Below are 144,179 nucleotides of genomic sequence, written 5' to 3'. Positions count from 1 at the left end.
TGAATACAACACAAAAATGTTTAGCCTTAATAAATTCACAAATGGAAACCAGTGCAGAGATACTACTGAATGAAGAAAGAATTGAGCAAATATGCTCTAATTGTGACAATAATATACTAGATTCAGATGAAACTGTCTGTGATAGCTGTAACAATATTGTACACTTAACATGCATAGCTACAAACTGCACAACACAAAAATGTCAAGCATGCTTTGGCCTAGAAATACAAGATCAGTAAGTCAAGAAAGACTCAGGTTATGATACATCAAAGGAACTTGATAATGAGCATGATGAAACAATCATCAAAACACCATATGGTAGTCAAACTGAAACTCCATTAATCTGTATTGACAATGATATGACAGTAGAAAAAGCACAAGTAGACAATATTTCAAGAACAAAAAAAAACAAAAAAGAACTCAAATACAAGCAGCAAACCAAAAAACAGCACAATTGCTGAACAAAGTATAATACCTAATAACAAAACAGAAGATGTGTGTACAAATCAGAACAAACCTACTGATGACCAACAAATTAAATTTTAAGACTTAAGACAACTAGAGGTAAAATTAAAGAAACGAGAAGACGACATCCGATTGAGGGAAATGAGAAATTCAGAACTTAACGCTGAAAATATCCGCCTTCAATCTACCATTATCATGCAAGAAACTAAAATAAAAGAACTAGACAACACAATAAGAATTCTTAACAGAAAAATAGTTGTACTAGAAGATACCGAGTCAGAAGCCAAAAGAACAGATACCAACTCGCCAGTACAAAACTGCTGTCACCAGAAATGTGTCACTGAAACCGATAATTTGCTACTAGCTATGCGAGAAAGAATGACAAAGCTCATACTGCAGAAAGTAGATGCTCAAATAAACCAACTCGAATGCGAACAAATACCTGTACAGTCAACCATAATAAATGATATGCTGCCAAATGGGAACACAAATGAAACACTTGCAAAGGAACATGTGTATACAACATAGTACATAGAGGCACTGTTGGAAATTTTGAGGCTACTCCTCTGGTAATGAATGTCATACATCAGCCTCCACAGTATCATGTCTCTCATCCAATACCGACAATAAATAGAGCATATCAGCCTCCGCAGTATCATGTCTCTCATCCACCTCCAGCAATAAATGTCGTACAACAGCCTCCTCAAAATCGGGTATATCAATCATTGCAATATAATTATTACACACCAAGCAATAAAGAAGGGAAAGCAATGCAAAAACATCAACCTTCTTTAACGAATAACTCAGATATGATTACACCGGGTATGATAAATTTGCAAGATAGATCGAAACTTGTTCATGGTTGTCCAATTTTATACACACCTACCGAGGTGCCCAGGCCAGGATTAAACAATTATAGGGATCAAAATTTTTTTCATCAGGAAAGACTTTTACACAACGGAAGTTAGTACCTACAGCAACGAGAAATGTAAATAGCGATTTTAAAGTTTACCATTTAAACATTTTATCTTTTAACTGTAAAAATATTAAAACCTGTGATCCACTATTCTCTGAAATTCTTTTTAACTATGATATTGTGTTGCTGCAAGAACACTGGCTATTCGACTGTCAGCTACCACTTTTAGAAAATATTCATGTTGATTTTAATGGTATTGGAAAAGCAGTTGATTCCGATGATCCGCTACCACCTACCCACTTACCAAGAGGATACGGTGGAGTTTGCATATTATGGAAAAAGACTATCGATCACAAAATCACTAAGGTAGACTGTACTAATAACAGAATCCAATGTATTGAAATAACAAATACATGTGGTAAAGACATTCTAGTGATTTGCGTTTATATGCCATGCAAAGATAATAGAGTTGAAAAATTGATTGAATTTCTAGATTGTACTGAACAACTTCATTCGCTCTGCTCTCAATACAATAACACACATCATATTGTTATAGGTGGCGATATAAATGAAAACATAATTGACAAAAGTGAATCAAAACGCTACGAGGCAGTCAAAGCACTAATGGAGGACCATAGCTTATATACAAAAGATCTGGGCCGAACATTCATAAACTACAAGCATGAAGAAATATCCTCTATCGATTTCATATTACTAGACAAAGAGCTGTTTGAGAACCATTCCAGTTATCTTAAACTTGACTCCTGTAGTTCTTTAGTCTCTGATCATTATCCTATAACCTGCAGACTGAACGTCAAAATAGAACATAGGGAACAAAGTACAAAAATATTGCCTACCAATAGAAAAATTAAATGGAGTACTATTGACGTGAATCTATACGAGGAGAATATAAACAAGTCACTAACAGCCATTTCAAGTGAGATTCAATCGGGTGATGAGCTAACTAAAGTTATGAGACAAGTTAATACCATTATGAAAAATGCAGCAATAGAATCAGCTCCTAAACCCAAGTTATACAAGAGAAAGAAACAAAAACCAAAGATAAGATCCTTTCAAACAAATCAAGCAAGTAAAAGATGTAAAGAAGCTTTTGCAAAATGGAAAGCAAATGAAAGACCGACATCACCAAACAACAAAATATACTGTGATATGAAATCTGCGAAATATCAACTTCGAAAAACATGTAGAATAGAGATAGCGATAGAAGTCCTCAATGATAGACAAGAAATTTTAGATGCTAGAACTAAACATGATCAAATATTTTACAAGTTACTTGGTAAAAAAAAGGAAAGCTGAAGAATTGTATATCCGAACTGAATGTACAAGATAATATCTATAAATCTGACAACGAAATTATAGTTGGATGGAAACATCATTTCAACAAATTAGCTCAACCAGCAATTGATCCTGAATATGACGACGAATATTACAAACAGTTAGCATTAGATCTAGACAATATAATTGATATATGTAACAATCAAACTAATACCATCTCTGTAACCGAAAAAGATGTTCAAGACGACATAAATGGATTGAAAATAAACAAATCTCCAGACATTTATAGCATATCCTCTGAAAATATCAAATATGGTGGGGAAAAGCTGCAAACAGTAATAACAAATATGATAGTATCATCATTTAAATTAGGATTAATACCTGAAATACTTAAAATGGGTCTCCTCACTCCTGTATTCAAGAACAAAGGAAGTAACAAGAATGCTACCAACTACAGAGGGATTACTATCATGCCAATACTGCTGAAACTAATTGAGTCTGTAGCAAAGGCTAAGGTCCAACCTAAAATATTGAAAGAACAAAATAGGCTACACAGAGGATTTACTGAGAACTCAGCTCCAATGAATTGCTCCTTCTTCATTGAAGAATTTATTAGAGAATGCAGGGATGCTGGTAAAATAATATATATAGCGCTTCTAGATGCTAAATCGGCATTTGATGTGGTAACGCACGAGAGTATCCTACGAAAGCTATACATAGCAGGTGTAGATGGACTACTATGGAAACTTATACGTAGTCTTCACATGGACTCTAGCAGCGTAGTTAAATTTAATGGTCTAATATCTGAACCATTCTCAATATGTCAAGGCGTAAAACAAGGTGGTATACTGAGCGCTGACCTGTACAAGCTGTACATCAACAATCTCCTAACAGATATCGAGTATTCTGGATTAGGAGCAAAAATAGGATCTATTTGCTGCGCAGCTCCAACTTGTGCAGATGATGTGGCACTAATGAGTGACAACCCCGAGGAACTACAGGTACTCATTAACATGGCATACAACTACAGTCGAAGGGAGAGATATAAGCTTCAACCAGTGAAGAGTGTTATTCTACCAGTATATCCAAATCGTAGAAAACAGAAAGAACCTTCCTTTCCATGGAGTATAGGTAACTCAATAATGCCAATAGTTAGCCAAACAACCCATATGGGGGTCTTGCGCACATCAAAACCAGATGATCCTAATCCGTTGTATGAAAACGTTAAAAAGGCTAGACGAGCCATGTACAGTCTTATGCCAGCTGGTTTGCATGGTAAAAATGGACTGGACATACAGTCAATACTACATATATTTAACATCTATGTCATCCCTGTACTTCTGTACGGCCTGGAATTAGTAACTCCTACAGGAAAAAACTTTGATATTATTGACATATTCCACAAAAAATGTATAAAGCAGTTACTTTCTTTACCAACAAGTACAGCTACGCCCGCCATATACATTCTGTCTGGACAACTACCAATAGAGGGTCAAATACATAAAAAGATCTTGTCATTATTTGGAAATATATCTAGACAACCACATGATAGTTTAGAAAAACAAATTGCATACAGACAACTACTTATGAAAACGGATGATAGTCACAGCTGGTTTATCATTGTTAAAACGATTCTAGCGAAATACAACTTACCATCAGCTTTACATGTATTAGACAGTCAAATTCAAAAATTAAAATGGAAGACCATGGTAAATAAAGAAGTATCAAAGTATTGGAAACATTTTATCGAGGGTCATTGTAAACTATACCCCTCACTAAAGTATTTAAATATTCAATATATACCAGGGAAGACACATGTATTAGTAAACCTATCTGCTAGTAATTCCATACAAGCAGCTATGAGAATACCCGTAAAATTAAGAATAGCAACAGGAAGTTATATACTCATGGCTGACAGAACAAAGCATTCAAAAAACAAAGGATTATTGGGAACTTGTCCTTTGTGCCAAACATCAGATGAAACCTTGGAACATTTCCTACTGCTTTGTCCAGCGCTGTCGAACCAGAGAAAATCAATCTTGAGCAATATCCAAATGCTACACGAAAAGCTCCGTATTCAATTCAAAAACAACGGTAGCGAAGTAGGCCTTATCCAAGTGATAGTTGATTCAAGCACAATTGGATTACTGGAACCCAGATGTGACAAATCAATCCTAATGGACATAGAATTTCAATCAAGGAGACTGTGCTTTCTACTACACACAAGCAGGTCAAGAATTCTCAATGATATCGATCGAACATGAAGTTAGCTTAATAGATACCTTGAGCGTGGGTTACGCCACACTCTAGGGAAAAAACTACGAAGCATCCTCAATATTATTGCAAAATGAGCGTGGATTTTGCCACACTCTTGGGACACAACTATGAAGCGACCTCAACATTATTACAAAATGAGCGTGGATTTCGCCACACTTGTTAACTGATCCATAATGCCTTCTTTTACAAACACATATACGTCAACACAACAAAAGCGTGGATCTCGCCACACTTTATTGAAGAGGCTAAATATTTGTCATTGTTTATAACAGAGTAAGCGTGGATCTCGCCACACTTTACTGAAACTTACTACAACTTAGCCCAATAAAATCCTTTGAAGCAGTAAGCGTGGGTACGTGGCCACATTACACTGTGGTATACAGATAAAAGCTAACTATCTTAAATAAAACCAGCAAATATACAGAACACCGATTTCCGCGGATCAACATGTAAATAAACTGTAAATATCGAGAAAATATATTTTAGAATTTTGTCATGACATTGAATTACCTCACGTTTTTATGCCGATACATATGTATATACAACCACTTTTAATATTCCTTTTAATGATGATAGATGTCTACCAGTGTGACTTTTATATTTTAATCATTTAGAGATAAACATGTACATTTACAAGGTGGTGGAATACTCATGATTGAGGTGCTCCTTTATTGGAGGAAGTTACGATATACAAGTTACAAGCTACAAGTACATAAAGTTCCCCAGCTTAATTTAGCAGCTTCACACATCGGTGCAGACATTCCACGTTGTGCTTTGCTGTTGGAGGTTGTCGGGTGTCTAAAAAAGCCACACCTTACTTTTGGTCTCCATCCAATTCCATACTGGTATCTGTGAGCAGGGCATACTGAAATCCCATGGTCAGTTTCAGGTCTCCATTTCCATATCCCAGCACGTAAACAAAGCAACTCTACTTCTGATTTTACCGACTTTTCACCCATGTTACATGCTCTCAAATGTCCAACAATGCTCTTCTTACAATTCACAATAAGTTTCAAACAATTTTCATTTGGAAATTTGCTGAAAAGGTCACAGTCCCCCTCAAAATAACTGTGGAGGGAACACTTCCCCAACTCACCCATGGGGGCAGCTATCTTGTTACTATACCAACAACAACAACAGTAGAGCGCCCCTTATGACAAAGGGAGATAATTTTGATAGTTTTGGAGGGAACATTTTTAATGAATTTTTCAGAAACAAAGGATTTGCACAAAATTTTGACGCATCTTTTAAATACAGTTTACAATTATTGTTTTTATAAAACCAAAATCTTTCAATATTTCATTTTAAGCATGCAACATCATACATTTGTTCTGACCCATGTATCACCATATCATTGATGGCTGCATGATTTTTACACGGAGCCCTACTTAAATAAGGAAACCACTCTGGTGCAACGTTATGGCTATACAAATTGCAAATGTCTATAGAAGAAGTTTAATAAATGTCGATGGAAATTTACAAAGTGTTTAAGATAGCGAAAAATATTGAAAGTGTCAAAATATTGTCTGGCAATTGGTGCTTATCGGGAAAACTGTCTATCTGGGATATAATATGTTAAACGAAATCTATAAATAGAGGTGTTCACTAATACTTAGTGCTGAAACTTTATAAAAATGTGCTCAAAATCTTCTCTCTTCTTTTACCATGGATTCGAAGTCTTCCTCCTTCTTCACTGATGGACTTTTGATACATATCCCATTTTTTAATTGAATGTGAAATTTGTGCATTTAATGGACCGGGGGCGAGAAGACATACGATTTGTAAATGTTAGATAATTCTAGCTGCGTTGTGAAAAATCAAGATAATAAGAGCAAATGGGTATACATGAGGAATACATGATACCAATTTAGTACCCTGCACTAAATGAAAATTGTAAAGATTTGTTTATATTCATCGTAAACTATTAGTGTCATGTTACATGGTATGATCTATTTAAATTAAATCAAAACATGATTTTCCTTAGTTTGAGCAGATATCCATGTCACTTTTTCTAATATGACAGACAATGTTAGATTGTGCAGTTGTATTCCATTTTTTTCCATTAAAACGCCATTTACCCTGCATTTTTTTTATTATCTTTTTATCATACTAACTGTATTGAGTGTGCGTTATTTGACACCGCATCAACAAAAATATGCAAACAGACGATTTAAGACTATGAAATACAGCCATTTACAAAACTGATCAATTTTGTATAGTAAGCCTGGTATATAGTTAAAGCCAAAAAGTCCTTTTTTGGTATTTGAAAGTCATAGTAAATGTGCAATGTTACATGGATATTCAATGCATAATCAGATAAATGTTGACCGTTTTTATAATCCAAAACGTCCATATACATGTATAAAGAGTGTTCAATGTTATGATAATGACTATAATCTAGTTTGTGCCAAGACTTTATGATCTGACTCTTTAATTCATAATGAATTATAGACTTTTTTGCAAAAAATGGCTTACCATAAGATAGTATTGTTGTAACAGCAAAGAACCAATATTTTGTCATATTGCAACATAGCCCTTTGCACTCTTTTATAAGGTTTCCATGTCAATATTGAATTATGTCCCTGTTCGTGTGTGCATTGTAGTAGTATTCTTCACATATATGATCCTCATTTTGTTTTTCTTTGGTTGAAGTTTGAAATAGAGATTTCAGCAAATGACATTTTTTTATCAAATAATATGTCTTTCGGTGTTTTTCGTTGAAGTTGAAGAGAAATAGAGATTTTCGTATATGCAGGTCATAACCCTCTAAGGAATCATGAAGGGGGCTACTAGTTTTATTAAGTAAGTGAAATTATACAATCATATATGAGGAGGGGGAAATCTGCCTTCAATTTGGAAAAAAATGATTAAAGCGAAACGACATGTTTTGACAAAACAATTCTACTATCATTTAATTTTGAATGTTACACGTCTTTTTTTTTGGCGGAAATGTTTATGTTAATCAGCTCGTAGACATAATGTGTCATGTAACAATGACTTCATCAACGTTTCGTCATAATATAATTCTTAAATATGAAAATAAGAATTAATCAGACTGTAATATTTTTTTGGTCGTTTTGATATAACTTCTGTCTGGACGTGTTATTTAATGTGCACCACTTAGTATTTCACTTCTTCATGGATAGAAAAAAATATTACCGTCATTCATAAAATCAGGAATATTATGGAAGATAACGCACCAGATTTTTTTCGGGTAAACAATAGTCTATTTCCATAGCATAGCTATTTGAAGGTTCTTGGTTTGTTAAATAGTTAATTATAGGAAAGTCACATGTATGTTGTAGTTGGAAAAACTACAACAAGTTAATCTATTATATATCGTTTCAGCAAGATCTATGAAAACACAAACAGTTACACAGTCACCTAATTCTTCAGTGATTGTGTCTGTCAATCAGTCACTGACGTTTACATGTACTACAACATACTCGGTGAGATTTGTTTTTTTTAAGGACAGCATATTGTTATCTGGAACTACTGCGATAACCTTGGGAATTATTGATGGTTCTTGCAAGACATTGAGTCTATCAAAGGGATATAACATACAGTGTGATTCTGTCAACGGCCATTTTATGTTTACAATTCATTCTGTAACCAGACAACATCACAACAGCAACATAACATGTAAGATACAATATGGTGACAGCGCTTGGTTGGATGTCGCCTATGCTGTAACAACGATCCTCGTAAACGGTATGTTGAAAATTTAATGTAAGAAGCTTGTAGGATACTAATAATTCAGCGTCAAATAACAAATTTGTTATGAACTCCCTTCATATTCAGCAGACGTGATATGAAAATTTAATATTGCAATGTATGAATATTTGATCACAAAATAACATATACTGATATGGATTTCATATCGGTCTCAGGGCTCGAGGATACTTATTATAGAAAGGTTGTATGCATTCGAATGTAAAATAGGGATCTAGTATATATATGTACACCTAGTTCTCATCATTTCATAGGACATCACTATTTATAGAAATATACATACACCAAGGGTGTTTGGTTACTGTTAGAAACCTGTTCTTCTAGTTATTATTTGAAATTTCGTCATGTTTATTGGAACTAAATTATGACATTGTCTTTGTTCTTTAATTGAGAGCTTTGATCAATTTTGTTAAATAGGGGAATCTGAGATAGTTTGATAAAATAAGTAGTTAGTTAAAACATATTTAAAAAGAGTGTATTGAGAAACAAGTTTTTTCAACTTATATTAATCCCTTTCAACTTTACAGTGCGAGTGCGTCCTTGTAGCGCACTAATCTGCTCTTTTTCGATACCAACAAGGGTATCGTTTACGTGCAAGAGATATTTTTCTCTCTAAATATGGGTCAGCCATTTATCGTCCCTTTCCGACGGACTATCATCGTTTCTCAAGACAATACTAACAATTGGTGCCAAGGGTGAGCCAAAAATTTATTCCCCTGAACTTTGTTTTTGAAGTCCGATGCGCTAACCAGTACATCACGACTCTCCTAGGTTTCCTGCATATTTAAGTAGTCTTGTTTATTTAGCAAAACTCAAGCTACCAGCCAAGGTAATAAAAATAATAAATTCTTTATTTAACGAATGTAACTCATTTAACATACAATTGTAAATCTCACACAAGGCCTTCACATATTTAAATGAACAATTGATATATCAATCAATGCATATAGCACATTAATCAATTATAGAGATGTATACAATTACAAATGTATATACACAAACATGAAAAATGTGCCATGGCAAGAACATCATAATTTTTGTTTTGTAATAAAGAGATTAGCACATTTCATCTTAAAACTTTCTATATGTCTTAAATCCTTTTTATCAATTGGCAAACTATTCCAAATGATTAGACCAGAATATTGAAAAGTTTGTTGAAGTATTCAAGTAAATAAAGGCAACAGTAGTATACCGCTGTTCAAATCTCATAAATCCATGGACAAAAAACAAAATCGGGGCAACAAACCAAAACTGAGGGAAACGCATTAAATATAAGAGGAGAACAACGACACAACACCGAAACGCAACAGCACACAGAAACGGACCAAGCAACAGACAAAACACCACAAGAATAACAAATATAACATCAAAACCGAATACATGAATATGGGATAGACAAGTACCGTGCCACGTCTTATCTCAAAAATAAGAGAAAACAGAAACGACTCAACGTTAAAATGCAACACACACACAGAAACGAACAATATTATACCAATGGCCATCTTCCTGACTTGGTACAGGACACTTTTAAAGGGGAATAAAAGTGGTGGGTTGAAACCTGGTTTTAAGGCATGCCAAACCTCGCACTTTAATGGCACAGTTAAATATAACATTGAAATGAAAACAAAATATTACAGGACTACAATACAAATAAAAAGCAGAACATATTAGACAAAGAAAAGCATGATTAATAGATAACAAAAAGCATCAGGTTTAAAATTCAATACGCCAAAAACGCGTCTAGTCCACACGAGACTCACCAGTGACGAAAAAAATACAAAATTGTACAGCACTGAAAATCAAAAGTTGTAAAGGTTTTGCCAAACACGGCATTGTTTGTATGCCCAGGATAAGAACATTCATATTATATACAATTCACACTATTGCAAACAGTAAATTTTAACAAATGAATATGAAAGAGATATACATAATGAAACTGAAATAAAAACTAATTACAGAAAACTAAACCCGAATACATAACGCCCAGATATATAAGATCGAAAGTGAAAAAAGTACAAAGTTGTACAGCACTGAAGATCAAAAGTTGAAAAGGTTTTGCTAAATACGGCATTGTATTATGCCCGGGATAAGAACACTATTATGTAGAACGATTCATGCTATTGCAAACAGTAAATTTTAACAAATGAATGTGAAAGATATATTCATAATGAAACTAAAGTATTAACTTATTACAGAAAACTAAACCCGAATACATGATTTCAAGTTCAATACAGCATAGACACACCAGAATCAGTCCAGGCGTTAACGCAATTAAAAAAATGACGTCACATACGATGGCAAAAAGGCAAACGTTATGCTACATTTGAATTTATAAAATTTAGAAACAGCATGACGTCACACATGAATCCTGGTACTTTTGATAACTATGAAAAACTATAATTTAAAAGTGAGCTAGAATTAGGATTGCTTTAAGATTATATTAAAACTAAATACTGATAATTCATTAAAACAAAATGCATATTGCAATACTTATTAATAGCAATTAACTGTAATATATATATGTCCAGTTTGTTATGAATCCAACTTCAAACGTAATTAATCGTACAAAATTAAATATAATTAATAAAGGCGGTGATTAATTTTTCTATCCGTAACACCTAAATATAATAAAAAGACGTCAACACATTTGACAAAATGAGAAGATGACAATTACAAATATAACATTAAACATATAAACTAAATACATGAATTTGGGATAAACAAGTACAGAAACACGTCTTATAGTAATACGAATTCACATACAGCAAAACAGTCACAATCGGGAATAAGTCACGTTTGGTAATTAAAAGATAAGACGACATAATGACAAACCACAATCTACCATGTGGTAAAAATGTCCTTAGCTAGTTTGGTTAAAGAGACATCATATGGATCCACCAATTCGTGATGGTGTCCATAAAATTTAAGAAGTGTCAATTTTAATCTGTCCTCCTCATAACTTTGTTGGAGCAGTTTCTGCGTAAGGAGCACACTCCTGTATATGAAGTCCGTATAGTGTGAACAAGCACGTGCATAACGTATCAATTGTGATATGTAAACACCATACGAAGGGGCAGAGGGTATGTTACTGCTAAGAAATGGGAAATTGATAATTGGGAAGTTGAAATCGTCCCGTTTATCATAGATTTTCGTGTGAAGTCGTCCATCTACGTCAATATTTAGGAAAAGATCAAGGTATGAAGCAGTCCTTCTAGTATCAGTAGTATCCTTAATTTCAAGTTCACTAGGATATATGAGATGTAAGTATTGGCTGAAGTATGGGTTGTTCAATGATAAAACATCATCAATATATCGGAAAGTAAAATTAAAGAATTTCGCAAGGTGCTTTTTCTTTTTGTCTTTTAGAAGGTTCTGAATAAATTCTGCTTCATACGAATACAAAAACAAATCAGCCAGCAGGGGTGCACAATTAGTACCCATTGGAATACCGACTGTCTGTTGAAATATAAATCCTCCAAACTCAACAAATATATTGTCGATCAAAAAGTCCAGCATTTTAATAATATCATCTTCAGTATATTTTCTGGAAGATTCAGTGTGATTCTTTACAAAATATGAATTATTGTATCCCAAAACAAGAAATTTGTATCTACGATTCCCATTTTTATAGAAAAAGCTCTGTTTTATGAGATGGTGAAGTCGATCTTTCAACTGAGCATGGGGAATAGTAGTGTATAGCGTAGAAAAATCAAAAGTTTTTATGTTGCTGCAAAATTGCAAAGATTGTGATCGAAGGTTAAGCAGTAGATCTTTCGAATTTTTGAGAATCCACATCTGGTTAACACCACTGGTAGAATATATCTCCTCACAATATTTTTGCAGCCCATCTTTAACTGTAGAAAGAATAGTAGTCAATACTTTAGAAAGATGTTTAGTCGAACATTTTGAAGACCCAGCTATGTATCGTTCTTTATATGGAGTTTTGTGTAATTTAGGTATCCAGTATAATGAGGGCAAGTTTTCTTCGTTTTCTTTGATGTTGATACCAAAAGAAAGAAGTACAGATTTATGATTTTGTAAAATTGCATCCTTGGTAAATGATGTTAAAGAATATGTAGGATTGCCAGTAGTTTTATCAATTCCAAGCTCTGTAGTGAGACATTGCAAATAATGTTTTTTACATATGAAGACAATATTATTGGAGGCTTTATCTGCCGGAACAACGACATATTTGTCATGCAAAGAGGATAAAGCATCCACAACCTCCGGATAAAGAAGATACCAGAGCGATCAGTTAAACTCATAAATCGAAAATAAACTGACAACGCCTTGCTAAAAATGAAAAAAAAATAGTCTAATTCGGAAGGTCATATTCATGAAAGGGAAGGGATTTGTATAATCTGCTCGAAAAAAAAATCACATACTTTATCTGTGTGAATTGACCATGATAGATTTTTATCAATATAGATAATATAAAGTTTTTCTACTTCCACATTGTCAAATGATGTTTGATTTGACGATAATACACACAAGACATCATTAAAAATCTCAAGTTGTCTCTCAGATCCCATAAGCATACATTTGGACTTTTTGTTATTTATTATCATATTGTATTTAGCACACTTTCAATTACGTTTTCAAAGTCTTTATTTAAACAAGACTTTAAGTTTGGAATCGATTTGGACGATATATGCAAAGTCGTGTCATCAGCATATAATTCAGACTCTGTGTGTTCTAATGTAAACGGAAGATCATTTCTACAGACTTAGAATATTAAAGGGCCTTGTTAGATTATTGTAAATGATGATGCCATCAAATATAAAGTCAAACTCGAGGAGAAGCCGCTGACAAGACGCGGAATAACTTCTACAGTAAGTTCGATATTTGATCCACTGGGACTCATAGCGCCAATCATTTTAAAAGGGAAAATTATATTACAAGAACTTAGTAAACAGTCAATTAAGCTTGGATGAGACGATCCTATACCAAAAGAAAAAGAAGAAGAATGGATAAAATTGAAATCGACTCTGCCAGAAATTGAAAATATATCAATACCTAGATGCTTCAAGACAACAGACATGAAAGAAATATCTGATGCTCAACTTCATATATTTAGCGATGGTTCTGAAATTGGTTATGGAGCATGCGCTTACTTACGTCTAGTAGACACTAATGGAAAAGTGAACTGTTCACTTATTCTGGGGAAGTCTCGTTTAGCGCCATTAAAACAGACAACAATTCCCAGACTAGAGTTATCAGGTGCCGTTGTTGCATGCAAACTTTACGAAATAATTAGAGACGAATTAGAGATTAAGATTGACAGCGTAGTGTTTTGTACCGATAGTATGATAGTACTTGAATACATTAAGAATGAATCTCGTCGTTTTAAAACATTTGTTGCAAACAGACTGAGCAGCATTCACGAGTTGACATCTCCGGGTCAGTGGCGATACGTAGATACAAGATCAAATCCTGCCGACATAGCATCTAGAGGCATTCTTGCAACATATAATAAGCAGATCAAATTTTGGCTCCATGGACCAGAATTCTTGTTGAAAGACTCGTATGAATGGCCGAAACCAAAAGCTGAATCAACGGTAGACGAGCAAGATATTGAGATCAAAAAGGTTGATATGATTAACTCAACTACCACTGATTCGATACGCGATATAATTACATACTTTTCAAACTGGCAAGTATTACTTCGGACTGTAGCATTGCTAATCCGTTTCAAGAAATATTGTATACGTCGTTTCTTAAAACGAGACGATGAAATAAAGACAGACAGCTTAAATGCTGAGGAATTACAGGAAGCAACAAGGTATATATTGATACATGTACAACAAGAATCATTCTTAAATGAAATCAAAATGATTGAAAAGCAAAATCCTGTTAAGAAAGATAGTCGTTTAGCATCTTTATATCCTGTTATGCATGATGGGTTATTGCGCGTCAAGGGACGTCTCAACTTGTCACTAAGCAAATGTCCGGTCATTATACCAAATTCTCATCACGTGACCACTTTGATAATCAGGTCGTTTCATGAACAAAATGGTCATACAGGAATGGCACAAGTGCTAGCATCATTACGGGAAAAGTATTGGATTTTAAAAGGACCTAGTACTGTCCGAACAGTTTTGAACAGATGTGTAAGATGTAGACGATATCAGGCACCGCTTTGTTTTCAGAAGATGGCTTCTGTTATTGACGATCAGAAAACTCCTGATAAACCACCATTTACCTTTGTTGGAATAGACTACTTTGGTCCAGTAAATGTTAAAGTTGGACGTTCAGTCGTTAAAAGATACGGTTGCCTTTTTACATGTCTGACAACAAGAGCTGTTCACATAGACGTAGCTCATAGTTTGACTACAGATTCCTTTATTTCTGCTTTCCAACGTTTTACGAGCAGGCGAGGCATACCTGAAAAGGTGTATAGTGATAACGGGACAAATCTTGTCAGTGGAGAATCGGAACTTCGGAAATATATTGATCAATGGAACAAAACAAAATTATCCAGTTACATGTCACACAAGGATATTAATTGGACTTTCAATCCACCAAACGCTAGTCATCGTGGTGGTGCATGGGACATAATGATTCGTACGACACGCAAAATTCTCAGAGCTCTTGCAAATGAACAACTGCTTACCGATGAACAGTTACTTGCCTTTATGGCTGAAGCCGAAAGAATCGTCAATGATAGACCGATAACAGCAGTCAGTAATGATTCTCGAGATTTGCCAGTTCTCACACCGAATATGTTGTTATTTATGAAAAACAACGCTTCAATACCGCAAGGGGTGTTTGACGAGAAAGATGTGTATGCTAAAAGGTGGTGGAAGCAGATACAATACTTAGCCAATGTATTCTGGAGACGTTGGTTACGTGAATATTTGCCAACTCTACAACAGAGAAATAAATGGCAAAGAGAACAGCGAGATATAAAGATTGACGACATTGTAATCGTTGCAGATGACCATACACCGAGAGGACAGTGGCCATTAGGCCGAGTAATTGAGGTTATTAGGAGCCGCGATAGTCTTATACGTAGTTTTGTGATCAAAACAAAAGAGTCAAAATTTTTAAGACCAGTAACAAAACTATGCATACTTGAATGTTCTCAATAGACTTTACAATAATTAATTGATATTTTATTAGTTTTTTGTGTGATGACAATTTTATAGAAATGTCATGGTGGGGAGTGTTAGATTTGAAATGTAATTCCAAATTGTTGGGTTACTTCATTAATTATTACTGAAGTTATTTATTTTATTTGTAACACTTGTAGATACGATTTTTGGGTATTTGCGCATACATGTAACGTTGCGCTCTTATGAATTGTTATATTTCCCGTTTTTTAAAGTTTTTTAACGTTTAGCCTTTTACGTACGTTACGTTGTCTAGTTTTTATTCATTACAAGTTATTTGATTACGGAGACACATCGTTATTTATAGAGAGATCATAATCGGTAAGAAATAATTTATGTACATTTTTAAGAACAATATTTATTTAAAGAAGAAATATTAAGAATTGTAAAAGTATATTTATTTCAATTAACTTTTTACTTTAACAAGTTATTCATTAAGCGTGAAAGAATGTGTTTCCTATTGTTTGTTTAGTATTAGGATTTTAGTGTTTTAAGTTATATTTTTACTTACGATGTATGTTTATGTGTATTTGTATTCTATTGTAGAGAATCGGTTGATATAAAATATGAGTGTAAGAAGCCAAAATTAAGTGTAATTTTGAGGAATAAAAGATACATATTTATACCGCATACTTGAGTTATCGTCTTATTATGATTTGAACGGATGTCAAGTTGGTTCAATATTCAACATTCAACATTCAACATTCAAATTTGTTTTTTTTTTTTTTTTTTTTTTTTTTTTCTTTCTCGTATCCATTTTCAACATTCCACAATCGATTTCAACATTCAACATTCGATTTCAATATTCAACATTCAAATTTTTTTGTTTTTTTTTGTTTTTTTTTTCTCCCTCGTATTCATTTTCAACATTCAACATTCGATTTCAACATTCAACATTCGATTTCAATATTCAACATTCCATTTTCTTTTTTTTTTTTTTTTTTTTTTTTCTCGTATCCATTTTCCACATTCAACATTCGATTTCAACATTCGATTTCAATATTCAACATTCAAATTTTTTTTTTTTATTTTTTTTTTTTTATCGTATCTATTTTCAACATTCAACATTCGATTTCAACATTTAACATTCGATTTCAATATTCAACATTCAAATTTTTTTTTTTTTCTCGTATCCATTTTCAACATTCAACATTCGATTTCAACATTCAACATTCGATTTCAATATTCAACATTCAAATTTTTTTTTTTTTTTCCCTCGTATCCATCTTCAACATTCAACATTTGATTTCACCATTTTTTTCTCGTATCTATTTTCAACATTCAACATTCGATTTCAACATTTAACATTCGATTTCAATATTCAACATTCAAATTTTTTAATTTTTTTCCCCTCGTATCCATTTTCAACATTCAACATTTGATTTCAACATTCTCAACATTCGATTTCAATATTCAACATTCAAATTTTTTTTTATTTTTTTTTCTCGTATCCATTTTCAACATTCAACATTCGATTTCAACATTCGATTTTCAACTTTCAACATTCATTTCAACATTCAACATTCGATTTCAATATTCAACATTCAAATTTTTTTTATTTTTTTTCCCTCGTATCCATTTTCAACATTCAACATTTGATTTCAACATTCAAACATTCGATTTCAATATTCAACATTCAAATTTTTTTTAATTTTTTTTCTCGTATCCATTTTCAACATTCAACATTCGATTTCAACATTCGATTTTCAACTTTCAACATTCATTTCAACATTCAACATTCGTTTTCAACATTCGATTTTCAACTTTCAACATCTGTTTTCAACATTCAACATTCGTTTTCAACATTGAACATTCGTTTTCAACATTCGTTTTCAACATTCGGTTTTCAACTTTCAACATTCGATTTTCAACATTCAACATTCGTTTTCAACATTCGATTTTCAACTTTCAACATTCGTTTTCAACATTCAACATTCGTTTTCAACATTCAACATTCGTTTTCAACATTCGATTTTCATTATTCAACATTTGTTTCCAACATTCGATTTTCAACTTTCAACATTCGATTTTCAATTTTCAACATTCGTTTTCAACATTCAACATTCGATTTCAACATTCAACATTCGATTTCAATATTCAACATTCAACATTCAAATTTTTTTTTTTTTTTTTTTTTTTTTTTCGTATCCATTTTCAACATTCAACATTCGATTTCAACATTCAACATTCGATTTCAACATTCAACATTCGATTTCAATATTCAACATTCAAATTTTTTTTTTTTTTTTTTTTGTGTTTTTTTTCTTTCTCCCTCGTATTCATTTTCAACATTCAACATTCGATTTCAACATTCAACATTCGATTTCAATATTCAACATTCCATTTTTTTTTATTTTTTTTTTTCTTCTCGTATCCATTTTCAACTTTCAACATTCGTTTTCAACATTCAATATTCGTTTTCAACATTCAAGATTCGTTTTCAACATTCAACATTCGATTTCAACATTCGATTTTCAACTTTCAACATTCGTTTTCAACATTCAACATTAGTTTTCAACATTCAGCATTCGATTTCAACATTTGATTTTCAACGTTCAACATTCGTTTTCAACATTCAACATTCGTTTTCAACATTCGCATTCGTTTTCAACATTAGTTTTCAACATTCTTTTTCAACATTCGATTTTCAGTTTTTTAACATTCGATTTTCAGTTTTCAACATTCGTTTTCAACATTCAACATTCGTTTTCAACATTCGATTTTCAACTTTCAACATTCGATTTCAACATTCAACATTCGTTTTCGACATTCGGTTTTCTACTTTCAACATTCGATTTTCAACATTCAACATTCGTTTTCAACATTCAACATTCGATTTCAATATTCAACATTCAAATTTTTTTAATTTTTTTTTTATCGTATCCATTTTCAACATTCAACATTCGATTTTAACATTCGTTTTCAACATTCGGTTTTCAACTTTCAACATTCGATTTTCAACATTCAACATTCGTTTTCAACATTCGATTTTCAACATTCAACATTCGTTTTCAACATTCAACGTTCGATTTCAACATTCGATTTTCAACTTTCAACATTCGTTTTTTAACATTCAACATTCGTTTTTAACATTCGATTTTCAACTTTCAACATTCGTTTTCAACATTCAACTTTCGTTTTCAATATTCAACATTCGTTTTCAACATTCAACATTCGTTTTCAATATTCAACATTCAATTTCAACATTCGATTTTCAACTTTTAACATTCGTTTTCAACATTCAACATTCGTTTTCAACATTCGATTTTCAACTTTCAACATTCGTTTTCAACATTCAACATTCGTTTTCAACATTCAACATTCGTTTTCAACATTCAACATTCGTTTTCAACATTCGGTTTTCAACATTCAACATTTGTTTTCAACATTCGATTTTCAACTTTCAACATTCGTTTTCAACATTCAACATTCGATTTCAACATTCAACATTCGTTTTCAACATTCAACATTCGTTTTCAACATTCAACATTCGTTTTCAACATTCAGTTTTCTACTTTCAACATTCGATTTTCAACATTCAACATTCGTTTTCAACATTCAACATTCGATTTCAATATTCAACATTTAAATTTCTTTTTTTTTAATTTTTTCTCGTATTCATTTTCAACATTCAACATTCGATTTCAAAATTCGTTTTCAACATTCGGTTTTCAACTTTCGACATTCGATTTTCAACATTCAACATTCGTTTTCAACATTCGATTTTCAACTTTCAACATTCGTTTTTAACATTCAACATTCGTTTTCAACATTCAACATTCGTTTTCAACATTCAACATTCGTTTTCAACATTCAACATTCGTTTTCAACATTCGGTTTTCAACTTTCAACATTCAACATTCGATTTTCAACTTCCAACATTCGTTTTCAATATTCAACATACGTTTCCAACATTCAACATTCGTGTTCAATATTCAACATTGGATTTCAACATTCCCAACATTCACAATTTGTTTTCAATATTAACCATTCGTTTTCAACATTGGATTTTGGACTTTATTCTTTTAATTACATCATTCAACGCTCGACTTTTAGATTCAACATTTGTTTTGAACTACGGTGATAAAGTAATCAAAGACTTTCAAATTATATTGTTTATATCTTTGATAAAGATTAATTTGTTACATTTAGATATTAAACAGATCCCAAATTTAAATTGTACAACATAATATTACATAAAGATGGTACAAAAAAATAAATTGATTACAACATGACACTAACAAGGGAGGTAATTACTTTTTTAAACTGACAAGAAAACTAGCCCGTTAAACTTAGAGTATAAATTCACAGGTCAGAGATCGTCAGATCAATATTTCTTTTAATCGGAGATTATGTCGACGGATCATATGCAAAAGTCTTTTTCAATCTAAACAATAAGGGTGCGTGATCTTTAGTCTTAAGTTTGGAGATGATCTAAGATGATAAGACATAACAGTGACTATTCTCTATTACTATTGTGGCTATTGTAAAATGGGTATAAATGGTCCGGTTCCGCTTATTTATTTTCCCGCAAAAACAAATACAGGGCTACCGGTTCCTTGCCGGTATTGTCGCAAAACGTTCTTTGAGATATTCTTCTGCAATATCTGAAAGCGTTTAGAAAAAAAGTCCGTATAATGGTTTATTGCGGAATGACGGAATGACAGAATCACGGACAAGGACAAAACTATATAGCACCGACAACTTCGTTGCGGGGCCATAATTATTTCTGCAAGTTCACATTTGAAACCGCGAGTAGCTTTCAATTTTTTTGCCATTCGGAGCCTATTCAGTATGAATATTGCTCATTTGTGAAGGCTATATGGTCACTTAAACTAGAAGGTGTGGATGGCGTTTAAGGAATAGAGAATAGCGGGGATTGAATATTAGAGATAATGGAACAAAAATGAATAAAATAGAATAATGAGGGGTTCAAATATAAAGAGAATAAGTTAACTAGTAAAAAATATGAAGAATAGAAAAAAAATAGCTCACAACATTAAAGAGTATATAGAGAAAAATTCTTAAGGGTTTCGCGGAACCCAGTGTCTAGCCTACTTATGCTGTTCATCACAGACTCAACAAAAGAGGAATAAAATCAATAAAAATATTCCTCTTGATACTATCTTATGATTCTAAGAAGCTTCTGTCCACGTTTGGTAAAAATACAGAATGTTTTAAAAACCTTAACTGCAGACTGTCTGTAATATAAACTGGAAGGAAACTAATATATAAAAAAGAAGATGTGGTATGATTGCCAATGAGACAACTATCCACTAAAGACCAAAATGACACAAACATTAACAACTATAGGTCACCGTACGGCCTTCAACAATGAGCAAAGTCCATACCGCGTAGTCAGCTATAAAAGGCGCCGATAATACAAAGTGAAACAATTCAAACGAGAAAACTAATGGCCTTATTTATGTAAAAAAATGAACGAAAAACAAATATGTAACACATAAACAAACAACAACCACTGAATTTACAGGCTCCTGACTTGGGACAGGCACATACATAAATAATGTAAGTCCATTGATAAGTAAAATACATATACACAGGTACAAAATTTTTACAAAATTTTCTTTTAGATACATTTTGTTCTAGCTTTTGATCATAAACAAGCTGCTGTCCAATTTTGGTAAGGTCCAAAATAGTTTAAGAAAGTTATTAAAATTTTAAACACTTGAACCACAGAGTGAATGCAATGTTTTCTGGCAGAAAAACTAAGTATATTTATAAGTAAAATACGGAAAAAATGGAATTTTATTTTTACAAAATTTACTTCTGCATACTTTCTTATGAACATAAAAAAGCTTCTGTCCAAGTTTGGTAGAAATCCAGTTTAATTTAAGATAGTTATTAAAATTTCAAAAACTTTAACCACAGAGGGAGTATTTGTGGACGCCGCCGACGACACCGACGCAGACGCCGACGGAATGTAGGATCGCTATGTCTCGCTTTTTCGACTAAAGTCGAAGGCTCGACAAAAATGGCTTAAAGTAAAACTATGGTTCTAGTATTACAGAATACAGAAACGAAAACCCCACTTTGAGACCATTATACTAGTTGCCTAAAGTAACGTTATTTTGTCCCTGGTAGATTGTTATTGGTTTTCATACGTTTTTTTCTTTATTTATCTCTATGCCTATAAATAAGTACGTAAGCTTTCATAATATGCTAACATATGGTTACTGAAGTTCTTTTGCTTCCTTGTTATAAAATGTATAAAGTTTATTAATAAACTCATCATAGATATTCATTGCGTCCGAAGCATTTTTCGTGTTTTATCTTTATCATGAGGGTCAAGCGGGGAAAACAACAGTATATTTCACCTACATGTATTGGTACTTTAGCGGAACTATTTTCTTGTGCGTGTTTTGCTTTCTATACATCAGGTTAGACTTTTCATTTTTAGAACCTGTCTATCCCCCGCCTTTCCCGCGAAAAATATCATAATAAAACACATAATCATAGCCAATAGTTTATTCTTAACCCAGACCAGAAAACATGCCTTTAAAACATTTTCGACTCACAAACAAAATATATTAAAAGCAATTTTTTTTTACACTTTTGACTTGAATTTATATGAGTATATTAAATATACATGTACATGTATATACCAATCTAAGTTAGTTTTTATCTTGTTTCTCGTCTTACTTTACAAAAGGTCAGTAGAGCTACTTTGATAGATCAGGCTGACTGATAACACGGTCTATATAAAGCCGTAATGGGACAATGCATGGAATGAAGACATCACCAATTCACCGTATGCAATATATAAAAAGACATGCTGAGCTTATCATATAGTCATCACCTACCCACCAACACGGTGTGAGCTCTGGTTTCCGCGTATTTATAGATTATAGATCGGTTACAAGTCCAACACGCAAGTTACGTAAAGGAAAGCTCTCTCGCAACAATAGACCGGAATGACTTTACGGTCATCCGCTGTAAAAGGGACAAAAAATACAGATCCGAGAGTAATCGCAGTTTATGACAGCTAGTTCAAAGCCAATAAAAACTAATACAAAAATCATGTATCTAAGACAAATATGTCAATCAGTGCAAATCCACATCCAGTGGATTTAGTATAAAGACGTTATTAACAATAAGAGAAGCATAGATAACAACAGATTGTAGTACCTTGATGTGTAAAACAATGATATTTGATATGGTTTTAAGTTACTGATAACAAAATTACTATTTATACCAATGAGAACAATATTCAAAAAATATTTTTCTTGTGTTTGATTGGTATTGAAAGGACTGCTAAGTTTGCTGCCCTGATCATTTTTAATTTACATGCATACAATTTCTTTTACATTATTATTGATAAATACTATATTGCAGAAGGAGTGGCAATATATCTTTAAGTGAAAGATATTGTTTGTGACCTTAGGGAAATTTATTTGGATATGCCGATTATGGTCTCATTGAGATTTATCAGACCTTCATTCAATTTCAGCACATATTTTACGTTCCATTTATGGACTTTATGCTGTTCGTTCTGTGCGTCCGTTCGTTCTTCCGTTCATCGGTCTGTTTCGCTTCAGGTTAAAGTTTTTTTGGTAAAAGTAGTTTTTGATGAAGTTGCAGTCTAATCAATTTGAAACACAGTACACATATTCCATATTACAAATTGTGACTTGGATGGAGAGTTGACTCATTGGCACTCATAACACACCTTCTTATATCTATATAATCTTTTGATAGGTTTAATTAAGGTCTAGAGCTGGCATGTTAGTTACTGTTAGTAGTTTAATTTATGAATCAGTTTCATTTTGCGTAGTTTTTTTGTTGGTACCTATTCCGACATCGGACTAGGATTTCTTTTAAACTGAGTGTTACTGTACAAATTGTTGTGTGTTTGTTTATTCTACATTGGCTAGCTATAGTTGTATAGTTGTATAGTAGGAGGATTTAGATCTCACAAAGTATGTTTAACCCCGGCCCGCCGCAATTTTTGCGCCTGTCCCAAGTCAGGAGACTCTGGCCTTTGTTAGTTATTTTATAGTGTTTTTTTTTTTTTATTTTAGTTTAGTGTAGAAATATTGGTGGCCTTCGGTTGTTTTGGCTTTGCCACATTCTTTATTTCCATTCTCAATTGTATTAATTGAATAATTGATTAGTTGATTGATTGATTTGTTAATTAATTGATTGATTGATTGATTGATTGATTGATTGGTTGATTGATTGCGGGATTTGCTCATTGTACTACAAACAAAAGTCATGATCATTTGAGAATCCTTTATTTGTATTGTAGTCTTCATTTAACCAATGAAACTCTACATTTACTTTTGCCTTAGAATTAAATTAATGACTGTCTGGTTACTATATATAAGAAACGCAAGAATGTGAAATATGAAAACTTATTTGGCCTTCAATGTCTCAACCTTTTTTAATGTATGTAACTTCTTTGTTCAGTTATATTTCGAATTTGACATTGTTTTAAAAACTACCATTATAGATTTCCGGGAAATGTTCTGCATAAAACCCTTTGGAAAAGCACATTGACGTTATTTTCCAAACATTTCTTGTAGCCCAATAATTTTGCAAGGTGTTGCAACATGTAATGTAAAGACGTTACAGCCGATTCAGTGGGTGTGTAGGCAAATGTGGTATTCTTGGTTAGATTGCTTGCTAACTGTATGGTGAAGTCATTATTAGGTTAGGTAAACTACCCTCCATTAAGAGTAGACTGGTCCGACATATAACCAATTAAACTGTCTGTAGGACTAGGCTACTTCCACAAAAGGGTAGTATACCTTACCTAAAAATGACTTCACGGTTTAACAAGAAAGGTAACCAATGATATTACCTTTGTCTACACACTCAATGCAATCGGCTGTAATGAAAATGAGAAATTTGTAAGACTAGGCTCAACCAGCCAGTCGGCAACATCCAGCTTTCAAATATATATAAACACAAATTTTGCATAAGACTCAAACGTACTTCAAATGTTTTTATTAATAAATAACCACTATATTACCAGTTAAGCAGTCAAAGACACCATTTAACGATTTTTTTAAAATTTCATTTATGTTTCATTAGTTATATACAGGCAATATAAACCGCTTTCAGTATATTATACAGCGTGCAGCACGCTTTACATTTTAAAGAGTCAACAATTTTGTGTGTTTATAGAATCGTAAATAGTTATGATTATTTTTAAATGATGACAAATTGCTCTATTCTGTAAAATATATAGCTTTCGGAAATTCCATATTCTCGGCATCCTGTAAAATAGTTCATGAACAGTAATAATTGTTCTGCATTAAAATAAAAGAAATTTGCACTCTTGCTTTGAACTTTTAATCGGCCACACAAAACTGATTTTACAAAACATTCTACCTCGGAACGAATGGATTTCGCTTGATTATGGGACCAAAGGTTTATATTTTGTATTCAAAGTATGGTGGGCAAGGAAATTATTCATAAGCTTAAAAAGAACAATCCTAGCTATACCCAAACTTGTAATTTTGATCAAGTAGGCCCTATATCTCTAGCTTTTGTTTTTGCCTAGTGCAGATAAAAGTATTGCCGCAGAATTGTTTTTATAAACTATCCGGTAATGGTTGGGTTGGGTATCCGACCTCAAGTTGAGAACTACTTTAGAAGAAGAAAACTAAGCAGAACACCCTGATTTTTTTCTACTGTAAACTTCTGCTGTCAAGCTTCCCTTTGCACCTAGTGCGGACAATTTTTATTATATTATTTTCGATAAGGGTTGGGTTGGGTGTCCGACCCCGACTTTGGTCATATCTTTTGAAAATAAAATAAGCCAAACAACAACCTTGATTTTTTTCTCCGGTAGACATCAGCTAGCCTACCCAGCTCCCCTTTACACATTGTGCGGACAAAAGTATGGCCGTTGAAATGTGTTTTATAATCTTTTCGGTAATGGCAGGGTAGGGTGGTTAGCTGAAGTCCACTTGAAAAAAAAGTGGCCTCCAATGTGGTTTTATGCAGAAAAGTTACCCGAAAATCTATGGTAGTTTGCAAAAAATAATATGATATGTAATATGTTGGCAAATAATGAAAGCTCGTATCTTAATTAATAGACATCGAAATAAAGAGAAACCGTATGATAACCAATACAAATCTCCCAGAGACAAACTAGCAACTAGTATGATGGTCTGGATTCATGGTTCTTAATTTCTGTATTCTTTGATATTTCAGGCCATTTTTCTCTATTCTTTATACCTTTTGCCAATTATTCTATTCTCTTTATATTTTACACCATGATTCTAGCTTTTTTATTTATTTCTTGGTCCATTGTCTCTATAATTTATATTTTTTGTCAACTATTCTCAATAACATAATTCCCCAACAACGCCCTCTAGTTCAGGTCACCATATATGTAGCCTTCTCAATTAAGCAAAACAAAAACCCTATAGGCTCCGAATGCCATAATAATTGAATGCCTGTCCAGGTTTGAATTGTGAAATTGCGGAAATTTGTTTTTTAATCAATCTATCAAGCAAAACATATTATCGTCCTCGATGTTCACGGTACTGACAATACTGGCAGATGGACGTTGGTCATCAATTCTAATAATCTTAGATCGACCTTTCTAAACTTAAAAGTAAAGTTCACGCAACCGGTTCCAGATTGTTATTAAAGACTTTTGATCTGACAACCGCTGTGCATGTATACTCTAACGACTAGGCTAGTTTTCTTGTCAGTTTTAAAAAGTAATTACCTCTCTTATAAGTGTCATGTTGTAACAAATCTATTTATTTGTACCATCTGTATGTATCTTAATATTATATTGTACAATTTAAATTTGTGATTCGTTTAATATTTAAATATTATAATTTATTATTTATCAAAGGTATAAACAAGGTAATTTGAAAGTCTTTGATTATTTTATTACCGTAGGTCAATTCAGAAGTCATGCGGTTTATTTTGTCTACATTATGTTGGAACATCATGGGAGTGTTTACAATGCCCTCCTGTGGCAAAATTTAGAATGTGAAACTAGAAAGGAAAACATTTTACAATATATATTGATAAATAATTAAAATTAAATACAAATCTCTTCCTGAGTAAATTCGAAAACGAAAAATTGAAACATGCACTTTAAAATTTATTTTCACTTTTAATTGGTTTTAGTGAAATGAAAAACAAAAAATGAAAACACTTTCGTTTTCCGTTTTGATTTCAGAAAAATAAAAAAACGAAAAAACGAAAACACTTGTTTTTCATTTTGGTTTTACAGAAATCAAAAACGAACAATAGAAACATTCTCGTTTTTTGTTTTTTGTTTTTGATATTTCAAAATGAAAAACGAATGGACTCAAATATACACAGATATCGAATGCTGAATGTTGAAAACGAAAGTTGATTGCTGAAAATCGATGATGAAAACGAATGTTGAATGTTGAAAACGAATGTTGAAAACTGAAAATCGAATGTTAAAAAACTGAAAATCGAATGTTGAAAAAGAATGTTGAAAACTAATGTTGAAAACGAATGCGAATGTTGAAAACGAATGTTGAATGTTGAAAACGAATGTTGAACGTTGAAAATCAAATGTTGAAATCGAATGTTGAATGTTGAAAACTAATGTTGAATGTTGAAAACGAATGTTGAAAGTTGAAAATCGAATGTTGAAATTGAATGTTGAATGTTGAAAACGAATCTTGAATGTTGAAAACGAATATTGAATATTGAAAACGAATGTTGAATGTTGAAAACGAATGTTGAAAACTGAAAATCGAATGTTGAAAGTTCAAAATCGAATGTTGGAAACAAATGTTGAATAATGAAAATCGAATGTTGAAAACGAATGTTGAATGTTGAAAACGAATGTTGAATGTGGAAAATCGAATGTTGAAATCGAATGTTGAATGTTGAAAACGAATGTTGAATGTGGAAAACGAATGTTGAAAGTTGAAAATCGAATGTTGAAAACGAATGTTGAATGTTGAAAATCGAATGTTGAAAGTTGAAAACCGAATGTTGAAAACGAATGTTGAAAACGAATGTTGAAAACGAATGTTGAATGTTGAAAACGAATGTTGAATGTTGAAAACAGATGTTGAAAGTTGAAAATCGAATGTTGAAAACGAATGTTGAATGTTGAAATGAATGTTGAAAGTTGAAAATCGAATGTTGAAATCGAATGTTGAATGTTGAAAATGGATACGAGAAAAAAAAATAAAAAATTTGAATGTTGAATATTGAAAACGAATGCGAATGTTGAAAACGAATGTTGAATGTTGAAAACGAATGTTGAACGTTGAAAATTAAATGTTGAAATCGAATGTTGAATGTTGAAAACGAATGTTGAAAGTTGAAAATCGAATGTTGAAATCGAATGTTGAATGTTGAAAATGGATACGAGAAAAAAAAAAAAAATTTGAATGTTGAATATTGAAAACGAATGCGAATGTTGAAAACGAATGTTGAATGTTGAAAACGAATGTTGAACGTTGAAAATCAAATGTTGAAATCGAATGTTGAATGTTGAAAACTAATGTTGAATGTTGAAAACGAATGTTGAAAGTTGAAAATCGAATGTTGAAATCGAATGTTGAATGTTGAAAACGAATCTTGAATGTTGAAAACGAATATTGAATATTGAAAACGAATGTTGAATGTTGAAAACGAATGTTGAAAATTGAAAATCGAATGTTGAAAGTTGAAAATCGAATGTTGGAAACAAATGTTGAGTAATGAAAATCGAATGTTGAAAACGAATGTTGAATGTTGAAAACGAATGTTGAAAGTTGAAAATCGAATGTTGAAATCGAATGTTGAATGTTGAAAACGAATGTTGAATGTTGAAAACAAATGTTGAAAGTTGAAAATCGAATGTTGAAAATGAATGTTGAATGTTGAAAATCGAATGTTGAAAGTTGAAAACCGAATGTTGAAAACGAATGTTGAAAACGAATGTTGAAAACGAATGTTCAATGTTGAAAACGAATGTTGAATGTTGAAAACAGATGTTGAAAGTTGAAAATCGAATGTTGAATACTAATGTTGAATGTTGAAATGAATGTTGAAAGTTGAAAATCGAATGTTGAAATCGAATGTTGAATGTTGAAAATGGATAGGAGAAAAAAAATTAAAAAAAATTTGAATGTTGAATATTGAAATCGAATGTTGAATGTTGAAATCGAATGTTGAATGTTGAAAATGGATACGAGGGAAAAAAAAAAAAAAAAAAATAATTTGAATGTTGAATATTGAAATCGAATGTTGAATGTTGAAATCGAATGTTGAATGTTGAAAAAGGATACGAGAAAAAAAAAAAAAAAATTGAATGTTGAATATTGAAATCGAATGTTGAATGTTGAAATCGAAGGTTGAATGTTGAAAATGGATACGAGAAAAAAAAAATAAAAAAAAAATGGAATGTTGAATATTGAAATCGAATGTTGAATGTTGAAAATGGATACGAGAAAAAAAAAAATAAAAAAAAAATGGAATGTTGAATATTGAAATCGAATGTTGAATGTTGAATGTTGAAAATGAATACGAGGGAGAAAAAAAAAAAAAAAAAAAAAAAAAAAAAAACAAATTTGAATGTTGAATGTTGAAATCGAATGTTGAATGTTGAAATCGAATGTTGAATGTTGAAATCGAATGTGGAATGTTGAAAATGGATACGAGAAAGAAAAAAAAAATTTGAATGTTGAATGTTGAATGTTGAATTTTGAACCAACTTGACATCCGTATGATATGATGCCTGCCTGAATATTTTGAGGTGTCTATAAGATAAATTTTGTTTATCCATGCAGTCTTATACATTCATTTGAAGATAACGTTTGAAAAAAAAGAGTCTGAACAGTTTTTAAAAAGCTTAAATATATTGAAAATATAAGAAGACAATAAGAGACTAATACACCACTTAGTAAAATTCTCATAAAGGACGTACATATGTATATTTTCGAAAAACCTCGTTGTGTTACAAATTACAACAAAGTAATATTGACTTTCAAGATAATAACTCAACTCATTTGGGACCGTATTCATGCAAACTTACCTTTAAAAAGAAACATCCATTGAATATGAACAAAATACTCTCTTTAAAATGCGTCATTTCTAACAACAGACAACAGGACATTATAACGAGGCCATTGACATATGAATTAACAGAAGTTTAGCAATGTTCAAATGTCGTAGATCTAGGAAGATTAGCCGACTAGTTAGCAAAAACAGGAGCACGCCAGGGTCTGTATGCCTCCGCGGACCTTACGAATAAACAAGTTCAATTTCAGACTACCTAAATTTACAATCTAGTATCTCCTGCATTAATTGCATCATCGGGGGACCTTACGAAAAGTACTACAATTCACACGATTTATTTAACGTTATAGTATCTAAAGCCATAAGATCTTGAAAACGTGTCGCTATTTCGATGAGACAATAGCTTAAACCACTCAATATTAATCATGTTATAAAAACGATACATATAAGTTTGATTTAATTATTATAAAAGATACAAGGACAATGGAAACACGCACATGATTAAGTGATAACTTTAAATGCATGATGATTTATATATTAAATATTAGACATGGAATCTAAACATTTCAGGTCACAAAAAGGAAGAGAAGAACCTAGGCATTTACGATAACATGAAGATTTAGACATCTGCTATACTTACCAAAAGACGTGATAGTGCAGTTTTATTTTGTTTGTAAATATAAGTATATGAATTCACAAGACATGCAATATATGTGATAATCACTCTGTGCAGTCCATCATTTGTCAACGACAAAAACATTCTGAGGAACTACTTTCTGAGTGCATAAAATAATTGCCAAATCATGCCAGTAAATTATTCATATGCATTCCCTAATCGCTTTGATATTACACAAAATTGCGTTTTTTAATTAAAAACTGCATATGCTATTATTATTGTTTGGATTACCATGTGTAAGAGGAACAGTATTATACCGTGGACGCTTTCTATTAGTTGTTTTGTTCACTCATCTTTGTTTTTCTTTTTTTACAACCAATGAAAGAGTTTAATACCTTTAACAGTATACAAATTTAATCAAATCAAAATAACAATGACTTGTATTACCATGATTATGCAGTATGCACCAGTTAAACAACTACCATATCAATTGATTTTTTAAACAATGAAGGGGATACAAGTTGTATAAGCATTATTTGACGCTTTAAACGAGTATTGAAACAAACGATAAAAGATTATAGACTTAACTTTCAAAATTATTATAAAGTTTATATATCCAAATGTTTCAAACATGTTACGTTTATTATACACGCGCGGAAATACTCATATAAAATTATTTGATATTGAATATAAATATAAATATCGAACTGAACTCTGCAATGCTCGACATTTAATTTACTGCATAATCTTACATTTGGGTTCATGATTAATTTGTATCATTTGAATCAACTGAAACAATAAGAATATAATGTCATGTATATTTTGCTTCGCTTTATCTAATGTATTTACATGCTATTATTTATTTGATGTATAGTAAATAGTTTATTGTTTTAATATTTAAGAAAGTGTTTGCTTTTCCCGTTCACTACTTGTTTACATGCTTACTATCATATCAATTGTACACATTTTGCGATTTAATCAAATGTTAACTAACAAAGCACTGATGACATATCCTTTAAAGTGTAGGTTTATGTACACTTATATTTGTTTTGTTTTTGGTTGTGCTTGTTCTTTTATATTCATGTTTTTTTATTTGTTTATTTATGGAGGGAATTCCTATTTGTTTGGTTGTTGCATTTTTCTTTCCTATTTTGTCTTGTTCTTTTGTTCTTTTGTTTTTTATATATATATAGCCTCAAGTAGTGAGGACAATTCATTTCTGAATGTTGCGATTTTTTTTCGTATCTTAGTAAAAATAATTTTACTTGAATACACACGTGTATCTTCTTTCGGAGAGCAAAAAAATCACAGCAGACTTTATTATTTAGTTTTTCATCGCTATCAATCAAATTATTTTTGTCAAAAATGTAACACTATATACTAAGGCGGAAATCTGGATTTCATAATATATAATTTTTGTTCTCTGCTTAAACAAAATGTATTTATTTCATCAATTTAGGAATCTGAATAGTTTGTTTAATGAATAAACCATTATCCCCCTTCTCCTTGAAATGCAATGGCCGTTCCATTGTGAGCGAAGAGAAAAAGGCAATACGTCTAAATTATAACAATTCTCGTTATTTCACAAATTATATGTATGTCTTTACGGTTCAAAATTAACATTTACAAAACCATCAGTTGTTTTTATAATTATCATGATTTATATCTTATTACAAAATTGCTCTTTGTAACAACAACTGTTCAAGTAGTGTCTATTTGCACTGCCCCGTAAAGTTGTCATTTAAACGGTATTTCAAAATTGTCATATAAGTTGAAGGATAATAAGCTATACAACCATGTTCAAACGACCAATTGGTTTTTCTAAAATGTCCTGTATCGAGCCAGGATTATGTCAGTTGTTATGAAATCGTCCGTGTCTGCGTATGTTGGTGATTGTTTTGTTCCAATCTGTGTTTCTATTGTTCCGTTGCTTTCCTCTTATACATAATATGTTCCCGTCATTTTTAATTTGTAACGCATATTTGTTTTGGATTAATCAATATATGACTATTGAACAGCAGTATACTTCTGTTGCCTATATTAGACACATATGTTTTCTTTCTTCAAATTTCGATCATTTCAATCCCTTAATTACACGACTAATGATACAATTTGCTAACCATAGACACACAGAAACATAATTGAAATTCTGTTATAAAAGTTCGCTTCTAAAATAAGGGAGACCCTTTTTTTCTTATACAAGTATGTTTTGTTTATTAATTTTGTTATTAAACTGGTATATGTTTATATCATTTTTTATTCTATAAGATGGGCATATATTTATAATTAAACAAATTATCCATTTATGACTTTTTACTTTTCCCTTCAAACTGATACAGACTTGTTTTATCTATGAAATTGACACATTAGTTTATATTGATCATTCTGTATTGAGCTGCTTTGACTTGGAAGAATTGAGTGAATATTATGTGAATTCTATTCGAGATGAAAAGGAAGGCACATGGTTTAAAAGCTGTAAAAACGTCATTCTGTATGAAAATTTTGAAAGATTCGCTTGAAATTACTGCAATTTGTTTCTATCTCAAAACATTCTGATCTGTTACAATTAAATTCAAAACCAAAAGAACTCACATTTTATTATTGATATTTTTTTAGTTCACTTAAACAACTTTATTTGTTTAAAAATGAATCTCGTGGTTGTTCTCTGTTAATTTGTTTTTTTCTGATAATTTAGAAAAGCGAAATCGTCGAATCATAGTTTGTCGAGAACAAATAAGCGGACAATGCAATGCTAATTACCCGTAGACAAATTGGAAATGCTGCAACAGTTTTGAAAGGACCGAAGTGGGTTTATTTTCTTCTCTTTTTTTAAGAAATTCGCTGTTTAACAAATGTGGAAATACGAAGATGGGGTATGATTACTTAAAGACAACATTTCTATACACACAATTCGAAAGCAGCAGATGATCGAAATTAGAGGCAACCGTAATGCATTCAACAATGAGAAAAAAGCAACACCGTATATTACTATACGGTGAAACATATGAAACAATTAAAATTAAAATAAACTTGTTACAAAAATAAACATGTATACCTATCCTATACAAAGTTTCAACTGCTACTATAACAAAATTTCTGATAGCTTTTTAGACGATGTTGGGAAGGAGTGACCCCCAGTTTGATGCGTCTGATTTATCAGATAACATGACAAAGTAGAATTCCAAAACACTGCGGTTAAACAATTTGCAGACATCATAAATAAGTCAAGAATAAGAGATAAAGATACAAATGGCAGCTGCAAGGAAATAAACACTTACATAAACTATAATTAATGAACATTAATACACATTTATGTGCTGTGTTTCTTTCACTCTAAGATATGAACGAACAATGACCTTCCCCAAGCTGATTTAAGATTAAATGTATGTTTGAAGCATCTCCGTGGTATTAATCAAACCTGTTATGTAAACAGACCCAGAACGACTGATGAAGTACTTTCAATGAAGAAAATAATAATAATAATTATTAAAAAATAATAATAATGATAATTAATAATAATAAATTATAATTGTCCAATGGAAAATTAAAATAAATAAAAAATGAAAAATATTTAATATATATACATAATAAAATAAAAACACAATAAATACAAATATAAAATATTATAAAAATTGGCGTTACGGGCAACATGCTTATGATAGATATGTATTTAAAAAATAAATAAAATACATATATCAATCAAGAAATTAAATGCACATTATTCGAGCATCTATCGCTGCAACTGCAATAGACGATAGAGTGTAGATGTATGAATGTGACTTCAAATAACTTAGACCATAAGGAGAAAGTTACGAGCCGCTTGATTATACATCTATCAGAAACATAACTCGTAGAGTTTTTGAATGAAACCTCAAACAATGTGAACTTAATAGCAAAGAGAGCCTTTAAAAGAGAGTATTGCCAAGAGCTTGAAGCATAATTCGAAGAACACTTGTTACTCCGAAATATTATACCTCTCTACGCGTGACATGTTGAGCGCTGGCCCATCCCATTTTCAAACTCAAGTATATTAATACCTACTCTTAAATTTTATACCTGCATGTTTAGCGCTGGCCCAGCCCATGCTTAGAGGGTATGGGCTCACTTTGCAACATGAGACGGATAACCTCGAGTGAAAAAAACATTTGCACACTAAAACATGTATCCAAAAGAACTGTCAAATGGACAAACAAATGATTCGTTCACCCGACGAGAGGGCTGCCTAGTTACCCGTTTTATTCAGGGCTGCCTGAGAACTCAGGTAATAATTTGGTGACAAGTAAAGAATGGGTAAAATCCATTATTACATTGCCCAAACGAAATGTGTTACACATACATGCTGCCCTTGTAACGCATTGAGTATCCCCAAAATTTTTCCGAGATAGTGATTGTGCTAAAATAGTTATGTGAACAGTAAAAAAACATTCGTTCTAAAAATAATTAGAGCTCGATGATAAACATAGAAAAAATATTATATAAGAAAATACTTGACATAGAAATTAATTATAAATAGCCATCTACTAATTCAATAAAGAAATAATAGACCTAATTATAAATATGATTTCGTAATATTCAACAGATCTTGATGCCTTTTATCTTCCAATAATAATTTAACGGGTGTTCCGTCAGATGTCAGACGCTCCCAAATTAGAATATGCAATTTGGAAACCATTGATAGTATCTTTGAATTAAATATAAATGGTGCTTTATGTAAAGCTAAATGCTGCCGTAACCAATGAATCACATATTTATACAACTGATCTTATAGACAAATATGATTTATAATACGTTGATGAATGATTACTCTTGGATAAAAAACAAAATGGCAGTCAGATAAAACAATGTAAAACTATAACTGTGACATTTTCAATTAGTTTTGTCTGTATATTCGGAATAATGCAGGTATCCGAAAACATATTTTTATAACTGTAGTTCATTGTAATATAAATGCGGATCAAAAATCCTCTCTGTAAAAGTTAATTCATATATCGTAGCACACTTGAGTTGGTTAACACATGTCATACTATTTTGCTAGATGAATAAGCAGATTTCACTAGGAAATAATGCATGTCATACTGTGTTGATAGAGGTTATAGAAAACAATGTACAACTTTTTATGATACCAATTTCTTGAAGAAACAACCTTTCAATATTGTCGTGTTGTGTAAACAAACTTTGATGTATGAACGTATTATCAGGAAAGATGTTGAATTCAAGCGATTTTGTTCCGTTTATATTAACTCTATGTCTAGACTAAACATGTTCAATTGGTCTTAGTTCTCTGTTTCAAGTAAACTCGTCATTAGTATCGCAGATCTGGTAAGTTATGTGAGCACCAAACGTTTTTCTCCGTAATCGAAATATGAAATAAATAAAATACTGTTCAAAACAATGTATAAAAAAAGTCCATATCAATCTTGTCTATCAGTTTGTTTACCATGAATGTCCATCCTTTGCGTCGACGGGCCGAATATTTCCAAATTTTGCTCAACATTCTCGTTTCGTCCAATTTATATAACTTGCACAATAGACGTGTGCAGGACTTCCTCTGTTTGGTTTCACAAGATGTCCAACCCATATCCCCTCGAGAGGATAAATTTGAAGTGTTTTTACCGACGGATAGAAAATATTTACACGCACGGTTCTGTACAGATGTTATTTCACTGAAAGTCTTTGTTCCCCATATTCCACTTCCATACAAAAGTATCGGCTCAACAACTGTTGAATAAAGCTTCGTGTAAACGCCATGTGTCATTCCACCAGCAGCCACAACTTTACCGCACAATGCACCTAATGCTCTACTGGCTGATTTTGACAGTTCTCTCGCGTTCTTCCGAAATGTTAGATGCTCGTCTAACCATATTCCAAGATACTTGTATGAATCTATTTTCATTATGTTGTGTCCACTACATTCAAAACTATACTCGGATATCGCTATTGATTGAGGACGAAAATGAACAACTTTTTTTTTATCTGCATTAACGGAGAGTTTCCATGTTTCACACCATTCCGTAACAACGTTCAGCATTTGCTGCAGACTGTTTTCATCCGGTGCTATCAATGCTATATCATCAGCATATAGTAAAATGCTCAACATAGTATCGTCTATACGTACACCACAATTCAGCGCGTTGATATGTTCTGCTAAGTCGTTTATATAAACGGAAAAAAGAGTTGGTGACAGAATACATCCTTGTTTTACTCCGTTCGCTACGTTAAACCAAGGGGTTAAGTCATCATTTAATCGGACAGTGCATTTGACGTCAGTGTAAAGTGACTGTATCGCTTTAAGAAAGCTTCCGTATATTCCCAAGGCTTGTAGTTTGTGCCATAGTAGTGTTCTATTTACGGTATCAAACGGTTTTCGCATGTCGATAAAGCATACATGTGTGGACAGTCGAGATATTTTTCTATCATTCAAAGTCAGGTATAACGCTTGGATGTGTTCTTCACAACTTCTACCCTTGCGGAAGCCATTTTGTTCTTCGCATAAATGATCGTTATCTTCTAGCCACTTACTAAGACGTTGATTGAGAATAATACAGTATATTTTAGATGGCACTGATATCAATGTTATTCCACGGTAGTTAAGTGGTTTACGTTCATCGTCTGCGTTCGGTTTCAATATTGGATTAATTATTCCCCTTGTCCATTCTAATGGGACTTTTCCGAGCTGAAAACATCCACTTATTATTTGGTACAGTAGTTCTATTGCTGTGTCATTTTTAAGTACTTCCGCGGGAATATCATCGATACCTGTAGCTTTTCGGACCTTTGCTCTGGTTACGGCCGTTATCACTTCCTCTCTAGTGATCGGTTCATTTAATTCCGTTTTATCCCGATTGGCATTTTGACTTTCCGTTGATTGTGGATTCGTTTCTTCGTTGTTTTCATCGGAGTTAAATAGTTGTCTAAAATCTTCCTTCCACCGATCTAAAACGTTAACTTTGTCCGTTTCTATAGTTCCATCTTCATTTACAACAGCGCTAGGTATACAAGATTTCCGTTCGTTGCATATTCCTACTTTCCCGATTGATCGCCAGAAATCACGTTGGTTACTTGAATAGAGTTTATCTACTAGTTTTTGTCGTTCGTTATTCTGATATCGTCTTTTAAATTTACGGTTCATTCGATCAAATTGTTTTCGTTCTGTACAATAACAATCTTTTAATTTGCGCTTTTCACTGTTTGAACCGGAATGTTTTAACCATTTTCTTTCAGACATACATACTTTATTCCATTGGTCACGCAGAATATCGTTCCAATACGGTTTAAACATAGACTTTTTACGCTTATCACTTCTGTTATAATCTGTTTCATGCACAGGTAATTTATTTTCCATTTCGCTTTTTATCAAAGATTGGAACTGGTCATAGGCCAATTGAATGTTTTCATTTATTTGAATTGAATTTTCTATAGTGCTAATAGTATCGTTGATCAATTCAGTTATCTCCTCATTGTTAAGAAAATCACTCGGTAATGCAGACACTTTAAATTTTCGTTTTAATCCTGTTGTATTACGATCACAATAACTCGCATTGCTAACTGCCTTCGGCAATAAAATGTCACAATACATTAAAGAATGATCTGGGATCCTATCAGGCATGACATTTAGTTCGTTAATTATGTTCGACATCGGCATTATTTTAAAATCTAAAATACATTCCATATCTTCATATGGCACGCAGACATAATCGACCACTGAACGTCCAGTTGGTGAAATATATGTAAAATCATTGTCACCGAAGCGACCATTTAACATCGCAAAATTAGCGTCACTAAGAAAATTTATAAAAGCATCACCTTGATGATTATCTGTAAAGTCTACCACACTTCGGGGTTTAATGTTATCAACACCTTCGATATAATCTAAATTTCGTCCTACTCGAGAGTTGAAGTCGCCACAAATAACAATTCTTCCCATGTTTTGGTATGTATACACTTGTTCTAATAAAGTTTGAAAAAATACACGATGGTCCAACGCTCTACACGACTCGGCTGGGGGTAGGTAACAAATCGCAATGCATAAACTTAAAACATCTATTTTTGATCTCATTTTAATCCATAAAATTCCGTCAACTTCAGAGTCCAAAGTTTCGAAAGTGTAGCTATTGTAAATTTCATCCTTCACTAAAACGCCAACGCCACCTGATCCTCGATTAGCATTTCTGTTTATAGTTTTCCGATTGTTGCCAAAGAAAGTATACCCCGGAATGTTCAACTTTTCGTCTTTTCGTAGAAATGTTTCGGTTAAGGCTAAAATGTCACAATTTGTGTATTCAAGTACTTGTTTGCGAAATTGAGAATTATCGTTACTTTTAAGCGACCAACCCCGTACATTCCATACTCCAAGCCGCAACGATTCCTATTTATTTTTAACTAAACGGGTTCCGACGAATTTGTAGTCTTTTTCTTTACCTAGTTCTTTCAATACAGTTCTAAAACTGGCTTGTATGTTTCGTGATTCAGCAGACTGGTCATTATTTATGTAGACATTTTCATAAGCCCTGTTTGCCCTCAACTTTCGCTTGTTTTTCATAATTTTCGATTTATTGTCAAAATTATCTATTTCTACTATAACAACACCTGGATAGGAACCTCTACTTTCTTTTCTACAAACCGACTTAAGTGTAATGTCAGAAAGAGTAAGACCGTCTTTCAATAACGTTTGGACTTTATTCTTAGTAATATCTTCATTTTCTTTCTCTCTCTCGTCAAAATTCAAGTTCTTGATGACTATCTTATTTCTGCTTTCACTTTTCTCACCTATAGTTTTTGTTTTAACAGTTTTTTCTAACTCATCTATTTTATTTTGCATACCTAACATGTCAGCTTTTACTTCTTCTCTAACTGTATCTATATTCTGTTTTAGCTTTTCATCAATCATTATTGAAACCTTTTCTGATATTTTTTCGGTAATCTTTTGTTCAAAATTTGTTTCAAGTTCATCTATTCTCTTTTCTAGCTTTTCACTCACTGTGTTTAAGTTTGTAGATAATTGGATTATAAGCAATTCTAATCTAGTAGGGGGTTCTACTTCTATTGTTGGCGGTGTGTTCGATTGGGGAGAAACTATCGATTTCTTCAGTCGTTTATTCATTGAATCATTATCAGATAAATATTGCATATCTTGGTTTGAGAGACTTCTTTTTCTCATGTGTGTAAAATTGTCAGTATCATTACTTACTGTTCTAACGTGGCCATAACATAATTCACTGTTCATATTCATATTCTCGGTATTGTTTACATATGTATTCACGCCACTAACACTACATTGTGGGTACATGGAAAATTGTTGAAAGTTTTCCATTTTACACTCAAATTTCTCAGTTTTTCGCCTCCGTTGCTCGATTCAATATACTATAAATGTCAGAACACAGACTCAGAGTCTAATAAATGGACAATATCACACAATTTATCAATTCTTTACACCAGCTAGAACAACTGCTTGTTTTCTTGAATTTTTCTACCCTATTTACCACCTTGCCTCATATTCTTATTTAGAAAAAAATCACATACCTAATTTTATAGGTATTTAAAAAGTCAGAATGCGAGTGCATATATTTTAACTCTCAAGTCATTTTTAAGAAGCAATAAACAAAAGAACTATGTCAATTGGACATGCTTTGATACTATATATGCGCTTGAATTTTTACTTGATAACATCTTTGTTCGCTTTGGTGATTCCGTATACCGTCAAGTTATTGGAATTACAATGGGGACTAACTGTGCACCAATTATTACGGACATGTTTTTGTATTGTTTTGAGTTACAATTGTTGACTTAAATTAGCAAAGATCCATCGAAACAACATTTGATACACAAATGGAACAATACTTTTAGATATTTTCGATCTTGATATCTCTATCATTAACGGGAAGCTTTTTAAAAAAATGAATGATAAAAGAGATGATTTTTCATTTCCTATCGTTAATTATCCATTTTTTGATAGTGACGTTCCCTTTCCACCATCTTATGGTGTTTATATATCTCAACCTGTACGATTCGCTCGTGTATGAAATAACGTATTATATTTTAGCGAGAGAAATTTATGTATTACTGAAAAAATATTCAACCAGGGTTTTCGATATCACAAACTAGTCAAACATTTACTAAATTCTATCATCGGTATAAGGAAATAATTCGTAAATATAACTCAGCATGCAGACATCTTATACGTTCAGGTATTTCACATCCAATCCTCTATGGTAATATTCTTTACAAAGCACAAAAATGTTAGTATTCACTTCAAAAGCTCACAAAACCTTTAAACAGATTATTTCAGAAGGGATATAGTTACGATACTGTTGGCAGGTTATTAAAGATTGCATATTTTGGCTTTAATATTGACTCCCCATTTTCTTTCTCAATTTTGTCTGACTTAAGACAGTCACATAATGGATGAGACGAGGTCAACCCTGGAACATTGGTGTTACAGTACAAAATGAAAACGAACTATAAGTCGTTAAAGGTTGAACTCATTCGATCAATACAAAGTAGAAAAAAAATCTTTAAAAAAACAAAGAGTATACGGGTGCAAGGTTTCAGTTATTGTTTCTGTTCTTTGATTCAGTTAAAGATGTTACAATTATTATCCTGCTTGTATTTGGACATGCCGATTACTTTGATGTCGCATTTACATAAATTATAGCCTCTGTATGTAGTTATGGTGCATCTGATATCTGTTTCTACTTTACAGTAAACATAGATTGTGCATGCTTTTACAAATTCGTTTCTTAAATAGCACATTAGTTTCAGTAATCAACTGGAGAATACAAAAATTCTAAGACATATGTTTTGTTTATTTATTCAAAGAGGCAGCAATGTTATACATTATTGTTTAGAGGCCTGTTAAACTCCGCTTCCGGGTGTTGGAATTTCTCGGTGTGTTGAAGGTCCATTGTTTGTTTTGTTCTACTAACGGCTTTTTGGTCAACCTGTTGTCGCTTTGACCCACATCCGGTCTCCATTTTCGTATATATCAAGCAGGAGAACTCTAGATACAATGTCTCCACAGTTTGATCGTTTTTGATATATCTCATCTATATATCCATGTGCGTGGAAGTTAAATATGTTTATAATACTGACTAAAAGGTTAGAGACAAATATTTTGTTCCGGTAACAAAATATGTTATCAACCACAATTCGAGCCCTACAATTACCTTTAAAATAAACAAATTGTGTTGTTTTACGCCAGTGGTTGATGCTATGTTAGCAACATGACTATTTCGTCAAAGAAGTTTTACAGCCATGTTTTCATGAAAATAATAATCTAAGTTCGGTAAAAAAAAAGAATTCTTCATCCCTTTGCAGAACTGGTAGTCAGGATAATTGCAGCGCTAAACTTTTATCATCACAATTGGAACTTGTTATACTTTTTATTTTGACTACCCCCCTTTCACAGAAACGTAAATGCAAACTCCAAAACTTTATGAAATGTATGTTTTTTTAAAATACCTGGTATATTGCGTCAATGTTGAAATGCAAAATCTCAAAGGCTAACTAGGAGATCAAAATATGGTCACGTTGTTCTTTCAACCGGTAGTGAAACGTTAATCAAAGTTGAGCGTATTTGTGCCGTGCAATAACTGTTTTATGTAAGTTAAGTGGCATTTTACAAGACAAACAGTGTTTTCATATCCAATATATCCTCATTTTCTAGTGGCAATGCAAATTTCACTGACAATTCGCATTTTCTAATATTTTTTGTCTTGTAAATTCATGACATATTTGCCACTGGATGTTTAATAATCAATATATATACATTATATGAAACTAAGGGGCACTAGGTGGGAGATATACAAAAAATCTAAAGTATGATTTGTTTTTGTTCAATCATTCATGAAAGTAAAATAGTGAAATAATTATTCGATTTTAGCAACCAAAATTGTTAATTTTTTGTCAAGTTAAGCTAAGTTACATTGATAATGAATTGTTCACTAGCTTGCAAGTCAATAATTAGACCTCATCAAATCCATATTCATGTGAACTTCAATTTGACCCTTAACTCTAGAGATGGACAACGCATGTATTGTACGTGTTCTTGTTATTTGAAGGAAAAGAATGTCAACCTTGAAAGTGACTTCGTCCTCTGTCAATATCGTCTGAACAGGTCTATATATAACGTTTTGATCTCGTCAAAAGTCCACAATTGATAAATATTAAAAAAAAAAAAATTTTTAGAAAAGAAGCAATAGTTTGTTTATTGTTCTTTATGAACAAGACCCTCAATGCACACACATATCTTATGACTTAAATTAAGCGCTGGTCCTGGATAATTTGGTATACATACATTCAATTTCATTCGTAATATTTCTTTTGAAACGAAGGTGAAAAAAGTGACCAAAGATTTAACTCTTTTTTTAAATTTGTTACCTTTACTGTAAATCCCCCGTTGAAATGTTGTAACTATTTGACATCCATTAATCAACAAAATGTTCGATCAACGCAATACAAACTTAAACAAAATTACACCTTAAAAAAAAACACAATGAGACAATCTCTGATTTTTAAGCGAAATGATAATGGAATAACCTCTAGCTTGAATGTTATTATTTTTAATTCATTGTACGCCCTGTTTTGCTACAAGACTATTCATTAAATAGCGTGATTGTATTTAATTTTACATAATACATTTTGTGAAGCGTTATAATAGGAATAACAGTGTTGTAGTATTTCTTAATATCAATAGGTTACGAACGTAGTTTTGGTAACATGATATATCGAAATTTTAAAGCTTGGGAAAGACCTGTGGTGAGGTAGATCAAAACAGTGGAGAGAACTGGTATCAGCATTATATACCAGCTGGTATGAAGAGGATTAGTAAGTGAGTGATACTGGAAATTTTAATATGAGGTCCTCATTACGCTTTGAAGACAAAGCGTAATGAGCACAAAAAATGTTTGACACATGTGCGCGAACTAACTGTTTGTATTTACTTTATTTCCATCGTTATATGCTTAAAATATATGCATTAAGGCAGCTAACATAAACTTTTCTTGTATATGTTTATGAAACAACATATATTTACCCTGCTCGTAGTTTTTAAACTTTTCAAATATGAACTGAATGCACATACTCCTTGAGGAGGAAGCGGGAACAGCCAAACATTTTTGCGGTAATTTCGCACGCTTCGACCTATAAAAGATTCAATCGAAATATATACTGCACACAATTTTTCAAAATTATAGGCTGAAGGTAAAATTTTGCAACTCTTAAAAAACTTAAGAAAAACAACAACAAAATGACCTACAAGACATATTATGCCTGGACTCTTTAATTAACTTGGAGTGACTCAACACAGGAAACGACTCGCTGTCACTTTGTGATTTGTCAATACACACGAGTAATGCGTCTACTATGTAACCGTTCTTTCAACGTATAATTGCTTTTTGTCTTTACAATTCAGTAAATATTTCCCACTAGGCATTAAGCGACCAATAATCATATATAGTTAGTGTTTACTATATTTTGCCCAGGAAAAATTATAGGGTGACGCACACCAGGGTATTTTAATTTAGTAGTCACATACATAACGCAGTCGTAATTGTGTAATAATATTGTTATCCCTATAAAACTTTACAAATGTGTAACAAATAATATGAAAAAAAAGAATAAAGACAAAGCCCGTTAGCAAAAATGACAGAAAACAATACCCAAATTACATAATACAATAACGGGATGTATAAGTACCGAGCCACTTCAAACGGCCAATTATTGCTGATTGCATTGCTGACAAATTATTACCAATTACAATGCTGACATTTATTTTTAACTACAATGCTGATTTAAACTTGATCTTCTGTAATTTTATACTCAAGCGATAACCAATATACATTTATACGTATATAAAAATGTGAATATTTAACTTGTACAGGTACTTAAACCTATATGTATATACTAGAAGGAAGTTATTTAAGTTAAATAACATTGCCATCTTCCTGGTCTATGGTTGAAAGAACGATAGTGTGGAAAAAATGTCGAAATATATCATTGCATTTTGTTCTTTGTGCGTACAGTGTGAGTAAAAACGACGATTAACATTTATTTTTATATAATGAAATTAATAGACCTAGAAAAAATTCAGCCCACGATTTCGCTTTCTATTTCTATCTATTTTTATGTTTATATCGCTTATAGACCAGCGGTAGAATCATATTTTTTTAATGCACCCACCGAACACACGGCTAAATTATATATCATTGAAAAGATAAAATTGTTAACTTACATATTAGTGATGCCGTAAGAATGAGAAGTGGTCGGAATGTTGCATAATTCAGGTCAAAGATCAACAATTGAATATTACAAAATTTTGTCTTTACTGTCAATTTTTGACTAAACGTAGGAACATAAAACATATTTACCAATCAGGGGACAATAGTTCATTTAGTATATATAGAGCCTGTTATGAATACCATTTTTTTCTTCTAAATATGTCATTTTTAACGTTAAAATTGACGTTTTTCATTATATGATACATTTTGTTTCTGTATGTCTTCATACAAGGATAACCTTGAACTTTGTTAATATTTTTTTCCATGAAAATGAAGTCACGATTTGCTACTATACAAAAGTTTAAAGTCAGGTAAAGGAGGGATAAAAGTAAATTGCATTGATTTCAGTATCAATGATCATGGTTATTCTAGTAATTTTTGACATTTTTTTTTGGCAGACACGTCTGTCATTTATATGTATTTTGTACAATCAAAATGTATTCATATAAGGTTTATAAAATGTATAAGCATCATATGAACGTTTTTTGACGTTTTTTAACATTCGGAATGTCCCGATCGTCTTATCATTATAAACGGAAATAGCTTCAGTGTCAAACTTAACGTATATTTAAATAACAGAAAAAGTGGACAAAAACTGAAAGCAAAACAAGTTTATATATGAATTAGCATTATTAAAACGTAAATAGGTCAGGTCAAGCATCATCATCATCATATCTATATCAATATCTGTCAGGTGTGTATTGATATTTTTACAAAGGTCTGATGCTTGACAGTGACAAAGTTCAGTACATGACAAATTCTGTTCAAAACACACACAACTTTTACTGCAAACTGATTTTCCTTTGCATGTGCAAACCAAATCTTGAAGGAAGTCAGATAACATTTGACCTTCAAACAAGACCGGTTCAAGACCACACTTTCCTTCTTTCCAATCAAACTGTAGAGGCGATCCAATTGCAGACTTGGCGATTTGTGCAGTCATCCAGATTTTGGTTTGGAAAGAAGACCTATATAAGGACGTGCTGTTTAAAAGATGCTTCACAAGGAGGAAGTCGGACCAAACTAGAATCTTTACATGTTGCTAATTTCACCCGGAAACTGTTCAGATTATTATTGCAGCGTTTGGACTTTCCTTTAGGATCATAAAGAATAGTAAAGAGTTTACGACTGACGGTTACTAAACCTGCTATATCTAATAAAGATCATTTCTGGGACAAGTCATTGAAATGAACAGGTGTTTCTTTAAGTGCCTTTAGCATGGATTTCTTGCCTATGCCAAATAAAGACGATGTAGTATCACATCCTGTAAAAGCATGTGCAGCTTGTAGGATTTTTAACAAAACTGAATTTAACGACCCACACAGCTCATGAACAGGAACGTTACGCCGACAATCCTTAATGTTTGTGATCATTCCTAATTGAAACCACAATTCAGATATATCTGTGGGAAATAATGTATTAAAAGTACTAGCACGTCCGTGTCCGTATCCGGAGACTTTAAAATAATTCGACCGTTTACACCGTTTTCCCTGTACAGTTTGTCAGCATTCAAGGCATGGAGAATAATACGTGTATCTGCCTCTTCTTGGGTACTTGACAATTCACTTCAATCTGATATACCTTTGGGATTTATTATTTTTACTATTTCTGGATTGGGAATGATCCAGCAAGGTACAGTTTTTGTCCATCCATTAGACAACTATTTTCTTTCATATACTAGTATTGCAAAGTGAATTCACCAGGAAACTTTATAAGTGGCTGCTTGTTTTCACCTGAACTAAGAAATTTTGTCCAGTCTTAAATGATTCTTCCTTCGATTACTTAAGCTTGAAACAACTTTGGATTGAAAAAAGACTTTGATCGACGTTCCCGCTCAGAGCATTAAATTGAATTTTGAATGTCATATCTATCAAAAATGTCAGAAACCACTGAAGCATATTGAAAGCAAGCAACCTGATTGCGGACAAAATCTAAAACCAATTCACCTTATGTTTTAAACCTTTTTTTGCATTGACAGATTGCAATAATGCCATGCCATCTCTTATATGGTTTTTTCGGGATATATCAAATATTTGAAGGATTTGACAGCCTACTACATCCTGTTCCAGTATGTGAGCTAAATATGCCTTGGAAGTCATGCGCAGTGTACTACCGTCATGGTACATGGATGTTGGGATTGAACCAATTGGATAGGGCAGAACTTTTTCAACTGTTACATCCTCTCGACAATTTGCCAAAACTAAGGCACGCCTAAAAACTAACTCTGGGTTGATATGCACATTAACTGTGTCACCAGAACGACACTTTAGTTTAGTTTTTTTCGTCATATCCTCGAAAGACTATAGTTTAGATCTTGCTATCGGGTTATAGAAACCTCGAGACTGCCCATTCGACAAAGAACCATCAACAAAGGATTTGGTCCTCATCAATAGATTCAATAAAGAATCTTGAACTTCTTTAGATGCGTGCATCCCAGTTAAAATGTTTATGAGAGGAACTGGATGTAAGCTTACATCAAAAGGATCGGTCATTTTGTTGATGATATGATCTATCAAATCCCCTCACCTGTTGGTTATCTGGTGTCATTTCTGCTGGTTTCATTTTTTCGTGAAATCAATCACTCTCTATGGACAATGCAAACCAGCTCTATCACGCATTTTTGAATCGAAATGACCGAGAACATGTCTTGTTAATGTCCATCTAATCAAAACTGATTTTTTTGCGGGTTAACCCAACAATCCCCCATGCCCTTTAGAGTCTTTTATAAAAAAAAAAAGTTCGGTTGCCATGTCACTGCAAATGCCGTTAAAAATTTCTTTTTTTGGTCAATTGCAAATTCACTGGAATCAAATGCTGATTGGACTTTATGAGGGATATCAAGCATATCAAGAATGAAAACCGGGGTCCATCTGGAGTAATTTGTTCTGTTGGTTATGAAAAAGTATGACAGCATATCAGTAGTAGTATGTTAATGCAATGACCACAAACCCTCCCGTTCTGCAAAAATGTTTTGGAGCATTACTTCAACCGCGTTCAGGAATATATCCAGTACTTAAATGTCGGGGACTCGAGATACCCCCAGTTCCTGAATCTAAATGTTAATGGTAATACATGGGTGGTTAGATCGTTAAGTACATCTTTGTAAGATTCCGATTCATCTGGAAACTTTGCTTGACATTTGGACAGCATAACCCATACATCCTTTGGTATTGCATCAATACCATCATTTGCCTCACACCATCTGAAAAACGAAGCAAACCATAACGATCGTAATGCTTCATATACAAGTGTTAAACCTCGAACTGATCGGTTAAACTGTTTCCCTAAGAGCATCTGGTCAACAGTGCATCCGGCATAAACACTACAATCAACCATAAGGTACAGAAGACCTCCATCTGCCCATAATTTACCAATACAAACTATAGAACAAGAAAGTGTGTGAAATCCACCAAGCCCCAAATATGGGATTGAAAAACTTTCAGCATTGATCATTTCACTTGCTGTAATACTGCGTAATTTTTTGATCAGACGTCTGTATTGCAAAGTCCTATCCTACTTCTTTTGACATGTCCATAAATTTCTTATTGTGTGTATAAACGGTCGACATGTCGCTTGGCTTCGAGTTAACAACTGGTGCATATGTAACAGGTGTTCGACAAGGAAGTGATTTTTAGACTAGGCCAATAAAAGGGATGGCTTGTTTAATTTGTTCTGGAAGATCCATTGGAAATTTTATAACTTCCCTGAACAGAAATCGCAGCAAAGCCTAAATGGAATCTAAAGAAGCTTCACAACCTTCTGAACAAGATTTTATGTCACTATATGCATTCTCACGACGGGGAGGCTCAGGACGCTCTTTTGGCTTGCTGAATGGTACACAGTTTATCAAAGACATTGTCTGCTCGTCGACTGGTAGAGATTTTTCCTGTCCTCGTTTAACTTTAACCTGTTCAGCATGTACAGCGCTTGAATCTGTCATTTCAGTCTGCAGTTGGAAAACAGCTCTAGTCATAGAATGGAAAGTATCCTTGCCATCCACCGTTTCCTTGTTCATGTCAATGTTACCTGATCCTTCCTGGATAAGACCAGTATTGGACGACAGTGGTACAATACCGTTGGAACATACACGCTATTCTTATCCTATCAATTTCTTGACCTGATAAGCTTGTTAGGTATTGCCTTACCTCATCATACGAACTGCAAAACCCATGAGCATTTAATGTGTTTTGATCCAAATTCGTGATACAATTTTAATGCAAGACCAATTTGAAATGGAGCGATTACATTAGTACTCATTGAAACTATACTTTCTGTAAGCATCATATATTTTCGCATTTTTTCTACGGTAGTAGGATTTTGATTTGTAACGGCCAGAAAAGACTTTTCATCTATTAACTAACAAATAAATTTGGTCAGGTTGGGGGGCATTGATTGAATTGAAAACGGATGAGAACATTCGGAAGGTGGCGTGTAATAATCATTGTTTAGTTTAAGGCTATGTATATCACGCCTTAAAATATTGGCAGCGGTGTGTAAAATCTGTTTTTCACTTGTTGTATTTTTGGAACTTCCAATTTTCAAATCTAACTGTGCTATTTTGAGTTCAGATTTTAGCTGACTTGCATCTCTGATGGCGTCACCAATAGATATAGACTGCTGAACATGATATTTGAAATACCCTGGTCTTTTTGTGATTGTACATGTATGACAATTGAATCGCCGTAATTATTCATCAACCTATATGGCAATTTATATCTTGTGTATTTGTCGGCATAGTCCCGTGGAAGCAAGAAACGATATTTCTCAAGTAAGGTAGACATCATAAAAGCCTTATGCTTTACGATCAGGACTAAACTAATTTATGATACTATTTTCACAAATGCAGTATCGTGATCAGAATATTCTGCTTTTACTTTTTGGGGTGTTTTCAGAAGATATTTAGTTATACAGTCCGAAAGATAAAGGGCATTTTCAGTAAAATTTTCATGTAAAACTGTCGACTCAATTTCATGATCCGAATACATTCTAGCTGCCTCAAGTATATTCTTAATTCTGTCTTCTGATTCCACTTTGTGTGCAACTTAGCCTTTTTTGTGTAGGTTTGTTCTTACAAAAAATACAGGAATACCACTCTGGTCGAGTTGTGATCTAATTGTGTTTGCAGCAGGTGAAAAAATGCAAGCACCACCTATATTCTCCTCCGTTTCCATAAATTCTTGTTTATAACAAGATAGATTCTGCTTAATAATGTAAGATTTACAACAAGATCTATGATATCTAACATCAATATTTTCCGAAAAAAAAATATCAATAGAGGACAACTCTTCTACAATCTTCAAATAAATCTCATCTTTCCGTAGTTTAGTAGCTACTATAAAATTAACTGTGCCCTTGTCAGTGAAATTATATTCCGGGCTTTTAATCTGACAATTTGTGTATACCTGCCAATCTAAGGAAGATTTCCCTCTCTTGGCACTTGTTGGGGTAAGTTTTAAAAGACTACCTAACTGTGACATTATCCGAAAAATTTGCACAACAGATCTGGAATAATTTTTAAGCGATTTCAACGAAAACAATGATAAAAAAAACCAATATATATTTACACTCTGGATATTCAAAGTAACAAAAAACAATGAAATATACAACAAAGCAAATATAAAAATAGTGTAAAGACAAATATAAACCATAAAACTGATTTTGATTAAACAATTTCATTGTGAAATGCTAATCGACATTTGGCATGTGCAGTGATAGTAATGCACGGAGTGAGGATTAAATTAAAATAAACGTCCCGGACCGTAATTCCGGAATTATATAAATTTTGTAACAGATTGATGTGTCCTATTCAAATTAAAAATGTCTTGTAAATCGCATAAGAAATGTTACAAACGAAACTTGTTTTGTATAAAGTAAATATCGAAGTGTATAAAATTCGACCATACGATTTTCTTAAGGCATGTTTAAAATATAAGTTTAACATGTATTCTTTCATTTAAAAAAAATCAGGTGTGTGTTCCTTGGGTGCATTAAATTCCTTAACTGAGCGTCTTTTCAGATTTCGCCGCTGCACTATTAGATGACCATCGGAGGTCTTCGGAGGTCAACTCAATAATCAATTAGATGGCGTCAAGACTTAAAGAAGAAACAAAAGAAGCTACATAATATCGAGCCCATGCCCTGTCAATTGTTATTTTAGACTTTTTATATTTGGATAAATGTTTTACATGATTATGAATCAAATATGAAAATTTGAGTCAAATCAGTGAAAATTAATTTGACAGCGAGTGTCCATTTAAGATTCATATACAAAGCTCATGAAGTTGTGCCCTTTTAATCTAGCCGATCAACTTCTAATCATTAATAAAAGGCACCCACACGTTGATTAAAAGATTTTAAACAATACAGTCAACAATTTCTTAATTGAATGCATTCTTGCTAGGACATCTACAGTCAACAGCTTGCAACAATTGCAACAGCATACTTGTTTTTATACGTGCTGAATATAATTACAGTTAATACACTCAAAACATGTATTTCAGTTAAATATTCTGCATTGCAAATAATGGAACAAAGATAAGCAAACTAACATTTACATTAGCTAATGAGCGCTTCGAATTAACAAATTGTTGAAATCACTAATTTTACATCATTTTGATTTACGTATGAATACCTCTCGACACCATTATTTCTTCTACTCGGTAATAAATAAAGAACTAAATAGAAAATAACACATTTTGTAGCTGTCGTAGGATCTAATATTTATGTTGATGGAGGCTCAACAATTGCACTTGTATGCCCATTCAAAGCCGATCCTGCAAACTCCATTAGGTGGTCTGGACCTCCAAATTTGATAACTCTGTCGATTGGGTTTGACATTAATCCCAATTTACCAGATGCACAGAGATCCCGTCTCAGCGTTTCAGGTAATGGCAGCAACGGGGATTATAATTTAAAGATTGGTAACATTCAACTGCACGATGAAGGAGTATATAGATGTAATGGAGTATCTAGTGGATCTTCATTATATAAAGACCTCAACTTGTTTATAAAAGGTTTGTTTAAGCTGATGGTATATTATTTTACTTTCTTCTTAGAGTTGTTTTAAAACATAATGTGTACAAATTGTAATTTATCAAAATTCCTTGTTTTATAATTTAATGTCGGCGAAATATTTGAAATGACATGCATTAGTTTTACCAGTATACTGGAACCTAATTGTAAAAGAGTTATGAAAATGGCTTATTTTTCGTATATGCTAAGTGAAAAGCAACATTTAAACCAAAGATAAGGATACTAGAAGACATAAACTTTGACATGTTTTGTCCTTTTTATTCTGTCCAATTTTAGAAAAATAAAATTTTAAACATTTTGACTTAGAATTAAAGAACATATTTGTAATTATCTCTTAATGAAGTTCTCAGAGACAAGGTTACGGTAAAATACTTGATTTAAAAGTTCGAAAAGATTTAAATTTTCAACTTACAACTTATTCAAGTAATTAAATCTAAAGGACAAAGTCACGTTGTGCAAATCATAGGAGTAAATGGGATTGTTCATATATTCTTTGTTTTCTTCACTCACAGTTGTAATGTTTCTGCTCTCTACACGACTTCCACACGACCACACGATCATATTAAGGAAATGTTTTTCATATATAATTAAATGTAAATTGATATGCTGTAACTCGTTTAAAGCCTTTTTCTGTAACGAAAAAGGTAAGTACGCTAGATACACTTACTGGAAATAAACTCATCATAAATACCAGGAATACAATTTAATATTTACGCCAGACGCGCGTTTTGTATACAAAAGACTCATCAGTGATAGTCGAATCATAAATGTTATAAAAGGCCAAAAACATTATGAAGTTAAAAGCATTAACGACCAAACAATGTGAGTATATAAAATTGAAGATGTAAAATTTTTCCATGACAACATGTATGTACGTTTTGGCAATAAAGAGTATCAACGTATGGTCGGTACTCCTATGGGCTCTAACTGTGCCCCTTTAATAGCAGAATTTTTCAGTAATGCTATGAATCTCAGTTTGTGACCAAACTCAGTAAAGACAGGCCATTGTTTTTATATTTTGTTAATATATTCAACAAGTTATCTTGCTGATGATTTTTTGTTAAATAATCTAGAGTACTCTGAACATACCGAGAACATACTATCGACATTTACCAAAAGTACTCACTCTTACAAAATCTAACGTTCACAGCAGTAGTGTTCCTTCTTTAAATGTACACATTTCAATTTCTCAAGATAAACTCTATACTAAACTTACGACAATAGAGATGAGTTTTTATTCCCTGTAGTTAATTTTCTGTTTTAAGACGGCGGTGTTTCTATGGCTTTATCATACGGTGTTTATACATGGTTTATATCCCAACTATGTCGTTATGCCTGTGTGTGTGTATTGATGTCATAGATTTTAACGAACACAATAAATGCATCACTGGTAAATTATTGAGTCAGTGATTTCGTTTCCATAAATCATTAAAGTTTTACTTAATTCTTTCTTAGATACAAAGATTTGATAAGTTAATTTGGCTATATAAATCTTATCAACAACGGTATTTCCCATCCTAGCGTGTGTGGTAATATTGTACTAAAAGCGCGGAAATCACTATGGGATCCGTGTAAACTCATTGAGCCTTTAAATAATTTGACCTGTTGATACTATTTGTAATGCGTTTAATGTTATTTAATGTTTACTAATTGATTATTGTATATCGTCGATTTACCAGTTATTTAAGTGTTTTGTATTACTATAACTGTTCACTTCTTTGTACTATGGACTACAAAAACATTTATTTTGCATAGAACATTTCCATTCTTCATTTAAACTGTATACCGTACAACAAAAATATGTTCATTTACCTGTGTATATTATAAGTATTTGACGGCTTTTTGTTCAATGTAAGTTGTTTTTTGAAATCTCACATCGGTATACTACTGTTGCCTTTATTTAGTCACCCTTTTGAATGAGTACAGCTGTCATTTCAATTGATATTATATAGTGTGTCTTTCTATGTTGTATTGCTGCACTTTTGTTTCAGATAAGAGTCGTGCCTATTAAAACGTTTAAAGCCGCTGCATTTGTTTGTACATGTCATAATTTAGGAATCTGATGTTCTGTAGATTGTTTATGTGGTACAAAAATGTTTCATCTTTTTATACAAATTAGCCTGTTGTTTTTCCTGTATGATTGGTGTTCGGTGTGAACCAATGATCCATGTTGAAAACCGTTCTTTTAACTATACATGATGGTTTACTTTTACAAATTGTGACTTTGATTGACAATTGTCTCATTGTCACTCATACCACATCTTTTTATATATATTTAAAGAACAATAATGTTTATATCTTATCATTGATTTAATTATTACGCCTTTTCACCGAGATAAAAATACAAAATTAACACGATCAAATTACAACTATTTTTATATTTGATAAAAATAAGTCTTGACCTTGAACAAAATCCACGTGCATAACCTTAGGTAACCACTAGAACACATGGGCGACATCGCGGTCCTTGAATGAAATAAAGTACATTTGCCTTATTTTCAGCCTAGATTTTTAACATTCGTGTTGTCATCTGATAAAGTCATTCCTTTCAAAAATCTTTCTATTTGAAACTGTTCTGACTTTGTTTACCAACTGTACTAAAAAACACATTTTGCAAAGATTGAATTTAGTTGTGTATATCCCTCTATAACGTCAAAGTTAAATATTGACAATGACCCATGTTAATGGTAAAAGCCTTAAAACACTGTTTGGTGTTGTGTTCGACAGAGTCGGAACGTACAGATAAGGTAACGGATACATTTAATCAGGTGGCTACAATTGATATAGCCGGGTGACGGATTTAACCCGAAATTTATTCTCTTTGGTAGTATTCATAAATTGGTAAATAAAATGGAATTGAATATCAATATCATTGCCCAACATTATAAATATGTAAAGTTGGGATCTGTGATTGATCGTTTTTACGTCATGTCGGATAACAAATTGGGTCTCGTTATTTGAGTTCTGTAGTATCAATAGTAATTTGGTTTTCATCAGTCAACATGGACAATAAACAGTATGCAAATAATTGTAATCTTTGTAATATATGTGTTGTGTACAAGTTATCATTTTGTACAAGTTATAATTTGTACAAAAAGATTGTACAAATTATAATTTGTATTTCGACTTTGTACAAATTGTAATTTGTACGAAAAGTCCCTGTACACATTATAATTTGTACAAAATTTGACGAAAATTCACTTATAACTTGTACACTATTTTATAATATGTATTTCGGTGATAAAAGCATTGATACACACTACAGAATTGCTAATACATGACCACATGTTTCGCCTCAATTATCAAATCTTTTTCATTCGTTTGAGAAGGCATGGGGAACTGCAAAACATCATTTGACTTTCACATTTTTACATTTTTAAGTATTGTAGCCGCCTCTGCTTTTAAATATGTCTTTCAAGGCTTCAATTTAACCCTATGACATAAATATCCTGTTAAAACTTATACATTGGTTACCAAAATCTCCAGATTCAACAGTTACAGCTTACATGTGTCAAGGACAGGTTTGGGCATGGTCATGCTGAGGAATATGTATAATGACAGTAACCCTAAACAACAAGTTATAATAGTTACTAGATGTTTTCGTGGTAAGATGTTAGTCTTAGATCTATTGCCCACACAGTACAAATTTGCTTTCAAGAAAAAAAATAAGCAGGAAAAAGCTTAATTGACTAATGGGCTAGTGTACTCACTTTCAGAATAAGGAGCTTACTACATATACTGAGCTCTGTTTGGGGTTGATAATTTGGGAACATTATCATCGAAACCACTAACAGATATGGCTCATGCAAGTACAAGACTTAACGTTCATTTCGGCCGTACTGAAGCTAGAGCAAAAGCTCAACTTTTCTTGACAACATTGAGCAAAGGACTACTGATATTCAAACATTGATTGATAAAGCAATGAATGAACAAAAATAATGCAAACAGAACTGTTTTGAAATCTATATGTATGTGTGTTTTGCTTTGTTGCAAGCAGTATCTTCCATAAAGGGGCCATAGGGATGATGCAAAACATATTTTGGACAGAAGTTTCAATTTCGCGAATTTTCAAGCACTGATTGATTTCCGTGTAGAGTTTGGGAACTCTGTGCTTATAGATTTTCTGAAAAATTCCCATGTGTACCTTGAGTATTCTATAATTGCAACTATTTTCATGATATCAATACAAAAAGTTAATTTAATATAAGATTTCAAAAGGTGACCACCCCTTACACAATTCTGGATTCGTCCCTGAATGCTGTGTATCAATGCTTTTTTCACCAAAATTCACATTAAGAATTATTGTACAAGTTATAAGTGAATTTTCGTCTAATATTGTACAAATTGTAATTTGTACAGACACTTTTTTGTTTAAATTACAATTTGTGCAAAGTCAAAATACAAATTATAATTTGTACAATTTGTTTGTACAAATTATCATTTGTACAAAATGATAACTTGTACACAACATATGTTTACCCTTTAAAGTTGAAAGAAAATGATATGAACCAAAAGTCAATCTTTTTTTAGTTAACGTTGATGAATATTCAATTGTTACAAATATATTACAAACTTTGCTTCATAAGGACGTAATTTGGTCGAGCCTTCGTATGTGAATGAAAAGTATTTATGGACAAATTACAATCTGAGATAATAAGAAAAGCTTTGGTTTTGAATATAATTGACCACTTGTCCGAGTTATATACTATTTCACTGGATTCACACCACTTTTACTATCATGACCTGTACCTTCCTTAGTTGCAGATTAGAAATAATAAATTATATATAATTTGTGAAAAATCATACGTTGGTGAATATTTTGAAATATGTTCTGTAATCCTAAGGAAAATGCTAACTACAGTTGCACAAACATGTATGTCATGCATATTGTGAACCGGTGTCGATTTTCGTATCTTTTCTACATTTTTTTTAAATGTCCCGTACCAAGTCAGGAATAAGCAGTTGTTATCAAATAGTTCGTTTCTATGTTTGTTGGCGTTTTGTTATGCACTTCAGAGTTTCTATTGTTATTTTTTTTCCTCTTATGGTTTATGTGTTTCCTTCTGTCTTAGTTTGTTTACCGGATATGTTGTCTCTCAATCGATTAATGACTTCTGAACACCGGTATAACATGGTCAAATCTTGGATAAAGATTTAACAAACTCTGTTTAGGATTCGGATGATTCAATATAGCAGTAGTTAAATAAACTCTGAATTAACAATATCACAATTATAAAACAAATGACTGTAAATACTATTTTTATAAAGACTAATTAAGCCTATATTTTAAATATGCTTAAAATCGCATATCTCAGGGGAAATAATCCATAACGTTTTGTTTACAGCATCACATGATTAAAATAAATTGACTCTTACCACTTGTGGAGTGAGTTTTTATTTTCCAGGACAAGGTACAGTTCACAAATACACTTGGTGAATAACCACATCAATGTCGTCCTAAAACTAAAATGTAATCATAAACATTTGGACTCTTAAAATATTAAAATATACAATATGACAAAATAACTGAAGTTCATTCATATCTTCTATCATTACAATGTATAATATAAGTGTACTAATAAAATATTAACTTAAACACTTTTACTCATTTTGTCTAAAATGCCGCCATTTATGTTATATCCATTTTCTGTGTCAATAATGAAATAGCTATGAAAAGTATCTAGTTCTATATTCTATAGTGACAAATTAACGGTAGATAATAAATTATATGTGACACGAAGCTAAATAAAATATTCTCGAGTACATCTATCATACTAATGGAATAACCGAACTTAACAAGGAGAACGAAATTATACAATAGAAACTTTGCTAAATTTATCATTTACATGTGAAAATATTAATTATGTAACAAAATGTAAACTTAGATAAAATAAGTAATATGCTTGTCCACAATAGATGAAACAATAATACGTCAGGTAATAATTCGGGACACACAGTATCATACAACTACAATTTTCAAGTTCCAGTGCAAATCTACATAGTCAATACAAAATAGAAATTGACCGCGAAATCACAATGACCAATCAGGTACGTAATTTTGACTAAGAACGTTTTGAATATTCGTGAACTAAATATAAAAAGTAAAGTGTAGATTTGAATAAGAATAATAATGTTCCTTTATGAAAATTCAAGAGCTAAACGTTGATAATAAATACAATTAATTTGAGGTACTTTAAAAATATTTTTACAATTATTTAATAGACGTACTTAAAAATGACACTACTACACTATGCTGCATATCAATGTGATAAATTTAAGTAAACAACAACTGTTACAGGAAATGTTCTGATTATTTATGTTTCCCCTAATGTACATGTACATTTCTTTCAACAGTCGTCAAATTATCAACATATCCAAGTACTGCAGTTGAAGGAAAAGATTACAGTTTCATATGCTCTTATGTAAACAGTTTCATAGAATTTCGAACAGATGAAAGTACAATCTGTGTCATTATAGGAATTAACGCTAATGGTACCTGTAACATATCTGGGAGTTACAACAGAAAATTTACGTACAGCTGTGATTCGTCAACGTATAATGTAACCATACCTGGGCTGTTTTTGACAGAAAGCTTACATGGAACTAAATGGGAATGTTTAAATGTCTTCGATAATTCCCAAAGGTCCGGCAAAAAACAATTATATGTAAATAGTAAGTACTTATTTGTAATATATGGATATTTTTGTCAACACATTTACCATGTATACAGCAGTATACACGACCATCTATTGCATTAAGTCACTTTCAACTTATGTTTATAGCATTTCTTTAAGGGGGTTCCAAACCCTAGACAAAATAGGGTGTTCAAACTATATGTCCCCATTCAAATGTATTGATAGTCCAAAAAAATTGGGGGAGGAGGATTTTAACACCCGCCCCCTCCTCTGGATCTGCCAATGAATCGATATCGACGGTTGATGTTGTTTTTGTTGCTACACGTATAGTAAAAAGTGCATATTGATATTGCTGAAATATTGTCGATATCGTCGATATCTAATTTACATCGAATCTCCGACTTATCTTAAAACAAATTTGTTTAAACGTTTCTTTTTCACACCTACAGATTGAAACAGCTCTTATTTCAGCCCATGTTTAGTTTTGGAACAGCTCTCATTTCAGCACATGTTTAGGTTTGAAGCAGCTCTCCTGTCAGCACATGCTTAGTTTGTTATTGTGTTAGAACTGGTGTAAGTTGATGATCTTCTTAAAATTGTGTTTCTGGTATTCTTTAGCTAAACATTAGTGTGCTAGTCCGAAATGGTTTTAAAACACACTTAAAGCGTTTTTAGACATTTGCTTTTTTTTATATGATTTCCTAGAAATGTGTATTCAGACACACTGGGGGACAAGAAACATGTGTCGGTTAAATGGATGTTGGAATACTGAGGTGTCGGATCAGACAGGTTACACTGTTATAATCTTAAACACGTTTAGAACTTGACATGAAATACAATATTACTAATTTCTAAGCAACATTTTAAAATATGTTTCTGATATTTTAAATGTTGCTGCGGAATCGATTTGATATATTTTGTATTTATGCAAATGCTACACCACCGTCCTAAAATTAAGGAAAGGTTTAGTATTCAAATATATTGATCACACCGCCAAATCGATATATCCTCAGTATAATTATTAAAATAATCACAAACATTTTGATTTATATATGAAGGATGAAGAAAATTTAGATAAATCAGATAGAAACCGACGACAATTCAATAAAAGTTTGTTTCATATGGTCTTATGTAAACAGTTTAATATAATTTCGAACAGATGACAGAACAGTCAGTGTCATTATAGGAATAAACGATGATGGTACCTGTAAGATATCTGGGAGTGACAACACAAACTTTATGTATACGTCAACATATAATGTAACCATGCCAGGGCTGTTTTTGACAGAAAGTTTACATGTGCAACCGATAGTCGTTAAATAATTTTAAAGTGTAGATCATGTACATTTGTACTCCATTGTACTTTTAACAGACAAAGCATTGGTTAACTGCATGTAAAGTCGAACACCATAATCGTTTTAATTTATAAATTTTAGCTCCAATCACTTCAGTCACACTGTCAAATCCAGCGGCAGATGAAAATCCAGTAAAAGTAATCAATGGTCAAAAGATAATTTTTACATGCAGAACAAATGCCGGTCGACCATCCGCTAAAATACAATGGTATCTCGCAAGTGTTAACATCACATCATCTGCTTCAAGTCAGACTGAAGTATGTGCTACAGATTGTTCTGATGATAAATTTGTATCGTCAAGCCAGCAAATATACAAAGGGCAGAAGGATGACAGCGACAAAATAATTGTTTGTACTGCATTAAATATACAGGGCCATGGTGTTAAGTCATCGAATAAAACAATTGATGTATTGTGTAAGTATTTTTAAATATATTCTAGGGATTAATTTTGAAGATTAATGTACAACGCCTACGGTATACATTTATTTTCATGATTATGTTTTCAATATCAAAAGCACATGCCATTGGGTAGAGCAGAAAAAGGATATGTTTGCATGTGTTTTGTTTACATTTTACATGAAAACGACAATGGTTTTTCGTAGGGTTCGTGATTGTTTCTTTTTGTCGTTTGCCGTTTATATCAAAGCATCGTTGGTATGTCATGTATGTCTTCGACGAATGAGTTTAAAAGTCTATTTAAAAAAAACTGCCTCTCTTTTTAAAGTTGTTGTGTTGAAATGGTAGTAAGGAACTTAGAGAGACATACACATTAAATGTATTCTTAATCCTTCGTCAATGTGTTTTCAATAGCGTAAAAAGTAAAATCACCTAAATACTGAACTTAGAGGAAAATCAATTCGGAAAGTCAATAATCACATGGCACAAGCAAATAACAAGACGCATCAAAAACGAATGGACATATGGTCATATTTAAAATTAAATGCGCAAAATGTTAATCTCATCTTGATGTTATTTAGTGAATTTATCATAAAAATAGCCATAAAATCTATTTGTGACATCCGGGCCATACATTTTCATTGTCAACATTATTTCCGATTTTTAATATCTTCTGGACAATACTGCTTCAGAGACGATAAGCAACATTCACCATGCTTGCTACTCTTGTTTTAAACAAAATGTATTTCTGCAGAAAAAAAAACACGTAATGGTTAATTATTCAAATGCTTATTTTTAGTTTTGTATCTCTATATATTATACTCCGCCTATATCTAGATTTACTCCTTGAACTGTATATTGTGTGTATAAATGGTATATTATGCTCTATATATATATATATATGAATATTGTCAATTCGATAATTTAATGACTGTGTAAATCCAATAAGCTGTATTTGCTTACGAAAATAAAATAATGGTATTGACTGTTTGTGATATATTTAAAATTATCTAGTTTTATACATGAAGCTGCACTAAAAAACTTGCCCACTTACCAATCGTTTCCATGTCGGAAAGAACAAATCTTTTCTGATGCAAATATGCAGGTCTTACAGTGTTGGGCTACATTTCAGTCCAACAGAAGTTGTTTTTTGTGAAGTGTAGACTTTTTGACTTTTTTGTTTTAAACGAACGTAATCTATGTCTTACTGGTAAATAATTCAGCCAGGGATTCGTTACCATAAATTACTGAAAACCTTTACTAAATTTGTCCATAGATATGAAGATTTGGTTTTGAGTTTGCTTATACCTTTAGAAAACTTATTTCAAACGGAATAGCACATCCTCGTTTTACGAATATGATGTTAACCGTGACAAGAAATTTAGAAACGATCCTAATAAACTTATCGCTCTTTTAAATAAACTTAATCTAAAAGGTTACCAATTGAACACTATAATAAGATCAATAATTATTGTTTTTCTTGGTATACATATTGATTTAGTTATCAGCAAATTGAACTAAATATTACTGGTATGTTATATAAATACATGTATTCACATTCATGGATCTACAATCTGTCGATACCTGTATCTTTGCATTGCATGAATGTCATGTTTTTTCTCTAATTGTTTATGACGTCTTCACACTTAATCCATTGGATGTTTGATGTGTACAGGTTGAAAATTAAGTCTTAGATGCATGACTTTTTTATTAGTTGTTTATGACTTTCGAACTAGCTGTCAGTTAACTGCGAGTACTCTCAGATCTGTACCTAGTGACTTTTTGTTGTAAGAAGTACCCGGCCACGTCCAATTGTTGTTTTGTCCATCTGATGAGTTGAGCCTTTGCCGACTGATTTTGATAGTTCGTTCTTATATTGTACTGTTATACCACTAACCCAGGTTAGGTGGAAGGTTGAGATCCCGCTTACATGTCAAACCCCGCCACTTTATTTTGATTGTATGTGCCTGTCCGAAGTCGAAGGCATGTAATTCAGTGGTTGTGTTATGTTTATGTGTTAAGTATTTGTTTTTTGTTAATTTTTTGTACAAAAAAAATGCTGTTAGTCTTCTTGTTTTAATTGTTAACGGTTGTTTTATAGTTGACTATGCGGTATTGGCTTTGCTCATTGTTGAAGACCGCACTGTGAACTATATATTTCTGTGTCATTTTGGTCTCTGCTGGAGAGTTGTCTCGTTGCACCATCCGGAATTAGTCTAGGTATCCGTCATTCAATTATAAACAAAATCATTTGTTGTATTGCTAGCTGAAAAAAATACCTTTTAAAAAAAAAAGACAGGAAACGAAAAAAGTAGAATATCAAAAACATAGAACTCCCAGGAAATTTGAAAACGGCAAGTCCATAATCAAATGACAATATCTAAAAGCGCAAACAACATATCACACGAATTGATAACAACTTTCATATTCCTGACACGGTACAGTAATTTTCTTATATATATATATGTAACAGTCGAATACAATTGGTTATTTATTTGCAAAATAACCAGTATTGTATTTAAAGTTGATTTACAATTTAGTCGTGTTGAGTTAATTAATGGTAAATATATAATGTAAACGTTGATAAGAATCCATACTTTTGATTTACTGAAAGCAATCGCCATTGCATTCCAAACTCAAATTTAATTTCTTAATAAACCAACTTTCATATCTGTGCGTTTGAAAAACAAACGGTATTCTCTATATCAATGTTATTATACAAGTTGAATGATTTTGTTATTGTAAATGGTATAAAAAGCGTCCGTCATGTGCACACTTTGAGTACTAGGTGTTGCATTAAATGTGTTAATCATCGCTTTTAACATCCTGGTACCTCTGACAGCTAATTGTACTCCAATAAAAAATAAATAAAAATAAAGTAGCATTTCATTCTTAAAAATAAACGAATCTTTTTCAAACAAGAACATCTGACATGTTGTTCAATTTGATCATACAGTTTCATACTAAGTCAAGTACTGGAATGCATAATATACAAAACGTTATATGTTAAGGGCAAAATATAAGGTTACTTGTGTTTATTCTTCAATTTTCAGATACCTTATATTTCTTAAAGTTGCAATGTTGTTCTTTCCTATCTTTAATTCAAATCAACATGATAATGTATTTTGTCTGTTACGATACTGTGTGTGTTATGTTAAAATTACATAGTTGTTACGAAATTCAAAAGTTTAAATAGAAAGTAAATAGTGCATTCCTCAAAATGAAAATTCTATTTTCAATATAACCTGTGTTGTCAATGTAACTTTGTTTTCATTCTAAACAATGGAGATATATATGTATATATTTTCAGATTTCCCAAATATCCACATGAAACCGATATATAATCCATATAATGTATACCAGAACCAGCAAGATGTAGTCTTAATATGTGAAATTGACGATGCGAACCCTTCAGAAGCTGTCACGTACAAATGGAATAGTCCAAGTCGTACGGTAAACACTCAAAATCTTACCATACCAACTGTAACCAAATTACACAATGGCCAGTACTCGTGTACTGCCACAAATATAGCTGGCACGTCCAATAAAGCAACAAAACAGTTAAATGTGCATTGTAAGTCGTAAAATACTTAAAAGGTTAAGACGTTATTGTTATAAGGTTTACAGCACACACACACAAAATATGATACTTAAGTGATTTTCAAAATCAAGGTTAGTGCTATACTGGTAAGCGTTACCCATTTGAGAACATGATACAAAAAACAGTACAGTTAAATCAATAGATTAAGATAACCTTTAGATATAGTAGAAGAGCATGATTATGAACTCAAAGTAACGAAACAAACGTTTTGATTTTTTGACAGATTACAGCACGACACGTTTTTATCGTTATTTTGTTTTTATAAAGAACATTGTAAATGGTTAAAATCATCTGTCTTTAAAAAGTAAGTTATAATACAAAGCAGTACCCATAGTCAATAAGAAACACATATGATGCGTGCGTTTTAGGCCGTGTTCACACCAAACGCCATGTACAGTAAACATGTTTACAATTTGTTTAATGTAATGGACATTGGTTTCACATTAAATTTGTTCACATCAATACACCTGGTTTAATTACCTGTACATAAGATTTGTTCACACTTGTAAACTATATTTCATTTAAATGTTCATTACGTAGAACCGAATTTAAAGTTTTCGGACAACTTTTCTAGCAGTAAGGGAACGACCATTTGACTTCAAAAAGGAGGGATGGAAATATTCTGATCCCCAATTTGATAAAAAAAATAATATGGTCAAACAGATGATAAAAAAATGGGTTCTGAATCAAGAGTTTCCCCATACATTATAGTGTTCAATATTGAAAAAAAGTATTTGATCACCAGCATCGAAAAAAAACGGATTAAAAACGTACACGCGAAAAATAACAAAAACCTGTAACATTTAGACAACAATTTCTGTAAAGATCTATACTAATAATTATCAAAAAATATCAATTTTACTCAAAAATAGTTTCCTCCTTAAATATATTCACGGTAAAACTAATGTCCTAAATGCCTAGTTTTGTGTACACTAAACCTTCACAAGGCCTACATTGACTATCGACTGTGTGTAGATAAAACATGATTTAAACTACATGTAAACATTGAGTTTTATCATTGGGAACGCAGTTGTGTTTAGTTTACGTGTGAGTTACACTAACACAACACAGAATTTAGGTCAATGTGAAAACGGCCTTAGAAGAACATATCAGTACGTTTAGACTTAAACTAATCCCATTATATATACATAATTTTGTATAGAGCAGATAAACACCTAGACAATTTGTTATAGTTGTCTGTCCTTTCAACGTATTTAGTTGGGAGTCATGGTTTTGCTTGTTTTTATTGGACTTTGTTTAAAAGTTTCAGTTTTGTAATATTGACATGAAGTTCCTGTGCATAGTTTTTTTCGATGTGTTTTGTTACAAATATTAAAGAATAAATAAATAAAACTATTTTCTGAAATGATGAAAAAAAATCACAAAAATACTGAACTCCTAGGAAAATCAAATCAGAAAGTCCCTAATCACATGGCAAAACACGTAAAAAACAAATGGACAACAACTGTCATATTCCTGACTTGGAACAGGCATTTTCAAATGTAGAAAATGGTGGATTAAACCTGGTTTTATAGTGTTAAACCTCTCACTTTGTACGACAGTCTCATATAATTCCGTTTTAGGAAGTACACCACTAATTCATGGTCCCATTGCTTTCTATGTTAAATTCCTCCGTTTCAAGCAGGCACACCTCTTTTATTTTAAGTTCAAATAAAGTGGCAATCATTGCATATCAAAGCAACACTTTATGGTGTCTTGTACTGAAAAAATCAACATACCTTGCATGGCATATAAGAAAGAACTGGTTCCCGGAACTTCAGATGTACCCAAACAGGTACTTCAGATCTGACAAACAGACAAAATGAACCCTCTTTTTAAAATTTGGTGCAGTTTTTTTAATATTCAAAACTAAAAGTCCAAAAGTGTTCTACAATGATCAACAGTCCTTCAGCTTTCATTTGATACCAAAAATACCTGAATATTCTACATATTTTGAAAGTTACACTTGTGCGAAGGAACTATTTTGTGTTAAATATGTACTACTTTCTGGTATGTGCTTTCTGGCCGGGCCTTAATTAGTGGTGTTACACCTTTATTTGTAATGATGCGTGAACTAAACATATATAATAAATAAGATAGTCAAAATATGGGTACCGCAGTCATCACCGTGTTACAATTTTAAAGAAACAATTTCACGTATCTGATGTCACATATGTTACATATTTTTTTCGTTCAATGTTTATACAAACAATTTTGAAATTTCACATGGGCAATGTTATCATACAGGTTTAATATAAAAATCAAAAGTTTGTAAGAATACATTTTAGAAAAAGACTGAGATTTCAAATAGTCCAAACGTTCTATAGAATTTATAAGGATCCACAAATGGTTCATTTCACCATGTCATCATGTATTATTTGTGAAGTTGATACAGGATATTTATCAACAAGGTTTTGGTACCTTCCAATGATGTTTTTCAGGAAAAGGACTAGACGTTCTTTGACATACCCGTGCTTCATCAACTTTCTGCTCAAGCGCTAAATGTGCTTAAAGGGTGAACATTTTTTCTTTAATTTTCATTACTTTTGTTTTGCCCCGTTTTGTGCGAGAAAATTTCTTTTCTAAAAAATATTGATTCTCAGCAAATGATTGGTAGAAATTTGATGATGACGTGAAATGTTTTTAGTTTCTCCAGAAATTCACTACTGTAATGTCATAAAAGAGACCACCTTCTCATCTGACGTCACATATAAAGGACACACGCGTTCGGAAAACTTTGAATTGATGGATACACTTTGTTCTTAAAATCATATAATAAACATACTTGCATACTGTTTCTCATGTATAACGATATTGCCCCACTCTCAACACTTGATTTATACTTACTTTAAAACATCGACAAGCCTCGAACATAAAAATGGTAAAGTTCAATTTTCTCAAGATGAACAAAGATCGTTCCACACTTGATGCAGTGTTTGATTCTATAGTTGTCAAATTCGAAAGAAAATATCGATTTAATTTCACATATTTTACACTTTTCATAGAATTTTGAAAAAATACACGAACTGCTATAAAACAATGTTAAACGGTGTAAACCACATTTTTGCGTTTTTACCCTGAGTATGCATATATAAAGTATGAACTCTGATATACAGATGGTCCAATGATATCAAATATTTCCAACCAGCACGATATTACAGAGGGGAACAACCTGATAGTGTCGCCTATAGTTGATGCAAATCCAGTGCCCAAGTTTGTATGGTGGACAAAACAGAATGATGCAAACTTCAGATATGAACACTTCGTCCTTATAATAAACAACATAAACAGAAAGTCAAGTGGAAACTACTCGTGTTACGTAATGAACACACTGTCACCTTCAGGGATGTCGGAAATAAACATAACAGCTCAACAGACGTTCTCCGTAAACGTAGTATGTAAGTAAAAGTATGGTGTCGTTAGTGAACATTTTGAAACACTTTTTAGGATAATAATACTGTGGATTCATTACAGCTAGTTGTATAACAAACTTAGCGGATTTTGTGGGTATAGGTGAACCACGAAATCAAATTTGTCATGAATGAAATATTTGCAACATAAGAAAATGCCTGTACCAAGTCAGGATTATGATAGTAGTTATCTAAAGTATTTGTTTGAAAATTTGCCATTTGAATAGGGACTTTCCGTTTTGATTTTTCCTCGGAGTTCAGAATTTTTTATTATTACTTTTTTCTATATGATTCATCGGATACTTCAGCAAAACTACGAAATAAGATATCAAAGAGCATGCAAGACTTCCCTTATCTAACTTAATCCACGAAAATTGGTACCCATGAAAATAATAAAGTCCACAGTAATTTTTTTTCGAATTCAAGGGATCATAACTTAGAAATTTCATACCGGAGGAATTGATCTATGACTGTTTGAAGTCCAGGAGAAAATATAATGCATACTTCGGACAAATATTTTATAATGTGTGATATGACTTTAAATCTTGCTTTTTGCTAGACGGACACCCTGAGATTTGTCATACCGGGTCATAATTAGTGTTCTGTGTACCTTTGGTAACTTTTGATTTTGGATGACTTTGGGTTAATCTTTGTAACGTGTTATTCCTCCTTCAATTGTATTAAAGCACAAGCACACTTTGTTTAAAACAATCAATTAACATGTTTAAATGATATTTTGTAAATAAGTCCATGGGCATGATGAATGTAATATAAAGTTGTTGTAGTGATCTTATACATTTTTTTAATAAGTTAATCTGCGGGAAAACACTTATAAAATTAAACCCTTGATTTTATTGAGATCGTCGCATATGATTCATAAAACATGAATTAGAATAACCATATAAGAATAATTTTTAATATGAAGTATTGTCCATTTGACTTCTATATATTTGCAAAAAAAAATTCTTAAAAGTTCATTTTTATTATTATTATTAAAAATTAATAATTTTTTTCTTGATGTATATTAATATATGATACATACGAACTCTGACTATTAATTTCATAATTTTTTGTCGATAAATAAAAAAAGTTTCCCATTAGGTCTCTATGTTAATTATATTTTTTGAAGTGTTGATTACCTGATGGAGTAAGTATAAGTGGTGTAACGGCCTTCCAACCAAAACAAAAACAACATACATGTGCTTTTAAAGTCTGTTTATTTGTACCATGTGACTTTGTATAGTTGAATATAAAGATGACCTGTACTGACCAACAAACAAAATAAGATTTCATGTCATGTGATTGCTTCCTAGATGTGCATTTTGCACATTAATGAATACCTTAATGTATATTAACTTTAGTCTGTTTTTTAATAAAACACTTTTCAGAGCCTCTTTGTCTTTTTATGTAACTCACCATGCTAAAAGCATGAAAAGTTTGTGTATAGTTAATAGTCAGCTTATATAATGATATAAAATCAATAATCTGAAGTGATGATTATTTTCATTGGTGTCCTTTAATATTTAAATTGATAAAGTCACATGGTACAAATAAACAAACTTTAAAAGCACATGCATGTTGTTTTTGTTTTGGTTGGAAGGCCGTTACACTACTTATACTTACTCCATCAGGTAATCAACACTTCAAAAAATAAAATTAACATAAGGACCTAATGGGAAACTTTTTTATCTATTGACCCAAAATTATGAAATTTATAGTCAGAGTTGGTATGTATTATATATCAACACACATCAAGAAAAAAATGATTAATTTTTAAAAATGAATTTTTAAGAATTTTTTTCTGCAAATATATAGAAGACAAATGGACAATAAGAAGATTGAAAGAAATTCGTTTTTTGTGTTTTGCCGTGGTATTGTTTGTGTATATTTTTACTTTTGAGTTTGACATGTTTAATTATCCCATTGGTATATTTAGCCTCTCTGTTTATAGTTTTATAATTCTTATATGAATTTGCATATTTACGAATACAAGAATTGGATTGGTCAACTAGAATTTTACTTACGGTTCACGCTTCGATAAACCATGTTACCGAAACTACTTTCGTAACCTTCATTGGATCTCCTCATGCGAGGTAGAAATGAATACAGGGATCCCGGGATTTTCAGCAGATTAAGATTAAGAAACAAATACACCACAACTGCTTCTATTTAGTCGAAAACCAGGTTGAAATAGAACAAAAAAATCGAAGCTCTTTGTTAGAGAAGGCGATAAATGCTTACTGTAATGTTTACTATAGTGACAAAAAATTTAAAAGTTAATAGAAACAAACTCAATTACGAAGTGTTTTTATTTTAAAAACACCATTTGCATAAGTTTTCAATTTATCTAGTACAAAGTTATGTAGAACAATAAGATATCAAATCGACGACATGGATATCTTTCAAGTTGGATGTAGAAAATGCATAACCTCCGAGTTTTTATTTTTTTTTTACCACGGACGGAAAACGTATAAATTTATTAGTTTAGCAATTTTCGTGTGTGCCCTTCCATTATGTGACTCAAGACAAAATTCCAAAAAAATGGTTACAATTGTGTCGAAAAGAAAATATCGAGTGCACCTTTTTATGTTAGGGCGTGTTTGAGTTGAATATTTTGTCTTGATATCGTCCAAAGCTAGACTATCTCATACATCGTCTCGCTTCAGATTCTATCATTTTTATATATCAAAGCTACAGGTTGACTTTTTTACATAAAAAAAATCACAGTACTTAAAGATGAAATATATGGGTCAAGTGAAATACCTATCTAATGAATCACAAAAACAGAGTAGGTGTGTTCGAATAGCTATTTTCTTCCTGAAAGTACTTGACGACAGTCTTTTAAGTTGGATGAGGAAAATGCATATCTTTGATAAATTATGATTTTTCGTGTGTGATAACTAAGGGTTTATTATCTTCAACCACTAAAAAAAATCTATAATAGTCTGGCCCTCCGCGAAATATTTAATTAGATTTTTTTTAAATGTTTATGAATTTTCGAAAATTCCACCTGACAACCGATCGGACAATACTTTAAGTTGAATCAATGCAGACAAGATTATCAACTGATGCTTATTAGCTAGTTGATACATTTGTCCTTTAAAATACAACTGACAGATAAGGTTCGTAAAAGTGCAATGTGGATAAATGTTACCAAGAGCAAAATTGGCCACGCGTCATCCCTACTATGGCTTCCATTTCTACGATTGTGAAAATAAACTGGCGTAATAGGTAGATAATTTTGACGAATTAGAACCCTGACTGTATTTAAGAATGTTAAGAAATAACTCCTTCATGTCAGGCTCTATGCTCATTTTAAAATAAGTAGGTATTATATTTGTCGATATTTTACACTGAGCGTTAGCGATAGTCAAATATAATGCATACCCATGTTAAAATGAGCAAAGAGCATGATATGAAGGAATTATTTCGATTCTTATAGGACAAATACAGTGTTTTTATAGGCCGAAGCGTACGAAATTACCGACACATGTTTGATTGTTACCGTTTACTCATCAAGAAGTCTGTGCATTGCAGTTCATATTTCATAGTTTAAAAACTACGAGCTGGTTAAATATATGTTGTTTCATAAATATATATAATAAAAGTTTATGTTACCTGCTTAAATGTATATATTTTAAAGGATAACGATGGAAATAAGGTTCATATAAACAGTTCGTGGGCATTTGTCAAACATTTTTTGTGCTCATTAGACCAGGCTTTGTTTACAAAGTGTAATACGGACATCATATTATAATCTTATACATATATATATACATAAAAGCTTTGAAATTGTATAAAATTTAAATTTGAATAAATTTCCACGAAATTTATGAATAGTTTGGTGAATTTACGTCCTGGAAAATACGATGTTGTACGAATGAAAACTTTCAATGAAAAGAATATTTCGTTACTTGTACGCTTTAAATTTGAAAATAATTCATTCAATGTAGTTTTTAGGTAGGTGTTATTTCATTTTAGATTTTGATGCATTTATCGAACATTTATGCATTCATGAACAGGGTTGGCAAGAACCCGGGTTTATAGAGTATTGCCCTGCCCAGTGGGAAATACTGGGAAAACCCGGGGTTTACTGGGTTTTAGTGGGTAATACTGGGCAATACTAGGTAATTTCAAATACTGGTCTGAATTTTATAGAGTATTCAGTGATCAAACACAAATGTTATACATTTAAGATATATATAACCTTTTTTGTTTATTTGGATTGGTAAAACTGTAAGTAAAAGCAAAATTTGTTGTTTTTTTTTAATTAATATAACTCCGATTAAGGATTAACTATTACATGTAAGAAAAATCATATTTAAAAATGACTATTTACTGTCATCAATTAGAAAGTAATTATTAAGATTAGAATGTAGATATGTTTATGTAACACTAATCAGCCCTTTCAATTCTATAAGTGTTAATGGCATGACCACTTAGGGTGTTTATTTAGCAATATGAATGTATAACATTAATTTTAAATTAACAATTCACTAAAAAATTGCAATGTTTACTTTTCTTTCAAAGTATGGATTAATATTGAAACAATGAATGGTATTTAACAAGGTTTCCTTAAATGTGCAAATCTTGTATTCTGTCTACATAGAAGGGAATGAAATTAAATTTTTCATTATTTTAGAAATGAATGTCAATGGTTATTTGTATAAAAAGTATATATTTAGCTGTAATACTATGAAACTACACCAAGATTTTACTATTTTGTGTTAAAATAAGCTTAAAAAATCATATTGCCCAGTAATGCCCAGTATTCCCCATTTCTGAGAGTATTGCCCAGCCCTGGAAAACCCGGCCCGGGAATTCCTGGGCAGGTAATCCTTTGCCAACCCTGTTCATGAAGATCAATATTTAGACACGACATGTCAGTTGTGCATTTGATGAAAGTTATAGTAGCCATTACACTCACAACAATGTTAATTAAAAATCGTGCATGCATGGCTTGAGAATTTTAAGGATTAAACATTTTTTTCTAGGTTTTGTTGATGTGTAATCCGGGGCTCTTACTTACAAACTTAACATAAAAGTCTTCGGATTTTTATTCAGTTAGGAAATTTTTTGCCTCGGTTTATACATCAATTACCAATAGAAAAATGTGTTTAATCCTATGTTTTATAAATGAAAGAAGTATTACTCCTATTGTTTTTCCCCTGTTCGTTTTATGAAATTATTATTTTCCCAAAAAATGTTCACAATTACCTTTGTTAAAAATCTAAAAATATACTGCATTTTTTTTAGTTAAACCTTTTTTAGACAGCACTAAACCATATTCTCCTGGACATGTTACTGCAACAATAAACAGCACTCTTCGATTAACATTAACAGTAAATGCTTACCCGGTACCATTTATAGAATGGACATTCAGGGCGGATAAGGACTGGAATACCTGCAATTTTGTAACTATAATGTCCAACACAATTAGCAATGAATTCGGCACTTCCTCATCAGTATTGATCAACAATATCAACAGCAATAACTTCGGCGACTATGTTTTTACAGCTAGAAATACAGCTGGCGTTTTCTCTCGAAGATTTGTTGTAATGGAAGAAGGTGAGTGTGAATTCAAAACGTTTTTCTAAAAATGTTTAAACTACAGATTATAGCAATTCTTAAGCCTGTTCTTAGATTAATTATTAATACGAGGGATGGAGTTATAACATACAAATGTGGGTACAAACGTTTGATTGCGTATAGAACAACACCACTTCATTCGTTTATCGCTTTTCGCTAAATTCTTTTCATTTATCTTATGTCTCCGATACATTTTTAAGAATATGATTGGTTAAAAGCAACCGCGTAGTTAAGTTGTATATTCCTATGGGATAAGTAGGTGGGGTATATTTCATTACACAGTTAGTAATGAAGTAACGTGTCCTTACAAAGAACAACACGGTGTTGAAGACAAATCTGAAAGGTTTCAACATTCGACGAAATTGATGATAAGCGATTGAAATATTTTTTTAGGCTGAACCCTTTTCAAAAGGGTTACCTGTCGTTCAAGGATAAGGTGTAAGCATAGTTTTCGAGCATGTCTACTGTTAAGTATGACTACATGCGATATTTACCCACTTTCCGTACATATGATACACATGTTGTTTTTTTTTCTCTTTTATTAGTTTTCTTTATCTTTTGTAATATGACTAATTAAACACGTAGATTTTCTACTTTATTAACATCTTTAGAATTAACCAAAGAAATGTATACAGTATTGATCATTTAAATTTTGGTAGCATTGTTAAGACAAGAGATGTTCGCAAGCACAAAAGGGAATACTGGCATGTTTTTGGCAGGCATAGTAACCTTGGTCGTCGGTTTGTTGAGCCTTACGTCATCAGTTATTTTTGTTGTCCGGAACAGTAAGTTAATTTCCCATAAATGTTAATATCTAGAATAGCAATAGAAAATAGAAGATCAGTGAACATATGTAGACGAAACGCATGTCTGGCTCATGTACAAAATTATGTTTTTTTTTAAACGGTTATTAAATGCAATTGCATAAGACAGAACTGTAAGACACAAATTAAGCATGGACCAACCTCATTTTTATTAACAAACATCTTAACTTTTGAACAATTGAAATTATAAACTTCTGTTTTATAGTTCAACAAAACCAATCTTTATACTAATAAAATCCGACCTTAGGATAAACAGCGGTATATATCATGGAAACTGAACAATGAGGATCATATAAAAATCTAGGTAATTCGGAAGGGTGAGCAAATAGTATTACGCACGCCAGTTTAAAAATATCAAATGAGACGGAGCGGTTAACACGGAATACACGGAATTTAAACAAAATCCAACGACTTTTTGCATGGTCACAAAGAATTATTAAGTTTCATCTACAAGACAAAGTATAATTTGTGTTTACTTAAGGTAGATTTATGGTCATTATTCTGGTAAAATAACTGAAACAAAATGTAAACAAAAAGATAAGTTTTAGATATTTAAACACAAACCCTTTTTTTTAAGGACTAAAGAACAAGACAATTGCATCTTCCAAGTATGTATAACAGTACGTCCATTTTATGTTTAAACACAACACACAGGTCAGATACAAATTCACATATTGCTATGTGCTAGTGGTATTCATCATGGAAGACATTGTTGGCGTTAAGAATATATAGTATATGAGTTCAAGTCGTTACTTCAAAAGAAAAGTCCATACACCAAGAGACTAAAGTGTTAGCATTCTATGATATAGAGAAAAGAAGACTGAATAAAAAAAGACTTAGAATGCATACATAATTTGTTAAAAAGGTTATTATAAGTATTGTCTCTAAGTATCACTATAGCAGCGAATAACTACTACAAAATCCATAGAAGTACATTTTGAAGCAACATATGCACGTGTACGATCGGATTCTTTCAAAACAATTTTAAAAATACATAATAATATTATGTAAGTGTATACGTAATATTTCAGAACTGACCAATATAGTGATGTACAAAGAAGCAATCCTGCATTTACAGATCCATATACTACGTTACAGTGTGATATAGGTATGTCAATACTATATACGAACCGACATAACCAAAGATATAATGTACTAGTATGGATAACAGCTATAGTATTCCTGAATTGAAACAGGAAAATTGTTATGTACAAAAAAGTTGAATTGAACCTGGTTCTACAGCTAGCTATCCCCTCACTTGTATGACAGATGAATAAAATTCCATTACATTGATAACAATGTGTGAACAAAACAAACATAACATACAAGGTAAAAATGTCAAAACGGGGTACAGTAGTCAACGTTGTGTTTTAATCTTAATCACTTTAAAACAAACAGTTAGGTGACAAAGAAACACAAAAAGGCATATATTCGAAGCACATTGGTAAAAACAAAAGGCAATGATAAAAAAAATAAACATAGCACAATACCATAATGACGGGATATATAAGTACTGAGCCATGTTAAATATCACTCAGACAGACTTAACAGCAAAAGTAATATCAAAAAGACAAACAAAGAACAGAATGGCAATAGTTGGATGATGAACAACATTCAATACCTATAATTTACTTCAAGACCATCATGTATTATTCATTAGGTTGATACGGAATATTTATCTATAAGGTCTTTGTACCTTCTGACGGAATAATTATCTATAAGATCTTTGTACCTTCTGACGGAATATTTATCTTTAAGGTCTTTGTACCTTCTGATGAACTTTTTTACGAAAAAGGACGAGACGTTCTTTGACAAATCACGGGTTCATCTACTTTCTACTCAGACACTGTTGACGTTTTACAAAGTCTGAATAGCAGCTGCAAGCTATTGAATATAGAAAAGTAGTAACATATATACGCACTATGCAGGTAAAATTAGTATGTTGCTACTGAGAAGGAGAAAATTAAATCGTCTCGTTTTTTTCATAGATTCTGGTACTGACATGACCGCATATGTCAAATTGAGATACAAATCTATAATTCAGACAGAGGAAGCCGTGTCTGTTGATTCTTTAATTTTTAGGTCTGGAATGTATTAACGGAATCCAATCAAAACAATCAAAACGATCTGTTTTTGAAATTCTTAAAAGAGAACGTACAATCAGTTTTTTTTTTTAATATTTTCGTTTAATTGCTTTACCTGGAAATTTTATTTTCAGGAACAAGAGCACATCAAGAGCAAATGTATGTAAATATACACTGATTTTTTTTGTAACAAACTGATACCAAAATACAAATAAACTGATTTATATCTTGATTTTCATGTAGAAAATGTCAACCAGTGTCCATCGAGAAAAAAAAATCAAACACAACTAACTTGATCCTTGTTAAACAGATGTTGATAACAAAGAAGACAAATATTAGCTATTTCACGTGGTGAATTTGTAGTTATCGCTTCTAAAGCTTTTCCGTCAAAGAAAATCATGACCAGGGACTATTGTTTCAATTTCCCTCGGGTATGCAATATCCGAATTAGACTTTTCACCGATTTTTAGCCATTAGCAGCATAATGGGTGCAACCACATTTTCAGTATGTGCTTGCTTTTCGTGTCACCTCAGCTTTCCCAGGGTTTTCAGTGCAGTGCTAGTCGATATAGTTTGTTTTCGTATTTTATGTCATTGAGTTTTCAGTTTCTATTGAACGAGTATCAAACAAAAACGTTTGATATGCAATTAATTGTGAAGAACTAGCATCAACTAAATAAATATAAAAAGAAAACACGATAAGATAATAGCATTAATGGATCCAAAGCACAAGTAAATTGAGACAAAAGACGTTGGTATATCAAACGAATCAAAGGAACAGCCTTTTGTTTATCATCAACTTATTTTGACGATTAGATGGTTGTTTTCAACAGAAGTTGTTTTTTGTTCGACAATACTGACTGTTCTAAAAAATGGTAACAGTTTAATTATGCAAATCTAGCTCTAATGTATACTATCAGCGCTAGCTATATAACGATAGCATGTAATTATGATTTAACGTTTTTGTAATACTCGAACAGGTCTAGATGTACACTTACGGAATTGAAATAATGTTGAAATATTAAAAAAATGTATAACTTATAAAAAAGAAGATGTGGTATGATTGCCAATGTGACAACTATCCACAAAAGACCAAAATGACACAAACATTAACAATTATAGGTCACCGTACGGCCTTCAACAATCAGCAAAGCCCATACCGCATAAAGTCAGCTATAAAAGGCCCCGATAAAACAATGTAAAACAATTCAAACGAGAAAACTAACGGCCTTATTTATGTAAAAAAAAATGAACAAATAACAAACATGTAACACATAAACAAACGACAACCACTGAATTACAGGCTCCGTACTTGGGATAGCCACATACATAAATAATGTGGCGGGGTTAAACATGTTAGCGGGATCCCAACCCTCCCCCTAACCTGGGACAGTGGTATAACAGTACAACATGAGAACAAACTATAAAAATCAGTTGAAAAAGGCTTAACTAATCAGATAGACAAAAAAACAAGTGGACGTGGCCGGGTACTTATACATCCCGACACAAAAAAACTCAATGAACAGATCTGAGAGTACTCGCAGTTATCTGACAGCTAGTTCAAAGCCATTATCAACTAATAGAAAAATCATGCCTCTAAGACTGAGCAATCAATCCGTACACATCTCTTACACATTTTACGGAATAATAATCTTTTCTGTATACGTTATTAAAAATAACATGCTTGATTTAGGTCAAAAAGGAATTAACAATTTAACCAAACTTGTCCATAATAATCATAAGGACATCTAGTTTTAAAACATTTCCGATTGCCAGCGAACCAAGATGTCCGACATGGCTGGAAATAGTCCAAAGGGTAAAATGCAGTTTTTGGTTCATATCTCTAAAACCAAAGCATTAAGAGCAAATCTGACATGGTGTAAAATTGTGTATCAAGTCAAGATATGTCTGCACTGAAATTTTCAGATGAACCGGACAACTCGCTGTTAGGTTATTCTATACCGTAAGTTTTCATTCTATGCGGTGAGATGGCTTTTTTGTTAACCAATCATAAACTTTCTTACAAAGAATTATCCAAATATGAGATACAAAAATGACTGGACCGATCACACCAAGCTAAAAACTTTTTTTAATTTCTCAAGAAGTACGCGTATATGTTACTTTATTGCAGTTTTCATGGCATGTTTTTGCAAGCATTACAGTTCTTTTTTTCGTGTTTTTTTTCTAATAAATGATGAAATCTTATTACATTCTAAATTTGAGAAATGAAAAAAAAATAACCATTTTTCATTTGGACCTGTCATTCGTCTACATAATAGTGTAACACATATTTAGATCATACTTTGTCAGAAAGTGTTTGATTGCTTGCAAAAAGTGCAAAACTTACGGTGAAAAATTAAAAACTTACGCGTAGGTTTTTCATACCGTATGAAGTACGAATCAACGCGTTAGTTTTATAACCAACGCATTGAAAGTGATGACGAAAGCGTTGAAAATGATAATTAAGGCGTTATAATTGAAAACCAAAGCGCTAGAATAACAAACCAACGCGTTGAAAGTGAAAACCAACGCATTGAAAATTTCTTATATACTGAGTATACCGCCAATGACACAAACGGTCACTCATACAAAACAGACATTGAACGCATATTTTTCAAAGGTTTCTTATTATTGCAAGACAGGTATTCCTTTGCTCCCGGTAGTGCCATATATTGTTTAAATTGACTATGATTTCGACAATTAGCATCATATCTTCTTGGGCTTTCGTACTTTAAAATTAATATAGTGTTAATGGTTGGTGTTGATACGTACCAAATAGACAATGAAGTTGCTTTTTATATGTCTTGTTTTTATTTACACGTAATAACATTAATTGTATCAACCTATCATTTTCTTTCAGTACTAACACTTATGAAGAATGTGGTATAATTCCGGAGGCACAGGCAAACAGTTCAAAAGACAACATGGAGTCCGGTGAGAAAAACTAGTACTTAGATGACGATACCTTTGGTTTATGAACACACGAAATGCACACTATAACTGTTGCCTATGTCTCTGTGACCATAGTTTTGCTAGTCGAATATCAGTGCTATGAATTGCTAATTTCTAGCAAAAATGAGTTAACTAATTTGTGTTTACTTCAACATTGTAGACCACGAATTATTCAATAATAGTTTTACCAAGACTCATAAATAGTCAATATAGGAAAAGTGTGTTAACAAAATTATAAGCTATATCTTAATATATTAGAATTGTTAATCAAACATAAAACAGATTTCAAAAGCTCTGTTATCAATGACTATGAAAAACTTACAACATACTCTTTTTCGTAAGATTTGTTTGTGAAAGAGTTGATGACAGGTACGCGAACATAATCGTTCTCAGTGCTTTTTTAAGGCTTTCAATTTAATCATAAATAAGTAAAACCATACAATCGACAAAAAGCACAATACGATCAATAGAAAAAAACAATACTCCAAATACCTTTTTTCAGAACCAAGTCAATCTCAACAACATGGGTATGTATATTGTAAACTGTTTATTGTGTTTTTGATATTCGAAAACAATATGTTTCGATAAATTATTGTAGATAGGTATTATGATCGTAATCATGTATGGTAACTGTGATTTCAAGGTGAAGTGAACCAGTAATAAAAAGTCTAAGAAACAAACAAGAAAAATGAAAGATTGGATAAGGAGTGAATCACAAAAAAACACCTGAACCTCGGGAAATACTTGGACACAACATAACATAAATATAGAAATATAAAGGATTACGTTCATAGAACATCATGACACACTCGCACTATCACGCATCTATGTTTAGTATACATTTAAGTCCGGATAACAATCATTTGTATTAAACCATTTATCTTACAGTGAATATGTGTACAAATAATACTCTTTGTCATTTCTATGTTTTGTGAATAGTGCAATTAGCAATGATAGTATTGGTAATTTTTGGTGTTCATTGTGAATGTGCATAAATAAAGCTTGAGATTTTCATTTGCTTCTTGTTTAAATAGTGACGAAAATAGGTTCAACTTGCAAGTTTTATGTTTCAAATACATGCATATTATTTTCTACCAGTGTTAATACATACGAGGAATATGGAAAAAGAATTGAAGCACATGCCTATGATACCTTAAACAAATAAAGCCAGGTGAGAAAAACAAAATACTTATGCTCTTTAAGGTTTTATGTTCTCAAAACTTTTACATTTTCGGATGTTCAAACTTTTGTTACACTACGGTTACAGGTTAGGGTGAAGTTTGGCGCCGGTTAAAACGTTCAAAACCACTGTAATTTTATGCACATGTACTTTCACATATAATGGTTTATTTTTGACACATTGTGATTTGGATGGATGGTTGTCTCATTGGCACTCACACAACATCTTCTTATTTTTATTTTGATCTTGGTTATTAGAGAAACACATGCAGATTCAATATTGAGAAAGATCAGATCCGTATTGTAGTTAAAAGAAAAAGACAAACAACTCAAACGAAATAACAATGCAATTTATGAAAGACAAATATGATAGAAATTAACTAGGTCAACAACAATCACTTCATTCCAGGCTTTTGATTAAGAAGAGACGATCATGAATGTGACGGGACTAATCTTTTTGTTAGCGCCTATGCAATAAACTATGTAGCAGAGATTGTAGATGGCTAAAACTTGAAAGAATTTTTACACTCTAAATTCGTTGATTGTCATAAAAACTCTAGTCCTTAGATGGTGTAAATTTCCCACTAACACTATTCACCATTCGACAGGCACCATACAACATACAACCTGTGCCAGTACACCATACACGTTACAAATTTTCACCATACACCTACACGTTACATCATAATGCACTTTAATTTCAGAGAAAGCGTGCGACTACAAAAAAATGTTTCTTAATTCAAAAAACAAATCTGCATACTATATTGGAAATTAATGTATAAAATTAAAAAAATCAGTTCCCATAGTTTTAAATTTCGTACACCATTGATTTACACCGTTTGCGATCACACGTCACACCATTCCCCTAACATAATACACCATACACCTTCTATCTTTGCACCATATACCATACATCATTACATTATACACATTTTTTTGATGAAGTTAACAACATCAAGGAGCTGTACTAAATTATTGAGAAACAGAAGAAAAAAGCCACCGAAGTGCACCAAAAACACATATAGTATACACCCTACTTCTCGGATACTGATCAAGAGGTCCAAGAAAATCATATACTAGTTGTTGTTTGTGTGTGTTTTACATTAAAGAAGAAACACAAGTTTTTCATAATTTTAATTCTCTACTATTTATTATAATTGGTGTATGCATTCAGTGTAAGTAGTTTTAGAATACTTAATTTTATCTAGTCACATATCATATATGATGCAAAATGTTATATTTTCAGCCCAAGAAGACATCGAAAAAAGTAGCAGGTGTTTGAAATTTTAAGATCTACATATCTTATAAATTGAATTGAGTTTTTTGTATAAATGCTTCTTACAATATATATGACAATTTTGTTAACCTACGATTCTGCTGAACAATGTATATTTGAAATCTTAAAACATCGTGTCAATATGAATATAAATGTTTAGTCGCCATAATAACCTGAACCTAATAACTCTTGTTTGTCACTCTACCCTTTCTAATTCCATCATATAGTACTGTTTTGTGTTACATAATACGAGTTGATATGTTATGGATCATCTAAACCCACAATATTCGCTTCCATTTGTATCAAAGTAATCCATTAATCTATTATTCAAATATTATTTTGTACTTCTGGGTTGTTTTTGTCTCACACAGTGAATCTCTCAATTTAAAGAGGTGAAATTGATAAATGGATTAATATTCAAGAACATAGCACTACTTTTTTTCCAAAACTGGTCGAAACCAGTAAAACCCTTTCTGTTGACTTTGTATGTAAATTAATAATTTATTATGGTTTTTTTTATAGAGGAATGTATACAGACCTTTTTCAGTTTGATTAAATTGCAATTTGATACTCGCATCTGCCTAACTATTTCTATGCCTTATTATTCATATGACTAGAATCGCCGTGAATCATCAGTACAGCGGATATATGTATTTAGCAAGCCGGCGTGATCGATTTTGACCTTACACGGTAACGAAAATCTTTGTTTTGTTCATATAATATCAATGTGTAATTCAATCGAAACTCAGTTGTTGTTTTAAGAAATGATTTGTTCGTAGATTAATGATTAGAGATGTCTCCTTATTTTTCCAAAACAAGAACGATTACTAAAAACATCTGCAAATACTAGTCAAAGAATTTGGCACTTGTCTCATCCGATATAACTCTATTTTCATTGCAACTCTTTTTTCTGATAGAAGGCCACTGTGTGTGTGTAATATGTACAGCTGTTTCAATAAATGGCATTGAAATCTTTCATGCATATGTTTTATTTTCGATATTGTATTCCGAAAAGAAGCGTTGTGTACGGTGTTTAGCTGACCATATAAATCCGTCTGTACGTTGCATGGTTATGTTGCTGTACACCGTACACAAAAACTAAATTTTCATACTTGTTTATTATCCATAAAGTTTCAAGGAATGAGTTATCACAGGTAGGTTTATAATTGTTACTTATTACTTTTGCCCTGTATTAATTTTTTGTCAGATAACCTGTATATGTCTCGACAATTGTATCGAAATTGACAGTTGTTGTTGACATTCACAACTATTTGCGCATTTGTATGTATACAAGTTAATTGTTCTTATTAGAATATCAAAGTTGTCTTATAAAAAGTAAAAATTCGATGCGAAAGTTCTTTTGGAGCAGGAATTTCAGATGTTGAAAAATGTTGATAGAGTATACAAAGATTTTCATCCCCGCTTGGTTAGAACCTATATCCGCTGTACGATGATACACGGTGAGTATAAAGTTATTGTTGAAATCCCCGAATGCTGGCAAACAGAAATTGTTTCAGGGGTTTTACTGTAAACTCAAACGAAATACAAATTAAAAAAGGTCAATATTGTATTACAAGGAATAAGTCAGCAATTATATAAAAGGATATCATAACTTGCATCACTGATGTAACTAACTATCGTGCTGCGTTTATTTCAAGTATTTTAATACATTTGTTCTGCTATTTAGGGGGAAAGTGTTTTCTTTGGTTACTTTTACCAGGTTCAATCTGATTTTTAAAAGTTTTGTATGGATTTATACAATTCTAACACAGTAATGGACAAAAGGATTACAAACTAAATGGCATGAAGTCACCAAGTTTTTGTCAAATCTGCTTAAAAATATTTCTTTAATCAACATTTCCTTTTTTTCATATTTTCATTTACTGAGCAATGAACACATATTACAAATAGAGCAAAGTAAACAAACATATTCTTCATTTGATCAGAATAGAAACGTTCACTGAGAGCATTTCCATTTACTGTCATAGCAAAAAGGAAACATAGAAATATAAAATATGTATGCTTGAAAGGACGAGGCACATGGGGACATTCACAACTAGTCAATTGATGTATACTTAAAACGGTCAGGCAATGAGGAAAAGATGCATACAAAAACAAAAGAAAAATTTAACTAGACACTACATAGAAAACTAATGACTTAGCAGAAGGTTTCTCACTAACAAAATCTGATGAGTTTTATTATAGAAATGTTTGAGGCTAACTGATTGTCAATCATGCCACATCTCCTACACTTAACATAAAAGGGCATGTCAAAATCACAAGCATGAAAAATATACCGAATTCTAAAAGAACGTTGAAATAGCTAAAACCAAAAATATTAATAAAACAAATATACAGAAATATATTTGTTTACATATTGTTCATTCATTTATAATTACATATAAAGATGAAAACAAACTATGAGAATCACAATAACACGAAACGGAGCGAATTGTAAACTGTAAGATTTTAAAAGGTCTGCCAAATGTTCACTAAACTGAAAAATTGATGTTTGAAGTTGGTTGGGAATCCTTAATTGACAGAAGGACTACGGAAAATAACAGATGTAGTTTCAATTTTGCAACAGCCCCTTGATGTAAACAAAATTTTATTATGAATTATACAAGTGTATTCTATAAATTCAAAAACAAGCATTAAGTTAGATCAAATACATTACACACAAATTAACCAAAACTACTTGCATGATCTGTTACGTAATAACAATATTGATAATGTCAGTTGAGTTATATGATGAACTAAAAAGAGAAATGCAATTGATAAGACGAAACGCTTACAGGTTTATTGTGTGATTTATGAGTTTGTAAACCTCTAAGATTGAAAAATAAACTTTTGAACCATGAGAAATAAAATAATGTTTTCTTCATTTGATATCACATTTAATAGCAATTCAGTGTCCGCTGTTACCGTTAATTTTAGGCTTCTGAATAATACTATCAGTTCTTGTCTTATGTCCGAATATAATTTTTAAATAATAAAAAAAAATGTGAACTAGTTTCAAAGTCACCACAGCGACATTTAGGAGAAGAAACTAAATTTCGTTGGAACAAGTGACAGTTAAAAGAACTACTACTCATCCAGCATGAATAAAGTGGTATACCGCTGTTCGAAACTCATCAGTCGATTCAGAAAAAAATCCTGTTTACAAACTAACACTGAGAGAAACGCATGGAGAACAACGACACAACCGAAACACAACATTAAAATGTAATACACACAGAAACGAATAATAATAAACTGACCGACTTTAGAAACGCAACACTTGATTATTTATGTGTTATTTTTGAATAAATATGTCGCCGTCAAAAGCGATGATTGTCAGAAAGGTCAAGAAATTCTGTCTGTCTGACATGTTTTAAATTTAGGTTCTGTTTTACACCTACTGGAATTGCATTTGTTCAACCCATTTATTGGTTTAGGCAATTATGCGGTTAGAACTTGAGGGCTTTAAAGGTTTTCCTTCAGTCGATTTTTTGGCAATTCAGCTGATGGGAAACAATTATGGCATGATTATGTACTCAATGGCACTCACAATGGCTAATTTGATTAGCTGTTGACGTTGCGGCAGTAAACATGTCTTGCAAATGACGTTGCGTATTCATATTCTGTTGACGTTTCATTATCACTGCACGTTGATCTGTTCATTGATGGCCAGCAACACATCTTGCCTACTTGAATCGTTTTCGGAAGGACATAGACGAGTTTCTGAAGTCATAAAGCATGGTTGCAGCACGTTTATGTTTTTATGTTTGCAGTATTCTTAAGGGGTAATTCTGGTTTTTTTTCTCAGTCTTGTCAAAATGGAGATGCAACATTTTTTAACATTGAATTAAGCGAAGCAAAGGATTGACAGAACTGTTTCACAAAGCAAAAAAACCTGAAACAATCTTTCATGGGTTCAAAATTCCGCTTTCAGAAATTTGTGCGACTTCAAAAATTTGGTATGTTCAATAACCACAGGTAAGTCAGACTTTGATTTTTTTGTCAGAAAAAAGACGTATGATAACCATGAAAAGAAGTTAGAAGAGAATCAAACAAGATTTGGTAAAACAAATCAACAAAATGAGTGTTGCGTTTCTAAAGTCGTTCAGTATAATATATCAATGAACATTTTCCTGATTTTTATAGGATATTTTAAGAAAATAATGGTTGGTTTAACCTGGTTTTTAGGCATGCCAAACCTCCCGCCTTTATGGCAAAGTTAAATATAACATTAAAATGACAATATAGCATGACAAGAATACAATACAAATAAATAGGAGAACATATAGGACAGAGAAACACACCAATAATAGCTAACAAAAGGTACCAGGTTGAAAATTTAATACGCCAGACTAACCAGTGACGCCCAGTGATGCCAAAACGAGTACAAAATTGAAGAGCACTGAGGACCAGAAGTTCCCAAAAGTTGTGTTCAATACGTCTACGGTTTTCTGCACAGGCACTCGTCTCTGAATTTTGATTTCGTATATACCTTTATATAGCACAAGTTACTAACTCGCGATTTACAAAAATGTCAGCAGGTAGCGAAATTCCGTTATATGCCGATTTCTCGGCTGTAAACCCCACTAAAACTTGTTATGTCGTAAATCTAAATTGATTTGTCTTCTTAATGGTGTATAACACGCCTTCTTTTGTTGTCGGAATCGTCGGTAACAATTCTATCCAAGTATTTAAAATAAAAAGTAAATTTTCTAAAATGACTCTACCATAGATATACATGATAAAACCGAGGTTGTGACTAACTACAGAATGAAAACAGATTCATTACATAAAAATACTTATTTAAGCACCAAAAGAAATCACAGCCGAGTTGGCTAAAGCATCAAAGCACAAAGTGACGTCACATTTGAATTTCAAAGAATATGTCCTAAAAATAAGACAGAATTAGGATTGATTTAAGATTAGATTCGAAATACTGATATTACATTTATTAATAACAATGAAAATTACAATATATTTATTAATTACAAATCGGGGTATATTAAAAGTAAAAAGGGACGCGATCATTCTGATTACTTTGATTCTTTTGAAATACAGATATAGATTTACAATATCTAACATTTAACTGATAGATGACGGAAGATAATAATCTGAATAAAGTTTGTTCGTGATTTGACCCCTAATATATTATTACTTGTCTATCTTTTACTGTGGTCGTGTCGACCTCGGACGAAGCCAGGTAATAGTTCTTGCAAATAATTTGGGTTTTTATTATTAACATTTTATGAAGCAATATTAATTTGTGGTTAAATACTTCTTAGATCTGAAAGTTTATCCCATTGAGTTTCTTTATATAACATCGAAGTACTTGTGAGCTTGTCCCACCTGTAACTATACGAGCAGCGTCTAACTGGATGTTTTCGAGTTTATTCATTGAAGATTGATTGCTTGAATACCAGATAACATCAGTATATTCATTGATAAGTATTATGACCTATATATATTTTTTTCCAGGTTCATTCTATCTGAAATGTGTTTTATTTTCCTTAATATGTTAAGTCTTTGGTAAGATTTTTTGTACAATATAATCATATGAATATTCCATGAACCGTAATTAGAAATTAGAAAAAAAATGCTTGTGCTTTTCGACTACAAGTAATTCTTCGTTATTCATGTTAAATAGTGGGTTATAGGTTTTGCATTTTAACGGGAAATAGTCATGGTTTCAGTTTTATTAGGGTTGAATTTTACTAGCCATTTCTTGGACAATTCGTGTAATTATTGCGGCTTCTAATACTAGTAGATAATAAACAGTTATATATAGACTTGTATTGTCAACAAAAAGCTTAACTTTCGCTTTGATAACACTGACTATGTCATTAATTAATACCAAAAACAAAAGGGGACCTAATATAGAACCTTGTGGAACGCCAGCTAGTTGATCTATACTTTAAAGAGAAAAGGGAACTATATTTCGTTGAATTATTGCTTTGTTATTTATCATTTTTAAAGACAATCCGGTACATGTTTAAATGTTTTTATGAAATTCTCTTGTTTCACCAACGCTGTGACAGAGGGTAACTTTGTTGCTATTTTTCTGTTATACCATTGTATTCACAAAGGTTTTCGGATTAAAACTCCTACAAAAGTAGATAACCAGTCAGAAATAATTCCTTTTATAACTGCTCTTTGGGACCCTCCAATCTTTTTCTATCCATTTAAGTAGGTTTCCAGATTTATCATATCTCTGTAATTTAATAGGAAGACCTGTATGCCAAACTCTACCAAACGCCTCACTTATGTCACAGAACACAACGTATTTCGTTGCCACTATCCAAAAATCTTTACCAAAATCATTCGAAATGTCTTCATACTGTATGCTTTAAAGACGAGCCCCCCCCCCCCCCCCTCCCCCCTGGTGAGGCCGAACTAGTTTTGCGTGAGAATATTATTCTGCCACATGATATTATAAATATGTTTATAAATATGTACAGATTTCCGTGCATTTTGATAAGACACTGAGAAGAGAAATATGTTGGTAATTTTTAACTTCGTTTGGTGAACTATTTTTAAAGACAGGCAGGTATGACATTAGTTTTTTTTCATAGGCTAGGAGATTCAGCTTGTCTTAACGACGTATTAAATAATATGCAAAGAGGAAATTTAATGACCGATGAGGCTTCTTTCAATTAACTTGGATGTAACAAGTCAAATTCAGTTGATTAAGAAGGAGTTAATACATTCAGGGGATCCTCAATTTCAGTTTCATTTAATTCAATTCCGTTTAAGTTGTTAGCAGCATCGTTAAGGTTACTTAAGTTATTTGCTTCTATGTCGTGTAAATAAGAGTTTAAAGCAAAGTAACAGTTAAGTTCATTTGCTTTTGCAGTTTCATCAAAGATTAATGTTCCATTTTAGTCAATAAGTGGTAAACCATTATCGCTAGATTTGATACCAGTAAATTGTTGATTTGTTTTCCGGTTATTCCGGTTGTTCAAAAGGCCGGATAAAGTTATCCACTGGATAAGCTTGTTCACTGAATAAATGTTTATCAAGCGGATTACTATCCAGTGGTTAAATTCTGTTGTTCAAAACCTGTTTTTTAAGGATTGGTTAGATATCCACTGTACAAAATATTATCCAGTGGACAAGTCCCATAACTTTAAGTACTTCCTGTAACATTTGCAAACTTGAACCAGAAAAGGGGAAAAGAGCTGTAAAGTTTACAGAGGCAGAAAAGGTCTTCCTTACGGAGCTGGTGGAAAGGAACATAAACATAATCAATTCTAAATACACAAGCACAATTACCAATTAAAGAAAAAAACAGGTATGGGAAGACATTGCCAAGCAATTGAATTCAAAGGGTGGGGCCCAGAAAACTGCCAACGAAATCAAGGAAAAGTGGAGGAAGTCGTGTGGGGCAGCAAGGGAGGAGGCAGCAAAGGACAAGGCCCATGCAAGAACGACTGGTGACGGACCTCCAACCAAGGCAAAAGACCCTGTAACACAGAAAATATTGGAACTGCATCAGGGGGCACCAAACCTTTTTGGGATTGATGGAGGTCTCGAAATAGGGATGCCACTGCCACTAGGGACAATCAACAACCCTTTTAGATTAAATGATAATACTATATACAATATTTTCACACTGGTTTAAAAACAAAAATGCTCATGTAATGACTACTACAAACGGCCGTGAATGTGTCGTTTGCTTATGAGCGTCCATATTTAAATCTCAGATGTTGATATGCTTTTAATCTAAATTGTTTTAACACGAGAAACGGCGTTTTTCTTAATTCATAAAACGTGAAGCCATATGAACAATGATGCATTCTCCATAAATTTTACATGGTATTTGACCAAAATATACATTTATGTAGTATATACGCATACGCATGTTTTTAAATTTCGTAATGTGTACACCTTCAGTGGTGCCTGTTGTATCTTATCATTTACCGGTTGCCCGGTGTCTGCATTTTCTTCATCTTTCACTTTCAAAACTTCGGTTTTGTTTTGTTTTTACAAGTGTCATTGACCATGTGACAGAAAAACATTTTTGACATTCCGTGTTCATGTGTTTTAAATCAACACTTCGTATAGATCTCCCTTCCCCTTGCTGGCATTATGTTTTGTGCTAGAACTAGATTGTTCTTTGTCAAAAAAAATTACATACAGTTAAAAGCATCATAATTTTTTTTTCTAATAAATAACATAAAATAAAATAAAGAGAAATGGAAAATAGAATGTAGGATTGAAGAACCCCAATTTGGACCTTCAATATGCATACCATTATATCACTACTGCGCATGTCTCACCTCCTTTCGAGTGAATTTACCATCTTTTATACAACCCCTTAATTCTGTTTTATCCAATAATAAATAAGGGGTTGTATCAGAGACAGCAAATTCACTTCAAACTAGGTTAAATTATATTTAATCAATACACCAATGGGGGGGGGGGGTCTTCATAATAAGTGCCTGTGTTTGTAAAAGTGGATTTATAAGTTTAAGTGTTTTTCATTTAATTTTGTTTGTGTTATGTAGGGGGACCTTTCGAAAAGAACTACAACTGACCCGATTTATTTAACGTTATAGTATCAAAAAGCCATAAGATCTTGAAAATATGCCGCTATTGCGATGAGACAATAGCTTTAACGACTCACTACAAATCATATTATAAAAAAAATGCATATAAGTTTGATTTATGTATTATAAAAGATACAAGGACAATGGAAACACGCACATGATTAAGTAATAACTTTAAAAATGTATGATGATTTAGCTGAAATATTAGAAATACAATGAAAACATTTCGGGCACAAAAAGGAAGAGAAGAACCTAAGCATATACGATAACATGAAGATTTAGACATCTGCTATACTTACCGTGAGACGTGATAGTTCTTATCAATGTACAGTTTTATTGTAATTGTAAATATAGGTATATGAATTCCGACAGATATGCAAGATATGTGATAGCCACTCTGTGAAGTACATCATTTGTCAACGACAAATACATTCTGAGGAATTACATTGTATTTTCTGAGTGCATAAAATAATTGCAAAATCATGCCAGTAAATTATTCATATGCAATCCCTGATCGGTTTTATCTTACACAAAATTGCGTTTTTTTAGTTACAATCTGCATATGCTATTATTATTGCTTGTTTAAATTAACACATGTAAGCGGAACAGTATTATACCGTTGACGCTTTTTATTGGTTGTTTTGTTAACTCATCTTTGTTTTTCTTTTTTTATATAACAAACAATGAAAGAGTTTAATACCTTTAACAATATACAAATTTAAGCAAAATTTTGCATTTTTCATCAAATAACTATGACTTGTATTAACATGATTATGCAGTATGCACCAGTTAAACAACTTCCATATCAATTGTTTTTAAAACAATGAAGTTGATACAAGGTGTATAAGCATTATTTGACGCTTTAAACGAGTATTGGAACAAACGATAAAAGATCATAGACTTAGCTTTCAAAATTATTATAAAGTTTATAAATCCAAATGTTTCAAACATGTTACGTATTTATTAAACACGAAAGGAAATACTCATATACAATTATTTGATATTGAATATTAATATAAATATCAAACTAAACTTTACAATGCTCGAATTTAATAATCTGCATAATCTTACATTCTGGATTCATGATTAATTTGCATCATTTGGATCAACTGAGACTATTAGAACATTATCTAATGTATTTTTTGCTTCGCTTGATATAATCTATTTACATGCTATTATTTGTTTGATGTATTATAAAAGGTTGATTGTTCTAATGTTAAGAAAGTGCTTGCTTTGTTGATTCTCTACTTGAAATGCATACTAACATATCAATTGTATACATTTGGTGATTAAATAATTTGTTAACAGACAAAGTCATGTTGTAATATCATTTCAAAGTGTAGGTTAATGTAAACTGTTGATTTTGTTGTTTTTGGTTGTGCTTGCGCTTTTATATTTTTTATTTGTTTTATTTATTTGTTTAAGGATGAATTCCTGTTTGTTGGGTTGTTGCATTTGCCTTTTTTTTGTATTTTTTTTTTCAAAACGTCAGTTAGTATGAACAATTCTTTTCTGAATGTTTCGATTTTTGTTCGCAGTAATATAATTTTACTTGTTTACACACGTGTATCTTCTACATTTTCTGTCGGAGAGGGGGAAAAATCATTTTAGTTAGTTTTTTCAACGCTATCAATCAAATTATTTGGTTAAAATTTAAATATCTATAGGGTATCGAGAAAATCTGGATTTCATTATATATTCTTTATAAAACATGTTATATTCTTTGCTTAAACATAGTATTAATGTTTTTTCATCAATTTGGAATCTGAATAGTTTTTTAATAAATAATCCATAATCCCCATTCTCCTTGAAATTAAATGGGTGTCCCCTTATGAGCGAAGAGACAAAGGCAAAAAGTCTGAATGATAACAAGTCTCGTTATTCACAAATTGTATGCATGTCGTACAGTTTAAAATTAACATTTACACAAACAATTAGTTGATTTTATAGTAATCATTATTAATATCTCAATTCAAAATTGCTCTCTGTGATCACACTGGTGCATACAGTGTATATTTGCAATGTCAAGTTGGGTTGTCATTTAAACGGTATTTTTTTTTTAAATGTCATATAAGTAGGAGGATAAGCTAGCGATACAACCATGTTCAACTGACCAATTGTTTTCTTAAAATGTCCTGTAACAAGCCAGGAATATGTCAGTTGTTATCAAATCGTCCGTTTCTACGTAGTTGGTGGGTCTTTTGTTCCACTCAGTGTTGCTGTTGTTCCGTTGCTTTCCTCTTATAGATGATATGTTCCCGTCGATTTTAATTCGTAACACATATTTGTTTTCGCTTAATCAATATATGACTATTCAACAGCAGTATACTACTGTAGCCTATATAAGACACATACGTTTTATTTCTTTAAATTGTGATCATTTTTAATCCCTCCATTGAACGACTAATGATACAATTTGCTAAATATAGACACACACAAAGGTAACTGAAACACTGTTATAAAAGTTCGCTTCTCAAATAAGTGATTTTTTTTCTTGTACACGTATGTTTTGCTTATTAATTTTGTTATAAAATTGGTATATGTTTATATCATTTTTTTTATTCTGTAATAAATATGGCCATATCTTTTTAATTAAAAAAATTATCTATTTATGACTTTTTGCTTTTCTCTTCAAACTGATACAGATTTGAAAATTAAATTCAACACCAGAAGCAGTCACATTTTATTATTGATATTGTTTTTAGTTCACCTCAAACAATTTTACCTGTTTAAAACTCAGTCTCATGGTTCTTCTCTGTTAATCTATTTTTATGTTAATTTAGAAAAGCGACGTCGTAGATTCATAGTTTGCCGAGAAAAAATAAGCGGACAATGCAATGCTTACTACCCGTAGACAAATTGGAAATGCTGCATTAATTTTTTAAGGACCCTAAGTTTCTTTGTTTTTTTTTTCCTTTTTAAGTTCGCTGTTTGAAACAAGTATGAAAATAAGAATATGTGGTAAGATTACCGAAAGACAACAGTTCCAGAAACAAAATTTAAATGAAGCAGATGGACGAAATTATAGGCAACCGTAACGTATTCAAAAATGAGAACAACCCACATCGAATAGTACTTAAAGGTCAAACATATGAAAGAATTAAATTGAAATAATTAACGGCACAATTTATAATGAAACATTCATGAACCAACTACAACTAGTGAAATACTGACGTCTGACTTAGGATTTAGGATAAGGCGAGATCAAATCTTTTCTCACCCGGAACATTGGTGTAACAGAACAAAATGAAAACGAATTATAAAGATCAGGTATAAAAGGTTGAACTCATCAGATCAATACAGGGCAGAACTAAAATCTAAAAAAAACAAAGAGCGTACGGGAGCAAGGTTTCACTAACTGCTTCCATTCTGTGAAAGGGTTACACACGTTAGAATTAGTATTCCGCTTGCATTTTGACTTGCCGATTAATTTGATGTCGCTTTACATAAATTATGATTTCTGTATGTAGTTATGGTGCATTTTATTTCAGCGGTTTTTTCTTCACAGTAAAAAAATAGATGTTGCATAAAAATTAAAAAAATATCTTAAAAAGCACCTAGTCAATCGATTTCAGTCATCAAGTGAAGAATAAGAAAATTTCTAAGACATATATTTCTTCTTTTTTTCAAAGAAGCAGGCATTTTTGCTAAAACATTTATCAATTATGGACTTTTTACGAGGTCAATACATTATATATGGACCTGTTCAGATTTTTTTGACCGCCAACGAAGGATAAATACAGGCAACTGTAGTATACCGCTGTTCAAAATTGAAAAATGGATTGTGAAAAAAATCCGGGTAAAAAGCTAAAACTGAGGGAAAAGCATTAAATATAATAGGAGAACTACGACACAACAGCATTACAAAATTAAAATTTTACACACATAGAAACGAACTTTTCTTATCGACAACATATTTGTTGAGTTTGGAGGTAGACTTTTCCAACAAATTGTCGGCATTCCTATGGGAAGAAACTGTGCGCCTCTTCTTGCCGACCTCTTCTAATTTTCATATGAATCAGAGTTCTTCCAGACACTTGTCAAAAACAAGAGGATCAAAGAAGCCAGATTATTTAATTTCACTTTCAGATATATTAATGATGTTCTTTCCATAAACAATCCGAACTTTTCTGATTGGGTTCCATTGATATATCCCTCAGAACTAGAGATTGAAGAAACAACAGACACCGCTTCCTCCGCCATATTTTTAGACTTATAATCTCGAATTTGACTTACACAGTCATCTCAGTACCAGAATCTATGACAAACGAGACGATTTTAATTTTGAAATTATAAATTCCCCCCACCTTAGTAGCAACATACCAACTTCACCTGCTTATGGGATATATATTTCCCAACTTATTCGATATTCAAGAGCTTGCAGCTCCTACTCAGACTTTGTAAAACGTCATCAGTGTCTGAGTAGAAAGTTGATGAACCAGGGGTATGTCAAAGAACGTCTCGTCCTTTTTCTAAAAAAAGTTCATCGGAAGGTACCAAGACCTTGTTGATAAATATTCCGTATCACCTTCTCAAATAATACACGATGGTCTTGATGTATAGATCTGCGTACTGATGTTGTTTATCATCTTAACAACATGTTTTACTGTTCTTTCATTTGTCTTTGTTCTATTATTATATTATATTAATATTAATTTTACTGTTGAATGGTTTTATGTGATATCCGTTTGGCGTGGCTCGGTACATCTCGTCAATGTGTGTGTATTGGCTTTCATTTTTTGGTGGTTTGTTTTGTATATGCGACTCTTTGTATTTCTTTGGTTCTTATTGCGTGACTCTGTACTTTAAAAGAATCGCGTAGAGGAATTAACTATTTTTGGATTCTCATAAATTCTACCTATAACTTTTGGACTAGTTTAAATCTCGGTCTTTTTCTGTAATTTGTTCTTACATACTTTTGATTTTTTAACCCTGTATGCTTACATTGCCTATGTAAATTTTAAAACTGTTTGTATGCACATTGAACGAAAAATTTATGTGACGTATACAAATTTTATGACGTCAGACACTCAAGTCAATCCATGTGTTCGTAGGTAGATGTTTTTGTGTTCTGTTAAATTGTCCCTTTTAAAATTGTTATCGATGATGACTGATGTACCCATATTTTGACTATTTTATTAATTGTGACTGTTTATTTAACGCATCATGTAAATATGACGGAATTTGATGAGACTGTTATTAAAGAGAGAGGGTTAGCGCTATAGAAACAGGTTTAATCCACCATTTTCTACATTTGAAAATACCTGTACCAAGTCAGGAATATGACAGTTCTTGTCTATTCGCTTTGATGCGTTTTGTTATTTGATTCTGCCATGTGATTATGGACTTTCCGTATTGATTTTCCTCTGAGTTCAGTATTTTTGTGATTTTACTTTTTAATATAACGATGGCAATTTTCTTGACTTGGAAAAAGACATTTTAAGAAAAAAATGATGAGTTGAACCTGTGTTTTTTGGCATGCCAAACCTCCCGCTTTAATGCCAATGTCAAATATAACATTACATTACAACATAATATGACAGGACTACAATACAAATAAATGAGGAAAATTTTAGGACAAAAAATCACACGAATAATATCTTACAAAAGGTATCAGGTTTAAAATCTAATACGCCAGACATGCGTTTCGTCTACACAAGACCTACCAGTGACGCTCAGATGATAAAAGTTTGAAAAACAAACTAAGGATTTTCTTATCCCAGACATAGATTACCTTAGTCGTATCTGGCACATTTTTTTGGATTGTGGAATCGGCAATGCTCTTCCGATTTGCACTTGTTTCGCTTTACAAATATTTTGAAATGAGCGTCACTGATGAGTCTTATGTGGACGAAACGCGCGTCATGCGTACTAAATTATAATCCTGGTACCTTTGATAACTATATATATATGCAACACAAGTACAAAGTTGAAAAGCACTGAAAAACAAAAGTTCCAAAAAGTTGTGACCAATACGGCTAAGGTTTTCTACCTGGGATAGGGTCATCCTTATTATTTAGAATAGTTCAAATTTTTGCAAACAATAAATTTTATAAAATGATTCTATAATAGATATATAAGATAAAACCGAAGTGGTGACTTACTACAGAATACAAACGGATACATAACATTAAACACCTTACCAGCACATCAGCCGAGTTAGCCAAAGTTATCAACGGACTTGGTGACGTCAAATTAAAATTTCTCAAAAGATCCCCCACCCCCCCAAAAAAGGGATAGAATTAGGATAGAGTTCAAGATTATATTTGTAAGACTGATTGATTAATAATTTTGAAAATTACAAAATTTTAATAACAAATCGTGATAGTAATTAGATAATTAATTATAGTATGTACCCATGTCGGTGATTCTTCTAACATATTAACTTAGTGAAAGTACTTAATTTCTATATTACATATGTTATTTTAATATGACGTCCTTTTATAGTCAACCAGTAAAACCACAATATATCTACCTTTAGGACAAATGACTTTCAATGTACTTTCTGTGTATTTTTAATTGTATTTTGCAAGAATTTATTGAGTTAGTGAGAATATCTTTTTTTTCTAAAATTTCATAGCCTGTTGCACATTATCATCTTATATTTTTACCGTCTGCATTTAATATAAAATTGCTGAAATCTCCTGATAAACTTGCAAATTTTCTTTTCTGATCGATGCAGCGCTTCCTCTGTGGTTGTTATGTGGGACGTCATTAATCTAAATTCAGTAACATTTTTATATGTACCCTCAATATACGTATTAATAGAAACATAGCGTCATTATACGTAAAAAAAAATATAGAAACAAGAAGTCACATACGAAAAATAAGATTTGATGCACGTGATTGTCATATCCAATGAAAACAGTAGAATGCTACATCATATGTAATATCATACATCATTGTTCAGAGGCCTGTTACACTCCGCTTCCGGGTGTGGGATTTTCTCGCTCTGTTGAAGATCCATTGGTTGCTTTGGGCTATTAACGGCGTTTTGGTCGACTTCTTGCCGCTATGACACAGTCCCGGTCTCCTTTTCCGTCAAACAATAAAGCAGGAAAACTCTAAATACAAAGTTGGGTCGTTTTTTTATATCTCATCTATATATCAATGTGCGTGGAAGTTAAATAATTTCAAGATACTAACTCTAAAGGTATAATTATATAAGAAACATGTTTTGTTCCGATAACAAAATATGTAACCACCCAACATTCGAGCATGGAACTCACTAGTAACCTTCCGAAATAAACAAGTTGTTTTGTTTGACATCAGTGGTTGGTGTAAGTTACATAGCCATTTCTTCAAAGAAGTGAAACAGTCTCATCTTTATGGAAATAATACTCTAAGTTCGGTAAAATAAAATGAATGCTTGATCCCTTTTCAGAACTGGTAATCAGGACAATTACATCGCTATACTTTCAGCATTACAATTTGATCTTGTTATTATTTTTATTTTTAACCCCCCCCCCCCCTCCCCACCCCTCTCGCCTTCACAGAATTGTAAAGTTAACCCCACAATCTAATGAAAATTATGTTTTAAAAAATCCAGGTATCTTTGGTCAATGTTGAAAAGCGAGATCTCAAAGGGTAACCTTGGGATAGAAGTGTGGTCACATTGTTCTTTTAACCGATAGTGAAACGTTAATCAAAATAGAATGTCTATGTACCATGCAATCTACTGTTTAAGGTAAGTTAAGTCTCATTTTGCAAGACAAATAGATTTTTAATATCCAATATACACTCATTTTCTAGTGACAATGCAAAAAAAAATTGCCACTTGAGTGATCAATATATTTTATATATATGAAACTTAAGAGTAACACTTGCCGACTTTTGTAATCATTTCCTCAAAATAAACTTGACCCTTATATGCAAAAACACTTTGTCACTTTCCATATTTCTTAAATCTGATGCATTTCTTTACAAATAAAAGTTTTGCATAGGATAATTTAACTTTTTTTCTTTTTATAATATTCAATAATAAATTAGACTTCAACCTTATGTATCGTCACTTTTGTTGACAAGAATACATTACACAACAGTTTTATTTTTTTAAAGTTACTGAATGATGACGCTTTGACGGAGACTATATTTGCTTTCAGTTTTATTCGGTAAGTTACAGAAGGAGAATATGTTTGCTTTCAGTTTTATTCGGTAAGTTACAGAAGGAGAATAGTTTTGCTTTGAGTTTTATTCGAAAAAAAAACACACACGTACAACACTACAGTTACTGTTATCATTGTGCAATGATGATTTAATTACATGTAGCTAGATTATCAATGATAATTGGAAACATTTATGAATACTATAAAATATTAAACATTAAGAAAAGTATGAAAAGTAGAAATATGTTGTTAATTGATCTTTAAAAACAAGACCCTCGATGCACAAAATACATCATGACTAAACATTGAGCGCTGGACTTGATTAATTTAATATATGTACATTCAATTTCAGTCGTAATATTCCTTTTGAAATGCATGCCAAAAGCCAACTCGATCAGTTGACTTAATACTCCATACATAGGAAGTCAACGGACTGTGCACGCAGTAAATAGAATGACGTCCCTAAACAAAAATTCAAACGAATTAAATCCCCAATTCTCCATGGATTAAAATAGGTACATACGTTACCGTGAATACATATAACACATAAAAACTGTATTCATATATACATGTGATCGACAAGGAAGTTTGATAAATAAAGTATTTTGAGTAATGGATGCAGCTCATTTGTTTCTGGTTTTCCTGTTTGCTTTCGAAGTTTTAAATGGTAAGAATATATCATAGAAACATAACCGTTTCATAATCTAAATATATCAAAAAGCGTAAAAGAAAACGTCGTATATTTGTACAGGATCAGATTATCAAATACATTTATGTTAACTTTTTAAATGTTTTTAACACTACAAACTATTTAAAGTGCATATTTTTGTGGTGTGTGGTGTACGTAAAATGTTTTTGGGGAATGATGTTTGTACAGGCAATGATGATGAGATTTATACATACCATTGGAATAACGACCTACACTGTGAGGACACTTGTCTAGTAAGTTCAGCTGCAGGTTTTGGTTTTAACTGAGTTTCATTTAGACTTCTTTGAAGTGCATTCAATGTTCCTTGATATTCAAGGAGACTTATTATATAAGGACAAGCCATTGCATTGTAAGCTTTTTAAGTGTGCTGCAAAAGTATATTCAGTTGTTATGTTTGAACGTGAGGTTCATGTAACGCAAAATGATAAGGTTGCCAAATTTGGTCTATAATTAGTAGTCTCTGTCTTGTCAAATATTATGGACGGCAGTGGCCTCATGTTCCTGGTTAAATCGAATTTCTCTCCAAGCCATAACATTTTGACCTTCCGATGTAGCAACCTCTATCATTAGTCGATAGGATAAAGTTCTCTGTGTCGTCACAATGCTCCTGTCTTTTCATTAACGGTTCAGAAGCAATATCTCTTTTCATATGAAAATTAATAGTTCGAAATTACTGGTATTCTGGAAAAATTATTGCAATCAATTTTAATGGAAACGAGCTGCTTTACATGACCCTGTTTGGACGTCGAAAAATAGTTCGGTATTTGACAGGGCCACGTCAAACAAAATATATGGTTGCGCTAATGATTTTTGTGTAGCTCGATATTATTTGTGCAAATTTATTTTGAAAGTGTTGGAGTTTCAGTGTTATCTAAATTCATATAAATGTCGTCAATGATTTCGAACCAAGCGAGTTCGATCAGGTTAATATGTGTTATTATATAGATATAGGAAGATGTGGTGTCAGTGCCAATGAGACAACTCTCCATCCAAATAACAATTTAAAAAAAAGTTAACCATTAGAGGTCAATGTACGGCCTTCAACACGGAGATTTGGCTCAAACCGAACATTAAGCTATGAAGGGCCTCAAAATTACTAGTGTAAAACGGGTAAACCAACGGTCTAATCTAAATTTTAAAAAAAACGAGAAATACCTTTCTACCATAGTTACACATTTGCCGTTTTTGTTCAATTTTTTCTCCCACTAACTTTATGATTGTGTTCATTTTTGAATGTACAGATATTTCTTATCGATACTAAAGTTGGAAACTGGACGAATCATTTCGTTTGTTGGGTGTGGGTGATTAGTTTCTTACCTACCGGCTGTAATTCTTATACTAAATTCATGGAGAGAATAGAAGTATCATAGATAAGATATTTCTGATATTTTTTTATAGAATGGTCATTCTAAATATAAATGATCTGTCTGGATAATTGATTTTGTTAGTTTTTGGATAGAAAATAGATTGCAACGTCACGCTTTTGATTGTTCAGGGGGGTATGTAATGAAATAAAACTAGTGATTTTCGCATATGTAGTGACCTTTGGATATAATTACAAAGTTGGCTCAAAGTCGTATTTCTTATAAAATCTTTTATCAAATAAATGGATTCCAAAAATGCTTGTTATCGTTGTTTCAAGACTCGTTTTGTACTATGCATGTGCTTTATTTTTAACCGGATTTTTGTGACAAAAATGTCGGTTATTGATTCAGGGATGTACGGTGGGCGGCCGGGCGGGCGGCAACCACATGTTGTCCGTGCATTTACTCATGAACCATTCAACTAAAGCTTTTCAAATTTTAATATGGTGTTACAAACAACTAAATGAAGGTCAAGTTCAATCATAACGATTTTGACTTTTACCGTTCATGAGTTATGGTTCTTGAAAGATTGAACAATAGAATTTCCAGTCGTGTCCGTGCATTTACGCATGAACTGTTCAACTAAAGCTTCCCAAATTTTAATATGTTGTTATTGATGACAAAATGGAGGTCAAGTTCAATAATGACGATTTTGACTTTTACCGTTCAGGAGTTATGGTTCTTGAAAGATTGAAAAATGGAATTTCCAGTCGTGTCCGTGCATTTATGCATGAACTGTTCAACTAAAGCTTCCCAAATTTTAATATGTTGTTATTAATGACAAAATGGAGGTCAAGTTCAATAATGACGATTTTGACTTTTACCGTTAAGAAGTTATTGTTCTTTAAAGATTGAAAAATGGTTTTTCAAGGCATGTCCGTGAATTTACTCATGAACCATTCAACCAAAGCTATTGAAATTTTAATATGTTGTTACTGATGACAAAATGGAGGTCAAGTTCAATAAGAACGATTTTGACTGTTACCTTTCAGGAGTTATGGTTCCTGAGAGATTGAAAAATTGCAATTCCAGTCGTGTCCGTGCATTTACGCATGAACTGTTCAACCAAAGCTTCCCAAATTTTAATATGTTGTTACTGATGACAACATGGAGGTCAAGTCTAATAATAACGATTTTGACTTTTACCGTTCAGGAGTAATGGTTCTTGAAAGATTTAAAATGGCTTTTCCAGTTGTGTCCGTGCATTTACTCATGAACCATTCAACCTTAGCTTTACAAATTTTAATATGTTGATACTGATGACAAAATGGAGGTCAAATTTGATAATGACGATTTTCACTTTTACCGTTCATCAGTTATGGTTCTTGTGATATTGGCAGGATACAAATAAATGTTAATAAATCCAGTTTGCTGTCATTGTGACAGCCTCTTGTTGAGTATGTTTTTATTGTATATTTGTTGGAAACAAGCGTGCGTTGATATAATATCCACTACAACCTTCAAAATAATCCTACTTAAAAATATTTTACTTTACAGAGTTGTTTTCTACTTATATTTTAAGTGTTTACATAGTTATACACTATCCTTGAAAATTAGAAATTGAAGAAATGCTTTATAGTCCGGATTAAACACATTTGTTTCTTGATGACTTTAATGAGTGACTATAAAAAAATGAGTAAAAGTCCAAAAAAATTTGTAAGTAAGTGCCTGACGTGACCACGGATAAATCTTTTTTTTTTAAATTCGTTACTGAAAAATTTCTTTATTACCATTTGTTTGTTCATTGGTCACTATGTATTGTAAACTCCCTAGTTAACATGTTGTTACTATTTGACATCCATTATTTAACCCAATGTTCGGTTAACGTAATAGAATCTTAAACGAAATTACACTTTAACAAACATTTCAATGAGATAATCTCTGATTTTGAAGCGTGATGATAACTGAATAACAATTGCCAAAACGCCAGTGCTTCAAGATTAATAATGAAATAGCGGAATTTTATTTCATTTTGATTTTGTAAAGCTCTAGTGCTGATCGTTTTTTGACATGCATTGTAGTAGGAATTACAATATTGTGGTTTTTGTTTATATCAATAGGTTACGAAAGTAGTTTTGCCAATATTGTAAATCGAAAAGTAAACCCCGAAAAAACAGTCTCACACGGAATAACAGTCTCACACGGAATAACAGTCTCACACAGAATATCCGATTCAGCTGTTTGAAAAAAAAACAAACTATTTTTTGTTAAATGCAGTAGATGGATCAAAATATGCTGAATCGAAGTAATATGAATACGTTAGTTAAAATAACAACTTTTTATAACTGTAAAGTTTTACTCATTTTAGTGCAAACTATATTCAGTCTAAATGTTGGTATATCTGGATACCCTTACATCGAACCAGGCGTGCCATACAATGTCTCGTGTACAGTTGATGAGTATCAAGACAATAGACGGACAACGTTTTTTGCAAGAACCACAGATACTTATCTCGAAGAAACTACTGTTTGGTACTACAAAAGGTATGGATGTTTTCAACTCATGAGCCCAGTGTCTATACTTTGTATAAATGCATCATGTGCGTGTGATGATAATGGATTAACTACACACTGGACATACGACACACCTTCACACCTTCCTACACCAGTGATATTTACATGTTTTTCCTCAGATAATGAATCTAGAATTGCTCAAAGTGACGTTCTGGAACCGACAATTCTTCGTAAGTTTATAAATAACAAGTTATAAAGTGGAATACTCTAAAAATATTTTCATTAATGTTACCCCTAAAAAAGTATTTCACTGTGGATTTTTAGAATTCTGCTTTCCAAAAAATCGTACCAAAATAAACTAGTCTTGAAATAAATAAGATTTTATTCCTGAATTTGTTATGATAGTAGTGAGTAATAATGTGTAAAAGTATGAATCGGAAGGGGGTATACACAAATCAAGGTAAGTTTACAATTGTCAGAAACATAAGTATTCTATCTAGTTCTTGCCATTTTTCAGTTGAACAGATAAATAGGTGATGATAAGATGACATCTGCCAGATCAAAACTATTCCGTACACGAAATAATCACCATGAAAAGAAAGGCATGGTCAGCTGACATTTGTCAGACAAATATATATATATATATATATCCCTTAAAAATCATATTATTTCCCATTGATCGCTGAAAATAAGGCCATGGTCAGCAGATTGCTACAGGGCATACATGTACAAACTACTACACTTTTACATACACTAAATGTAATAGACTGACTTATTATAGTATCTGTGTAAATTGATTAAACACTGAATCATTATAATGAGGTTAAGATCAGATGACTATTATCAGTTGGACACGTACAACTTAAAATCATTCCATTTACCCAATATGTTAAACCAACAACCCGAAACCTTAAACGTATAAACTGATCCATGAAATGAGGAAGAGGTCAAGTGCAAAAGTATTGGACAAGCATAAGGACCTTGTTAAAAAACAATGGATGCAAATCCAAATACAATTATCCAAGTGTCCATAATAAGATATACATTTAAACATAAAACATTTTTTGAAATTATTATTCTTCTGAAGTTTTTGATCTATTTTTATTGGAGCAACATAATCAATACAAACAGGACGGCTTTGCAAGTTAGGGTAACAGGTTTGAATATGCAATTGCCTTTGACAAAACCCGAACGAAAACTTTATCCGATGTTAGTTACCAGGACAGCATCATCAAACTTCTGTAGCCCTATGTCATGCTATGACTTAATTTCACTTCGCTGTTAGGTTGATTTAGCTCTACACAATGCCTGTTACATCTGTTCAAGATTATTTAGATGTTTTTGTTTTGGTGTGTCAATTTAAAGAAAACTATCTTCCGTTTTCACATTCAGTGGCAGCTATATTTGGTTCAACATAAGGTCTACTGAGGAAAAAAAAACATTTTGCATTAATAGTACCTTTACATTGCGCTCTTAAAGAAAATAGTTATTGTAGTATGTTGTTGGAGATTTCTAAAGCTTTTCTGCAATAAGATAATAATATTAATTATGACATGATTTTTATGTCAGTTTTCAAGCTGATATTTGAACATAGATGGGCGTGTACATGAGGTACTTAAGTCGTGTTCACACATAAGACATGATAGTATGTACATGTATGAGTGTACATATATATGCATGTGTACAAGAAAATTAAACCGTACTATCAAATACATTAAATTTTAATAACACAAAGTCGCATACTCATTGCGCACTAGTTGTAAATAATCATCATAATTTTCCAATTGTGATAAATACCATATGAATCCCTTTCGTTTGTTTTTTAATTACTAGTAGATACTCAGTGAACATTTGATACTAACTTCATACAGAAATAATTTCCATTAGACATTTTATTATTGACAGACCCATACATTTACATATTATGTCTTTCTATATGGCGTAAGAGAAGGGCGAAAAAACATACCAGAGGAACATTAAAACTCATAGATCGAAAATAAACTGTCAATGCCATGGCTAAAAATGAAAACGACAGACAAACAAAAGAACAAAAAATACTATATAAAAAAAAATAAGAACTAAGCAACACGAACCAAACAAAACACTGGGATTGATCTCAGGTGCCCTTGAAGGGTAGGCAGATACTGCTCCACGCGTGTCACCCGTCGTTTGCATTACAAACCTGGTAAATAGTCTAATTTGATAGGTCACATTCGTGGAAAGTAAACGGGATTGTAGATATCCGTTATCATCTTATTACAGGTATTCTGTAACGGTCAACAAACGCTTGATAGCGTCCGAAAAACATACGAAGGGAGGATATCAACTTCACCATTTCGAAATCTTAATCTAATAGCTTTTTTGTCAAAAGGAGAAAAGGCAAAATCGCGAAAATTCGAGATGGCCTTAACCGGCCACTATAGATAACATTTCATTTCAATGATATTGTTATAACAATTGTTTTTTTTAAATGCACTTTCAAGGGGACTTATCTTAACAATTAAACTTTATGAACATGCTATTTTTTTCAAAAAAAAAAACCAAAATAGACTTCAAGTCTGGTAAAAAATCATACCTTTAAGTCAGGGTAGATAAATCACCGATACATATATATATGGAATGTTTTAATGATTAAAATTTATCCATTTTCATGACAAAACATACAGTAATGAAATTAAAAGTTCATTAATAATACATTAAAGTAAAAAATAACAAAAATGTGTATTTGTATGCATAATTTAAACAATAACTTTGTACATATAATGTTGTTGCATGAACTACGTTAAATATAGTTTAAGTCATATATATAGGAAGATGTGGTGTGAGTGTAAATGAGACAACTCACCATTCAAATATTCATTTTATTCTTTTAAATGAAATTAGAAAACAGTTCTATCTAAAACATACCAGAAACTGTGTCTGTGTTTCGTGGGATATCAATGCCCGAGGATTTTTAGGATACATGGAGGAACATTAATTATTTAACGAATTTATATTTTCGAAAGACGTGTGTACAGATTGTGAAAAGCCCATGAAATCAATACCAACGAATATTACAATCTCCCTTCTATCCACGAAAATAAATAATTCAAAAGTAAAGAAGATATACCTTTATATAAGTTTCATTCACAGTTGGTCCAGGATCAAGTCTTCAATTCGACCCTAGTACCAACTCATTAACAAAGACGAAAGGGGAACAACTTGGTCCATTAAATTGTTCAGCAACATGTAATCCTCCATGTCAGTACACATGGACTAAACCAGATAAAAGTACTATCATTGGTGGTCAGTTGATAATAACATCATTGTCGTTTGGGGATCATGGACATTTTATTTGTACAGCATCAAATGCTATTGGCGGAAGTCAGAATAAAAGTCTGGATGTAACAGTTAATTGTAAGTATCGTTAAACAATGATAGCTAATCTTTTTCGTTTTTGTTTGCATATTTCAATTTAAATTATTTCTGCTTAGAATGACGCTAATGCAAGAAAAGGCAGATGTAAAAATTAAACGTGAAGTGTAAATAGTGTAGAATTATCTGTAATTACATCTATGAAGACGACCAAAAATAGCACTCCGCACAACTGACCAATTTTATTTCTGTTTTGCATTTGGGACTAAATGTTCTCCATATGTCACGGTTGAATACATATTTTTCTGGCATAGTATTAATTTCATAGCCTGCTAGTGATAAACCGCGATATATATGGCGTCAGTAAACACGTTTTGACATATTAAAATCGATTTTCCAAGTTTGAGCTTTTTTGTTGTGCAATTGTAGACTGTTTATTTGCGAAAATTTATCTTTCCATTTCTGAACCCCACATAAATTCAGTTCTTATTATTTGATAACTGATTTAGGGGTCTGGATTTGCAATTATTAGTTGCATGCAAAAATACTCGGTTTGTTGTCAATCTGACAGTCTTTTGTACAACTATCAGTTGTCATACAGTTTAATTGAAAACTGTTTAATACTTGTTTCATTTGGGAATCATGAAAATATTCCTAAACATTCAATAAGCATTGGCCAAAACATACTGTAATCTATCAATTTTACCATTTTTGTATAACATACGAAGATCGGGCTTATAGATATAAGAAGATGTGGAAAGGTGCCAATGATTGATGAGAAACTATCCATCAAAGTCACAATTGATAAAAGTAATCCACTAAATGTCCATGTATGGTCTTCAACACGGAGCCTTGTCACACACTGATCACAAGCTACATGTATAAAGAGTAAAAAAGGAAAACCAATGGTCTAATCTATATAAAAACAAGGAACGAGAAATACTTAAGAACCACATCAACAAACGACAAGCACTAGTACTGAACATTAGATTCCTGACTTAGGTCAGGTGCAAACAAATACAGCGGGTTTAAATGTTTTTATATGTACCAACCTTCACCTTAACCTGAAAAAATAGTGTAACATCACAACATAGAAGGACTTGCTATAAAATCTCAATTGAAATGAGAATTTTGATTTGGGTAATACAATGATTATTACAACCCCTTTCTTTATTAGAATAAGATTGTACGAAAAAAGCAAAATAACCAAAACACACAACCTCGAGGAATCAAATCGAATGGCGAAACAAAAGCTCAAACACATCAAACGAATGAATATCACGTTATGCGAATATGCTTTTCAATTGGATTAACAATAATTTTGGAATTCAATAATAAACATAGATCATGTAGTTTTCATGCTATTTTTTTATTTCAGATTTTATTAGTCGGTATTTTAAACCAATGATACCGATTACAAAATGCTTGGCATATTAAAAAAAATTAACTTTGCTAAATTAAATGGCATACATTATTGCTTTTCAAGAAGATAATGTCTTGTTCATTGTTAATGCGGAGTTTTAACCATTACATCATTTGTTTTACAGACAGTCCTGAGTATGTTACACTGTTACCACATGATACACATTATAATGTAACAGAAGGAAACAATATACAACCAATCAATTGCAGGGCAGACTGTAGACCTGTTTGTACATTTATATGGTCTGGTCCTAACGTTCCCGCTGGCACAACTAACGTACTCAGTCTTCAGAATATAAATAAAAACCAAAAAGGAGTTTTTAACTGTACAGCATATAACGACGTTGGTGTTTTAAAATCAGACGATGTGAATATAAATGTTCAGTGTAAGTAATAGAATTGATTATGGAAATGAGGCATGTGTCAAAGAGACAACAACCCGACCAAAGAAAAGAAAAAAAAACCACAACATGTTACGTTCTTACCACGATTATATTACGTTCATACCGCGATCCTACTGCGTTTACGGCAATGACATCAACATCGTGTTCCATATCAATACAATTCCATTCCTTCTTTTTCTGCTCAATATATTTCTCGGAAACACTTTAGTCATACCACAAAATGTTCTAGAACACGTGGGCGTGGTGATAGGGATTTATATTGAGGCAGAGGGAGCTCTGATAGTAACGAATCCTTATCAAGTAGAGATTTCAGACCGACCAATTCAACCTATATAACAACCTTTAACTAGTTCATCAATCTTAAATGACGATATTTTATTGAACGATGGCAGATAGGTCACAACTGTGTCAAAAGATATAGAAAGATTTGGTATGAGTGCCAATGAGACAACTCTCCATCCAAGTAACCATTTATAAAAGTAAACAATTATAGGCCAAAGTACGGCCTTCAACACGGAGCTCTGGCTCACACCGAACAGCCAGCTATAGAGGCCCTAATAAATTACTGGTGTAAAACCATACAAACGGGACAAACAACGGTCTAATCTGTACAAACGAGAATCATGGGTGAGCCATTGGAGAAAATGGACAAGAACTGCATACAGACAAACAAAACCTGGAGATATATAATATATTTTATGTGAAAATGACAATGAGAATGATGGTTGTAGTATGAACGTAGTCGGGTCTTAAGAAGAGCGTGATGAGGACAGCAAGGGCGTGCTAGAATCGTACTATGGTCTTGACCAGCTTGGTGTCAACGTGGTATAGTCGTAGTCGAAGCGTAGCTGGGTCGCGGTGAGAACGTGATGGTCGTAATGAGGTCGTAATGAGGTCGTAATAACGTCGCTGTGAGATCATAGTGCAGTCTTTCCGAATAGAATCACGCTTTCGCTACGCTCTCGCTACGATGGTACAGTGACCTTTTCGATCTTACTACGACCTTAGTGCGCTCTCACTTCCGCACCACCATTGTTTTGAACATGTTCAAAGTTGGCCACGCTAATCACGATCTTGAAGACATCACTGCGACTATGACACGACCTTACTGCAATCTACACGATCGTACTACGATCATGCAATTTTTTCACAGCTCGTAGTGCGATTGTGTCCTTGTGAGACTGCGGTATAAGAAGATAAATCTATTATCTTTCTTTGGATTTGTTTTTTTTTCAGAATTTATGCTGATGCGCAAACAAAATCTTCGAGAATTTACACCTTCTACAATCGACTGTTTTGTGAAAATTTGTCTTTAAATCAAAAGTTAAAAAATATCTCGAAAGTGGATTCAATAATTTAAATCAAAACACATACGTACGATGCCTAACATTACAAATAAAGTACATTCATTAAACTTCTAAAGCCCATTGGAACGGATGTAAACAACTCAAATTTATTATAAATTCGCCTTTTTTACCTTCTGTAACAAAGAGTTTAATTTGTTTTCTTTAATTTCAAGAGGGTTTATGCCTGTGTTGTATTAACATTTTCAAGATAAAACGTTGACCTCTGAAATAAATAAAATGAACTGAGTTTTTTTTTGTACCCTATATTGTTTTTACGATTAATTTGAATATAGAAGCTTTCTTATATTTGTTTCATTATTCTGAATTATACAATCATCACACTATGAAATAAGTTAAATAACCCCAAATGAAATTCACAACGGAAAGATCCTTATCAAATGGCAAAATCTAAAGCTCAAACACATCAAACTAATGGTAAACAACTGTCATGTTTTTGACTAGATACATACATTTCCGTTTGTAGAACAAAGAAATTTATACCTTGTTTTACATCTAGTTTACACTCTCACTTTTATGACAGACGCTTAGGGTTCCTTTATATTGACAAGTAATGTTTGAGCATACAAACAGCCATAATAGGTTAAAATGTGAAAAATTGACATACAGCAGTCATCATCGTGTTAATTAAAATCGTGTGCAATAACTTTAACACTAGCACTGCCACTTATAATACAAATACAAACGCACAAAAGCACAATGAGAATTCTGCTGGGTGTATCAAGCTAGGTAAAAACTGACATAAAGATGTCAGTACCTAGAATATATGCTTAAAGATCATCATGTATCAATCCTGAAGTTGATACGCAATATTTACATAAGGACTTAGTCTCTTCCGATCAACTTTTATTTACAAAAAGACGAGACGCTCTTTGTCATAAACCTAGTTCATCAACTTTTTGCTCAGAAGCTGCAGATGTTATTTACATTCAGAGCAACAAAACTGCAAGGTCTTGAATACCAGCTGATAAATTAAAAAATGTAAACCCTTAGTGAAGCTTGCATTTTGATGTTTGGTAAAACAAATATAATTTCTACATAGAAATCGTATCGTTTGTCGTCGACTGTGGTACTGACATGACACTTCATGTCAAAATTTGATTTATAAATCTATAAGTGATTACTGTGAAGCATCTTATTTTCGCGAGAGATTTATTTTTGCGAATTTTGCGAGTAGAAAAATAACGCCAATATAAAACTATGAAAAACTTGGATCTTTTCTTCTTTAACTATATCAAGTTAATTAGAAATCGCAAAATTAAATATGCGCGAAACGGCTTAGAAAGGGTAAAACGCGAAATAACATATCCGCGAAATTAAGTTGGTTTACAGTAATGGATTATATTCAGCTGCATTTTTCCGGTGACTTTGATGTTAACGGCCGATATATAATGGGCCCTTCAAATGAGGACTAATCAAATGCTAATTTTCATATAACAGTTGGTCCAGGATCAAGTCTTGAATTTGAACCCAGTGCCACGTCATTAACAAAGCTTAAGGGGGAACAACTTGGTCCAATTAATTGTGCTGCAACATGTAATCCTCCTTGTCAATACACATGGACTAAACCAAATACAGCAATTATAGATGGTGGTCAATTGGTTTTGGCAGTATTGTCTATTGCTGATCATGGAGAGTTTATTTGCTCAGCATCAAATGCTATTGATGGAAGTCATAATAAAAGTCTGGCTGTAACAGTTAATTGTAAGTATTGTTAAAAAAAATCGTTATACCATTTTAATATAAACTGTCCAATTGAAAATATTTCTGCCTTAAATGACAGCAATACAAGTACAAAGATATGCTATCAAAACCATATACGACATTTATAATATATGTAAAAAAAGAAGATGCGGTGTAATTGCCAATGACACAAGTCCCCACAAGAAACCAAATGACAAAGAAATTAATAATTATAGGTCACCGTACGGCCTTCAACAATAAGCAAAGTTCATACCGCATAGTCAGCTATAAAAAGCACCGAAATAACAATGTATAACAACTCAAACGAGTAAATTTAACTAACATCATAATCTATATAAAAAAAAATACACGAACAAAAATATGTAACACGTTAACAAACGACAACCACTGAATTACAGGCTCCTAACTTGGGACAGACACATACACACATAATGTGACGGGGTTAAACATGTTAGCGGGATACCAACCCTTCCCTTAACCTGGGATAGCAGGGTAACAGTACAATTTAAGAACGAATTTTACAAAACAGTTGAAAAAGAATTAACTCATCAGATGGATAAAAATAGAAATACAAGCTTAAGGGCTTTAAGACTAATCACAACCGTTTATACTAAAATTTATATTTTAGGCACGACACATTTTAATGAATTGACATCGTCTTCAGTGGAAATTAATATATCATTACAAAAAAAATCTTACGAGAGACGACACTCGATCTTATTGATAATCCTCGTTTTCACGAGAAAGAAAAGGAATTATTCCTGACTATATCTAGGGTTCGAAATGATTTTTAGTTGGGTGATACATCAAAACATACACAATTATGTTGGTAACACATCAACAAAGGCAATTTTATATTGATTTGATAAGTGATTACAAATGCAGTCTCATAGATTCTGAAATGGAATACAATTGAAGCAAATGAAACTGAATTAGTTACAAAAACCCTATTATTTATCCCGTTAACACTGTGCTATTTGCAATTATAGTTAACCAAGTGTTTCAAATATGTAAGGCGTTTTCTTTATTCAGTTAAACCTTTTCTTGACCAAACCAGACCACATTCTCCACCTTATGTTAGTGCAGCCGAAAACAACTCTCTTCACTTACAACTAACAGTTAATGCTAACCCGACACCAACTATAGAATGGAAATTCAGAACACAGGTGGACTGGGATTCATGTAATTTTATAACAATAGTCTCTAACACAACAACTAATAGGTTCCTTACTTCATCATCCGTTCTGATTGATGATGAACAAAGCAAAATCTTCGGCGAGTATACTTTTTCAGCTAATAATACAGTTGGATTCCTATTTCGCAGATTTGTTGTCATGAAAGAGGGTGAGTTTGATTTCAAAATTTCTAAAACTTATTTCACTAATAGCATAGCAATTTGAAATCATATAGTGATTTTAAATTTATTACAAATGCAGTGAATCCATGACCTTGACGATTAGTCTATCTAATTTGCAAGTGCCTTTTTTATTTCATATCTAAAAACAATAAAAACAACTTATATAACAATATAGTATGACAAGTTATAGGTGAAAGGATTTATGCATATTTCGTGTGTTTAGTTACTTTCTGCTTCTGCGTTTGCATTTGCGTAAACACTGTCAAATATAAATATATTATAAAAGTATAATTACATTAGATGTATGTTTCATTATAATACGTTATCCTGATTGGCTAACTAGCAATCTCGGGAGATTCCTTAATCAATTGCATTACACAATGCAACTTTTTATTCATGATGACACGAGGTCCCACAATAGTGTGCACAGGTAAATGAAATAAAAACTTGATATAAGGCGTGTTTTCATGATCATATAGGTAAAAATGTAATTATAAGTATTGAATGCTTTTTTTGGTAATTTTATAGGGTTGTAAAAGCGTTGACCGTGGCACATTTTTAGTATGAAGCGCTTCTTACTTCATACGAAATGTACTTTGGTCAACACTTTTACACCCCAATAAGTTTACAAAAAAGAGCATTCAATTCTTAATTATTACATTTTGTAAGTAATCGCACGTGTTCTATGTTTCCGTTTAGTCACAAGTTAACGCGCATTTATTAATATGTCACACGTATACTTTTGACATGCACTAAAATTATGAAACAATACTTTAAATATAAGCATTTGGACTTGTATATGACTGTTTCTTTTATATTTCTGAAGGTAAATTAACAACCCCTAAAATGATTTTCATTGTTATCGTAATTCTCAAAATTTCAAACTTGTATTACAAAAGTTCTACATTAGTATCACTGAACTTGTTTTCCTTAATTTTGAAGGCCTTCTTCATTTTGTTTGTATGAAATTATTGAATACAAACGAAAAAAATAGTTTTCTGAAATGTATCCGCTAGTAAACGCTGAAACGCTATATGTGAACAAATGTTGTATCTATGGTTTTCATTCTGTATGAACTATGTTATCGGTTACGCACCAAGAAAAGATACAGACTACATAAAGTTATATATAGAAAAGAAATCAAATCTTATTATTTCAATTAAATATTATGTCATTGCAAGTTTGACATTGGAAAATGTTCAATGATTATTTTCATATACTTCACATACTCATTAGAAAATGAATAGAAATATCCCTTATCATTGAGCTATGTATATATTACGAGTTAATATTCTTTGACAATGAACTGGTTTAGACAGTGTCGAAAATCATTGAGCGGTGATGGCAAACATAATTGATGCATCACAGATTTGTTTCGAACATAATTGCCATAGTCAAGGCGTGGTTTACAGATTAACTTAGGTTTTTTGTGGATTTTAAACTAATTATATATTACATAGATTTATCTGATAAGTTTAATAGCCGATTAGAGCATAAAATACATTATCGATATTCAAAGCATGAAAGGGGCACTAGCTACAAGATGTTTTAAAAATCTAATATCTTTTTGTTTTGCACAATCGCTAATGAAATGCAAATAGTGAAATAATAATTAGCTTTTATTAGCCAGTATGGTTCAATTTTGTCAAAATAAGCTAAAATACACTGATTATGAATTATTCACTTGTAAGTGAATAATTCGACCTCTTGAATCCGTATTAATATAGATTTCAATTCAATCTCTTAGCTTGAGATGGATTACACGTAAATTACATGTATCAAGTTATTTGAAGGAAAAGAATGTCAACATTGAAAGTGAAACAAAGATAAATCATTGGATTGCCTGATTCGATAAAAAAAATCATTCTAATATAGGTAAAAATGATGATAAACATTAACTGTTCATCTATAATATGAAATTGAATAGACCTAGAATAATCTAACAGCACAAGTTTCCTTAATCTATTTATATCGATATATATGTATTCATCGCTAATATGGTCATTGCATGACTTTAGAAGTCAACTCGATAATTAATTAGATGGCTTTAAATAGACTTGAAACGAAGCTACGTATTGTCATGCTCGTGCCCTGTTTATTATTTATTTTTATACTTTTAATAATTTGGATAAATGTTTTACATTGTTATAAATAAAATATGAGTATTTAATTAAAATCGGTTAACATGAATTTGACAACTAGTGTAAGATGATATACTGTATTAATAATCGACATTTTTTTAGCAAATTTAGCCCGAGTGAAATGTCCAATAACGAACGAAAATACTGGGATGTTTTTAGCAGGAATAGTAACCTTGATTGTCGGTTTGATGAGCTTAACGGCAGCAGTAATTTTTGTTGTCAGAAACGGTTAGTTATTCATTTCTCAAAAATATACATCAATCCTCCCGAAGACCTCTTGCCAATGTATACATAGAACAAAGAAACACACAGTTGAATCTCAGTTTAAAAAACGTTCGAGTCAAATGTCAGATCAGGCTAAAATAAGAAACGCAATCGGGTTGTTTGAATAAGAGGGACGAAAGTACCAGAGGAAGAGTCAAACTTAAAGATTGAAAATGAACTAACAACGTCATGGCTGAAACTGTAAAAGACAAACAGATCAATAATAGTACAGAAGACACAACATAGAACACTAAAGACTAAGCAACACGAACCCACAAAAACTGGGGGTAATCTCATGAGCTCCGGAAGCGTAAGTAGATTCTGCTCTATAATGCTACCCGTCATGTTGCTTGTGTTATTACAAATCCGGTAAATAGTCTTATTCGGTAGGTGATATTCGTGAAAAGATTAAGTCTTCATTATATGCAAATCCAGACAATCTCTCCCATTAGGGTATCAGACTATCAACAAATGAATGCGGCGAACATTAAGTATACCCGTATCATGCCAACATACTGGTTTTATAATATGTATGTATCAGTATCGTAACTATATCCTTTCTGAATAGGCCTAGGTCTGTTTGTTTAGCTTTTTAGGTAAACTTCGACATATTTGTGTTTTGTATTTGTTACCATACTATTAGATTTGATGTGAAATATCTGATCGTACGAGACGTCTGCATGCTGATTTATATTTACGAATGACGTCCTTGTACCAATGATAAAAATGAATAAATGTTTTGAACTGTTTTTGATATCGAAAACCCTTGTGTAATAATTTTTCATTAATACAGAGATTCCTTTCGTTTAAATCTCTGGCGTTGATATATACATCAGCGATTCGAACAAGTTGAAAAATATATTGGAACGTCACCATCTAAAAGCGGATAATTTACAATATGAAATGAAAAGTCGACTCATATGTCATAACTTTTGATTTTAAGCTTCCCGTTAAAGATAAATATGTATATATCAATATCAACTGTTGTTAATCACGGAACAAAGGCTTTCATGACTACAGCCATTACTGTTCAAATGAGTTTGTCCTGCTTAAAAATGATAGTTCTGGGAATAATTTAAAGCCACTAACACCCCTTTTGAAATAACAGATTAATTTTCAGATGTATTTTATGCAATCTTAAACTCTATTACGTAATGTATAAGAGAATTTTGATCAGTTTGTAAACGTCATATGTGTATAACAACCTTTTCAAGATTTTTAAAAATATAGTTTAAATAATTGCTTCTAATGTTGCAATAAAAAAACTTTTTGTTTGTGTGTGTTATCGTAACAACAATACGGATTTTGAAAAAAAACAAGACTACATGTATTTATTAAACAAATTAATTCAAAGAAAGAAAGCATAAATATACTATTCAACAAAAGAAACGATAAAAGACTTTTTTTCAAATTAAAGATACAGTTTTCCGTTCATTGGACCAATATTGAAGGTAGTAATACTTAAACATTATGGAAACATAAATCCGTTGGAAAAAAAAAATTATTTTGCTTTCGTGACGTTTTTTCGCAATTTTTTTTTTTTTTACAAAATTAACATAAAACGACAATTCAAAAAAACAGAAGTTGCAACTAATGATGCCAACCTCTAATTTAAAGGTAAAGACAATGTTTGCCATCAATTTGTTTTTAAAAATCATACAGTTTTTTTGTTTATTTGTTAAGAAAAGATTGGTCCCACGAGAAATCGTTCAAATGTATACATTATCAACTGATTTACCATAGACAGTATGTGTAAAGTGATATTCAAAAAGCGGTAACAATCTTAAAACTAATCCGAAAGATTTACTGTGTGTTGTTTTTATATCTAAAGCAATGATTTGAGACAAAAATATTTTTTTTTTTTTGCATTTTTTGAGATTTAAAAAAACACTTTTTCCCCCCAAAAAATGAAAAAAACAATGTTTCAACCCATTAGTTACAACATGAACATAACTTGATTAGCATATTGAATATTTTTAAACCAATTTGAAATTTTATTTAGAACTTCGAAAATTATGTGTCGATTTTTATTCACCATCCCGCAAAACTAATTTGCACCCTATGATCGTTTACACGGAATTTAGATACTTTCCGAAAAGTTTTCATTTTCATTATCACATGTGCATGCATTGCAAATGAAAGTTTTTTTAAATAGTGTATCTCATTTTGTTTTATATTTAATACTTTTTGATCAATTTTATTTCAAAGTCGTGTATCGTTTCTTTTGTTGACTAGTATATAATACCATTTGGCTCTACATTAGTTGTTGTGTTTTCTCAGTATTAGATTGTGAACCGGATTCATAATTAATCATACAGTAAATATTGTTCAATTTCTTTTATCGAAGATTCAAAAATATATTCTAACAGCGAGGTGTAGTTTTATTTCTTATCATTTCTTATTTTAAGGTTTAAAGAACAAAGCGCTGAATTCATCAAAGTATGTATAATCGTAAAACGTAACTTACACGCTCAAACACAATGCACCAATGAGAGACGACAAATGTACATACAAATGTATTGTTTGGTCTCGGGAACATTGCCAACTATCGCTAACGCGTCGCCAGTGAAATCAATTTGCGACCATCAAATCCCCCATTGATGCCGTCGGAGCTTAGAATACAATACAGTTATCTCCTAAATGCACACACAACTTGCGTAGTTGTAAAAATGTTAAATGATAAGTTCATGTAAGTATAATATTTGTGTACAAACAATTTCGCATTGTATTTTCAGGCAAAACATACACGACTACTACTTTCAGATTGTATCATACTTTTAACATGTTTAATCACATAATATATACATATCTATTATGTATATGAAACATTTGTAGATTTGTTGAATACAGTGATATGCAGAGAAGCAATCCTGCATTTACAGATGCATACACAACGTTACAGTCTAATATCGGTATGTACATAATTTTTTTATAATTTATATAAAGACATACCTAGATAAGCGGTGGTATAATGACAAATAAAAATTAATAGTTTTAAGTTAACAGCTGTCGCACTTAAACTCATACAATATTTTCAATTAATAGATTAAAAATTATATACACTGATAGTGTGATGTTGGAGAGTATGGTTGTGTCAAATTCACAAAGAACATCCACAACAACTTAAGCCTGATATTCATTAAACTGGCTAAGTTAAGGTATGTTCAGAACGAATGGAATTTTCTACATTTCTAACGATAAATAATCGTCCCTGAAGGATACATTAATCTGATTCAGTGATATTTAAAATTGTGTTTATTTTTTTTATCTTTTTACATTTTTGTATTTTGAAGTAGACTATGTAACATACTATAACCATATAAACTATCTGGAACAAATCGTTGAACTTATACAAGTGGCCTTCTTATTTGTTTTGACTTTTCAATTTTTCGGGTGCGAGTGCTACCTTGTATCGGCTCTTTTTCGACATGGGTGTCTTTTGGTTGCAAAAAATATGAATCTCTCTTACCACGGGTCAGCAATGTATCGTCTCCTTTCGACGGACTATCATCTTTACTTCAAGACCATACTTGGAAATGGTTCCAAGGGAGAGCAAAATAATTAGTCCATGTAATTGTCTTTTCCGGAGCGGAGATCGAACTTGTGTCAACGTATATTTGTTCCGCCTAACAGAAGTTCCAATGGAAACTTTGGTATAAACATTGTCATTATATGCCGAAAAAAAACTTGTCACGTGTGGCAGTAAAGCGAAGGTAGCGCTCCTTCCTTGACGATAGTATTTTTGGTCTACAAGATATCGACCTATCCTGTGCAGTTGCAATTTGTCGATATATGTTTGTTAGGCTCTAAACTGTTGCCTTATGCACATGAAACCAAGTCATGATGTCCACAACCCTCATTCCGGCATCAACCATTTCAACAGCTTTCTGACGGGCATTCTCGGCGAGGCCTATTTAACGACCAATGCATTTTTTTCAAATGTGTATGTGTTTTCTTACCAATGGTGTGTTTCTGAACGTTAGTGAAAAGGAAATTTTTAATATCGTTTAAAAATGAATCACCTGGAATTACAGGTAAAACTAAGGATTACATCAATGATGTTTAAATATTTTTTTTCCAGAAACAACAACAAAAAAATTTAAAACAAATTTGGCTCAGTGTATGTTGTGTCATATGTAATCTTATTTGTCTGTTTGTTTTTTTTCATTTTTTGGCCATAAAATTGTATGTTTGTTTTCGATCTTTGAGTTTGAATGTCCCTCTAGTATCGTTCGACCCTCTTTTAGTTTAATGAGTTTGATGTCAACAATATCAAATAAGTAAAGATTTTTATTGGCAAAATGTACATCTAAAATAACAAAATTTAATTCTGAAAGTCCATAAGCAACTGTTAAAATTTAAATGAAAAACTGTATAAACATATTCCTTGAAATGCTTTACCTTAACAGACACAGCTTTAAATTATTATTTTAAAAAACACAACAGTTTGAATTGAATTGAATTTATGCGGAAATTACATTCTAAACAATAAGACTTGTATTTTACCATTTACGACTATCACATGTTCATGTCCAATAACTGCTATTTGTTGTTTCCTTCTTCACTAGAATGACTATATGATCGAAATATCATACAAACTAGTTTTGTCCTTCACTCTTTTTGGGAAAAAATATCATTGAACACGAACGCATTCTTATTCTTACACCACTTTTTAGGTACTTAACAGAGATAATCAACCTTTAGCAAACTCTTGTATATGAACTGTCGGACTTCCTTTTGTATTCGATGCAGATAAGTATCTAGCTTTAAATTTTGAGATCATGAGATTCTATAAGTAATTTTATAAATGTTCATATATTTACATTTTAGAATCAACAGTACCTTCAGAGCAAACGTATGTATTGTAAAATTCAATTAGTTACAAACGGATACGACTAAAGCAGCCTCATATTATGACTTTATTCGTGTAATTTTTAAACGACCGAGAACAAATAGTTCGAAACGAGAAATAATAATAGTTTTCCGTTCTTTTAAACTTTTCATTTCTTTATTAACATATTCAAGCACTGTCTGCGTATGAGGTTTATATCTCCGAGTTGATGCGATATTTCAAAGTCTATGTTATTTTTTTATCAAAATGTTCTTAATAGAGGATGCTACTTAGTAGTAGATACTAAAGCCACTTTTTCAGTTAGTCAAGTAGGCATCAAAACTCTTCGATCGGTAGTTTTCGGAACGCCATAGCGAGATGGGTTACCGTAACCAATATCCATCACAGCTCACTATAAACTTTTGTACCAATTACCTTAACAATCTCGTTTTCTTTCCTTTGACTGTGACATCTCCGAATAAGACATTTCTCCGAATTTATACTTACTTTGACCATGAGTAACATGATGATTACCACTATAGTTAATCTGAGTTTGCCTAACTTTTCAGAGCACCTGATGAATAAACTCATAATAGATAACAGGACATTTTGTAATTTTGCGCAAGACACGAATTTCCTATACAAAAGACTATTTAATCTCACTTTATGGAAACGATATAATACTGTAATATTTAAAAACTTGGTATCGAGTTCATTAAAATCAATTAATATTCTTCTCTTGCTATATGGTATTAAACATAACATACACATCTAAGAAAACTACCTCTGAAATCACACACATTGTTATTCCACTTTCTTATTTTTTTCATTGTTTCCGTATTAAAGTGAGAGATTACTATGAGGTTGCTGGTAACACTGACATGTTTCAACTGTTTTATTTTTGTAATGTAATTACACGCATGCGCAAAATATCTGTTTACATGTAATGACATAACTTATACTGTGTAACATTTTTGTATTCTTTCAGTATTAACAATTATGAAGAATGTGGGAGAACTCATGAGGCAAATAGATACAGTTCAGTAGACAAAAAAGATTCTGGTGAGAAAATTGCTCTTTAGGGGCTGCCAAACTTGCTCATGTCAAACGACATTTTTTATGTCACTTTGGCCATATTTTCGCTGGCATAATATCAGTCTAAGAATATCAGTTCAATTGATTACCATCAGCTCATAAGCTATCACATAAGCATTCTAGTTAAATAATAAGAGTTGTCTTTAAATTCCAGATCATTTATATTGTATCCCAATTGTTCTTAATTTAACGTACGAGCAGTAGAATCACAAAATCAAAACTTATACTTACTTCGGTACTGGCATGAAAATACGGATTTTTTGTGTTATTAAAATTTGCTGTTTCAAAGTATTAAACATTATTATAAATTAAGGAATGTATCTTTCTCATGCAAAGCTCTGATTCTTTTCACGAATTTGGCTATACTTTTTGTACCCTTTGGATTATAGCTCTTCATCTTTTATATAAGCTTTGGACTTCAAATATTTTGGCCACGAGCATCACTGAAGAGACATGTTTTGTCGAAATGCGCATCTGGTGCAACAAAATTGGTACCGTTGATTTTATTACTACCACTGGATCGATGCCTCTGCTGGTGGACTATTAATCCCCGAGGGTATCACCAGCCCAGTAGATAGTACTTCGGTACTGGCATGAAAATACGGATTTTTTGTGTTATTAAAATTTGCTGTTTCAAAGTATTAAAAATTATTATAAATTAAGGAATGTATCTCCCTCATGCAAAGCTCTGATTCTTTTCACGAATTTGGCTATATTTTGTGTACCCTTTGGATTATAGCTCTTCATCTTTTATATAAGCTTTGGACTTCAAATATTTTGGCCACGAGCATCACTGAAGAGACATGTTTTGTCGAAATGCGCATCTGGTGCAGCAAAATTGGTACCGTTGATTTTATTACTACCACTGGGTCGATGCCTCTGCTGGTGGACTATTAACTCCCGAGGGTATCACCAGCCCAGTAGCTAGTACTTCGGTACTGGCATGAAAATACGGATTTTTTGTGTTATTAAAATTTGCTGTTTCAAAGTATTAAAAATTATTATAAATTAAGGAATGTATCTCCCTCATGCAAAGCTCTGATTCTTTTCGCGAATTTGGCTATATTTTTTGTACCCTTTGGATTATAGCTCTTCATCTTTTATATAAGCTTTGGACTTCAAATATTTTGGCCACGAGCATCACTGAAGAGACATGTTTTGTCGAAATGCACATCTGGTGCAACAAAATTGGTACCGTTGATTTTATTATAATAAATCGTTCGAAAAAGCACTCTAAATTTCTTCATTTTTTTCAGAACCAAGTCAATATCAGCAGCATGGGTACGTATATTGAATAGTGTTCATTGCGTTTTTGATATTCAGACGCAATATAGATGCGATGATAGATAACTGATAATAAAAAATAAGGACATGCTATTTACACTGTCACAATTCCAATGAAGATTCAGGATTATATTATCCTCTCCGTATAAAAATAAGGGAATTGTTATTGGCAATTTAGTGTTGAAAAAAATAGTAGTAAGGATTTATAGAAATAAACTATATTGTAAAGGAAATGGATAAGGATAGAATTATCAAAACACTAAAATATCGGGAAACCCTCGTTCACAACACGAATAAAACAAACTGCTTAAATTATGGAAACATTATATTGTTTGTCGGGATGATTGGAAAATATTAATTATTAGGTAATATTCGTTTTTATCATATTTATGTTTATTGAACAATGGAATGGATTAAACTCAGGGATTTGGTGATATAATCTCATGTAAACTATATTAATGACCATTTCATTTTTGTTGTTCTTAGTGAATATTTGATCATGAACTTCAATTAAGCTTGAGATTTTTATTTGTATCCAGTTTAAAAATAAAGGAAACATGTTTGCAACAATTTTGTTCCATGTATTTAATTTTCCAACAGTGTTAATACATATGAGGAATGTGGAAAAAGAATTGACGCACATGCTTATGATATTTTAGACAAATGAAGTCAGGTGAGAAATACAAATACTACTATGGTCAATAATAAGTGTGTGTCCTCAAAACATTAAATGCCCGACTATCCAAACTCGTGATTATGAAAAAAAACACATGTAGTGTGTATGAACATCAACATTTTTAACTCATTTCGAGTGTCCATTGTACAAAGAAAATTCGTTTTGTATAACAGTTTTAATGTATCAATAAAATGGATGTAAAACTATGTTTAAAAAAAACAACATCTATATAAAATTAAAAACCAATTGTTCAAAGAACAATTGAAGGTCTTTCCACAAGTAAAGATCTAGTTTATTATCAAAATATTAAAAATCAATCTAAAATGTCAGTTCCTATAACTTTATAATGTATAAATATGAATTTAAAGCAAAGGTCAAAATCTAGAACGTCCTATTAACCTTTGACCTTGACCTCAATTTCAAGGTCATCAACCAAGGACCTCAAACAAAAAGACCCTAGGTCTGTAATATGTATGGTTAATGAGTTATATCACTATAGGCATGATTTTAAATATAAGATGGGCGAAAACTCTCATTTATTGTTTACGCACCCTTCCAACCAAAATTTATAAGTAACAACATGTCGCAACTCACAATTTAGTAAAAAGAATTTGTTGATATCTTTCACGGTTGTTGAAAATAAGAGAAAATAAGCCAAAATCAAAATTTAGAATATGACCTTGACCTTTGACCTTGACCTTATTTTCATTTTTTTGGACCAAGGACCTCAAATCTAAAGACCCTAGGCCTATATCACTGATGCTTTACCAGTAAGAAACACATATCACTTATATCAAATGCATAAGGGGAAATAACTCTCATATGGAGTCTCCGGATAGCTTCGATCCAAATGAATATTCTAATCCTGAAGACGTAACGAGCAATTTGGTAAAATAAATTTGTCGTAATCTTTTACGGTTGCGAAGGAGTAGTGGCCACAAGAATAACAGTGTTTGGGGAGATAACTCTTACAACGTAAAGTATTTTGTTACGCAATTGTAAATTTTTGAAGCGTATAAACTATACGACATCATATTCCAAATATCTAAGCGACATCTTTTGAAATATCAATACTACGCAAGAAAAAAATTTAGGCGGAAGAAAAAAAAAAAAAAAAATAATAATAATAATAATAATAATAATCAGAACAAATTCAATAGGTCTTTCCACGGAAAGGTGGAAAGACCTAACTAGATGTGCAGTTAGTAATTTTTTTTAACAATATTTACTCACAGAGCCGTTTTATGATTGCCAATAATATACATATCAACCGAGGTAAAAATGACGCAATAAAAGCATGTCCCCGTCCGGTCAAAATTGAGAAACAACTTAAACGATAAAAAAATCAAAAGTTTCATTTATAACAATGCTATTAATGAAAGGCAAATAGGATATACATGTTCTTAGTAAACAACAACCATTTATTTACAGCCTCTTGGATATGGCAATCAACAATGAGACGAGGATTAGAAACTTTTGTTAGCCATCATTCTTATGTATGAAGGTCTTGAGCAAAGACTACATGACTAAAATGAAAACCTTAATGTTATGACCAAGCGACTTTCTGAAGAACACTGTTCATCTTCTTAGTTTCGAACGAGTTAAATACACCAATTCGGGGATTGTCAAAATAGCTAGTTGAAAACAAGCATGAGCAATAAAGGCAACAATAGTATACCGCTGTTTCGGAGTCATAAATCGATTGAGAGAAAAAAAAATCGGGTAATACTAAAACCGAGGGGAATATATCAACTATTAGAGAAAAACATCGAAACAACAAAAACACTGCAGTGCAACATTAAACGAACAACAATGCAAGATACATAGAAACGAACTATCAGATAACACTTGCCATATTCCTGACATGGTTAATGACATTTTATGAAACAAATGTGGGTTGATCCGGGTTTTGTGACTAGCTAAACCTCGCACTAAGTGAATTTCAAATAGTATTTAAAAACCCTAGAGACTCAACAAAACACGTGTAGCATACCCTTTCTCGAATACTGGTCGTCTAACGGAATTAAATAATTGTTTGTGTGTGCTTTTATCAAGGAAGAATCAAATATTTTTCATTAACTAATCCCTAGTATAATAAACAATTGGTTTATGCATATCCAGTTCAGTATTTTATATATATTTCTAGCAATTTTTGTATTTAGTCATATATCATATTATATGATGGAAATATTTTATATTTTCAGACCAAGTTGACATCCAAAATATAGTGGTTATATGAAATTTAAAGATTAACTTGTTACATAAATCGAATAGATGTTTATTTCAAAATGTGACACTTTGTATTAAATTCTGGTTCTACTTAACCATGTATGATTTAATTTTATAATATTCAAAATCTCTATGCAACGTGTCGACACTGTGTAACTGCTTTGTCGCAAGAATTAATTTATATCGTTTTTTCTATAAGGCTTGTTTGCCTCTTTACCATTTTTATGTTATGAATTAGTACTAAGTCGTGGTAAGTATTTTAAATTTAAATGTTATGGAGTATCAGTGTACATACGATGACATGCCTTTCTGTGAACTACCGCTTTGAAGATCAAGTTCAGCATGATAGTTGTTATTTGTTATTCATATTTTTTACTGAATATGCCTTTTAGTGTCCACTGGAGGCTAACCAATCACCAAAAACAATCACCGTAAATCATTTTACATGTAGGATTCGTTGCTGAGCTTTCTTTTACTGTTCTCATCTCCGAATCCCTAAAAGAGATTTTTTTCAAGCCCCACAGTATTTCAATAATTACTATATGTCATTGCTTAAATAAGTATGCAGGGCATATTTCAAAACATATTTTATCTTCACGACTTTTAAATGATTTACTTTTCAATACTGCATTGGGAAAGGAGGGGGGGGGGGGGGGGGTATGCAAGTTTACTTTGTGATACAGTATATACTATAATTAGGTATCCAACACATTAGATGATTGTACGTTTAGTTATTATCTAGACCCGTAATGTATGTATATAATAAGACACATATTGGCAGTAATGGTTATGGTGTGTGTGTGTGAGGGGAGAGTTTTCATATCAAAGATCGTTTCTATGATTCTATATCTTTTAGTTTTTACCATTTCACTCTATTCTTTATCCTTTGATCTCTATTATATGTGTCCCGAACATGCGTGACATATTTGCCACTGGACATATGGCAACCGAAATCAATCAACTTGTTCTGTTTATTTCATCATTTCTTTATTATGTTAAAGATAATGTTAAAGATTATAGGTTTGATCCCGCCTCTTATCTATTTTGTGTTTATATATTTGATAACGCATTTTTTTTTAGGGGAATAAGGCAAGGCATAAAAACATATCAATGTGTCGCGGTTTTTTGGGTTTTTTTGTTCTTCGGAAGTGAGCCAAGTTTTCAAGTTTTCAAGTTTTTTATTTCTCAAAGACCCCAACAGGGGTATTTGAACAATAACAAACACTACATAAGTATTCATAATATAACAAATAAAGCATCAAAGTAAACATTATAAACATTCATTAACATATATACATTTGAAAAAGTAATGCATTTAAAGGAAGACAGTAAACTTCAAATGGACATATTAATGGTTGAAACAATATTAGTTTAATTAACAACAGCTAGTACAGCTTTACAAAATTTTGAATTTTTGGAAATACTAAGGCTTATCTACCTCAGGCATAGATTACCTTAGATGTATTTGGCAAAAATTTTAGCAATTTTGGTCCTCAATGCTCTTCAACTTCGTACTTTATTTGGCCTTTTTAACTTTCTTGAACGCGCGTCTGGCGTATATACCAAATTTAGTCCTGGTATATATGATGATATAAAAAAGAAGATGTGGTATGATTGCCAATGAGACAACTATCCACAAAAGACCAAAATGACACAGACATTAACAACTATAGGTCACCGTACGGCCTTCAACAATGAGCAAAGCCCATACCGCATAGTCAGCTATAAAAGGCCCCGATAAGACAATGTAAAACAATTCAAACGAGAAAACTAACGGCCTTATTTATGTAAAAACAATAACGAAAAACAAACATGTAACACATAAGCAAACGACAACCACTGAATTACGGGCTCCTGACTTGTGACAGGCACATACATAAATAATGTGGCGGGGTTAAACATGTTAGCGGGATCCCAATTTTATTATTATTTTCAATTCAGATGTAACTAAATATCATTCTGTTTACCTTAAATGAAGTTTGCTACTCAGTTTCAAAATAAATAACTTTCCTTAAGACTAGTATATATCGATAGGGATTTAATCAAGGAATCAAAAAAGCAACAAACAAATGTAAAGGTCAATGTGCTTGTTTTCGAGGTATTAGCCATTGAAATTTTGGCGGAAAATGTTCTCTCATGAGTTTTCATAGCTATATAATTGACTAGTTGAAGTTCTTAAAAACTATTTAAAATCAAATAAGATTTTATAAGACATTATAATTTGTCATGCAAAAGATTTATAAACAGAAAAATGGGTGTCAATGGGCAAAAATTTTCAAGGCATTCGAATAAATAAAACCAGTGGATTTCGAAAATCTGACAAAAATTCCGAATCATGACAAGCGAACATTCTTAAATTCAGTTTTATCTACAGATAATTTGAATTAAAATGTTAATTATCAAAAATGAACGCATAGATTTTTGATGGTCGTCCAATGGAGCAGGGCAAACAACAATAAGTATATGCGGTATATTTTGTTATAGACTATTTTGTTGTTGTCGTGTTTAAATTATTCTCATGGTATTGTCGGTTTTGAATCATGAATTTTGATTTGGACAGGCGCAATAGAGTCCAGAGGCTTCTGACTTGGATAGGCGCAAACATACGGCGGGTTAAACACGTTTTATGAGATATAATCCCTCCCCCTATACCTCTAGCTTATGTAGAATAAAGAAATACAAATCAATACGCATAGTAAAACTTAGTTGAAAGGGGCAACAGCTATCACATACATATTCATCGTTTCGAATAAATTATCATATTTAATTTTTAATAATGTAAAACATTTATCAAAATTGTAAAAAGTCTAAAATAAACAATATACCGGGCATGGGCTCGAAAATATGTAACTGCGTTTCGTATGTATTCTAGTCTAGATGCAATTTAATTAACTGTCGAGTTGAATTCCAAAACACCTCCGATTGCCATATATCAGCGATACAAATTAAACATAACTATAAATATAATTAGATATCAGACTCTTTCTTTGGATTTTTCTACGTCTGTTTAATTTCAGATTTTAAAAATATATGTTTATCATCGTTCTCACCTGTATAAGATTTTTTTTGTGGATCGAATAAGTCAATCAAACGATTTACCTTTGTTTCATTTTCAATGTCGACATTCTTTCAATTTGAAAAATTTAGAAGGCAAAAAGATGCCTTATCCTTATCTAGATAAGGGTTACATTGAAGTTCACATGAATGCAGATCGAAATATTGCAAGTGAATAAATTATCATCAATTTTTCATAGCTTATTTTGACAAAATTAAGCAATACTGGCTAAAACATGTATGAGATATTATATTATTTCCTTATTTTACTTTAATTATTGATTGAATAAAAAAATCATTATATATATATGTTTATATATCTTATAGTTAGTGCTCCTTTAAAAAAGTCCGATGTCAGAATATACGGTAACAAAAGAAACAGATGGCAAAATGACAATAATACATACGCTAACAAAGGACTACTAGCAGTTACTTACATGCCAGCTCCAGATCTCAATTAAATGATTCAAAGGTTATGTCTATGTTCACCTACCCAATGAAGGACTTTGCAAGAAATAGTTAATATGTTCACAATATGAAAATAATAATACAGTCTTAATGAATAAACCGTTCTTTCCATTTAGAACATACTCACCCCTTCTCGTCCAATGAAAAGTCAGTTTTTCCCCCTCTAATTTGCATAGTACATGGTTTTCCATGAACTATGAAATGCTATTATACATGAATGACTTTTCATTGTCAGTAAATTAAGAAAGTGAACTTTTAATAACTGCACTACCAAGTGTAAAATCCCCTGAGACATTTTCCATGGGACAAGAGTCTACTGAATAAAGATGAAAGAGCAAAAATTTAAATTAAACTTTTCAATTTTGCAAATTTTCATACATTTTATAACGGTACACATTTATAAAAAAAAACAATTGGGTAAGCAAGATTTTTTTCTTTCTATAAAACAATGCCAGACTACTGATATATAAAGCAAAGAATTATTTTCGGAGAAACACCATACATGTAAATTTATCAATATTATCAATAAACGGTATGAATTTAACATGTTTAACGTTGAATGGTCTGAATATAAATATTAATCTAGCGAGTTTTATTTTATAAAAAAAGTCAAATTTTAAAAAGGGGATTTATATAAAACTGTATTGCTTTTTAAGATAACAAAAATGTCAAGATATTAAAGTATTAAATTTTACCTGAAGCGGAAGAAAATTAATTTATCCATTCTGTCCTCACAAACTATGTCCGAGCTTTTTCATTTCATCCATTGAAATGATGATTTAATGTTTTACATTTAGCTCATTAATAAAAAGTGAACTCTTATTAAGGTTTGCATATTACAATGGAAAAGGATAATTTTGTAAGGTCACTCGAAAGTGTAAATATGTTCTTAATTGGTCAGACAATACTTGATCATGTTTTATGAAGATTTAAGCCCTCGGCTTCGACTTGGGCTTAAATCTTCATAAAACACAAGTATAATTGTCTAACCTATAAGTAAAATGATTTTTATTATATTTTTAAGCAAACAATCAATCCCCCATCCCACTGGAATTATATGGTCCACTAATGCTATTCATTTTAATTATGTTTTAACTGAACAGTTTTGAGTTTTGTCTATTGAATAGATAAATAACTTAATTGTTATTTTCATTCTAATCTTTTTTTCAATCAGTAAAGGCAACTTCCTTGAATGTTCACATTACACGTTCTTAATTATATCATGTTTCATGTACACACGTAACCCACACAATGTCTACATGATAATTGAATAACGACTGCATGTATTCAAATCCTGTTTAAACGACAAACAAAATTTAATGGTTGTTATCAGTCGACATTTTCGGAAACCAAAGTTTACAATGGCTTATAAGTTGACGATTATATTAACAGGTAAACTTATTTGTTTATCATCTTAAACCTAAATACTAGACTAAGTACATGTATGTCTTGATAGATGCTGCCATGAACGAAAACAATGAGGACAACGATACTCATCATTTATTTATTAATTTTGAAGAAGCTGACTCACATGGTTTTTAATATTTAAGGAATGTTCTTAACCATTTATTTCTGACATTTTAGATCACTTTAACAAGCTTGATCAATTATGCTGTTTTGTCTCAGTTTCAGTTTGATTGGAGCATTACGTCTGAATTGAGGTTCGTCAGATAGTTGTACGGCATCATCTATCACTACACACCGCCTCGGATGTCTCGTGCCAGCGTGTATGTTTCAAGAGCGGGAAGGTCGTGGGTTCGAACTCCAATTGTTTCAAACCAGAGACTTTAAAATTGGAACTTGCTGCTTCTCCGCTAAGCATGTGGCATTTACGAGTAAGACAAAAGACCTCTCGGCTAGGAGTAAGAATAATGTTTCATGTCTTCTTGCGGATTTTCACCGTGTAAAATGAGAACTTTGAAAATCAGACTCCTCAGCGGTCTAGAACATAGCAAGGTTAATATTCTTATTACATTAACATGCTCTCGTCCAGAATATGCATATTAATATACTGCTGGACTGCTGGACGATAAGCGACTACCCATCACCATCATCTATCACTGCAGGACTGTTTTGTTGACCGCCCTCCAACACAATTTTTTAAAAACAAAATCCAAAGATGACTAGAATTTAGAATTAGGGTCACTACAGGTCTTCTTTCTCCTTTTAAAAAGTGGAACATCCTTTTGACTGTGTGGGATATTCAAGTACGCACAACGTCCGGTCAGAATGTTTATTTTCTTTTCATTTCGATAACTGTGTAGGGAGAGTGTCACGCTCTCTGCACGTTAATTAAGAACTATTGTAACAACTCTTTAATGGGTCTGTAGGTGACCTGTTGCAAGGCTTAATGTCTGTCCCTATCCATTTTTCCTTGGCAGTCCACATTTTCTGGACATGCAACCCAGTTGACCTCTATTTCCGGACCTACCTATTGTATTTATTGTTAATTTATTTTCGTTCTCAACATGCATGAAATATTTGCCACTGGACGTTAAACAACCAAAAATCAATCAATCAATTTTATATTAAAAAAAAGAGGATAACACAAACCCTGCCTTCCCACCTATACGACCAGCTAATAATGTCTCGCAATCTATGATTTGCTTAATATCACAAAGAAAAATCTAAAAGAACTTTTGGCCAACATATGAGGAAAATTTTGTTTCATTTCTTGATGTAAGTGGGTTTTTTTTCTTGATTTCAAACGGACTTAATTTCTTACTGCATGTTTCTCCCCTGAAACCCCTGAAACAAACGTTTGACCGGTAGACGTGTCATTTATTATTCGTCATGTCATGGGAAACCTATATTTCTTTTCAAACTTTCATTCTGGGTTAGGCAAACGTGCAAATGAATTAGAATTTTCCAATAGCTTTTATATTGTTAGACAACGTATAATTTACAAGAGATATTCAACATGTTCAACAATCAGCTGTTACATATATATATATATATATATATAACGCGCTAACAATAACAGCCGCAATGACCTCTTACAGTACAAACGGAAGAGGCGCAGCAAAATAGTCCCGTTTGTTCTTACATACAATCCAGCCTTTAATAACCTTTCACATTTGATCCGTGCCAATTGGCAAACTATTGCCAAACACCCTAAATTATCCAAGATCTTTCCCAATCCTCCTGTCTAAGCTTTTCGGAGACCAGCAAGTCTGAAAGACTTATTTGTTAGAGCTGACGTTTCCTCAAATAAAAGCTGTTCAACTGCAGTATGGTGCAAGTCATGTGGTAACAGACGTTGCCTGACTTGTCAACAAATACTGAATACTCAAACATTCACTTGCCACTCCACTGGGTCTGTGTACACTATATATTGCAATTTAACTTGCAAAACCCAGAATGTTGTATACCTCCTTCAGTGTCGATGTGGCATGCAGTATGTTGGCGAGACAGAGCAGCCATTTAACAAACGCATGAATGGTCATCGAAGTGACTACACTTGCAAGCCCGACCTACCCGTAAGTCGTCATTTGAGATCACCTGGACACACACAAGCTGATCTCAAAAACCTTACCATCACGATCATAGACCACAACGAGTGTTGGTCGAAGGTCGACAGAGTCGCTCGGGAAAGATTTTGGATAAGAAAGTTACGGACAGTCTCCCCAGAGGGCATGAATGAAAAAACATAGAACGAGTCCCTCATTTTCCTGTGACCACCTGTTTCAAACAACGCCGGATTTAGTACTGGTTTTACAGTTCGAAATTATTTTTAAAATTACCGTTTAAATTACAGGTTTTCATTGATTCGGGATGATGTATAAGTACGTTGCCACGTTCAATTATTTAAGCTTAATATACAAAACTTATTTTTTCAATCACTATTAGACTGCTATTCGTTTGGAAGGCTTTAATATGTAGTTTCCGTTGTAATTGCCCTACCGTTGTCTAATTTATACCATCTTGGATCGGTAAGGACATTTTTGATTATTTTGATTTTTTTGTTTGAGGACTGCCCTCAATGCAGTTATTACATCTCAACTGTCACATCCTTTGGAAATCTAAAGTTGTGCCATTTCACATCGTAAATAACTATTTTTATTTTTGGCATATTTCTGTAGTCTTTTCTGTGTGTTTGGAAATTTTAAAATTGTTCCAGCGTTCGCTTAAATTGTATAAATCAAGATTTTGATAGAGTCTCAATTTGAATTGACATGATTCATTTGACATCGTGCTATTATTGAAGAAGGATATCTGTTATCCGAAATATCTAATATTTGTATATTTTATAGTTATTTTATGGTGATGTTGTACCCTTTTTGACTTGTTACATATTATATTTTGTAGTGTACAGAATCATATTTCATGATTCATCGCCCTGTAAGATTGATCGTTGACTATTTATTTAGTCATTTTATATATATATATATATATATATAAACGCCTAAAAAGTGTACATAACAACACCAATAACACAAAAAGGAACTATAAATGTAATTATTTATAAATATTTCGGATAACAGATATCCTTCGTCAGTCAGATTCTGATGTTAAATGAATCATCTTTAAGTCTTCTTAGATTAAACTTTTACTAAATCTTGAAATTTATACAATAAAAAAGGCAAACCGAACATCAGTTAAGACGCTTGCATCATCACTTATACATCTTCGGATTTCAAATGTTTGGCTTTGAGCGTTCCTGATGAAGGTAAATCCAGAAAAGCGCTTCGGACGCAAGAAATTAATAACGTGTTGTTTTCAATATTTTGCATCATTGCAAAAATATGTTGAATATGAAATAGGTTATATGACTAATTACACCAGAGTTCAAATCCATGTTTTAAATAAAAATAATAATGTGCGATATGAACTAGCACAATTCTAAAGCTTGAACAGTCTTTAACAGTGTCGATAATTATGATGTTACAAGAAAGATTGCGTCAATAAGAATTCTAAATAAACAGCATTGAACGGTCTTATTTCTAAATAAACAGCACTGAACGGTCTAAATTTCTAAATATTTCAGATTTAACAACTGTAGTGTAGTTACATTAGAGTCTGCGATGTTTAAAACAAACGGCCGTTTAAAAAAATAACAAATTTTGACTAAAGTAAAATAGTTGGACGTGGCTTGGTACTTATACATCCCTCAAAAAATTAAGCAATTTAGATTGTTATATTCAACAGATATATTTTAGAAATGAGTAAGGATAGAAATAAAAACGGGGACTGTAATAATAAGTGATATAACCCAGATGTGAAGCACTGCATGGTGTCGAATTACATCTTTTCATTTATCCCATTTGGTGCCAAAGTTGTTAATTTTCTTATCCAAAATCTTTCCCGAGTAAGTCTATCCTCCCTAGACCAAGCAGAGTTGTGGTCAATGATAGTAATGGTCAGTCGATTGAGATCTGCCTTAGTGTGGCCAGGGGATCTCAAATGTCGACTAAGAGGGAGGTCTGGCTTGCATTGGTAGTCGCTACGATGACCGTTCATTCGTTTGTGAAACGGCTGTTCTGACTCGCCAACATACTGTTTACCACATTTACACTGTAGGAGATACACAACATTTGTAGTCTTGCAATTAACATTGCAAAATTAATATGGTGTATTCTGTACCAGTGGAGTGACTGTTAAAAGTCTGGGTATCCAGTATTTGTTTGCAAGTCAGACATCGTTTGTTTCCACAACCCTTACAAGAGCCCACTGACGAAGAGCCTGCTTGAGAGCATAACTCAGCTCTCACTAGCAAGTCTTTAAGGCTTTTGGGCCTGCGGAAAGCCAGTACAGGTGGCTCGGGAAAGATCTTGGATAGTTTAGGATGTTTTTTCGATATCTTTCAAACTTTCGCGGATAAGGTGAGACAAGTTGTCAAATTGTGGATGGTAATTCAACACAAAAGGCACCCTCCTGTTGACCTTTTTGACTTTATATTGTAAAAGTTCATCTCGGCTGATGTTGCTAGCACGAGAAAAACCTTTATCAATGTCTTTCCTTTTGTAGCCCCGATGTTTTAGGTGACCGCGAAGTTCTTGTAGTCGTTTTTTGGCAACATCGTTGGTGGAGCAAATTCTTTTTATTCGTATGGCCTGGTTGTAGGGAATGCTCTTGGTGCAATGTTTAGGGTGACAACTTGAAGGAGACAGATATTGATGTTTGTCTGTGGGCTTGCAATACAGATCTGTAAATATGTTTCCATCCCTCAATTGCGTTGTAGTGTCAAGAAATGTGATCTTAGAGTCAGAGATTTCGTATGTGAATTTTATTGAGGGATGGGCATCGTTGGCATGTTGAATAAACAAATCTAGTTCTTGTTCAGTATTATCCCACTTCATGTCAATATCGTCAATAAATCGGAACCAAGAGAGGGGTTGATAAAGAAAAGAATTGAGAATTCTCTGTTCTAATTTCCCCATAAAAATATTGGCATAAGACGGGGCCATCTTTGTTCCCATTGCTGTTCCATTAACTTGGAGAAAGTGCTCACCATTGAATGTGAAGTTATTGCATTTTAATACCAAAGTAAGAAGCTGGATGAGACATTCAGTTGGTGGATGTAAGGTGTTACGAGAGTTCCAGACTTCCCTACAGGCTTCTATACCATCGTCATGGGGGATATTAGTATAGAGGGAGGTAACATCAAGCGAGACAAGGATCGTTTCAGGTGGGAGAGGGTTCAAAGATTCCATTTTTTTAAGATAATGTGTTGTGTCTTGAATATATGATGGTAAATTTTCTACGTGTGGTCGGAGATGAAAGTCAATAAATTCTGATATTTTTTCTGTAGGGTGGTCATTGGCGGAAACAATTGGTCTACCTGGATTATTGACTTTATGTATTTTGGGCAGTAGATAGAAACGCCCCGGCTTTGATTTTTCCGGTTTTAGATATTTAAATGTGGTTTCATCAATGTGTCCCTGTTCACACATATTTTTCAGGTTTGTGGTGATCTCTGTGTTAAATTGAGGGGTGGGGTCAGAGTCTAATTTCTTATAGAATCTCTCATCAGAGAGTTGACGTTCCGCCTCTTGAATGTAGTCACATCTGTCCATGACGACAACAGCGCTACCTTTATCTGCTGGTTTAATTATAATGTCGTCTCTGTTTTTAAGTAACCGCACAGCTTCGTTTTCTTCAGAAGATAAATTGTTGAATGTTTGGGAAGTAGCAGTGGACAGATTTGTTACGTCGGATTTAATTTTGTCAATAATATGTTCTAAAGTAGCACATTTACTGGGTTTAGGAATCCATGAACTTTTTTTCCTGAATCTGGGAATATCGACATCTTCTTGGTCGTCATCTGAGTCGAGATCACTTGTGTCACAATCAGTGGAACTTTTTGTGGTGTCTTTAGAAAAATATTCCTTAATTCTGAGGGATCTTGCTAACTTGTCTAGGTCATCTTCCAAAAGTATAAAATCTATTTTGCCCGGCGTGGGACAAAAATTAAGACCTTTTGACAGTACCTTTGTTTCGGTCTCCGACAAAACTACTGAAGACAAATTGACTACAGTGTTTGTAGAGTTCATGCAGCCTTGTTTTTTTCTCCTGAATCGGCGATTCCGGGAATTTTTTCCGGTTATGATGGTACGATTGAGAGTTAAGGTTGTCTGCTCTCTTACTACAGGGTCTACATGTACGCCGTCTCTTTTAAATTTATTAACTTGTTTTTTGTGTAGTTTCCGGGATTCAATGCGCAATATGTCATGGAGGCGCTCGTTGATGGTGAGCAATTCAGGACCGGAAAGTTCTTGGCATGTTTTATTGTAAAGATGGTTATAACTAGTTTGTAAATTTAAGTGTTTATGAGACGCCTCAGCGTGTAATAGATCCATCAATTTCATGGAACTACTGTGGAGAATATTATTCCATCTATCCATAAATCTGATAGATTTTTCACCGGTGGTAAGGGGTGAAGCTTTCAAAATAAGCCCAATCGGAACAATACCCTGAGATAGATAAGTTTTTAAATTTGATACATGATGTTCGGTTTTAACTATTTTAAGACTCAAAGCTCTAAGCTTTTTAAAAAAAGACATAGTTTGCCTGATGATAAGGCTGTAAGAAAAATCGGATCGCGAGATAAATCACTCGATACAGACTAATAATAAAAATATATATAAAACGTCTGAATAATAGTCAACGATTTTTCCCACGAGGGCGCTGGATCGTTACAAGTAACGATACATGTACACAATAAAATAAATTATATAAACGCCTAAAAAGTGTACATAACAACACCAATAACACAAAAAGGAACTATAAATGTAATTATTTATAAATATTTCGGATAACAGATATCCTTCGTCAGTCAGATTCTGATGTTAAATGAATCATCTTTAAGTCTTCTTAGATTAAACTTTTACTAAATCTTGAAATTTATACAATAAAAAAGGCAAACCGAACATCAGTTAAGACGCTTGCATCATTGCAAAAATATGTTGAATATGAAATAGGTTATATGACTAATTACACCAGAGTTCAAATCCATGTTTTAAATAAAAATAATAATGTGCGATATGAACTAGCACAATTCTAAAGCTTGAACAGTCTTTAACAGTGTCGATAATTATGATGTTACAAGAAAGATTGCGTCAATAAGAATTCTAAATAAACAGCATTGAACGGTCTTATTTCTAAATAAACAGCACTGAACGGTCTAAATTTCTAAATATTTCAGATTTAACAACTGTAGTGTAGTTACATTAGAGTCTGCGATGTTTAAAACAAACGGCCGTTTAAAAAAATAACAAATTTTGACTAAAGTAAAATAGTTGGACGTGGCTTGGTACTTATACATCCCTAAAAAAATTAAGCAATTTAGATTGTTATATTCAACAGATATATTTTAGAAATGAGTAAGGATAGAAATAAAAACGGGGACTGTAATAATAAGTGATATAACCCAGATGTGAAGCACTGCATGGTGTCGAATTACATCTTTTCATTTATCCCATTTGGTGCCAAAGTTGTTAATTTTCTTATCCAAAATCTTTCCCGAGTAAGTCTATCCTCCCTAGACCAAGCAGAGTTGTGGTCAATGATAGTAATGGTCAGTCGATTGAGATCTGCCTTAGTGTGGCCAGGGGATCTCAAATGTCGACTAAGAGGGAGGTCTGGCTTGCATTGGTAGTCGCTACGATGACCGTTCATTCGTTTGTGAAACGGCTGTTCTGACTCGCCAACATACTGTTTACCACATTTACACTGTAGGAGATACACAACATTTGTAGTCTTGCAATTAACATTGCAAAATATGGTGTATTCTGTACCAGTGGAGTGACTGTTAAAAGTCTGGGTATACAGTATTTGTTTGCAAGTCAGACATCGTTTGTTTCCACAACCCTTACAAGAGCCCACTGACGAAGAGCCTGCTTGAGAGCATAACTCAGCTCTCACCAGCAAGTCTTTAAGGCTTTTGGGCCTGCGGAAAGCCAGTACAGGTGGCTCGGGAAAGATCTTGGATAGTTTAGGATGTTTTTCGATATCTTTCCAACTTTCGCGGATAAGGTGAGACAAGTTGTCAAATTTTGGATGGTAATTCAACACAAAAGGCACCCTCCTGTTGACCTTTTTGACTTTATATTGTAAAAGTTCATCTCGGCTGATGTTGCTAGCACGAGAAAAACCTTTATCAATGTCTTTCCTTTTGTAGCCCCGATGTTTTAGGTGACCGCGAAGTTCTTGTAGTCGTTTTTTGGCAACATCGTTGGTGGAGCAAATTCTTTTTATTCGTATGGCCTGGCTGTAGGGAATGCTCTTGGTGCAATGTTTAGGGTGACAACTTGAAGGAGACAGATATTGATGTTTGTCTGTGGGCTTGCAATACAGATCTGTAAATATGTTTCCATCCCTCAATTGCGTTGTAGTGTCAAGAAATGTGATCGTGGAGTCAGAGATTTCGTATGTGATTTTTATTGAGGGATGGGCATCGTTGGCATGTTGAATAAACAAATCTAGTTCTTGTTCAGTATTATCCCACTTCATGTCAATATCGTCAATAAATCGGAACCAAGAGAGGGGTTGATAAAGAAAAGAATTGAGAATTCTCTGTTCTAATTTCCCCATAAAAATATTGGCATAAGACGGGGCCATCTTTGTTCCCATTGCTGTTCCATTAACTTGGAGAAAGTGCTCACCATTGAATGTGAAGAGGGATGTATAAGTACCAAGCCACGTCCAACTATTTTACTTTAGTCAAAATTTGTTATTTTTTTAAACGGCCGTTTGTTTTAAACATCGCAGACTCTAATGTAACTACACTACAGTTGTTAAATCTGAAATATTTAGAAATTTAGACCGTTCAGTGCTGTTTATTTAGAAATAAGACCGTTCAATGCTGTTTATTTAGAATTCTTATTGACGCAATCTTTCTTGTAACATCATAATTATCGACACTGTTAAAGACTGTTCAAGCTTTAGAATTGTGCTAGTTCATATCGCACATTATTATTTTTATTTAAGACATGGATTTGAACTCTGGTGTAATTAGTCATATAACCTATTTCATATTCAACATATTTTTGCAATGATGCAAGCGTCTTAACTGATGTTAGGTTTGCCTTTTTTATTGTATAAATTTCAAGATTTAGTAAAAGTTTAATCTAAGAAGACTTAAAGATGATTCATTTAACATCAGAATCTGACTGACGAAGGATATCTGTTATCCGAAATATTTATAAATAATTACATTTATAGTTCCTTTTTGTGTTATTGGTGTTGTTATGTACACTTTTTAGGCGTTTATATAATTTATTTTATTGTGTACATGTATCGTTACTTGTAACGATCCAGCGCCCTCGTAAGAAAAATCGTTGACTATTATTCAGACGTTTTATATATATTTTTATTATTAGTCTGTATCGAGTGATTTATCTCGCGATCCGATTTTTCTTACAGCCTTATCATCAGGCAAACTATGTCTTTTTTTAAAAAGCTTAGAGCTTTGAGTCTTAAAATAGTTAAAACCGAACATCATGTATCAAATTTAAAAACTTATCTATCTCAGGGTATTGTTCCGATTGGGCTTATTTTGAAAGCTTCACCCCTTACCACCGGTGAAAAATCTATCAGATTTATGGAAAGATGGAATAATATTCTCCACAGTAGTTCCATGAAATTGATGGATCTATTACACGCTGAGGCGTCTCATAAACACTTAAATTTACAAACTAGTTATAACCATCTTTACAATAAAACATGCCAAGAACTTTCCGGTCCTGAATTGCTCACCATCAACGAGCGCCTCCATGACATATTGCGCATTGAATCCCGGAAACTACACAAAAAACAAGTTAATAAATTTAAAAGAGACGGCGTACATGTAGACCCTGTAGTAAGAGAGCAGACAACCTTAACTCTCAATCGTACCATCATAACCGGAAAAAAATCCCGGAATCGCCGATTCAGGAGAAAAAAACAAGGCTGCATGAACTCTACAAACACTGTAGTCAATTTGTCTTCAGTAGTTTTGTCGGAGACCGAAACAAAGGTACTGTCAAAAGGTCTTAATTTTTGTCCCACGCCGGGCAAAATAGATTTTATACTTTTGGAAGATGACCTAGACAAGTTAGCAAGATCCCTCAGAATTAAGGAATATTTTTCTAAAGACACCACAAAAAGTTCCACTGATTGTGACACAAGTGATCTCGACTCAGATGACGACCAAGAAGATGTCGATATTCCCAGATTCAGGAAAAAAAGTTCATGGATTCCTAAACCCAGTAAATGTGCTACTTTAGAACATATTATTGACAAAATTAAATCCGACGTAACAAATCTGTCCACTGCTACTTCCCAAACATTCAACAATTTATCTTCTGAAGAAAACGAAGCTGTGCGGTTACTTAAAAACAGAGACGACATTATAATTAAACCAGCAGATAAAGGTAGCGCTGTTGTCGTCATGGACAGATGTGACTACATTCAAGAGGCGGAACGTCAACTCTCTGATGAGAGATTCTATAAGAAATTAGACTCTGACCCCACCCCTCAATTTAACACAGAGATCACCACAAACCTGAAAAATATGTGTGAACAGGGACACATTGATGAAACCACATTTAAATATCTAAAACCGGAAAAAGCAAAGCCGGGGCGTTTCTATCTACTGCCCAAAATACATAAAGTCAATAATCCAGGTAGACCAATTGTTTCCGCCAATGACCACCCTACAGAAAAAATATCAGAATTTATTGACTTTCATCTCCGACCACACGTAGAAAATTTACCATCATATATTCAAGACACAACACATTATCTTTAAAAAATGGAATCTTTGAACCCTCTCCCACCTGAAACGATCCTTGTCTCGCTTGATGTTACCTCCCTCTATACTAATATCCCCCATGACGATGGTAAAGAAGCCTGTAGGGAAGTCTGGAACTCTCGTAACACCTTACATCCACCAACTGAATGTCTCATCCAGCTTCTTACTTTGGTATTAAAATGCAATAACTTCACATTCAATGGTGAGCACTTTCTCCAAGTTAATGGAACAGCAATGGGAACAAAGATGGCCCCGTCTTATGCCAATATTTTTATGGGGAAATTAGAACAGAGAATTCTCAATTCTTTTCTTTATCAACCCCTCTCTTGGTTCCGATTTATTGACGATATTGACATGAAGTGGGATAATACTGAACAAGAACTAGATTTGTTTATTCAACATGCCAACAATGCCCATCCCTCAATAAAATTCACATACGAAATCTCTGACTCTAAGATCACATTTCTTGACACTACAACGCAATTGAGGGATGGAAACATATTTACAGATCTGTATTGCAAGCCCACAGACAAACATCAATATCTGTCTCCTTCAAGTTGTCACCCTAAACATTGCACCAAGAGCATTCCCTACAACCAGGCCATACGAATAAAAAGAATTTGCTCCACCAACGATGTTGCCAAAAAACGACTACAAGAACTTCGCGGTCACCTAAAACATCGGGGCTACAAAAGGAAAGACATTGATAAAGGTTTTTCTCGTGCTAGCAACATCAGCCGAGATGAACTTTTACAATATAAAGTCAAAAAGGTCAACAGGAGGGTGCCTTTTGTGTTGAATTACCATCCAAAATTTGACAACTTGTCTCACCTTATCCGCGAAAGTTGGAAAGATATCGAAAAACATCCTAAACTATCCAAGATCTTTCCCGAGCCACCTGTACTGGCTTTCCGCAGGCCCAAAAGCCTTAAAGACTTGCTGGTGAGAGCTGAGTTATGCTCTCAAGCAGGCTCTTCGTCAGTGGGCTCTTGTAAGGGTTGTGGAAACAAACGATGTCTGACTTGCAAACAAATACTGGATACCCAGACTTTTAACAGTCACTCCACTGGTACAGAATACACCATATTTTGCAATGTTAATTGCAAGACTACAAATGTTGTGTATCTCCTACAGTGTAAATGTGGTAAACAGTATGTTGGCGAGTCAGAACAGCCGTTTCACAAACGAATGAACGGTCATCGTAGCGACTACCAATGCAAGCCAGACCTCCCTCTTAGTCGACATTTGAGATCCCCTGGCCACACTAAGGCAGATCTCAATCGACTGACCATTACTATCATTGACCACAACTCTGCTTGGTCTAGGGAGGATAGACTTATTCGGGAAAGATTTTGGATAAGAAAATTAACAACTTTGGCACCAAATGGGATAAATGAAAAGATGTAATTCGACACCATGCAGTGCTTCACATCTGGGTTATATCACTTATTATTACAGTCCCCGTTTTTATTTCTATCCTTACTCATTTCTAAAATATATCTGTTGAATATAACAATCTAAATTGCTTAATTTTTTGAGGGATGTATAAGTACCAAGCCACGTCCAACTATTTTACTTTAGTCAAAATTTGTTATTTTTTTAAACGGCCGTTTGTTTTAAACATCGCAGACTCTAATGTAACTACACTACAGTTGTTAAATCTGAAATATTTAGAAATTTAGACCGTTCAGTGCTGTTTATTTAGAAATAAGACCGTTCAATGCTGTTTATTTAGAATTCTTATTGACGCAATCTTTCTTGTAACATCATAATTATCGACACTGTTAAAGACTGTTCAAGCTTTAGAATTGTGCTAGTTCATATCGCACATTATTATTTTTATTTAAAACATGGATTTGAACTCTGGTGTAATTAGTCATATAACCTATTTCATATTCAACATATTTTTGCAATGATGCAAGCGTCTTAACTGATGTTCGGTTTGCCTTTTTTATTGTATAAATTTCAAGATTTAGTAAAAGTTTAATCTAAGAAGACTTAAAGATGATTCATTTAACATCAGAATCTGACTGACGAAGGATATCTGTTATCCGAAATATTTATAAATAATTACATTTATAGTTCCTTTTTGTGTTATTGGTGTTGTTATGTACACTTTTTAGGCGTTTATATAATTTATTTTATTGTGTACATGTATCGTTACTTGTAACGATCCAGCGCCCTCGTGGGAAAAATCGTTGACTATTATTCAGACGTTTTATATATATATATATATGTGGTCTAGCGGGACGGCTGCAGTGCAGGCGATTTGGTGTCACGATATCACAGTAGCATGGGTTCGAATCCCGGCGAGGGAAGAACCAAAAATTTGCGAAAGCAAATTTACAGATCTAACATTGTTGGGTTGATGTTTAGACGAGTTATATATACATTATGTACACAGCCATGTATCACCATCATTGATGGCGATCCGATGGATACATCTGTTGTAGGGTTGTCACTGACTCAGACGTACTTATGAATATAATTATTTTCTGTGACTGTATCTTACATTAATTTGTAGGATCCTTTACTATAGATAATTTAGCTGATCTGTAACAATAACATCTTCATGCCTTATATATCATGTACTGTAGTACGCCGCTAGATTAAAACTGACTTGGAAAGGTAACATATGGCCACCGAAAGCTCTTTTTTTGAGAGCCCAGGTGGTCGTGTGGTCTAGCGGGACGGCTGCAGTGCAGGCGATTTGGTGTCACGATATCACAGTAGCATGGGTTCGAATCCCGGCGAGGGAAGAACCAAAAATTTGCGAAAGCAAATTTACAGATCTAACATTGTTGGGTTGATGTTTAGACGAGTTATATATACATTATGTACACAGCCATGTATCACCATCATTGATGGCGATCCGATGGATACATCTGTTGTAGGGTTGTCACTGACACAGACGTACTTATGAATATAATTATTTTCTGTGACTGTATCTTACATTAATTTGTAGGATCCTTTACTATAGATAATTTAGCTGATCTGTAACAATAACATCTTCATGCCTTATATATCATGTACTGTAGTACGCCGCTAGATTAAAACTGACGTGGAAAGGTAACATATGGCCACCGAAAGCTCTTTTTTTGAGAGCCCAGGTGGTCGTGTGGTCTAGCGGGACGGCTGCAGTGCAGGCGATTTGGTGTCACGATATCACAGTAGCATGGGTTCGAATCCCGGCGAGGGAAGAACCAAAAATTTGCGAAAGCAAATTTACAGATCTAACATTGTTGGGTTGATGTTTAGACGAGTTATATATACATTATGTACACAGCCATGTATCACCATCATTAATGGCGATCCGATGGATACATCTGTTGTAGGGTTGTCACTGACTCAGACGTACTTATGAATATAATTATTTTCTGTGACTGTATCTTACATTAATTTGTAGGATCCTTTACTATAGATAATTTAGCTGATCTGTAACAATAACATCTTCATGCCTTATATATCATGTACTGTAGTACGCCGCTAGATTAAAACTGACGTGGAAAGGTAACATATGGCCACCGAAAGCTCTTTTTTTGAGAGCCCAGGTGGTCGTGTGGTCTAGCGGGACGGCTGCAGTGCAGGCGATTTGGTGTCACGATATCACAGTAGCATGGGTTCGAATCCCGGCGAGGGAAGAACCAAAAATTTGCGAAAGCAAATTTACAGATCTAACATTGTTGGGTTGATGTTTAGACGAGTTATATATACATTATGTACACAGCCATGTATCACCATCATTGATGGCGATCCGATGGATACATCTGTTGTAGGGTTGTCACTGACTCAGACGTACTTATGAATATAATTATTTTCTGTGACTGTATCTTACATTAATTTGTAGGATCCTTTACTATAGATAATTTAGCTGATCTGTAACAATAACATCTTCATGCCTTATATATCATGTACTGTAGTACGCCGCTAGATTAAAACTGACGTGGAAAGGTAACATATGGCCACCGAAAGCTCTTTTTTTGAGAGCCCAGGTGGTCGTGTGGTCTAGCGGGACGGCTGCAGTGCAGGCGATTTGGTGTCACGATATCACAGTAGCATGGGTTCGAATCCCGGCGAGGGAAGAACCAAAAATTTGCGAAAGCAAATTTACAGATCTAAC

At 32.5% G+C, this 144,179-nt stretch overlaps 4 protein-coding genes across 4 annotated transcripts; 2 read left to right on the top strand and 2 right to left on the bottom strand.

The window, feature by feature from the left end:
* The first annotated feature begins 13,725 nt into the window (after window positions 1–13,725).
* On the top strand, window positions 13,726–15,777 carry LOC134722352 (uncharacterized). The gene has a single exon (XM_063585967.1). The coding sequence runs from the start codon at window positions 13,726–13,728 to the stop codon at window positions 15,775–15,777; it is 2,052 nt and encodes a 683-aa protein (XP_063442037.1).
* A 20,003-nt stretch (window positions 15,778–35,780) lies between these two features.
* LOC134722351 (uncharacterized) lies at window positions 35,781–39,707 on the bottom strand. The gene is made up of 2 exons (XM_063585966.1): window positions 39,218–39,707; window positions 35,781–38,653 (listed from the first exon to the last, which is right to left on the bottom strand). Exons 1-2 carry the CDS (start codon window positions 39,705–39,707, stop codon window positions 35,781–35,783), a joined length of 3,363 nt encoding a protein of 1,120 aa, XP_063442036.1.
* Window positions 39,708–48,401: 8,694 nt separating this feature from the next.
* On the top strand, window positions 48,402–124,492 carry LOC134722350 (hemicentin-1-like). Its single transcript, XM_063585965.1, has 23 exons — window positions 48,402–48,735; window positions 51,372–51,683; window positions 58,057–58,374; window positions 59,774–60,106; window positions 63,399–63,662; window positions 66,806–67,087; window positions 72,356–72,667; window positions 73,348–73,473; window positions 74,090–74,120; window positions 74,544–74,620; window positions 102,036–102,410; window positions 105,313–105,576; window positions 107,082–107,342; window positions 110,165–110,428; window positions 111,461–111,772; window positions 114,029–114,154; window positions 116,599–116,629; window positions 117,026–117,102; window positions 119,021–119,045; window positions 120,010–120,083; window positions 121,373–121,397; window positions 122,001–122,073; window positions 124,281–124,492. The coding sequence occupies exons 1-22, from the start codon at window positions 48,402–48,404 to the stop codon at window positions 122,065–122,067; spliced, it is 4,290 nt and encodes a 1,429-aa protein (XP_063442035.1). The 3' UTR covers window positions 122,068–122,073; window positions 124,281–124,492.
* Window positions 124,493–133,607: 9,115 nt separating this feature from the next.
* Window positions 133,608–135,320, bottom strand: LOC134722349 (uncharacterized). Its single transcript, XM_063585964.1, has one exon. It carries the CDS (start codon window positions 135,318–135,320, stop codon window positions 133,608–133,610), a length of 1,713 nt encoding a protein of 570 aa, XP_063442034.1.
* Window positions 135,321–144,179: the final 8,859 nt, after the last annotated feature.

The sequence above is a fragment of the Mytilus trossulus genome, chromosome 6 (assembly GCF_036588685.1).
Source record: "Mytilus trossulus isolate FHL-02 chromosome 6, PNRI_Mtr1.1.1.hap1, whole genome shotgun sequence".
NCBI classification, from domain to species: Eukaryota; Metazoa; Mollusca; class Bivalvia; order Mytilida; family Mytilidae; genus Mytilus; species Mytilus trossulus.
Note: the sequence above shows the minus strand (reverse complement) of the source record. Positions and strands in the feature narration are given on the sequence as shown.

Excerpts from the sequence above, each read along its gene's own strand:
- LOC134722352 (XM_063585967.1), top strand. The coding sequence starts at position 13,726 with ATGAAAGAAATATCTGATGCTCAACTTCATATATTTAGCGATGGTTCT.
- LOC134722351 (XM_063585966.1), bottom strand. The coding sequence starts at position 39,707 with ATGGAAAACTTTCAACAATTTTCCATGTACCCACAATGTAGTGTTAGT. Across the intron at positions 38,654-39,217 it reads AGTAAAAGCTGACATGTTAG|CCTTAACCGAAACATTTCTA; the intron begins GTATGCAAAATA and ends GTGACATTTTAG.
- LOC134722350 (XM_063585965.1), top strand. The coding sequence starts at position 48,402 with ATGGAATCTAAAGAAGCTTCACAACCTTCTGAACAAGATTTTATGTCA. Across the intron at positions 51,684-58,056 it reads CCTCAACTTGTTTATAAAAG|TCGTCAAATTATCAACATAT; the intron begins GTTTGTTTAAGC and ends TTCTTTCAACAG. Across the intron at positions 117,103-119,020 it reads AACGTTACAGTCTAATATCG|AATCAACAGTACCTTCAGAG; the intron begins GTATGTACATAA and ends TTTACATTTTAG.
- LOC134722349 (XM_063585964.1), bottom strand. The coding sequence starts at position 135,320 with ATGAACTCTACAAACACTGTAGTCAATTTGTCTTCAGTAGTTTTGTCG.